This window comes from Cyprinus carpio, chromosome B19, assembly GCF_018340385.1.
Source record: "Cyprinus carpio isolate SPL01 chromosome B19, ASM1834038v1, whole genome shotgun sequence".
Classification (NCBI taxonomy): domain Eukaryota; kingdom Metazoa; phylum Chordata; class Actinopteri; order Cypriniformes; family Cyprinidae; genus Cyprinus; species Cyprinus carpio.
The window spans coordinates 3,937,015-4,066,734 of record NC_056615.1 but is presented as its reverse complement, the minus strand read 5'-3'; the positions used below and the strand labels follow the sequence as shown (position 1 = coordinate 4,066,734).

Genomic DNA, 129,720 nt, shown 5'->3' with positions numbered 1-129,720 from the left:
GGCAGGGCCCTGGATAAAACCTTTGGAAAGAGCCCCTTCTCAATCTAGGCAATGGATTAATGGACATTTCAGCATCTATACAAATACCCCCCACTCAACCCTCTCTCAACTTCACCCAAATTCAGATTCAAGTAGCTTTATTGTCATAGACATTGCCGATGCATTAGTGTCTTTTCTCACTGGCCATTAGATAATTATTTCATTCATTTGAAGTGGATGGTGCAAAGTGGCTGTGTTTTTTTTTCTCACATCCACACGAGGGGGCAAGACATCGCTGTTATCATAGAAATGAACGTGATTTCCCAATCAACCTACCTTCCAGAAAAGAGTATAGGTTGGTTATTTAGATCAAAACATACTGGAAATGTACATGAATTTCCATTTTTGTAATGTCAAAATAATAATAAAGAGCCTGTAAGATTCGACTTTAAAATTTAAGCAGTAAAGCAAAGAATGCAACTTTTAAGATCAATGTTAAATTAAACTATTAATAATAATAATAATAATAATAATAATAATAATAATAATAATAATAATAATAATAATAATAATAATAATAAAAATGTTCAGGAAGCAGAAGTAGAAAGCAGAAATGTCGTGCTGGCTATAATAAATCAGAACTGTATGAGCTGACTAGATGCATTTCTCATATTGATAGATAAAGGAAGTATAAAGGAACTGTAAATAGCCTAATAAAAAAGGAACAATACAATTTTTATATTGTAAGCCTGGAGAATTCAACCTGATGCTAAATATATATTGAAATATCTTGCTCAATTTGAGCCACATTTTCATATTTTATAACAATTTTGACTTCACAATTTACATTTAATATCCACAAATATATTCATGTGTAATTATCAGGCAAGTGAATCTAATCTAATTCTTATGGTCTGTTTCAGGCCACTTAATGTTGCAGCGTCAGTGTGTGTGAAGAGCTGATAGTGGGGATGAATAATTAACTACAGCTCCCTGATCATGTGTCAATATATCCTCCCTTCAGGTTCAGGTCCAAAGATTATACCCAAAGTAAGAACAAAAGTGCGGTGGTATCAGACACTTCATTTAATGTAAACAATGCATTTTAACTTTGTTTACAATTATTTATGAAAATATATAATGCATTACAGCATACATTATTTATAGCTTTATAAATTATAATACATTATACAAGCTTCAAGAGGTGTTACCAAACAGTTTTTAATATTTATTTTTGGCATTTTTGCCGTTATTATGACAGAACAGTGAAGTGGGAGAGAGAAAGAGGCGGGATCGGGAAAGGTCCTTGAGCCGGGATTCGAACTCGGGACGCTTGATTTGATTACCATGAATATGTTGCTAATTATTTAAAATATATATATATATATATATATATATATATATATATATATATATATATATATATATATATATATATATATATATATATATATATATATATAAATTTTTATAAAAGCATGTTCCCAGCAAATAAATCTAAACATTATATGCCATCAACATGAAAAGAACTGAAAATTGTTTTTTTGCACTTTTTATTTGACCCATACATCACAATGTCACCATCTTCTTGGAAGACAACAGCATTTCTTTCCCTAATGATCATTCTTTTATTTTGGCCAGAAAGGGCGTTGGTCCTAAAGCAAAGCAGTACAGCACAGAGAGAGCACAAGAAATTGTTACAAACAATAACAGCAGAGGAAGATTCACAATCATTTCATGAGCCAGCTGTCTGTGCCTGCAGGTCCCACATCCTCAACTTCGACCGCGGAGAACAACAGTGGCATACACTGCAAACAAGACCAACTGGAAGCAGCAGACATTACCAATACCAGATGAAATGAATTAGACGTGGGACCACGACTCGCATCAAGATTGTAAGACTGTGCCAAGTATACAGTATAAAAATTAAGTACCAATATGATCAACATAACATGCTAGAGGATAACCTGCTGGAAATGTCAATGCTACAACCTCCAGTGAGCTCAGTTTGATGGCAATAGACACTTGATGGAACAGCATGCACATGTGAACTATGCCGTATGGAGTGATTTGGCTACAGCTGAAGTACTGAGCTAGTTAAGAGCTCAGGGAGGGTTTGCATTGCTGATCACAGAAACACCAACATTTAGTGCATAACCAGAACGAAATGAGATGAAGTTCTACGGCATAACAGGAATGTGTTGGAGTATTTTGCCCACTCATTGGGTTAAGCAGTTAAGCAGATCTCTCTCATTATTCTGCTATTACATTTATGGTTGTGTCCGGGTCATATTTCGCTCTAAAATCAAAAGATGAAACTAACAAATTATATTTTTTTAAATGATGCCTTTTTTGTTGCATTTTGAAATTATCTTCATGACAATTTAGCACAATTATCATTACAGCAATGCAGATCAATTTAAATGTAAAATTAAAATGATTAAAGCATTTATATGTAATAGTAGAATTATATATACTACTAATACATTAAAGGTTTACTGTCATGAAAGAAATTTCCAAAATGCAAAAAAAACAAACATATTTTTTAATGCAAAATATGATTTCTTATTTTGGTAAAACATGACCAAAAACATTGTGGAATCATTCTTATAATGGATTTTCAGACTCTTAGATATTTCAGACTTTGGAATAAGATTTGTACCAAGAGGACAGAGGAAAATGCTTGCATGGAAAACCCATTCGTACAGACATTTATTGGCACAGTTAAATGCAATGGAACGTTTTTCAGTCCCTGAATTTGGGAATGTTTAACGGAAATCTGTCTCGGAGAGCAAACCTGTGGCTTCAACACTGCTAAAACACACAATACAAAGCAGTGTGCTTAATACAGAATCTGATGCAGCTGGTTCACATCATGCTGCAAATTAGGGCCTGTGTTTTTAAGGTACCAACACATAATAAATTTCAGCCCATGGAGAGTTAAGCATTTCTAAATGATTTATCAGTACTAAAAGTGGAAATATATGAAGGGCATTTATACAAATTGGCAATCTGATTCAACTACTGGACACAGAATGATTCTGGTGTTTCTTGGACTGTGCATTAGTTCAGTCTGGAATAAACATAGGGTGCTGCCCAGATTAGGTGACCTAATTACTACACATCCAAGCGCTCTGATCCAAACAAGATTAAGACAAATTAGTGGCATTTAAGAAGTCGGAACCAAAGAGGACACAAGAGAGGAAATAAACAAGATCCTTAAAACAAAAGCATGAAGGGATGAATGAGTGAACGGGTCTCAGTTTGAGGGTAAATATGGTGTTACAGAGCGAGTGTGTGCTTTTCTGTTGATTTTGGCATGTGGCATGGCATTGAGACATCTAAGGCAGGCGCCGCCAGCGGAGCAGAGGGGGACAGGCAGGCCTCCCTTTGGGAATGTGGACATGGACCAGGGAAGGGAAGAGGATGATGGTTGCTACCAGGTTTGGCTCTCATGCAATCTTCAGAAACTGTTCCACTGTGTCTGCCTCCACCGCCTCAGAAAACATCTCGTAGTTCTGAAAGAAAGAGAAACACAACACAAGTATGAGTTTCAGCATATCTATAAAGACCTGAAACTAATCTGGGGAAAAAAAATAAAATGTTACTGAATATCTTTGAATTAAATAAGATATTTGTGTAATAATGTTGGTAACCAAACAGTTGCTTATAGCCATCGACTTCCATATTTGTTTTAATACCATGGAAGTCAGTTGGAACCAAAACCAACATTCTTGGTTACCAACATTCTTCAAAATATCTTCTTGAAAGTTCCAACTTCTAAAGAAGAAATAAAGTCACACAGGTTTGGAATGACATGAGGGTGAATAAATGATGAAATCACAAATTCACCCGTTTCTCCCACAATACATAAAAGTCAAAACTAGGAGAAGAATAGAGTGAACTTTATAGTTACCTACATGAATAAAACACGTGGTCAGATTTTAATTGAAAGGATTATTATTGCAGCTTTCCTTAGACAACAGTGCATTAAACAAACTCACAAATGTCAGTGTGTATTTAACAAATGTATTTTTTGCTAGTAATTAACTGAAATGTCTGGAACATAAAATATATTTTCTATGGTTTAAAACACTGAACTGTTGTGATAAAGGCTATGAAAAGCACTGAGCGTGTCTCTGGCTCCGCGCCAACAAAGTGCGAAAGCACGTTTGATTTTAGCAGTGAATGCTCCAAATACACTGCCAATCGTCCGCATTGAATGGTTAAAATCAATGCATTTTGTGAGGCAGGAGGGGGTCAATTTGAATCTGAGGTGGCACAAATCAGATCCGAGGGGTACTCCTCGCTCAAAATCGTGTTCAGTTTAGATAGTTTAAAATCATTTTCTGGGAGTGGGTCCTTTAGATCATTGCAGGAGGGCTTCAGAACATCTGCTTGAAAGCCATAATTTGTGTAAATAATGACATAATTTTGGTCTGTTAGTCCCACAAACCATCAAACCATCAATTTTTTTGGTAGTATGGTTTTGTTTTGGGACCGTTCCCGTTTACTTTTATAACATGGGACAAAATTGAAAAGGATATTGTTCAAAAACACAGCTCAGTGCAACAGACGAAAGTCAGTCATGAGGGATTGTAATGACATGAGGGTGAATTTTCATTTTTAAGGCAACTATTGCTTTAAGGTTTTAAGTTCAAACAAACTAACCCCACAGTACTGGTCTTCATTGAATATCTGAGGTGGGATTGCTGTGGGGTTGCCAGATTTACTCCTCATCTCATCCCGAACAGCACCGCCCACCGAGATGTCAATCAGCTCATACTTGATGCTCTTACTTTCCAGAATACGCATCACCTCGGCCTGCTGAGACTTGACCTGGGAAACAAGGAAAACGGTCAAGCAGTAAGTAACTGTGCTTTTCTTTCCTAGCACTACTCTTTTGTTAAATAACTGAACTGAGCTGCGGTCTCATTTGCATTTGTCAAGTCACCGCTAACATTATTCAGATTTTGCTCAAGATTCAAAGACTGCTTAAAGAGAACAAACTACAAAAGACACACAACATACAGACACACAACATACAGTCTAATGAAATGAAGTGTTCAAAAAAAAAAAAATGTACAGGCTAATAGCAATAAAACTGGAATGCATCTTTACACGACTTCCTGAAAAGTCAAGTGATCATGAGAGAACATTATGGAGGAAGTTCACGTACTTGTATCCATGCAGGAAATGCATTATAAACAGTTCAGTCAAAACAATCTTCTCATCTGGTCTTTTAATGTACCAAATTAAACCATGCATTGCATGAATAGGTGGTTTTTCAACAGTGGTTTTTCGACTACAAAATGCTGAGTTGATGATTAATAATGAAACACTATATGACAAAGCTAGATTCAGGAAGTTGGGTCATATCTGCAGAAACCACACCTTGAACAATACAACAGTTAAACATTAAACATTAGCCTACATTAAAATGGTAAAAGATGATTAGGGCTTAATAGTGGATTTCAATGCAAATCTCATACATTAAACAAGTTTCCAACAATTCTTTCAGCATCCGCACTAGAATACACATTATTTACCATTAATACTGCAAACTCTCTGCTTGCTGTCTTATTTTATTTCATTTGCTATTTGTGTGTGTGCATTAAGCATTGGTTGCAAGCGTTATATTCTTATTTTTTGCTATTATGATTAATACTAATTTGAGTGTAAATTGCAACATGAAAGAAAATTCCATGACATCATGGTTGGTCATATGTTCTTAACATGGTGGCACCCATGAGGGGGCGACCCCACTCCATGTAGAATAATTTACTTTAGTAACATTTCTGTGTAAAATTTTAAAAGCAAACAAATCCGGTGCACTTTCAGTATTGTATGCTCTTCGCGTGATTTGTATACCCGGTGATTATAGAAACACAACAAATTCAGTTGTGAATCAAAACGCATTTTTTTCTTCCTCTTTAAATTCATAACAGATGTGCACAGACTCAAAGCTGCAATGCAACTGTAGCGTGCAGCTCATTTGCCACGAAAGAGTGCGTTCTTATTCACGCGCAAAAACAAATAGTTTATAACGGCACACTGATGCACCGTTAGTGAGAGAAGAATTAGATGCAACACAGACAGAAATGACTTCCGCTATCAATCCAATGCACATCATCATCCTTCTTCAACATCGCTACAAACCACTGCGCTTTGCAATCATTTAAAACCTTCGCGTGGCACAGTAATGTCCAGGTAAGGCATTTCTACGCGTTCCATGTTGCATCAGCGTTTAAATGTGCGAACGTTAGATGCATGGTAACGGAGCAGCTGGGTGTGTCTAGAAGCCTAATCCTCCATTTCAGCTGTGTTTAACTCTGCATTCTTCACATGCACTGCCACAGGTTTATCCTCACCTCTCTCGATGCAGTGACGGTGGTGTAATACAGCTTGATGCCCATAGCGTCGGTCGTGAATGATGTCTCTTTGTGTGTTCTGGAGGCGATCAGTTCTCGTTCTTGCTCTTCAGTCTCTGTTTCATCACAGACAGCCGCTAGTCACTCATTTAAAGAGACAGCGCCTTATTTCTACACGAGGAAGTAGGCTGAAGATTCAATTGGCGGCCTTTTGTTTCCCCTTATGACGTATGTATCACTAATCAGTTAGTTTAACAACACTTATTAATAACAATAGACGACATATTTATTTACAAAAAATACATTTCATTTTTGTCTTTGTTTACTTTGAGGGTTCTGTTCTCAAATTTTGCTGTATTAGCAAATATTGCAAGTAGCCTGGTTTGCATTTACGGATTCTCTGTTATATGGACATAATAAAACTTTAACTCAAAATGAAAATTCTGTAATCATTTTTTTTTAATCTTCAAGTTTCTTTCTTCTGTTGAACATAGAAGATATTTTGAAAAAATGAGGGTTACCAAATATTGACTTTCATAGTAGCTACTTTTTTATACTGTGGAAGTCAATGCGGGTTGATTACACACATTCTACAAAATAACTTCAGAAGACAGAAACTCCAATCCGGAACAACTTGGGTTGTGAGTAAATAATGACAGAATTGTCTTCTTTTTTTCTTTTTTCTTTTTTTTGGATGATCTGGCCCTTTAAGACATTCATTACCACAGTCCTTCTTGTTAAAATTATGTACAATTCCATAAACAAAACAACTCTGTCAGAATTACATCATCATGTGAACTCTTCGCCCACTTCATCGTATACTTTGTTCTTGTCAGTAGGTGCTTATTTTTTAAATAGTCAACACCTTTACCATGATTTTATACTGATTATTGAAAACAACATTTGTAGAAATATCCCCATGAAATTCTTTGTTTCACATAAATACTACTATTGCTACTAATGATAGTTACTCAGAACTAACTGATATTCACTACTAAACTACTGACCTTTTCTGTCAAAAACACATTATAACTAATACATGTGTACACTGACCCAAATGCCCACAGTAACAGTTCTGAAAGAGGAAGTTCCTCCCTCAGATAAAGTTTATCAGTGTGTTCGCAGTGGAGAGTTTGCTGCAGTCCGGTCGCAGTCCTGCATTACTGCATCAGACATTTTCCAGGAAACTGTCAACTGTTTCCTGTTGTACAGGCCACACGGGACATTCATGTTTTTTGACCTTTTTTAATATTTGTGCCAACAAAACTATTTTAACCTAACATAAAGCTGACCGCTCCAAAGAAAACACAGGAGGGCAGTACAGCCTCAGACTCTGTGTTTACTCGAATCACATGATCTTCTCCAAACAAGGTGGTCTTTCTTTCACAGACTGTCCTATGGCCCAGATATAGGGATAAAAGCACCACATAACAATTAAGTGATTGGACTGTGTGGTATTGTGTGTAGTATACTACTATTTGATTAAAATGTGTATTATTTTTTTTTCAAACTGTAACTTTGTTTGCAGGGATTACCAAACTTTTCTGTAATTTATTCAACTATACAACAGCACATTTACACGGTCACAGTTCTTTGAAGTAAATGGTCTCATGACATGTATAAACATTATTTTTAATGTTTTATTTTGATTGTTTTTATTAGAATACATTTTTACATGTAATTAGTAAAAAAAATAGTAATTAATAAAAATGTGAAATACAAAAATACAATAAAAACAATTAAAATGAAATAATTAATCAATGAAAAGTTTTTTTTTTTTTTTTTTACAAATTCAAAACAGGTCCCTCATGAACCCCAGGGAAATCATGCTGTTTACATTTCAGTATGCAGTAAGTTAGAATACCATTCAGCAATGTTCCCATTATCAGACTGCCATTATTCAAACACTAAACTGAATTGCACAAAAATGCGGCAACAAAGTAGGAGTTGGTTTTAAATGTTTATTTTCAAAAATTACATTCTAATTAACATACTATTTAAGCACTAGTAGGCAATTATACACTGTGGAACATTATTTAGTGCATTAATTAAGCATCCTAATTGCTGGGTGTCCCTTTTACATAAAAGGTAAACGTAGCAACACTAGAAAGGAGAAAACTTGTGAAAACATAAATGTGCATCTGGATTGCCTTTACCTTTAATATCCAGATATATGACCCTGGTTTATACTGTAAGTAGGCACTGGTTTGTGCAATAATTGTAACCGTCAAGTGCAATAATGATAAAAAAAAAAAAAAAAATCAGTACACTGTCCATTCAAATGCAAGCAATCTGAATAATATAGTGCTATTGTTTGTTATCAGTTACATATAATGTGTGATGAGAATCATTGAGGTTCATCTTAAATGCTCATTAAGGCACAGCAGTGATGATAACTGCATTGGTAATACTGTCCCTCTTTATACGTCACCAAAAAAAAAAAAAAAATCACTGAGAAATTTAGACAGATTGTTATGATGATCGATATTATAACATTGTGTTCTAACATTTAAAAAAAGACAGCATTCATAACAAAATCTGCTACTTAGAATTTACATACTTCAGGACAAAAAAGTAAACATGAAAATTATTTTTCAAATACTGTATTCTGGCTTCATTAATGTTTTCTTGCTGGCTGGTGTGTAACAGAAGTACCTCACAAGACCAATATTAAAGGATAGTTCCCCCTGTCTTCGTTTACTCACCCTCATCTCTTTTCAAGCCTGTATGACTGACTTTCTTCTGTGGAAACAAAAGCCAATGGTCAAAACTGTTTGGTTACCAACATTCCTCAAAACAACTAAGTTTTTTTTTTTTTGCTCTTTAGAACAAAGAAAGTCATTGAGGCTGAGCAAATGATGACACAATAAAAATTTTTGGGTGAAGTATCACTTTAACAAAAGCACTTAATTCAAAATACATTCAAGAATACTAACACAAATGCTCAGTTAAATGCATTCGCTCAAAGTTCAGTTCTTGAACAGCACGTGTAAAACAAACATACCCATAACCTGATCCCTAACCTAACACTGTAAAATCGAATTCGTTGATAGTAACAGTGACCAACAAGAATACTGATCCAGAAACATGCAGAAGTACTGTTAGCTACATGGGCTTGAATACATCATTTCATCAGAAAAAATGCCCATAACTGTAACGCTCCCTAAAAGCGTGACCAGATGCAGACCATCCAGGATCAAGGTGCAGGACAAACTATTCTATTCTTTACTTAGTTTTTCCTTGTAACTGACTAATCTTTTTACTTTCGCAAACATATACAATGCTATCATAGTAGAGGTGATGAGTGTTAAAATAAAGAGCGTAACAAAGAACAATGCCTCGCCATCAGCATTGAGTTTCACATAGAGGTCTCTGCGGTTGAGGTAGTCCAAATATGAAGCCTGGATCTGGCAGACTGTACACAAAACCATTAGTACGTGGAATACCTGATGACCCTGACCTAAGAAGTCACAGTGACCTGGGAACCAGCGCTCTGGAACAGGCTGGGTGAAGAAAAAAGCACTGGAAAGAAAAAACACCACTTGGCCGAAGTGAAAGAGCAGAGCAGGACTGCTTCTGAAGTCGCCCCTCGTCGAGGACAAAAACCAGACGATAAAGCGATGAAACACTGGGCTGGTGTCCCAACCGTAAGCGACAGCTGAAGGCACAACTTGGCCTACATTACGAACCCAGGAAGGAAGACTGTAATTGCGATACTTCCCGTAACAGCAGCCGAAGCAAGACAGGCAGCACAAGAAGCTAGCAATAGGCATGAAACATCCTCGTACACATGCATGCCAGCTTTCCTCAATGGCGTAGTAGTAGTGCGCCACTGCACTGCCATACTGATACAGCGCCACTCCCACGTAATCCAGGTAGAAGAAGCCGTAATGGCAGAGTTCAGATCTGGCTGCCAACAGGTGGGCCACGGTGCTGAAGGTCAAGTAGCTCGCTGAGGACAAGAGCAGGATGAGAAGCGGCCAGGAATGAGGGTCGTTCATGAAATCGACGGTTTCTGTAAGCCGTGCGGTTTTCGCGAGGACCACTAGCGTGCCGATTAGGTGCGTCCAAACGTTAACGGTCTCGTTGTGCCGCTGTAAGAGCGACAGGAAGTAGTAGCGCCAGTTCTGGTGCAGCGGCCGGTAGCCAGAGTGAATGTAGTGTCCACGGAAAAACCAGGGCACCTCCGTGTCACGCAGGGTGTCGGCCGTGGAGGGTAAGGCCTCGGTGAGCATCTGGGGAACTCGCCCCACCTGCTGCAGATTAATGAAGAGCCGGCCAATCCGCTCCATGACGATTGTTGCCATTGTGATCTCTGGAGTACCGGAGGAAGGGAATGTATATTCCAGATACGGACAGCCACACAGTAGTCCAGGCCAGAACGGAGCACACACTGGGAATTCAAAGGAAAAATATAAGTGAAAAAATAAATATTTTTTTCGGTCAAAGAATTAATAATTTGCTCATTCTTATTCTTATAAGTACATTTAATAGGAAGCTGACAAATAACATCATGATTCCATGTTAAAAAAAAGTATATATAATAGTAATCAGTGTTGGGGAAAGTTAATGCATTATTTGCATTACTCCATAAAAAAGTAACTAATTGCATTACTTAGTTACTTTTTATGGAAAGTAATGCATTATGTTACTTTTGCATTGCCTTTTGTCACCTGGGTTGGGTTTGGTTATTTTTAATAACACAAAACCCAAAAGTCATATTTTTGGTGACTGTAAAGGCCCTTTTACACCAAGAGTGAAATTAATAAACCTCAGACTGAAGAAAGTGTCTCTGACTCTGCACTAAGTCCCAGTTTCTCTCAACATGGGGACAGCAGGCCTCAGGGAATAAATAGGAAAACAAAGTAATTTGCGTAACTTATTTGAAAAATATATTTTCCGTAAATTTTAAAGTAATTCATTCATCAAAAAGTAATCTGATTACATAACCTGCGTTACTTGTAATGCATTACCCCCCAACACTGTTAGTAAGAGATATATATATATATATACATATATATATATATATATATATATATACACACACACACACATACAGTTCATTTAAATACTCCTGTAAGGGGAAAAAATGATAATTTACAGAAAATTTCGAAAAATTAAATAAGTAATAAAAATGTCACACGTATAAAGATAAAAGAGATAGAGAATATATCTCTGTGAAGATAATGCTTTAAAAATCATTATATTCTATGAAAATGGTGAAGTCCACACCACAGCTATGACAATACAGCAAAACAATATTGCTGGAAACACTTTGACCATTTTTTTACCCCCAGATGATGAATGATAAAAACATTGACAGCCAATCAGAATAAATCCGGCTTTAAAGAGCTTGAGCTTTTATATCCTCAAAACATAACTGCAGCGTGTGATTTTAATAAAGAAAACGCTTTTATCCTCTGATGCGAAAGCTATAGTTATCATTATAGTTATCTTTCAAATTTGCATGAGTGAACAGCCCTTAAGACAGTTTCTGCTTGATTTTTCATGCGACTTACCCAAGCTTTACACTTTCTTCATATTACATCAAAGGATGTTTTGATAGCAGTCAAAAATAAAGTCAAATAGGAAGCGTCATTTGACAGGGGTGTCAAACTCAGTTCCTGGAGGGCCGCAGCACTGCAGAGTTTAGCTCCAACACACATACCCCTGTAGCTTTCAAATAAGCCTGAAGGGATTATTAGCTGGATCAGGGGGCTGTTCCATAAAACAGGTTTACCAAATAAGCCAGGCTTATTTCAGTAAGTCTGACTTATTTTCACTTGATTTGGTTTCATAAAGCAAAACTACCATAGCTCAAGCTCAGTCACTCAGGCAACTTACCAGGTGTGTTTAATAAGGGTTGAATCTAAACTTTTCAGGGCTGTGGCCCTCCAGGAAACGAGTTTGACACCCCTGATATACAGTTTACGACATTCAACCTCAGTTCCTGTAAGTAGCTGAACTGAGAGGTTTTTAAGTCACTTATATATAGTAGCTAACTGTCGGTTTATTGCAGATATAAATTCATACTATCATTAAATGTCTTCGTTCATGTTCCATTCAAGTAAGAAATAGGCAAATAGGCACATTGCAGGTTCAGTTCATTAACAGTAGCTCTAGCTGCTTAAGAAACTCCTAAAGAGTTGTTTCAAACATTGAGTAATAGTTTGCAATAACTATATTATTGAATTAACTTCATTTCTACTATAAAAGTGTTAAAACCCATGTGAGAGTAAGTAAATAGGCCAATGACACAATAACTAAACTACCTAACTAAACTACACCATTAGGTAAGATAACACATTTCCCGTTTTCTAGACATTAGCAACAGGTGGTCAAGAAGTCACACGCTTCCTTTTTATTGATGGAAATCATATGTTCTACATGAAATCATAGGTTCCTGTGGTGAAACACATGCTGATAAATATGCCATCCAGCATGTCATTCATATGTCAACAAGAGCCGAATCTACTAACAAAAGCACAGTTATATTAAACAGGACTTTCTGTGTCCTGAGTTGCAGTCGGATGAAATGTAAGACGCAACTCTGCTCATACTAGAGCTCATCAGGGTTGAATCAAGCGCAGTCTAGCGTCAAAACGACCACAGAAAGGAGCACCCTGCAAGAGACGAATGATGTTTACCTTTTCTGGTGTCTCCCGCAATTAATCTCCGAGTGGGACTGGATGTTGTTATGTGGCGAGCTGTTCTCTTCCTCGTATGTTTCTCGATAGTCACGCCTCTTGGGCAGCGACACTGTCAAAAAATTATCAACATATCATCTCATTTCTGCTGTAATCCATGCTGATACGGCTGATATCTCGGTTAAAGTTTACAGAGAATATGTAATAAATAAATAAAAAATAATAATAATAATATAGTAGTATTTTAGTATATTAAAAATAATAAAGCAGTAAGTACAGATTAGTGACTGAATCTGACTCAGAACCATGTTAAATTTTAAAGATGATTTATCTGTATATTAAAAAAATTTATAATAATCAAAATGTCCTTTTGCAGTAATATTTCTTTTTCTTAAAGCTAATATAATATAAGTATAAAGTATAAAATTCAATCTCTATCATGTTGAATACCAAAGTTGTAACCATGGTTGGACAAAGATGCATCAAAATGTATTTTAAATTAAAATACCCAATAAGTTAAACAACATTTGATAGCAACAGCTCGAGTCATGCAATAAATCTGACATATGTAACCTCAAACACTTACTCACTTACCCTGTGATCTCCCAGATGAAGGTTAGTGGTAAAGTAACCAACAATTGAATGTTTTAGTTTGAGAATGACTCATAATTGTATCCTAATTTAGTTACTTGGTGTTTGGTAATGAAGGCCCTACTTTGCATCCGCAACACTGATTCAGTGACAGACAAGTCATTCATAAGAAGACAACTGATGGCACCAGCAACTAGTTTCCAGTTAATCATTTGATTGTTAATCATCAATATAACCATATATTATGTATCAGGCAGTCATTCATGGTACAGTTGCTTCATAGGGTACAATATTTAGCAATCAAATATTTATTTATCAGTCACTGGACACGTCTTTGGAAGTTGAAAACAAACATTTTAGCATTTCAGCAATTATTAAAAGATCAATATGTTTTGATTTTGAATGTAGCCAGAAATGTAATGAGGAAGTAGCAAAAGAACTTGTCTATAAAGGAGTATTAACCCAGCTCCAAACACTGCATCTTTTGAGATCCGTAGAAGTATAGAAGACACACATTATAGAGTAGAGATACATGAACATATCGTGAACATCTGTTATGCTAAAACTTTACTTTGATAAGCCAAAAACAGTTTTTTAAAGCAAATGGGTGCCTTCCTCTCCTCTGAAAGATGCTATTCTGAAATGATTCAGTCTCTTACTAAAATTAGGACACTTTCCTGAAATCAGGAAAGAAAATCTAATAAGGCAAATTTTTAAACAAGGTGAGAAGTACGACCCACACCTTTATAGGGGCATCACAGCGAGCAGTAACCTCGGAAAACTCTATACTGCTCTATTATTAATGACAGATTAGTTCAGTCCACCAGAGGGAGCCATTCTCTTATAAAACCTGATCTTAAAATACACATTCAATGATCATTTACTCCCTCTCCTGTCATTCCAGATCTGTGGGATTGACTGTCTTCTGTGGAACACAATCATATTTTAAAGAATACAAATCACCAGCTGTTTTGTTGCCCAAAGTGCTTCACAAGTTAAGGATAAAATGAAATATACACACATAACTTACACACGAGTAAAAAAAAAAACATTAAAAAACATTTATAAAAGTTTCTCAAGTCAAACTTTCTCTACTTCAAAGGCCAGACTAAAAAAAAAAAAAAAATAAAAAAAAAAAATGGGACCTAAAAGCCTCTATAGACGGAAATGACTGAAAACACACGGTCACCTTTTGATCTAAAAAGAATATTTCAGTTTGTTTATTCTACATGTTATTACAGGATAAATAACGTCAGTAACTGCAACCTACATCATATCTGCTGGATGAAATCTAATGCTTGTTGTCTAACTATTTTATTATTATTATTATTATTATTTATTTTTTTCAGATTGCAGCCAATTTTCACACATTTCACATGTAAATGATTCTGAAGACATTATTTTGTGCCTAATCCTGATTTCCCCTTTTCCACTTCTTTGCAGATTGTAAAACAACACATTTTGAAACTTCTGACACTTGACTAGTTCATTACTTTGACTAGTGCATTAAAGCACTTGTAGCTGGTGTCTAGTAATTTGCTCGACTAGACGCTGAAAGCCTGCTTAATTTAGTTTCATTTGAGAATCAGCAGCATCTCCAGATGACAGGTGATCACAGCAAACTGAATCATCTTATATTTATTCTAAACTTTATATTCAACATGACAAAAGTATTACAAACTCTACAACAAATATGACTGATTCAGCAAAACCATGATTCTCAATTTTATATAAAACATAAGAGAGTAGCCTATAAAACATAATTAACGTTTACTGCTCAGGTGAATCCTACAAAACCTGTCAAACACTTTTGGATCATTTCACCCCAAAATTAAAATAAATAAATAATATTTTTCAAGAAGAAAACTACAAATAACTATATAAGTATTATGTTAAAGAAACTTTGGACATCCTAAAGCAGTTTGCAGCAGAAGCTCAGCCACGATGAGCCCATGCACAGTTTCTGTGTAAACTACAACATCATTCCGAATGTAACCTTTATCATTTGAGCAGACTGCCATAATGTATACACAAAATTGGGATGCATAAAATTATGCCAAACAAAAAACCAGCAGTTATCAACAGGGAAAGTTACAAGTAATAAAGCTACACTGTATTGGTGGAAATCATATTCAGTTCTACACGAATTCATGGGTTCTTGTGGTGAAACACATGTTGATAGCAGTACGAAATATTCCAGCATTTCATCCATGCGTTAACAAAAGCCGAATTTACTGTCACAAGCAATGTTTTATTGATATGGCGTTTTTGTGTCCTAAATGGGTTGAAATGCGCCACTAGCGCTAAAACGAGGAACTGCAAGAGACGAGGTTGTCCTTTGTTTTTTCTTTCTTTCTTTTCTTTTTGTTTTTTCTTTTGGGTGTCTTCCGCAAATCTGACACCGCAAATAATTTTGTAGTGAAAACGGACTGCATATTAAGCGGCCGATCCGTTCTCTTCCTCTTCTGTTTCTCGGTAGTCACGCCTCTTCTGCAGCCGACACTTGAGAGAGGTACGCGCTGACTGCTGTCAGAAACAATCACCTTATCATCACATTTCTGCGCTAATCCATGCTGATACCGGGGTGGATTGATATTTCGGTTAAAGTTTACAGAGATTAGGAAAAAAAAAAACAAAGTAGTAAAAAGTGAAAGTAAGAAAGCGTGAACACGGCTTAGATTGCTATAGGCTATAGGCTATGAAGTAGCTATATAAAATAAAGATTTTGTTTTAATCGAGGCAGATTGGGTTTACTTTTTTGTGCTCTCATTGATTTAATGCTAAAATTCAATTCTCTGTCTCCGAATAATAGCCTAACACATGCGGTTTAGATTAGGCCTAATATTTGTTGTTTAGTGTCACAAGTGTGTTTTCTCAGGACCTAATTCAGGTTATTAGGGACATTTATGTGTAGTTTAGTAACTTTAAAGAGCCCATGAGACCTGTGTATTTAAATAGAGTCTGTGTTTTGTATTTTCAGTGCTGACTACGATGGCATCAAAACTAAAACACAATGTTCTTGAAGACCAAACAAAAATGAATAACCTGTCCACAGAGTCGTGGTAAGTCTTGTTGTGCACTGTCCTGTCTTTTTTTGTATAATAATAATAAGTTTTATTTAAGGACATGTTACATAATATAAGGAAATTACACGCTATCCATATTATTACAAAATATTTTAGTAAGACTGAATTTGTATTTAACCTGATCACATTTAATAACGTAAAAAAAAAAAAGTTTAATTATAACGCTGCATGTCCACGATTATTCAAACAATGAACAAATTATACAGCGAGCAAAGAACATTTACATTATCAAAGAATGTCACTGAAATCAGTATAGCATGAGTTTAAGCACTCTTAAAAAAAAGCTATAAGATATAATCAGTGATGTTGTCTGCAGTATGTGATGAATTAATCTCTTACATCATTTGTAGGATCATATAAAACTTAGTTTTTTTTTTCTGATGAGAGAATGTTATTATTTAGTAAAGATGTTATTATTTAGTAAAATCCCCTTAAATAATTGAAATATTGCTAAAAAAAAAATATTGATCTAAAATCACAAACGCACAAATATATATTGGTTAACATATAAATCTTCTTCATTTGAATGTTAATCTATAAGAGTTTGGGCTGTTTAATATTAGGATTTTGTCAAAAATCCCTCACCATGGCCCTGCCCTACCACATCAAGCCCCGCCTTCCGGATCCCCCAGATAAAATATGTTTACGTGGCTATGAGACAGTATACGAATTAAGTCAAGGTGTGACAGTGAATGGAGACAATCCGTTAGCAGAACATATTGTGAATGCTTTTTAGCTCAGTCTTAAGGTTTTAAAGGAGACAGAACAGAGGCAACTTCTTCCAAAGCTTAGGAGGTGAAATGCTGAAAGCTGTACCACCAAAAGGTTTTTGGGTATTTCAGGGAAATTCTCATAACTCAATCTGTAAGCTGATGATACACAGGGCAACATTCTGAGCAATTTTGCCATCAACGGGCAACCAGGTAAGACACAGGGCCCACGAGTGATCTGAATTATCCAGGAAGAAATTTGTTACCCATTCTCAATGTGAAAGTTCGCAAGCAACATTGCTAAGAAAATGTTGCCCCATGTATCATCTTAGAAATCAATGTATCACCTTAGAAACTAGGACAAGTATTTTGAACTGAATGCGATACGAGCAGCAGCATTTTGAACTAACTGCAAAAGATTAAGGGCTTTAATTGAAGGAAGAGGAAAAACAGAATTGCGAAGTATATAGATTAGAAAAAGAAGTGGACCAAGAACGGATCCTTGAGGTACACCACAGGAAATGGTGACAGAGCAAGATTTGTGTTTGTTGGTTTTTATAAATTGTTGCCTGTCTGAAAGATATGAAGTTATACACTGAAAAGCTGTACTAGTGATACCGATAGCACAAAGTCGAGATAGGAGTACTGAATGGCAAACAGTATCAAAAGCTGCACTCAGATCCACCAGGAGGCTGAGGGCACCAGAGTCAGAAGCAAGAAGGAGGTCATTGACTACTCTTAAAAGAGCAGTCTCTGTACTGTGGAGAGGATGAAAATCAGACTAGAATGGTTCATGCATATTGTGTTTGTCTAAATGAGACTGTAATTGTACGGTGACCACATTTTCTAACATTTTAGAAAGAAAGGAAAGTTTGGAAATGGGTCTGAAGTTACTCAGGACTATGTTATCAAGACCACGTTTTTTAGCACTGGGGTTGTAGCAGCTAATTTTAGTCTAGGTGGTAAATAAACTGTAGCAAGGGATATGTTTATCATGTGGGTGATCAGAAAGAGATTTTTTTATTTTTAGAAGATAAAGCTCTTTCTGATCACCCACATGATATACATGTTGAATGAGATAGGTAGGTTGAATCATTTATACAATATGGTATACAGTTATTTTGTATACAATCTCACAGAACACATTTCTGACATATTTCCAGTTCTTTACTTGCTGATGAAGAAACTTCTAAAGAGGAGATCCAAACTTTGAAGTCTTTACTGCAAGAAAGCTTAAAAAAGCGATATGAAGACACTCTAAAGGCTCCAAATGGCATTCCACTGAAGATGTATGTATCAAACCGGACACATTTGGATGGCCAGATGGTCCATGAGATGCGTGAGCTGGAAAGACCCTACAATGAGGACATTAAAGATGAAAATGTTATTAATTATGATGATCTCCTGAAGCCTCATTATTCTACAGACGGGCATATCCACACCATTATGATGAGAGGAATATCTGGATCTGGCAAGTCAACAGCTGTGACGAAGTTTGTTTTTGACTGGGCACATGGCAGAACACACCAGCACATTGATTTTGTGTTTCCCCTTCACCTTTGTGAGCTGAACATACTATACGACAAGAAATTCAGCCTCATGCAGCTGTTAGATTTGCTCTTTCCAAAGCTACTGAAGCCAGAGACCCTTGAACAGTCTCAGATCCTCTTTATTTTGGATGGACTTGGTGAATTTAGATTTCCTCTTAATTTTAAGTGCACCAAGACATGCGCCGACCTTGCAGTGGGAGAATCTTCTCAAAGGGAACCTTCTTCCTTCTGCCCAGATCTTGGTCACTTCAAGGCTAAAAGATGCAGGTCTAACTCCTCCAGAACATATACAGAAGGTGGTTGAACTTCATGGGTTTGATGACTTGCAGTGGGAAGAGCATATCAGAAGTGAATTGTATGACCAAACCATTGCAGTAAGAGCGACTGTTCACGTGAAATCATCCAGAACCCTGTACATCATGCGCTCCTTGCCATTCTTCTGTCAGATGGCTTCCACTGTTTTGGAAGAGCTTTTCAGTAACAGTTACAATACAAATCCTCCTCTCACCTTGACAGAGATGTTCACACATTTTCTCCTGATTCAAATGAAGAGACATGTGGAAAAGTCTGCTAAATCAAGCACTGAGGAGATCCTGAAGTTGGGTGAGCTGGCTTGGCACATGCTGGAAAAGGACACATTGACCTTTATGGAGAAGGACCAGAGAGAAACCAGTACTGATCCTCTTCTTCCTGTCAAACTCTCTAAAGATTGGCCCATGTTTTTCAGAAAACAAAACCTGATGGGTTTAGGGAAAATGTACCGCTTCACACATCCCTGCGTCCAAGAGTTCCTGGCAGCATTGTATGTCGCTGTACATTATGAAACCAGCAAGGGAAATGTAATGTCTTTTACACTTGCAGAAAAAGCACAAAAGTTGCTGAGTCCTACAGAAGTACCAATTGATATGCATAGAAGGGCAGTTGACAGAGCATTAAGGAGCAAAACTGGCCAACTAGACATCTTTCTTCTCTTTCTCTTGGGCATCTCTGCAGGTCCAAGCAACAAGCTCCTGTCCTGCTTGTTCCAAAATACATCTCTTCAAGTAAGGACAGAGGAAGTAGTCAAAAATATTCTACAGAAAGTCAAGGCAAAGCCATTATTTGAGATTTCAGTTAATCTCTCTCGCTGTTTGGAGGAGCTTGACGTAGCCCTGCCTGTGGATAACAATCCAGGCCCGATTAAATTTCAAATAGATGACGATGTGCACGTTACTCCTTCAGAGTGGTCAAATATAGCCACTACTCTGCTGACCTCTGAGGATACATCACTGATATTCGATGTCAGGAAATATGCTAATGTAGATGAAGCCATTATGAGACTGCTGCCCGTCATCAAGATCTCCAGAGTCCTCAGGTAAGCACAGGGAGATGTATGCATTTGTGTGTGCATATACAGTAACTTCTGTAATGTATATTCTGTATATATATATATATATATATATATATATATATAAAATATGTAACATCTAGATGACTGACATAACATAACATAACATAAACAAACTTAAAATACAGAATAATTGTATTACTGAGTGTAATTTTGACAAATTAAAATTCAGGATGTTCAGTGAGATCACTAAATAACATGAGACGGCAGTCATATTTAGCAATTTACCTAGCACTTCATGTCATTTAACCTATAAATTATTTTCCTTTCTGTCCAACTGGATAGGGTCACAAATCTGAGCTGGGCACTGATCGCGTCAACTCTGAGATCACCAGCCAATCGTATCAGAGAGATTGACATTGAGAAAAAGGCCCTCATTTATTTAAACTTGGAACAATTATCCATTGGTATGAGAAGCCCTAATTGCAAAGTGGAGATACTCAGGTGAGTTCATACAACAGCAAATGAAACCTGAACAAATTGTGTGATAAATATAAAAAACAAACTTATACACAGGTTTTCTTTACTTTCATTACTTGAATTATAGGGGCTTTCTAACTGCATTCTTATAGGCTTCATCATGCAGTGAATGCTTTGCAAAAAACAAAAACACATCTTGAGAGTCGAAAAGTCACTGACATACCGACATACTTGATACTGACAGATTTCAGTATTGTCTGTCCAGTTAAGAAAATACCATACCTTATGTTGTCTTCTTTTTAAAGAACATCAGTAACTGCACTTGAACAATTTTGCGTGAAAAATTATGACAACTTGCTTAAGCTTGTGCGCCGCTTTTCCCTCAATAAACTCCTAATTTGCAGTTTATTTATGGCTTGTTGTTGTTGTTGTTGTTGGAGTAGTGATATTTAGGTAATGGGTGGGTTTAAAGGGATGGTCAACCAGGTATTTTCGAAGGCTTGTTGTGTTTATGGGGTGCACTGTAATGTATTCATGCTTAGTTTAAAAAAAAAAAAATTCACATTTTACCTTTATTTTACACCGCATTTCTGTTCTCCTAAAATAAATCAAAGAATAATTTACACTGATCAAATAAAGGCCAACAAACACCAACATTAAAAGTTCGCTGGTGGGATTAAAAAGAAATTTTTAGGCGTTTGACGGATAAGAATGAATTGGTATTTAGCTATCTGGCTAGGGGTCATGAAACCCCAGACTACTTTTTCTGAGATTTTAGCAGAGGTGTTTGTGTTGCACACCATAGAAGACAATGTCAGCATTCGACGGTTCTAACTGTTGGAGAAAACTGGTTAATTTTAAGCTTTTTGCGCTATTTTCATGGTTTAAAATCTACATTGAGTTGACGTCACAATTGTTGGCCTTAAAAGGTGGATTGTGTAAAAGACAATATTTCCCTTTGACTTGAACTTTGAGCATTGTAACTGTTCAGATGTTGTTTATGTTTAAAACAGCAACATTACACACTAACTAAAGTTTAAAAAGTGAAATCATTATCAATGACCCCTTTAAGTAATCTAGAATATGGTCGTGCAGAATAAGGCAATAATATGTGCTTTATAAGTAATATATTCCTAATATGCTAGTAATATGCATGCTAAGGAGCAACTAGTTAACAGCGAATAGTGTTCTTTAATCTAACATATTACTGAATGTTCTCTATTGTGTCCTTTGCAGCAATCCTGAGAATGAATCATTATGAATAACAGTCAGGACGAATTTTTGAACACAATGCACACAAATGCAAAATTGTCATTAGTTGCTAAGCTAATGATTCATTGCTTAATATAAATATTTGTTTGTCCCTTACTGAAAACAGCAGGATCTTCACACCAAGGCAGTCTTTAAATCCATTGGACATTAAAGGGATAATAAAACAATATATGCATCTCATTTCAGATAATTCCTGTTAAAATCATATCTAGATGTTATTTCACATACATTCATCTCTTAAATGCTTAAAATAGAGTACCTGTATCTTCTTTCTTTACAATATTCTCTTTAGGACACCATATTTTAGTTATCCTAAAGATGCTAATCCTTTGCTTACTGGGATTTTATTGAACCCGACACATTTGAGAGAGCTGAAGCTGCTGAATGCATTCAGCACAAGTGACAGGACAGTGGAGGGCATCTCTCAAATCTTAATGAACCCGGATTGTCATCTTGAGAAACTGACGTTAGTAAAAATTGTTTACTTTATTTTTATTAGTGATCATTATTTATTGGAACAAATCACTAAATCTAAGTACTGAACTTCTGCTCCATTTGTGTTTCAAACTGAGTTACCTTGGTGCATGATAGTATTAAGGTAATTTCATTCATTAATATTGTTTTGTGCTCCCCAGTTTACAAAAAATGGAAAGCTTAGAGAGTTGTCAGAAACTGGCCTCGGCTCTCTGTAGCAGTTCTTGTCACCTGCAAGAGCTGGACTTGAGCAGATGCTGTGAGAGATCTGAAGATCAGGCTTTAAAGCATCTGTCGAAGGCATTCAGGCACCCGAACTTCAAAGTAACGGTTCTGAGGTAAATAATAGCAAACCTAGTTTTTGCAACACATACTGATTTCCTTAAAGCTGAAGTGTGTAATTTCAGCAGGTTGAGGTGCTCAAACAGCTTTTTTAATATTGCGAATGAACTATTTTTGTTTACCGCTGTCCCTGCATAATAAACTGGGATAATATCTAAATAATTACACACTTTAACTTTAATAGTCATGATATACTAAGAATATTTACATTTTAAGATCACAAATGACAGGATTTATTTGAGGTTTTCCAAAATTCGGACACTAAGAAACTTACTGTCACTTAAGAATTGAAACACATTTTCCTGGACTGTAAATGTTTAGTACACCATAATCTTATTCAGATTAACCTTTTACCAGCACACCAAGTAGATAAACTGGTATGAGTTTAAGAGGTCATGAACTGTATTTTTTTTATTTATTTTTTTTATAATGTTCTCTGAAGTACACCTATTATGCTTGAAAGATTTTTGGCTTGATTTTTGAAGTTTTTGACCGTCTTTGCAAAACGGCCACTGCTATGATTGACTAACATTTTCACATTTTAAAATAGTAGATGGATGCTGCTGTGACATACTCTGAAAACAGCATGGGTAATTTGGGTTAAAAACATATAAATACACAGTATGTATTAAATGATCTGGAACAGACAATGCAATAGTGGTAAAAACACATTTACTCACACTTATGTGTTGCGACATTGGATCCAATATAGTCAGACTCAGCACTGCAACATCTTTTATGTTGATGGAGTAATCCTGTGTTTGCATCTCTCTAGCATCTTGTCAATCAGTGGGTGGGGCTAAAGAGGCAATAATGCAGAAGTAGTGCCGCGTTCCAGGCAACCCGTAACCCGTGTTTTTCCAACCTTCTACCCGTGAAAGTGCACCAGAACGGCAGTCAAACCCGTGACTTCCCACCCGTAAACTCATACTAGATCGATGTACTCCCAGTTCCGAGCTCTGACGTCACATAGCCCGCAAAATAAATATGGCAGCCCTACGGATAATATTGCCTACAGATGCGGTGTTTATGCAAGGGGTACACTGTGAGAAATAGACTTTAGGACAATATAACGTTGCAATAAATTTAATAATCTAGCTACAATTCCTTGCGCGCAAGCAGTTTGGCGTGACTTGTCTGGAACGCTACAAAGTCGTGAGTCGTGGATTGAAATCGTGATTTACGGGCTCAAAAACCTGCCTGGAACGCAGCATAGGCTGTCATGAGCAGCCCACTGAAGGGCAAGTTGAAGAAGCCATGTGCAGTTTATTCACAAAGTGATCCAAACAAAGACTTGACTTGACTTGACTTGACTTGACTTGACTTGACTTGACTTGACTTGACTTGACTTGACTTGACTTGACTTGACGTAGCATGAACAGACTAGACTCACCGACAGCAGATACATACATACACGACAAAGAACAATGGGAACATGAGTGCTATTTGTAGCAAACACTATGGGTCACATGACAAGAATCAACCAATGAGCAAACAGACCTGAGAACCACATGACAGGACAATAACCAATCAGAACATGACACATTGAACAGAGGAATCAATAGCAGGAATACATGAGGGCAAGGGCAGCTTGACACTAACAGCATAAATCAAATTACAAAATAAAAGACATGAAAACAAGAACATGAAACAAAACCCAAAACAGACCTCACATATGCATTGATTTTCTTCTGCAGAGGAGATCTTTCATCGCATTATGACCTCATGATGTGGCAAAATCCAAAACAAGCCTGATACACAGCATGATACCCAGTCTAATGGTCTAACGAAATCCAATTTTAAACATCTTTTACTGTAAAGTTACCCCTTTTATGGCCCTTATATTACATATCCCAGACAATAAAGAAAAACAAAATTATCTCAGGATGAGACTGCCCTGATTGTAAAGCAAAACGTGATTGGCTATAGCGAGATCGTGCTACGATTGGTCAGCGAAATGTGGCTGTTATCTGATTGGCTTGAGTAGACGGTGGGTGGAGTCCACTATTTGTGGATTGTCAGCACGTCTTGACGCAAGAAATGTTTCACAATTCGCAAATGCACAGTAACCGACACAAAAATAAAAGACGATATCTCCATTATGTGGATCATAATCTATTTATTTGGAATTACGCAACAATTTTATCTCCATACTTACCAGCCATTTTTGTACGCATTAAACTGCCAGAATTCTAAAAGACGATATCTCCATTTGCATTGAACTTTCAGTGCTGCAGCTTTGCAGATATTATTTATGCTCAAACAGCAACATTACACACTAACTAACATTTAAAAAAGTGAAATCACAATCAACCACCCCTTTAATAAAAGTTGTTTTTGAACTAACAAGAAAGTTTTGAAATTTGAAACTTTTTAATATAGCACGTTGACCTGTTACATGTAAAAAGATCAAGGAAAATTTTATTTCTCAGTTCATGACCTCTTAAATGTGCTTTGTGCTCACACTTAAACAAGAATGATATAAAAAAGTTTGCATTAACTCTCGTAACTCTCTTTACAGGTTGGAATTCTATTCTGTAGAGGAGGAAACATTATCAGCATTATTCTCTGCTTTTCAAAAGAACCCTTCACACCTGAGAGAGCTTGAACTAAGGGTGTTAATGCCACTGAATCAGAATTTTCGGGAACTTTTCTCTTTGCTGGCGGATCCTCGCTTCAGACTAGAGACACTGAGGATACTTCACCCACGGTAAGATAAGTAATCCAGAAAAGAAAAAAAAACCTTACAACAAACTGTCTCAGGTTACGTAAGTAAACATGGTTCCCTTCAGTGAATGAGATGCTGCCTCGGAACGCTTTGGGAACACCTCTGCGTGACCACGTTCTGAAGCACGTGTGGAATCAGTCCAGTGGAGAAGCAAAACATTACAAGCAGGGTGATGTGAGCAACCAGGAAGCTTAAAAGTGCATCCAGAGCAGCACATGTTAGCATGTTTAAAGGATGAAGTAAGTGCCTACAGGGATGCAGGGAGTATGGCAGACACAGCGTCTTGTTCCCTTTAGGAAACCATAGTTACATGCATAACCTGAGACGTCCCCTCAGGGAACTCGAGCTGTTTTGCAATGCTTTGGGAATGAGAATGCCCACTGCACCAAACTAACAAGTCCTTGTCTAGTGTTTATCAGGTAAGCACATCTAAGAAGAGAGGACTTGGGATCCTGAGGTAGAAGCCAGATCCAGGTTATAAAAATGAACAAATCTATTCGGAGAGGATCAGCCTCTCACAGTAAAAATTTCCTGCAAGGAAGCACCCAAAAATAACTCCAATCTCGACAGAGCAGATTTAGCTTCTCCTGCTCTGAATCCCATAGGTGACAGGAGGCCAGAGGACTATGATATGGGCTCAACCACCCACCTGCTCAGGCTTTGCTTGGTCAATGGGGAGACCTTCTTAGTTGGACCAAACAGATTTAGCTTCTCCTGGTCAACATCATATAAAGCATCACCACAAAAGCACCCCAGAAATAAGGACCACTCGACAGAGCAGATTTAGCTTCTCCTGGTCAGCATCCTGGAAAGGAGGAGGACAAAAGGCCTGCAGCGCTATGGGCCATGGTGTGTTAGTGGGCACTTTAAAGACATACCCATGTCTAGGGTGGAGAAAGGCTCTGACCATGCCAGGGCAAATTCCAGGCATGAAGGTGAGACTGAGAGTGCCTGAAGGTCTCCTATTCTCATAACAGAGCTAACTGTTTTTTTAGGTCAGGAACTTATCTGGCACTTCTTCAGTAGGTTCAAAGGGGGCATTGCACAGGCCTTCCAAAACCATTGCCAAGTCCTTAGTTGGTATTTTAGAGTGCTGTGCAGGACTCAGTTTCAGAGTGCCATGGAGGAAACAAGTAATGGGTTTACTGGCAGTTGACTGGGTCTGCAGTCGTTTTGCCTACCAAGAAGTTAAAAGCTTCCACTTCGGAGCGTACTGTTTTCCTTGTGGTGGGAGGTCTTGACTGGAGTATGGTCTCAACAACCTCGTTTGAGAGGCCGGAGGCTATGAGGTGTGCCCCTCAGGGGCCACGTCCACAGTTTCCATAATTTCAGGCAGGGGTGAAGGATGAGCCCCCCCATCCGAGAGAGGAGGTCTCCCCTGGTCAGAATCTCCAAGGGAGAGCTGTCGAGTAGGAATATTATGTTAGAGAATCATACTCGGCCCGGCCAGAACAGAAATATATATATATTTTTTAAGAGCGCGTTATACACTCTCTCCAGAACTCCCAGGAACAGAATGATCAGGGGAAAGCCATACAGATGTTTGCACCATGGCATCCAGCCAAAGTGGAGCCTTGAGACAGGAAACAAGGTTTCTTCTACATGTCTAAGGCATGTAGGGTTGGGTATCATAAGAAATTTTCCGGTTCTGATTCTGGTTCCAGTTCTGCCTAATGAGTACTAGTTCTGATTCCGATTCCATTATTTATCTTAATAAAAGTAATGCACAATACTTATAATAATTTATGTTTATTAATCACTCTCAAAATATTTTAAACAGAGCATTTAAACTCATCAATTCAAAATTATCAATTTTAATTCAACATCAAATTCAACATTTGGGGCCCCATCTTACACACCCATTGCAATGCGGTGCCAGGCGCAAAGCAAGTGTTTTTTGCTAGTTTCAGCTCAACTCAGTTGTCATTTTCATGTCCTGCGCCACGTTGTTTAAATAGCAAATGCATTTGCACCCATTTGTGTGCTCATGGGTGTGCTGGTCTGAAAACGAGGTGTGTTCAGGCGCGTTGCTGGCATTGCTGTCCCATAGAAATATATATATATTTTTTAAGAGCGCGTTAGTAAGGCAGGTGCACAATGTGGTGTACACTCTGCTTATTAATATATATATATTTTTTAAGAGCGCGTTAGTAAGGCAGGTGCACAATGTGTGTACACTCTGCTTATTACACACACAGGTATGCGCAGCAGCACAAACATTTTTAAAAATGAAAAATTGAAGGATTAAAATGTAAAAGATTATTATTGTGTACATAAATATGCCTACATGTCATAATGGATATTTGCATGCATCAGAATTATGTGCACAAGCATGTCTGTTCCCTCACTAGAGAAGCGTTCAGTTTTTTTCCACTTGCAAATTCCGCCATGTAAATAGCGAATACGCCATGGCACGAGCGCAACTGGCTTTTAAAGGGAATGGTAGATGAGACTCCGATTGGTTTATGGCACATTACACCCAAAACACACCCATTACTCATTAAGAAAATAGGAACAACCCTTTTAGACCATGCATTTTCCCATCCTTAAACTAGCAAAAGTGGATTCGGACATGCATTTAGCATAATTGCGCCGTGCGCTTTAGACCTCGTGCTTAGACCGTTAAAATAGGGCCCATAGTGTTAAAATTTTCTAAAACTAATTAGCATTGTTTTTGAAGGAAATTCAACATATCTGCTTTCTCTGGGGGAAGGCAAGACCTCCTGGGTTATTGTATCTCCAGATGTGGAGAAAACCCTCTCAGAGGGGGTAGAGGAGGCTTGAACACAAATGTAAGTTGTGGAAAGGTTATAAAGAATAGGCAAAGCATCCCTCTTATCCCACCACCACAGAGCAGGGTCTTCATAGGCGGCTATTAAGGGCATGTCTCTGTAGCCGCAAAGTTCTCTGTCAACTCTCTCACAAACTAACTAGCCAGTAGAATTTGGAGCTGTTTTCTTCTTCAGAGCATTGTCCTCTTTTTCAAACAGAACTGCTAAAGCACACTTCACTGTCTTGCAATGTATTTCCTAAAATGAAAGAAAAATGTTATATTAATACCAAGAATATATCCTTATCACCACCAGACAAATATCTTTATCATTGTAACAATAAAACTCCATAATAACGGGAAGAAGGAGGCGGGAACCGGCGAACATTCAAATAAATCTTTAATGACAAAATAAATACAAAACAGCGTGACAGCCCCTCACGGGCGACTGCCGCGCATAAACAAAAACCAAACACAAAATAAAACCCAGGCCTGGTCCTCTCTCGTCCTTCACTGTCGTCGCTCCTCTTTTGTATCCTCCCGATCTCCTCCGTGGGACTCGAGACCGGTGAGTGGAGCAGGTGTCGCTCATTTCCCAATCACTCCACCGGCCTCGCTCCGTTCCCACGGCTCTCGGCCCCGCCCCACTCATCACATACCCCCATCGCCCCTCGCAGGCCGGGGGGTACTCCCGAGACTGCGCTCTACTCCCCCCCCCACTCCCTCCGGGGGGGGACCGCTCACGGTGACCTGCGGGAACCTGGGGGTAAGGACAGACGAGGCGAGAGAAAAGGAGATGGAAGGATGAGGAGCGACGGGAGACGAGAGAGGGGAGAGAGGAGAAAAAAAAAAAAAAAATTCCGGTTCCCAGACACGCTGCCGCTCGGCCCTCCACCGGCTGTGTGAAGTCCTCCGCGGTGCCTGGCGGTGGCACTGGACGGCCCTCGGTGGACGGCACGACACTCCTCCGCCGCCCGGTGGACGGCGACGGCTCCCTCCGGTTTCGGGCAGCCGGCAGGAGTCCCCCGTTCCCTGCTCCTCCCCATTCTCGGCGGATGGCAGCAGGCTCCGGCCACCTGGCGAACGGCGGCGACTCCTCCGCTCCCTTACGGACGGCAGCCGCCCCTCCACATCGCGGGCGGCCGGCAGCGAGTTCGTCCGTCCCCGGCAACTCACTCCAGCCCACCGCCTCGAGCGTCCACGGCGCCAGACTGCTACGCCCAGCTCGATGGCACCGCGGATTCACCCCAGCAGCAAGGGATCTTCGGCAGCGCGTCCCTCCTTCCTCCCGGGTTTCGGCACCAGTGTAACAATAAAAAAACTCCATAATGACGGGAAGAAAGGAGGCGGGAACCGGCGGACACTCAAATAAAACTTTAATGACAAAATAAACATAAAATAGCGCGACAGCCCCTCACGGGCGACTGCCGCGCACAAATAAAAGCAAACCACAAAATAAAACCCAGGCCTGGTCCTCTCTCATCCTTCACTGTCGTCGCTCCTCTTTTGTATCCTCCCGATCTCCTCCGTGGGACTCGAGACCGGTGAGTGGAGCAGGTGTCGCTCATTTCCCAATCACTCCACCGGCCTCGCTCCGTTCCCACGGCTCTCGGCCCTGTATTAATACTCAACTACTCCTAGTATTTGTACTTTGTATTAACCTCTGTAGTATTGCTTTGCTTGTCCTAGCCTTCTAACATTACAAAATAACAAACAACTAGAGAGAGTTTGGCACTACCACATATGTATACTCAACTACTGTCTGTGTGTGTGTGTGTGTGTGTGTGTGTGTGTGTGTCAGGGCTTGAAGACGCAAAAAAATCCAATCGGTTCACTCCGAGCAGAATCGATATTTTAACATTTCTGTTCCTGCGTTCCTCTGATATTATTACCGTTCCGAAACCGGCTCGGGTGGAAGAAATACCGGTTAATAATGTTATTTTTTTAAAAACAATTTTCTTTGCCTATAATTTGCCTAATAATAATAATAAAGTACAGCGTTTTCTTTAAAAAAAAAAAAAAAAAAAAAAAACAAAACCAACATCAAACAAAAAACCATCTTTTCTAGATTTTGGCCAAATGTATATAGGCTACTAAAAAAAAAAAAAAAAAATCTATCAACACTTTAAAGACATCAAAGTATTTTTAAGATATTTGAAAATGTTTGCTGCATTGTTAAAAAAAAACACTTGTATAAGATTGTGTTTTAAAAGTGAAAAAAAAAACATAAGTCACGGCTTATGTCGCATTTTATTAGCCCCATTACTTTACAAAATAATGAAGACTAAAATGCCTGTAGGCTAAAGCAAAATGTTTACAAACTTTATAAAAACAGTTTAGTTTCTCTTCAAAACAAATCCTTTAAAGTTAAGGCTATAAAAACGTCAATCCAAAAACCTACCTCTCTCATTCGGCACGAATCTAAATGTTTCCATATTCCCGACGTATCTGGATGCTAAAATATTATTTATTGTTTGTACTTTCATCGACATAAAACATCATCCTTCACATCGGCTATATCAGCACCATGAGGCGCTATTTTATTTTGATAATGAACAGGCTTCAATATAGCAAAATTATGTTGTGTGTGCACTTAAGGTGTCGGCGCGATGGTCATATGGTTATACAGAAGCAAGACATTATTCAAAGTTGTCAAGCTTTTGCAAAATAATTAAAACTGTAAAGTTTTTGCAAAATAAAGAAAACTACTCTCTGCTGTTTCGTTTTCCTTTCCAAAAACCTTGGAACATGTCACAGTGAACTGTAATTTAGCAATTTTCTTCTTTCGTTTAGTTAATCTGTCAATATGATTTAAGTGAAATATATTTAGTGTATATGCCTATATTGTTTTTTATGTAAGCCTATAGTTTTTCTGTTTTCTCCATTCAGGTGCGTGTGATCTGTTGAATTCATCTTACACTATCCTCAGATAAACTCTATGGGCGGTGCATTGCCATTGCATCACATTTGCATAGTACTACTGGAATTCGTAATTGGTTGACAGCAAATTTCAAATATTAAATGAAACGATAAAATAGCGTTATTAATGGTCATTTCAAATTTCGATTCTGTTCGGAACTATAAAATTTGATTTCGTTTCAGTTTCTGGTTCTGTTCCTGTCAAAATTTCGTTCGTTTCCGGTTTTCATTTTCATTCCTTGAACCGGTTCAGAGCCCTGGTGTGTGTGTGTGTGTGTGTGCGCTTGTAAAAAATAAAATGCCTTGTTTATAGTTGTTACTGCTGCCACTCTCACCCTCTCCCAAATGCTGCCTGTGTCAAGTTTATTTTTAAAAAGGTGGATCAATCACTGTGGCCTCTTCTAGGAAGTGTCTGATGTTCTAATTCTTTAGAATAATACATCCAAGTAAAAATTATAGGAAATTCTCAGAAAAAAAAAAAAAGATAATGGTGGTAGTATTGTTACTTACAGTTTGATGTACCTGGTACCGCATGGACAGATCTGCCCAAACCTTCTGCTTTATTCCAGCCACAAAGTGTGTGTCCTCTTAAACTTTGAAGTGTTCTTCTAGTTTCTGCAGGATAGGAAGGACTTGGTATTGACACTTGATACACATAGAGTGGATGTGTATATGTTTTGTAAACTCTGCTTTTTTGAGGTCATCGTCAGTGCTGCAATCCAAATTGATATGTGCAAACAATAAATCTGATATCAAATAATAGAGGATTTCGGTAATTGTCACATTCTCAGTCACCAGCCCAGAACTACATTTCCCAGCAGCCTGTCCGGTTCACACCTGCACCCTGTCCCCAATCAGCACACCTGTTACTGTTCACCTCATTTCCCCATGCTATATAAACGGTCACCAGTCAGCTCACAATTGTCTGATCTTGTTGCAGTTTCTCCAGTTTGCCAGCCTTGTGGTTGTTCATGTCTTCAGGCTACCTACCTGCAAGTTGTAAGGATGGTGAAGATTGATGTCTTCTGGAGTTTTGGTGAACAGCAACCTGTCTACTCATCTGGAGTGCTTACCTGGACTACTCTACCTGCCCTTCTGCCTTCAGCAGTTCATCTGTCCTTATATCCTTATACCTGCAAGGGAAAAAGTAACCAATTATGAGAAGTCATTTGAACTCTTTATGAAACCTGAACACTTACCTGAGTTGCTGTTTGGAATTCCCCATTGGATCTTTCTGTTTGACTGTCCTGCTAAAGGAAAGACTGTTTAGGCTGCCTTCCTGCTAGATATGTTATGATGACAGTCCAGTCTGAACGTACCTGCCTCAGTTTGCATCTGCTGTATAAATAAACATATCCCAGTTAACTTACCTGTGCTTCTCTCAATCTGTTTTGTGAAAGAAGACCAGACCCAACTTAACAGCATGAAGACCTGGCATTCATCAATCTGCCTCCTCAGGGTGGTGGTCACAACCAGTTGAGAATCACCATATTCATTTTTCAGAATGGCCGGGAACTTGAGAACTATGTCCAAGAGTTCCTTGACTGCATTCCCTGGGGATGACCTCACTTTAATGGAGGTTTTTGGACTTGGGCTTGACGACGGGATCCGGTTCATTATGCCCATGGCCAATTCATGTTAGACTCTGGAATCCTAGTTCAACTTCGCCCTCTGGATCGTTGAATCAACATTCACTGTAGGTTAAGTGGCCACTGACCTTAAGTCATCACTCATCATGGCCACTAGTACGAAGTCATCATGCTGCTGGTCCTACATCCTCGCCCATCAAGTCTGCTGATCCCAAGTTATCACCTGTCATGGCCGCCGACAAAGAACCTTCTCAGAAAATAACCACTGTCTGTTGAGCTCTTTCAATCTCTGTCTGTAACCTTGACCCAAGACTCATTCAAGTCCTGTCAGTTCCTGAACCTGATCCAATCCCTATGTTCGCTCCAAAAGCTTGTCCAGGTTCCCCCAGTCACCTGTCTAAGAAGGTAACTCACCTTTTCCTGACCAAAAGTGGCTGTTTCTAACACAGTGAAACTGGTGTCAAAAGTAGCAGATTCACCCATCTTATCTGTTCAATCAGCACTAAAGAGTATTATCAACCCAAGAAATAAAGTGAAGCTGAGCACCAAGGACCACTCTCTATACTCCTCGCTCAGAATGGCTGGTCAGTGGTGGACTTTGTGTTAGGGTACAGGAAGCTATCACTAAACAAGTAATACCATCAAAAGACAACAAATAATAGTCGCTGTTCAAAAACAGACACCAACATCACATTATGGCTGTTGTTCCAGAAGTAATACCTGTTAAGGCCACCAGTACAGAGTCTGTATTTTAAAATGGCCACCATCCCAGAGCCTTTCTCAGTGTCCAGTCCAACCTGTGAGTTTGTTTCAGTCCCAGAATCCAGAAATGTGCTGGTTCCAGCCCCAGAGCTTGTTCCAGTGCCGACTCCTCGCAGGGGCTATGCTGTGCCAGCGCTGCGTAAGCGCTTCCCAGTCCATGAATTCAGCCCAGGATGGGCTCCTGATCCTGAGTTAAGCCCACTGAGGGCTTCTTTTGCAGAGTTTGGCCCAGAGCGGGCTTCAGCCTCTGACCAAGATCCAGTACAGGCCCCAGCCATTGACCAGTGTCCAGGGCACATTTCAGCCCTCGACCACAGTCCGGTGTTGGCTTCAGCCCCTGGCCAAGGTGTAATGCAGGCTCTAGCCCCAGATCAGAGTCCAGTGAAGGCTCCAGCCTATGACCTGAATCCCAGACATTGTGCAGTGAGTAGCCTGAGTGGAGGACCTATTCTAAATCCATTTCCTAATAAATCTAGTTCCTTCATCGCATCGGAGTGCCGCTTTGTCTTCAGTCGGGATAAGTACCCACATCACGGCCAGGAGTGCCGGTCCCAGAGAATCCAGTTCCCCAGTTCTGGCCAGGAGTGCCGTTTCTAGTTCAACCAGTTCCATTTCCATAATCATGAGTGGAAGTCAAACACCCAGTTTCAGCCAGGAGTGCAATTCCCAGTGGATCCAGTTCCTTTGTCATGATCAGGAGTGCAATTCTGTCAATTTTCCTCGTCACGGCCAGGAGAGCCGTTTCTCCTTCAATGGAGGTCAAATCCCTAACCCCGACTCCTGTACTCTGGTGGTCATCAGCTCCATCCTGGTTGCCGTTGTCTCCGCCATGGATGCGCCCTACGTCTGCTCCGCCAAGTTCTCCAACCTTGCGTTTGGTGTTTTGTTTTCTTTCCAGTCTACCTATCTACCAATTGAAGGATACATTGTGTATGGATAGTGAAGTTTGTCTTCTGGAGTTTGTGAGCAACCGGTCTACTCATCTGAAGTTCTTACCTAGATTCCCCTACCTGCCCTTCTGCCTTTGGCAGTTCATCTGTCCTTTTATATCCTTATACCTGCAAGGGGAAAAGTCATTTGAGCTTTATGAAATCTGGATACTTACCTGAGTTGCTGTTTGGAATTCCCTATTGGATCTTTCTGTTTGACTATCCTGTTAAAGCAAAGACGGTTTAAGCTGCCTTCCTTTTTAGTTGTTATGATGAATGTCCAGTCTGAGCGTACCTGCCTCAGTTTGCGTCTGCTGTATAAATAAACGCATCCCAGTTAACTTACCTGTGCTTCTCCCAGTCTGTTTTGTGACAGTAATACTTCTAAAAGACTATTGATGGTGATTTATGCACTGAATCATTACTCCAAACAAAATTACATCCAGCCTGGGGTCCATGGAAGCTGCCTGTATGACAGGATAATGTTCAAGAAATCTGTCATTAGAGTGAATTCCAACGAGTCCTGACATCCAGCATGACTGTATGCTGAGGCAGGCCTGAAAAGAAACCTACAACCATTTCAAATTGTTTCGTTTACTTAATGCAACAATTGTCTTAATATCAAATTACTAAGGAGATGTTGCTTCTCTTTCAAAACAGTCTTTGCCATTGAAGATCTTTTTAGTCAAACAATGACCGCTTTGATCTGTGCACACCATCGAGCAAGGGATTCAATTGTATAGATCTTCTGGGCTGCAATGCTCAGTGTATGTGTGAAACAAGGCTTTTTTTTTTTTTTAAAAGCTGGAGTGTACTGACATTTTTTTTTTTTTTTTTTTTCCACTGTAATAGCGATTAAAAGCTTCTTGGGCAACGACAAGGCCTGACTGTGCTTCATAGACTGCCTTACTACTTGGTACTGTTTGTTTAATTTTTCCTTCACTAATGTAATGTAGAGTGACTGTTAATATAGTGATCTTAACTTAGGCCTGTCTGAGCATCACATGTAATTTCTGCACTCCTGATGTTTTGCAAAGCAACAGTTACATTATTCTTTTCGATCACATACCAGTCAGGAATAAGTTGATTGGCTAAATAGTCCCTTGAGGGTGGGTGGTATTTGGGGTTAAGAGACTTTGACATCTCCCTAAAATAAAGAAAATATTTGAATTAAATCTTTTTTTAAAGTTTAAAATTAACAAATATCTGGCATCTTTAAAGTTTGTTTATCATATTTGTTACATCTGTGTGGGGTCAGACACCAGACTAGAAGGGCAGCGCCGCATTGCGTCTAGAACAACTTATGGTATGATGGCCTGTAACGTTACCCTCATAGAAAAAAGTTTGATTTCTAAAATATGGTGTAATGCGAGATGACGCACACCGCAACTCTCTATCTTTGGTCTCAAGACTGTGACAACGGGCATCTTTGAACCTCTCTCACTGTCCGACATAGGACCACCGATTAGGACCCACGATCACAGAAATCGGCACAATTTTTTCACGATACCAATTTGTCGTCTGGGATAGCCGAAAATCGTGCAGTGTGTTTAGGACTTAAAGGCACATAGGCATTGCCACATGACCTTGATCATGCAAAGTGGGTTTGGTCCTGAGCCACCACTGCAAAGGTCTCATGTACAGCAGGCCAAAATGTATCATGATGGATGCAGCTGCTATCAGACCTCACGGTCTCTGAAACCGTTTGACAATGAGTGATTTGCTTTCTTTCACTTTCTTTAAGGTTGTGAGAATCAAATCGAGACAGACCTCATGAAAATGCCAAGAAAACTGGTTCTTCGAGCTGGAGAAACCACACTCTTCTTGAACAAGCATTCAGCCTCAGTCGCAGCTTTTTCATTTGGCCAAGGACGACATCTTGATGCTGAATCACCTGTTGCTGAGACTGTGCTAATATCAGCCAGTCGTCAATGTAATTCAGTATGCGGATGCCCTGGAGTATGAGAGGAGCCGAGGCAGCATCTACACTTGGTGAAAGTGATAGGCTGGAGGGACGAACCCGATATTGATATGCTTTGCCCCCAAAAGCAAACCTCAGGATCAATACGTAGAAGTATGCGTCCTTGAGATCTATCGTGACAAACTAGTCCTCTGAGCTGATCTGAGACACAATCTGTTTGATACTGAGCATCTTGAATGAAAAGCGTTTGATAGCACGGTTCAACAGATGCATAGCTATGATCGGACGCAACACCCCCATCTGTTTTTAGAACAATGAAGTATTGGCTATAGTCACTTTCATGCCCTGAAGCGAATGACCGGCAGAGAGTGACCAACCTGACAACTTTAGCACCCTCACTGGAGTGGATGAGCAATCTTGTGCCATACCTTTGCTGGACTGCAACTGAGAACAGCAAGCACTGGAGGTGGCAGGGGTTAACAGAGCAGCCCCCTGAGGGCACTGAGGAGGACACTGAGGAGGACATTGTATGCCGAGGTGTGTACCTCTCCTCTCCAGAGGGTCTACCCTTGCAGCACTGATGCTTGTGGCATCAGGGCTTCTTAATCAAGGTCTTCGACAGAATGACGGTCCAGAGATCCATCTTCCCTCTGGAAGACCCCGACCAAGAGTGCCACACCAACCCCCACTCTTTCTGCTGGGGGTACGGGTAGCATTTCTGAGTTTGTAAAGCTGCTTTGAACAACAAATAGTGTGTGTGTGTGTGCGTGTGTGTGCGTGTCATTTAAGGTGATTTACCAAGGTTTGTGGTAAACACATTAGTAGGCTTTGCACTATTATTTAACTACCAAAAAAGAGCATGTCTTAACCCATTTTTTTGCCTGTGTTGTTGGTAGATTACACACACCCGATGATAATCAGCTGTCCTCTGAACCTTTACTCAGCTGTGCTGCTCTTCATAGATTGTGTTGGTCATTATGTAAATGCAACTGCCGGGCCTTAGTGTGAGTATCCCAGGAATTACCATGTTATTACATACCATGTTGAAGAGATGGGAAGTGAGCCAAAAATTTTGACAGCTGAAAAAGACAGCTACCACTGTAATATCCTCACATGTAAATTTCATGTTTTTGTTGTTGTTTTTCTTTCTTCAGTCAATTACAGGCTGATTCTCTTGAAACTCTGGCTTCAGCTCTTGGATCTTGCAGCCTCAAATCTCTGGATCTCAGCATGTGTGGCCTGACAGATTCTTCTGTGGAATTGCTCTCTGCTGGACTGAGCAACCCTGGCTGTAAACTGGAGATACTCAGGTGAGTCTGAACATAAAAGATGAATATAGACTGGAATAGTAACTAAAGGTGTGTTTTACTGATCTTAAATATTTCACATATACAAGTTCGACAAGATTGTTAGTATCATGGAAAGACACAATAGAGAGGAAACACTTTTCTTTATCAAAGTGGATACAGATACTGTGAAACCAAAAATGATTTAGACACCAGATAGACTAGTGGTTGCAGGACACTATAGTTCATTTATGTAAGTGAGGATAGCAAAATAAAGTAAATTGTGACATATTATACCCAAAGGTTCTTCATACAGTGGATTAGCAGTAAATCTGATAAAAATTTGGAATCCAAAAACTTTGACACTTTGATCTGATCATGTTTTGTAACATACCTTTCTATTAAAACTATCAGACTTTATTAAGATGAACAGTTTAACTCTGAGTTTTGTCATTTTATTACCGTTTTCTAAACTATTGCAAATACACTTTGATAATGTGAGAAATGTTGAAGGTGTCTGAATAAATTTTGTTTTGACTGTATCATCGAATGCTAGTATTCTCAACATTATTGAAATATTAATGTCAAATTGACTAATTGCCATCTAATGATTAGTTTATAACTAATAAACATATTTTTTGTTTAAAATTATGAATATTGAAAAGTAAATTGATTAAAAACTAAAATGATACTCTAAATATGAAACTAAAACAGGCAGTAGGTAGCAACAAGTCACCGTCTTAATGAATGAGTCATCCAGTCATTCATTCAACTGATTCGTTCAAATAACCGATTCGTTCAGAAACGAAGTGAGTGGCCATGTCAGGATCTGAATGCCATGCTCCACATACACAAGACATCACACAGACCAGAGAGTGTACGACCCATCAAATAAATACAGATTTTGAAGTTAAGAAACTTCTTTCAAAAATGTCAAAAATCTTCCTGACCCCTAAACTTCTGAACGGTAGTGTATTTCCTCAGTGTACGATGTAGGAATAAGTGAATATGAGCTCCTTTTCCCTGAAGGATGACACACTGCAGCATCACAGAAGCAGGAGCTGCTTGTTTGGCGAGGGCTCTCTCTTCTAATCCATCTCACATGCGGGAAATAGACTTGAGCATCAATCCTGTTAAAGGCCCAGGATTTGACCAGCTCAGATCTGTTTTGAAAGATCCAGCAACCCGATTAGAGAAATTAATGTAAGTCAAGAAAAATATATCTTAAAATACCAAAACTAAAAACAAAACTAACATTAATATTAACAAATATACTGTTAATATTATTTAATGGACCTGAGCTAACATGAATAGTTGTATTTTTATTAACTAAGAGTAACAAAGATCAATAAATACTGTTGCTCATTGTTAGTTAACATTATTTGATGCATTAACTAACATTAATTAATGAGACCTTATTATAAAGTGTTACCAGATTTATTTATATTATCATTTAATTTCTCTTCAAATTCGACTGTTTAACTAATATTTTTCATCAGTGTGGACGGTCTAGAGGAGCAACGGGACTTGGAAACTCTCCGCCAATGTTAGTCTGCTGTTTTCTTCTTAAAATTGATATTAGCATTTTAACTTGTATGATCAGAACACTTCATTTAATTTTTATTTTCAGATGTGTGCCAGCTGACTTGGGATCCCAACACCGCTTCTTCAAGTGTGCAGGTGTCAGAGGAAGATGAGGCTCTTGTGGAATATCGCAGACACCCAGCAACTCTACCACATCATCCAGAAAGGTTCATAGATCAATACCAAATCATGAGTCGGGAAGGTCTGAGCAGCCGTCATTTCTTCCAGCTGGAGTGGTTTGGCAAGTCGGCCACTATAGGAATGGCCTATAAAGACATAAGCAGGAAGGGAAGTTTAGCAGCCTGTAGCATTGGACTTAATAATAAATCCTGGGGCATTTTTGTTACCACCCCCTTACCCACATGTAATGCTCTTCATGGAGGAGTAGAGATGCGGCTTCCTGACTGCTCACCCTTTAGAGTCGGAGTCTATCTGGACTGGGCGGCAGGAACTCTGTCTTTTTACAACACCACACGTGACAAGGCTGAACTCATCCACACTTTCCATGCCAAGTTCACTCAGCCTCTCTTTCTGCTGGTCAGTATTAGTGCTGGAGTTAAGATCTTACCGGACATGCCTCCTCCTCTCTGTGTCCATGACCATGATCCCTGGGATATGTTAAGGGGCTACAAGGACTGTAAGGGATGTAACGGATCAAAGGCTGGATAGATAAACCAATGTGCTCTCCTTTCATGAAAGAGCTGATGATAGTGTTTGTTTCCTTGTATGTTGGATCTATAGACTTTAGAAAAGCAGAGGGGGCCCCTGTCTTACAAAACCTGATCTTAAAGAAAATGAACATTCTGTCATCATTTACTCACCCTCATGTTCATTTTTGGGTGAATTATCCCAAAATACTTTTGTGTTTTTCTGCAGCATATAGTCAGTCATACAGGTTAAGAACAGTATGAGAAAATTGACAGAATGTACTAAACTTTTTACTAGATAAGTAACATTATTATTATTATTAACTCCACCCTGCATCATATTTGATGAACGAAATCCAAAACTTATTTCTTACAAATTTGGGGTTAATTTTTTTATTACAAATATTGTGCCTGTTTTGCTAGAGGATGTCCCATTTTAACAAAAGATGATGTGCATTTTGTAGCATTTTTGCAACATTTGTAAGGTTGTCTTGTATTATCACTTAATCAGCAGAAAAAAGACTGTCTTCCTCTGAGTCAGTTTCATATATTGTTACAAAACTGTACATGACTGTACATGAGTATTTATTGATATTTTGGACTCAACATCAAATGTTGTTATATTAGTTTTTGTTTTTTTGCAAAGCTGTAGGGCTGTTGACAGGGGAATGACAGGGCTGGCAGACAGTTCAGGGCAGACTGGTAAGCCCGAGTAAGGTGGGAGGAGAATGGGCATTTCTGCATACATATCTGCCTCCCAGTCTATAAGGTCCCCAGAGTCCAGGGAACGCTAACCCTCAGCAGTGGTGCAGTGGGTGAGGCTTCTCTCCAAGTTCTCGCGCTCTCTTGCGTAGTCCACCGGCTCACGCACCTGGTCAGACGTTGTGTGACCTGTCGACCTCGGCCCCGATCCAGAACCATTTGAGACCAAGAGCCCAGCCCACCATCACCCCACTCTAGCATCTCCGCAGAACCGGGCCTGTATCTTGGAAGTGCACTTTGGGATGCTGGTGTGTGTTTAAATAGACACTACATTGAGCATCTTCTACCGTAACTGGGTTGGATACTGTTGGCAGAACTGGAAGTGGGATTTTGCTAAAGGTTCTTGGTGAAACATGCTGATACTATTGTAAGAAATTATAGTCTGCCTTGACCCAGGTTCCTCTCCACAATATGTTTGATCATGCTCATTTCCCAAAATGGCTTAATTATTATAGAGAAGAAGAAAGTTAACAGTTATGTTGTCTGTAGACCATTTGGGATGATCACGTCCTGATCAAATGGTGACCACTTGTAGAATGGGACAGGTGTGGGACACAGAACCACCTCAGACAAAGGGGTGTCAGAACTTAATTAACATACAGACTAGAGCTGTTACAACAGGAGCAACTTCAGTTACATGAAGGGTAGTAAACTGAAAAACAACCACCAATAAATCAACATCATAAAGATCTAAACTGCAGTCGGATGAAATGTAAGATGCAACTGTGTTCATACGAGAGCTCATCAGGATTGTCACTTTCTGTGTTCTAAACTGCAGTCGAACGCTAAAGTGCCATTGCGATCCGGTCTACGTGCCCCCGGTCCACAATTTCTGCCAAGGGTAGGGGTGTGCGATATGAAGATTTTTGATGGTGAACGACAAAAATGTCTCCACAATCTGCTTTTAAAGAATTGTTGTATCGTGCTACAGTGCATATTCTATCAGCTGCAGTTCTGGTGCCGCCAAATCAATATACTGTTCAGTGCCACATACACTGACATCCGTGTTAACTCAGCGGTAGAGTTAATCTCACAGGACACTGCACTTATTCACAATCACAAAAGTAAATTTTTTGCATCTGCTTTAAAGCCTTACTGGTTAAACGTTTAATTCATCACACCCAAAGAACACCCACTAAAACAAAAACACCCAAAGCACGCCCACGAAAACAAAAAAGCCCATCAAACAGTGCCTGGTACTAAACTAAGTTATGTTTTGTGCTAGTACTGTCAAAACACAAAAGGTTTATGTATAGAGAATGGGAATCTACGTCATGCCGCGTTGGATTCCGCCATGTTTTAGGTCACGCTCAGGAACACAGAGTGTAAACACATGCAAATCACCACAGAAAAAGCAGACTGTTTACTATTTTTTTTTAAACCATCTTACATACTCTTAGAATATAACAGACTAATATGTAAATCTCTTCAAATAAAAAAAAAAAAAGTTTTGTTGTTTGTCTGAGAGGCTGCAAATATTTTATCATTGTTATATATGGTCATATTGCCCAGTAAAACTGCTAAAACACTAGCACTGGCTATTTTTTAAAGGGAAGAATACATAGCTAGATCTCAAACAGTGGATCATTTATCATTGTTATATATTGTCATATTGCCCAGTAAAACTGCTCAGTGTAAAGAATTAAGCCAGAGGCAACAGAGCTTACTAGAAGCTGCTTTGAAACGATGTGTATTGTGGATGCTATGCAAATGAATATCTTGACTTGAATGAACCACAAGGTAAAGACTCTTACTATTAGAGATGCCAAACATGATGCAAGCGATCAAATTAATGAATGAATGAAACTTAATCCGTACAAAGAAGTGGCTGGGTATCAACGAGCTGCCGAAAGATAACGTTTCCATAAATGTTTTCTTTCTATTTGTTGTGTGAGGGGTTACAGTTTGATGCAAACCACTGTATATAATAAATCTTCAGAGATCAATTATTAAGACGCATCTTATTTGAGTTGTTTACCACACTGAGTTTCAGTTTAACTTTATCCAAGTTCTGTAGTGAATGCAGACATTGAATAGCATTTTATGTTTATATGATTCAACTTAAGATCCCTTCAAAGGGTTTACCCTCCTGAGTGAGAGCTTCGAAGGTTTGAAGGGCGTAGGGGACCAAACAACTATTTCTTGAAGTGCCCTTCTGCGTCATTATCACGTGCCCACACGGAGGCGCCGTCATCATGCAAAGAATCTGCGCAAAAGATCATGGGAGCCCGAAGTGTCCATCAGTTGTACCCTTCAAAATCCTTCATTCCGAAGGGCCCTTTGAAGTGGCCAGTTTCAGCACTTCGGTTTGGAACGACCCTTCAATATGGCAGCCATGATTGTTTTCACTCCGAAGTGCCCTTCGGAGGGCAATAAATCCCATTTGGAAAGCACCGTCAGTTGGTTATGTCTAAAATGAAAGTAAACTGAGAGAAACTGATGCATGCCTGTATATTGGGCCCCATTTACACTGCCAGTTAAATGTGACCCAATTCCGATTTTTTTGCTCATATGTGACACAGATCGGATCTGTTTTATGACGGTGTAAACAGGAAAAAAACACATGCATTCGGATATTTCAAGACCTGTTTCAGACCTCATTCATATGTGGAAATAAATCAGATATGTACCAAAACTGTCATGTAAATAGGCAGATCGGATTTTCTGAGGCATTGCGTTCTGTATAGGGTGACCAAACGTGCCAAAAACCAACTACACGTCCTGGCCAGGATTTCTAAAATACATAAAATACCAATGTTTTCACTTTAGAATCCTGTATCCAAACATAATGGTGTAATGATCATTTGACCAATAACATGCAGATATTCTACCTAATCGACCAATCGTGGTGTGTGAGAAGGTGGGATCTACAGAGAAAGGTCAAAGCGATGCAAATACTTACATATTAGTACATATTAGTGTTTGACTTGAAGCAGCACTGAGCATATGATCGGTGTATGACATCACAGTATCGTGAGAGCGATTCAAAAGCAAAAGAAGCCGTCTGCTCTCTAGACCTCTCACGGTACTTTGTCATACAACATTTGGTCTGTGCAGTGCAAACAAAGCCAAAACGTGGATATTTTAGGCAATATAGAAATCCTGGCCAGGACGTGTCCTGGGAAAATGGCACGTTTGGTCACCCTAGTTCTGTACATCATTAAAGGGGTCCTATTATGCTCTTTTACAAGGTCTTGATTTTGTTTTGGGGGTTTACTAGAACAGGCTTTCATACTAGGTTGTTCGAAAAACATATATTTTCCACGTATTTTACATTATTACAACACCTGAATAGTTCCTGCATCAAATGAAATACAAAATGTGTTGTGATTGGTTAGCTGGGCCAGTGTGTGTTGTGATTGACAGCACTCAGCGTCTGGTCCGGAAATGTCATTCCCCTTATAGCCGCCTGCTGTGAGCTTCAGTGTAATTATTGCGTCAAAATCAAATCAATTTAAGCGTGATTTAAACCCGGATGATTTTAACCACTCTAAGCTCGTCTGTCTTGGGAACACCAGCATGTCTCCGTCATAGTGATAACACTCATTGTCTTCTGTAGTGCAGCTCAACCAGGTCTCGTCCCATTCGTCAATATTTGTGATATCACAAATCCAGGAAAATATGCGTTGTAGTCCAAACGAGTTTTTTTCGTTGTAGTTTTTGAAAAGTGATTTCTGTTAAACAAAATATCTCCTTTTGAATTGGAGTTTGAGCTTTGTAATTTGCAGATCTTTTTTACGCTCAAACAGCAACATTACAGACTAACTAAAGTTGAAAAAGTGAAAAATTTGTACTTGTAATAGCACCCCAGGTTCGAGTCTGCCACAAGTTTGGTAGCCTACTTTGAACTCTCTTCCACCCTAATGACCATCATATGTGCCCTGAATGAGTGTAACCCCAGTTGCGCACAGGCTATTTTGAGCTACAGGCATTTTTTTTCATTATAATTAAACATTTAAAATGATCTTTATTTGTGTATTTTCTGAGAGGATTACCTTTTCTCCACTCATTCACGACTTTCACTAAAGTTGAAAAAGTGAATATAACAGCACTTCTCGATAAATACACACATATTCAGAATTGACAGTATTTCAGTATTCACGCATTCAGCTCATACATAAAAGAGAGAAAGTGCCCTTTTTTCTGCAAATTAATTTAGCAGAAACACAAAAATCAATATAATTTCACATATAATTCCTCGAGAGAAAGTGCCCTTTTTTCTGCAAATGCATTTAGGAGGATCACAAAATTCAAGATATGGGGGCAGATATGTATATATTTATATAATTTCATATTTAAGGGTGACTGGGACAATTTTTTAATTTCTGACTTAACTTGAGCAAGGTTTCTTGTCATAATTAAAAACATCAGCCCAACACATGATATATTTCTGTAATAGGCTTCTGAAGATGTTAACATTTAAGGAGGAAACAATGTTATATTATAATGAAAGGATGCGTGATGTACACTTCAGTAAGCTGAGCCAAAAACAAATTTTGGTAACATTTGGATGATTGGGATAGCACATTTGTTCATTGATTTAGGATAGTGTAAGAATATTTACTGTTTTGCACAGTAAATTAGTTCATACTTTAATATAATTTTAGATGCAATATTTCATTTTCTGTTCATCATTATTAAGGCCCATGTTTATTTCTGTTCAACTTTATTTCTCACATCATAAATTCATCCAAAATTCATACAATACAACACATATAACTGAGGTAAAAGAAGGATTGAAGTCCAAAAGTCATTGAAAAACTTTAATATTAGACAATTATTAAAAAAAATGCTTCAGGTAGCCCATCACATATTAACTGTTTGACAAACACATTTAACCTGCACAAACCCCTAACAGAAACATAAATATGGTTTATTACGGCGACAAAAAAACATAAAAAATATTTAATTATATTAATATTAATAATATTATTTCCGAATTTTTATTTTCGCAAAAATCTAGCTAGTTCATGAATATTTTTGTGGTTGATTAGGGGTTGTATAAATAAAAAGGTTGGAAACCACTGATTTACAGAGCATATGCAATGGTCTCTATAACCAAGAGTAACAAAGACTAATAAATACTGTAAAGAAACGTATTGCTCATTGTTAGTTAACATTAGTTGATGCATTGACTAACATTGATTAATGAGACCTTATTATAAAGTGTTTATAACTTTATCTCTTTCCGCTGGTCAGTATTAGTGCTGGAGTTAAGATCTTACCGGACATGCCTCCTCCTCTCTGTGTCCATGACCATGATCCCTGGGATATGTTAAGGGGCTACAAGGACTGTAAGGGATGTAACGGATGTGCTCTCCTTTTGTGGATAAGCTGATGATAGTTTTGGGTTTGAAGGATAGGTTTGTATCCTTGTATGCAGGATTTGCAGACATAATACAAAGGCTTCATTAAATGTGCTTTGATAGAGAGAGAGAGCAGTTGATCCAGCAGAGGGAGCCAATCTCCTAAAAACCTGATCTTAAAGAAGAAGAAGAAATTTACTCACCTCTCATGTTCAGTTTTGTAGTGAATGATCCTTTCAAGATCAAAATATCTTCTGTCAGTCATACAGGTTTGGAGCAACATGAGAAAATTATAACAATTTTCATTCAACAACTTTCCGTTTAAGTACAGTGAGATGGTTTTCACCACAGTGGTGTACAGTAAAATGAGTAATTCAGTGCATTTATTTTACATTTACACCGTTTGTTGGATAAGTAGCATTATTAAAAACTCCATCCTGCATCATATTTGCTAAATGAAATCCTATACTTATTTCTTACGAGTATTGGGTTGATTCTGATTACAAATACAGTGCATGTTTTGCTTGAGGATGTCACACTTTCTCACACAAACAGTGCATTTAGTAGCATTTTTGCTTTCAGCAGTTTGTAAGGTGAAGAAGTCTTGTATTATTACTTAATCAGCAGAAAAAAGACATGATTCCTGTCGTCCCCTGAGCCAGATTACAACTAATTGTTCAAATCTCATCTGATTTTCGCATGTATGAATGATTCTTACGATTATTTTATGCCTAATCTTTTTTCCCCTTTTCCACTCGGAAGGCTGTAAGTTATACATTTATATACTTTCTTTTGTCAAAAAAAAAAAAACTTTTCACATTTAACTGTTTTTATTTTGACAAGTGCATTAAAACACATACAGTACAAATATATACATATATAAATTGAAAAATCTTTATTCATATGTTGTTAAAGAAGCACTGTACACTTGTAGTCATCAAATGTGGTAATATTAGGCCTTTTTTGCAAAGATGCAGGGCTGTGTGTTGGCTGTAAGATCACAAGCTCTGAAGACCTTACAATTTATTAGTACTAAATTATAAAAAAAAATGTTATAACCTTTACTTCAGTTCAGTACTTTGTATAAATAAATGTGACAATTGCCTTGTAATGACAAGTGTTGAAGTATTTTATAAGTGGTATTATACATCAACTGTAGCTGGTGTATAGTAAACTGCTCAACTAAACACTGAAAGCCTGCTTAATTAATTTTTTTTTAGTTTTTGGTATTTAGTTTCGAACTTGTAACCCGAAGGTCGTGGGTTCGAGTCTCAGGTCTGGCAGGGATTGTAGGTGGGGGAAGTGAATATCCAGCACTCTCTCCACCTTCAATACCACGACTGAGGTGAGACTCTTGAGCGAGGCACCAAACCCCCAATTGCTCCCCGTGGGCCGCAGCATTGGCTGCCCACTGTTCCGGGTGTGTGTTCACTGTGTGTGTGTGTGTGTGTGTGTGTGTGTGTATGTGCGTGCGTGTTTGTTCACTACTCACTGCTGCGTGTGCACTTGGATGGGTTACATGTAGAGCACAAATTCCAAGTATGGGACACCATACTTGTCCACACATCCTTTCCTTTACTTGTGGTAATTTCTCACTGAAGGAATGTAATTATAATAGATCATTCAGATTACAGACATTAGTGTGGCCCTGTGAACAGCACTGCTCCACAGCCAGCAGGGACACTAAATTAACCTCAGTAACAAGTAGTCGAGATGTCATCTAGGATACTTTGGAGATGAAGTGTGTTATTTTAAGCCATAGAAATATGGATGTTCTCCTCGAGATGTCTGGGTGTCACCCACCAAGTAGGAAGTGTTGTACAAACATCACTCAAAGCAAATGCCAGGAGCATCTCCAGGTGACAGGTAATCAAATGAAACTGAATGAACCTAATTATAATTATTATTTGCTTTATTTTCAACATGACAAAAATACATCAAACTGTTCAGAGATAGGCTAATTCATGTTTACTACTCAGGTGAATTTCAAAAAACCATGTCTGGGTAATTTCGCTCCAAAATCAAAAGAAAGAAACAAAAAAATGTATTTTGCATGAAGATAATAAAGCCTTATTTGGTATGTTAAGATTTTTGCAGTGTGATTTACCCCAAATGTTTATTATCACAATGCAAAGAAGAAAATTGTCGTTACAAATGTAACCCTGGTTCCCTAACCAGGGGAACAATTGTGAGTTCTTCGAGGACGTGAACGCTTTTAGTAGTATGACCGATGTCTGATGCATGATGATGTTTGATCACTAATTTCATTAGCTGCCGACAGTCTGACGTCAATACCTAGTTCCAGTATAAAAGGCCACCTGTAGTATGTCATCACTTTTGTCTGAAGTACACGTAAACAGGCAGGCCCAAGGCATGCCAATGAGATGCTGTGTTTTGTTCCACTTCTCAGAGAACCAGGGTTACATTTGTAACAGAGACGTTCCCTTTCGAATGGGAACTTGATGCATCTGACAAGATGCTATGGAGAACATATACTCACTACGCCATGCTGATGGGATTGACTGCCAAATCGGCTGTGACAAGCACTCAAATCAGGAATAAATGGACTTAGCTGTCGGAGTCAAAACATTCCCCAGTTTAAATTTGGATCAGCGGAACTGCCAGCAATGATATTCCTTACAGCCACTACCCAAGCTTCAGGCCCTATGCGCGGAAAGTCCTAATTTAAATGGATAGTTCACCCCAAAATGAAAATTCTGTCATTAATTAATTACCCTCATGTCGTTCCAAGCCCGTAATACCTTCATTCATCTTTAGAACACAAATTGAATACAAAAAAAAAAAAAATTAAATCCAACAGCTTTCTGACCCTGACTAGACAGCACAGAACCTGGATGTTCTGCGCCTTGTTTGCAAGCAGAGGAAGATGCATGTTGTACATAAAACATGTCTTCAGAAACATGTCCAAAGTCTTACTTATTTGAACCAGAATATACAGACGCTGAACTAAGAGCGATGGACAATCTACATCAGAACGCCAGCTCCTGTGACAGTTGTAATGTCATGAAATTGTTGAATAGGTCATTATTTTTGTTTTCTTTGCACACAAAAAGTATTCTCATAGCTTACTTACTACCTTTCTGAGCCTTAAATGTGTCAGTTGTGTTGCTGTCTATGCAGGGTCAGAAAGCTCTCGGATTTCATCAAAAATATCTTAATTTGTGTTCCAAAGATAAACAAAGGTCTTACCCCTTGTTTACACTGCACATGCCTTTGGCGCATTATGACTCAGACAAGGTTTTGTTCCGCCTCCACACGGTGGCAACTTACATCGGGAGCATTTCATAAGAGAAGCAACTGGATTCACAAGACCACGTGATTTGCCTCTGACATTTTTCTTGATTTGTATGTGTGTGTGTGTGTGTGTGTGTGTGTGTTTTCTTGATTTCTTCCACTTTGATTTTTGGGGTTCTACTATGGTTAAGTTGGCTAAATGGTTAAGTTTTGTCCGGTTGAATTGTGTTTATTGCTTAGTCTGGCTTTGTTGTGCTGTAGCCTACAAAGTTAATATACTTAATTACGAACAACACGGATATACAATTTGTAACTGTGTTTTAGTCTGCTTGCTTACTTAATGCCCGTCACCCCTCTCAGGGTATGGGCAGTCAACAACAGATCTCCAGAGTCCTCTGTCCTGGGCCATTCTCTCCAGCTGTCGCCAGGTATAACCCATCATTGTGGTATCAGCTTCAAGGTCACACTGCCAGGTTTTTCTTGGACGGCCTCTCCTCCGCTTTCCCTGGGGGTTCCACCTCAGTGCTTGCCTGGTGATTTGTGTCGGCATTTTGTGCAAGGTATGCCCTGTCCAGCCCCATCTCCTCTTCCTGATTTCTTCCTCAGCAGAAAGTTGGCAGGATCACTCCCAAAGGTTGGCGTTACTGATGGTGTCAGGCCAGCTGATCTGGAGGATCCTTCTGAGGCAGCTGTTGACTGCTCAACTATGATGCGGAGCTTTGCAATCTGGTCCATACAGGATCTGTTTTGCCAGAAGCCTGCCTGTTCGTCTCACAGCTGTGGGTCGACAATGTTCTTCATCCTCTCTATAAGGACCCGGTTGAAGGCTTTTCCTGGCACAGATAATAGTGTGATGCCCCTGTAGTTGTCACAGTTGCTGAGGTCACCTTTCTTGGGGAGCTTAATTATGTAACCTCTTCTTCCTCCCAGATCCTCTCAAAGAGTGGGTACAGCATCTCCACTGACAGATCCAGGTTCGCTTTTAGTGCCTCTACTGGGATGTCATCTGGTCCAGCGGCCTTCCCGTTCTTCATCAGGGTGATGGCCTTCCTGATCTCGTCCCTAGTCTGCTTTTTGCATTTGATCAGGAGATCCACATTTGCTGGTTCAATGTCTGAGGGATTCAGAGGTGCTGGCCTGTTCAGGAGTTCCTCAAAACGTTCAGCCCATCTTTTCATCTGCTGGTCTAAGCTGTTGATGGTGTTGCCCTGCTTGTCTCTAAAGGGTCTTTCTGGCTTGCTGAACTTCCCAGAGAGTCGCTTGGTTGTATCATACAGCTGTTTCATGTTGCCGCTGTATGCTGCCTGCTCCGCTTCAGCCGCTAGTCTGTCCATGTATTCTTCTTGTTCTTCCTAATACGCCTCTTCACAACTCTGTGATATTCTGCATATTCTTCTTGAGCCGTGGCTTTTGCTACTCTAGTCCTGCTGTTGTTGACTGTTTCCTTCTTCCTGTTCCTGTTTTCTATCTTGGTCAAGGACTCTGCTGTGATCCACTCCTTCTGGTGGTGTTTATTTAGGACCACTACTTCTTGGCATGTTGATCTTAGTGTCTCTTTCACTTTGTGCCACCTGTTGAGCACATTTCTTCCTCTTCAAAAAGGTCCTGAACTTTGAACTTATTTTCCAACACCAGACCAAATTGTTCTCTCATCTTGGGGTCTTTCAGGAAGGCTGAAATTGTACTTCACTCTTCTGTCTGATACATTAGTCTGGTTTCTCTTCAGCTTAATTTTCAGTCTTGCCACCACTAAGTGATGGTCGGACTGCACATCCGCTCCTCTTCTCACTCTGACCTCCTGCAGGGATCTTCTGAATTTCTTGTTAATGCAGACGTGGTCGATCTGATTCTTTGTCGTGCTGTCTGGTGATATCCATGTACTCTTGTGGATCCGCTACCAAAAAAAATCACCTGTATTCTGTCTAAACGACTACTGTCCCATAGCGCTGACTCCAATCATGATGAAGTGCTTTGAGAGGTTAGTCATGCACAACATCAAAACCAGCCTCCCTAACACACACTATATCTGCTCCGGTTTGCATATCTTCCAAACCGCTCTACAGACAATGCAATTTCCTCCACCCTCCACTGGCTCTTACCCACCTAGAAAATAAAGACTCCTATGTCAGAATGCTGTTCATCGACTTCAGCTCAGCATTCAACACAATAATCCCACAACAGCTCATTAATAAAAACTAAACCTGCTGGGCCTTAACAATTCCCTCTGTAATTGGATCCTGGACTTTCTAACTGGAAGACCTCAGTCAGTCCGTGTTGGCCACAACACCTCAAGCACTACTACACTGAGCACAGGTGCCCCACAAGGCTGTGTGCTCAGCCCGCTGCTCTTCATGCTGCTGACCCAAGGCTGCGCTGCCAAGTTCAGCTCCAACCACATCATCAAGTTTGCGGATGACACAACTGAGGTCTCATCAGCAACAGCGATGAAATGCACTACAGAGAGGAAGTGGCACAGCTGGCTAAATGGTGTGGCACTAACAGCCTGTCCCTCAATGTTGAGAAGACAAAGGAGGTTGTGATGGACTTCAGGAGAAACTTCGTTGACCACCCCCCATTGACCATCGACAACTCGACTGTGTAGAGAGTCAGCAGCACTAAATTCCTGGGGGTGCACATCACAGAGGACGTCACTTTCCAAGAAGGCACAACAGCTCCTACACTTTCTCTGCCGGCTGAAAAAAAACAAGTCTCCCTCCACCCATCCTCACCACATTCTACAGAGGAACCATAGAGAGCGTGCTGACCAGCTGCATCACTGTCTGGTATGGGAACTGTAGTGCAGCAGACCGCAAGACCCTCCAGCGGACAGTGAACACAGCTGCCAAAATCATCATTGCCCCTCTCCCCTCCATCCAGGACAGTTTCCTTACACAATGCTCCAGCAAAACAAACAGTATTGTGAAGGACCCCACCCATCCCTCCCACAGTCTCTTCCAGCTCCTACCATCAGGAAGACAGTACCTGAGCATCAGAGCCCGCTCCGCCAGACTGCTCAACAGCTTTTTCCCCCAAGCTGTGAGAGCCCTAAACTCAAATTACCCCACCCTCCTCTGAAACCCCCACACAAACCCTCTACCTCTTGAAACATCGACCATCAAACCATCATTTATATATAGTATATTCATATTCAAAATCTGTCAGTAAGTTAATTGTGTATAGGTAAAGTGTTTATGTGTAGCATTTGTATAGTTTGTGTTTTTTTTTAGTTTATGTATAGGTAAACATTTATACATAGTATATTTAAAGTCAAAATCTGTCAATAGGTTAATTGTGTATAGGTGTAGTATATGTGAAGCATTCGTATAGTCTGTATTTTTTAGCTTATGTATAGGTAAACATTTATATATATAGTATATTTATAGTCAAAATCTGTCAGTAGGTTAGTTGTGTATATGTTTATACTGTTTTACTTTTTTGTTGTAAGTCTGTATTTATGTAGCACCATGGTCCTGTGAGGCACGACATTTCGTTCCACTGTATGTCCACATGTAGTGGAATGACAATAAAGCTCAACTTGACTTGACTACTCTTTTACATTTGACCCCAATCTCAAGACCAATAGGGGAGCTCTCTACATAGGTGACCCCAATATCTGAGGGAGACAGCTTCAACCTAAGTAGATGAAGGAGCTTCCTACTTAGGGGACTCCAATATCTGGGGAAGGCTTCAACTTCATTACTATAGGGGAGCTTCCTACTTAGGCAAACTCTAGTCCTAGAGATCAAAAGAGCTTGGCACAGGAAAACAAGGAATCTACTTAAGGAACCTCAGCAACTGGGAAGGAAGCTTCAAACTTGCTCTTACTGTATAATGGAGCTTCCTACTTAGGGAACCCCAATATCTGGGGGAGGCAGCTACAACTTTAGTACTATTAGGGAGTTTTCTACTTAGAAGAGCCCCACCCAAAAAAAGTGGGGGAGGCAGCTTCACCCCAAATACTATGAAGGAGAAATACTATGAAGGAACTTCCTGCTTTAGAGACCTCAAATGTCTGGAGGAGGCAGCTTCAGCTTAATTGCTGTCAGGGAGTTTCCTGCACAGGGGACCCCAGTGAGGGAGGCAACTTCAACCGACTGCTTCAATCTTGTTATTAGGGAGTAGCCTACTTAGGGGACCCCAGGCTGTAGGGGAGGCAGCTAACCTGAACAAAATGCAATATAACTTGACACCAGTAAGAAGAAATGAGAAGGGAAATGTGGAGAAACGATGAACATCCTCACTCCTACAGAAAAACAGCAACAAGACTGGTTGTGCACTTAACGCTCACAGTCAAGTCATCTGCCAGACCTATCAGAAGAGAGAATATGTTTTTAGCTAAATTAATTACATCATTAAAATTATCGGTCCAACTCCAGGGCCTGATGTAAGTGTGTGAACAATTTCTGGGGGAAGAGGGAGGGAAGGTGTTGCTCGATGTTACTTTTCAAATCTCTTCCACTGAATCTCCTCTCTCCTATCTTGCTTACTCTTCCTCACATCACAACTTCTCTGTGTCTTACTCCTAGAAGGAGGAAGAGCGCAGGATGCTATGCTCACCTTCTGGTCCTGTCTTTGGTCCTCAGACCTAGATGAACCAGGCCCTACAGAGCCCTGAGGAGCAGATCTTTATTGCCACAGTATAAACCTTTTGAAGGCCACACACTGTACCTTTGCCTCCCTGAACTTACTGACCACCATCTCAACGGATGTGTTGAAAAGCTCAAGCCGAGAAACTGGCGCATTGAGAGGAAAGCTTTTCTCTTTCTACTCAATGTCAGCCAGGTTCAGCCACAGATGTCTCTCCATGGCCACCATCGCTACCATCTATGTCTGTCTGTTTAGTGGCTCAGAGAGCGAGGTCTTTGGTGTGGCATAGCTCGGCCACTGTCAGACCTGGACCCTAAACCAGTTCTTTCAGCAGATCAGCCTGGTATGCCTGTAACACAGCCATTATGTGTAAGACCCCACTGGTCTGACCAGTTGCAATTCACACGGGATGTTACATGGTAAGGTTTGGATGACAGGGTCTGAGTCTTCAATGATGATGCCTCTGCCGCTGAGAGATAGTTTGCAAACTTATCTTCAATTGGGGGCATTAACTCATATCTGTCCTCAAATATTCCTTGTACATTCATATAATTTCTGTTCGAGGAAACAAATGAATGTGGGCCAAATATAGTTTATTTTATGATCTCTCCAACTCAGACTCATGGTAACAGGGTGGTTTTGTACAGACAGAAACCGCTACTTATAAGCGGGATGGGCTGGTTGGGAGGAGTCCATTGTTTCTTTGCCCTCCTCAGCCACATCCCGCTCCTTCTGGGTTGACGCCAGTAGAGCATGTCAAAGAAAGAACATCTGGATCCAGCAGCTTGCCCAAGTTGGTTTCTTTTACTTTCATAGAGGGGGCTAATTTATCAATAATATATGCTTCAACTCTTTCTGCATCTAATGCCTCAGAATTAGATATTCAAAATTACAAAGTTTCTTTCCTTCTTTAATAAATTGATATGAAAGAATTCAAGTTAACAGGAAGAGTTCTGAAAGGGAAAGCACTTCCCGTCCTACTCCTCCTCTGCTCCACCTACAATCCCTGTTTTTTTATCTCTCCTCTGGTGACAGTGGGACTCGAACTTTGGGAAGGAGGCGCTTAAGTCTCAACCCTCAAGAGAAAGTTAAGCATAGGTGGAGCTTCTCACAGCAATCGCATCATACAGCATGCATTCAACTCTCGAGAGAGAGCCGAATTCCCTCCATTTAATTGCTAGGTTCTCCCAAAAACAAGGCGAGAACAGAATCTGCTGCCATGAATACATCGCTTTGAGAACCAAACGTGCAAGTGCAAATGCTGACTACTATCCCTCGGGTGAGAATCAAGGAAGAACTAAAGCTTCTTAGCAGTTTTTATTACAATAGTAAGCACTTAGCTTCCTCAAGAAGTTGAACGTGCTCCACCAGTAGCGTTTGTCACACGCATACATGTTTTCTGAAAAAAAAAAGGCTAATTGCGTGCTGCACGCACTCACAAAGTTCATAGAGTAGTACTGCCATTAAAAAAAGAGAGACGAATCGTGGGGGAGTCGTGGCCTAATGGTTAGAGAGTCGGACTCCCAATCGAAGGGTTGTGAGTTCGAGTCTCGGGCCGGCAGGAATTGTGGGTGGGGGGAGTGCATGTACAGTTCTCTCTCCACCTTCAATACCACGACTTAGGTGCCCTTGAGCAAGGCATCGAACCCCCAACTGCTCCCCGGGCGCCGCAGCATATAATGGCTGCCCACTGCTCCGGGTGTGTGTTCACAGTGTGTGTGTGTGTTCACTGCTCTGTGTGTGTGCACTTCGGATGGGTTAAATGCAGAGCACTAATTCTGAGTATGGGTCACCATACTAATCCCAATTCCAAATCAAACTCACTCTAACTTACAGACTGTCATTGACCAATGACAGTGTCACATCTTGTCAGACGCCATGCGAATTCCCATTCTAAAGGGAACTCATTCTATTTATTTATTTATTTGTTTGTTTTAATCATTGTATTTTGTCATTTTTATTTTGTATTACAGTAATAAGAATGTATTGAGAACAATTAGAATTTGGGATGAAATGTGCTTGAAGTCACTCTATAAATAATATTAGATCCTTTAACTAGGCCTAATTTTCTGTATACACAGCATATTGTGAATATTTATTTATTTATAGGTATGAAATGTGACCTGAACATGTCTTTGTGATATTTAACCACTCCAAGATCAAGATAAAAAGGTGGATGATTCTAGCAGAGAGGGAGAGATATATTTTGAGATCATTTTAATTTCATGCATACAAATGACCTTGGAAAGGAATAATCTAGTGGGATAAAATAGATCAAACATCTTGGAAGTGGACTTTGGGATGTTGATGTGTGTTTAAATAGACACTACATTGTGAATCTTCTGCCCTAATTGGGTTGGATACTGTGGACAGAAATTGAAGTGGCATTTTGCAGGAGAAATCCCCAAGCTCGGCCACGATGAGCCCACAGTATCTGTGTCACCATGCCTTCGTTTATCAATGTCTGCCGGCTTTTGCTGAGTAGTTTGTTTTTCCTGTGTGCACCATATATCACCTGTCAGGTCTAATGGGGGCCAGTAAGGAGGACATATGGCTGCAGAGCATTCCCTTGAGCCTCTTCTCTCCTCCTCCAGCCTGAGTACAGATGGATCCTTTTACAATGCAATCCATACAGCACTGAGGGAAAACTTGAGGTTAATTGATCCATAAGGAACAGATAGTGCTATACTACAGTTCAAATGAGCAAATAATATTGAACTGCATTGTTTAAATATTCACAGTTAAACACATCCAAAGAAACACACACTTCTAGTAAGTTACCAAAGATTTTTCAAGCTGTAAATTGTGTTAAGGACTGTTATAGAATTTCCAAGCCCATCATATCTCAACTTCTGACAGAAATCTTTTGGAAACAAAACTTATTTTTATCTTCTTATATATTTTATTTTCATTAAAGGAATAGTTCATCCAAAAAATACCACCCTCAGGCCATTCAAGATGTAGATGAGTTTGTTTCTTTCTCAGAACAGATTTGGAGAAATTTACAATTACTGTACATGTCTTGCTCACCAATGGATCCTCTGCAGTGAATGGGTGCCGTCAGAATGAGAGTCCAAACAGCTGATAAAAACATCACAGTAATCCACACCACTCCAGTCCATCAGTTAACATTTTGTGAAGTGAACAGTTATGTACCTGTAAGAAACAAATCCATCATTAAGGTATTTTAACTTTAAACCTTAACCTTAAGTCCTTAACCATAAGAAATCTTCCTTCAGTAAAAAAAAAAAAAAAAAAGTCCATCCCCTGTTGTCTTCTCACATCAAAATTGATTGACATATTAGTTCAGAACTGTTTTTGCTTGTAGCCTAAATGGTGCTTGATCTTGTGCATATTTCTCTCTTGATTCAGAAGAGATGACTTTTCATGTGTGGATTACTTGTGGATTATTGTGATGTTTTTATCAGCTGTTTGGACTCTCATTCTGACGGCACCCATTCACTGCAGAGGATCCACTGATGAGCAACTCATGCAATGCTGAATTTCTCCAAATCTGTTCCCATGAAGAAACAAACTCATCCACATCTTGGATTCAGCAAATGTTCACTTTTGGATAAGCCATTCCTTTAAAGTGAATTCATTCCTTCGTCAGTGTATTACCTTTGTTTTCTCTGTGCAAACACTGTTATTATTATTATTATTATTATTATTATTATTATTATTATTATTATTATTATTTATAGAATATTCTTTATTCACAAAAACAAAACGAATCACATTTTCATTTTTAATCATTTATTTAAAAGGAAAGCAATTAAACAAAGGAAAGCAATTAAACAAAGTTCTAAATTGTAGCTCATAATGTGGCAACAGAATTAATTTTAAATCTTATTTTGATAGCCTACCTGTGATCATTCTTTTAATTTATAATCCCTTTGTATTTAAATAAATAAATAAAAACTTGTCTATGTAATGCCCAGATCCTCTCATACAAAAACTGAAAATGAAACATTAGGCTAAAATGCCAGAGGACTTTAATACTCGTTTATCTGTATATTAGGGTCAAACATGTTCTCTCTCAATGGTTATAGTGTCATTTTTATCGCTGGATATTTACCATTGATAAAGTGTGTGGTCTGCAGTAGCCGAAGGGACCCCGGAAACGCGCCGCTCGCGTCGCCAGCGCGCTGCAGATCCAGGAAGCGGAACGAAAGAAGTTCATTTCTCACAGCTGGTGATGGCGGATGCTGTCGAAATAGAGACCATGAAGAATTATAACATAGCGTTTGAGAGGATAGACCCGAGCATTAGCCGCTATCCCTACTGTATTGTATGGACGCCCATCCCCGTGTTATCGTGAGTGACTCTCGCCTCCACTGAGGCTTTTGCTTCATGTTAATGTTTAAAAATCGATTCAGTCCCGAAAAAATGATCTTTGTGTTTATGATGGATGCATTACACCAGCGAGCGATGCGTCGCGTCGCGTCATCGAGCAATTGCGGTGTAGTTACACCGCTTTGTTGATGTGGCAGCGTTCTGGTATGTCGCGTCGCGTCGCGTTAACTAGGTTTAATAAACATTACCAGATTTGGCATTTGAACCGGTTTTACTGAGAAGCAAAACCTGATCGCTGTGTTTAAAGGAGTAGCCTAGTTCCCAGAAGGAAATCAAATTCCGCCATCATTTATACTCGTTTTCATGACTTTGTTCCATGGAACACAAATTCAAATATTCGAACACGCGCTCTTAGAAGTATTTTAAACAATGTTCTCATTCTTTGATACAGTAAGAGTGGACGGAGACTGGGGCTGTTGTGCTCCAAACATGACAAAAAGTAGTCGAACTCGAGTCTTATTATAGCTTTGTGTGAAGAACAGACAGAACTGTAGATTGTTATTTGCCAAAACTGTATAAGGCATGTAGTTAAATTAAAATATGGCGTGAGAAAACGGATATACAGTTAAGTATTCAGAGTTTTCATATGATCATCATTGACATGAAACCAAATATTTGATGGTTACACTGTCAAGGAAAACAAAACCTGTCTAACCTTCATTATTTCATTTAGCTATTTCATTGGCTAAAAACTGCTCTTTGTGCATGTAAACATTAACCTTCCCTATACACTTAATCTCGATCCAGAAAACATGAATGATTGTAAAAGCTATTTGAGACATTGTTTAGGCCCGTTCACACCAAGAGTGATGACTAGAAAGATAACTCTTAGAAGAACTAGGCCTATTGTTGACAGAAAGTGATTTTAACAGGAGCGTTCCTCTGTCGTTATTGTTATTATAGCTGTGGTTAAAGTGTTACCTTTACATAAAAGTGGTGTGGAATGGACTGTCATACCATATTGTTGTTTAGTTGCATGGTGCTAAATGACTACCATATGCGCTATTTACACTTGGATATTTTAAAGAATACCATGGTAATACACTGATAATTGTAGTACTTTTTTTTGTAAAGTAAAATCATTGTTATTGGACACCAATTTGTAATGCATATCAGTAATTCTATAACATACATTATAATTTATGACCATTAGTTGCAAACACGACACCTTTGTTGAATCTTTGATGCATTTGTCCTAGGATGGTGCTTGAGTTCATTAACAACACCCATTATGATCTGGTCTGGGATCAGAATCCAAGCTCCATCTGATAGTCATTTGCTGAGATGAATCTGATTGCAGCTGGTCTCAGACCAGTCTCCTGGTGTGCTCCACTGCAGATCGTCTCAGTGTGAGAGTTCCTCGCCCCATGTTTTCTTCTTCTCCTGTATTTGGGTCGGCGGCTTGCTCTGTAGGACACTCGGTGATAAATATGCACATGGACAGGAGTGTATCTGGGGTGCCGGCGTATGCCCTACTCCACTTCATAAACTCCACCGGGGCTGTTTTATCCAGGATATTCATATCGCCCCCTGAGAGCTCTGTTGATAATACTTTTTTAATCACTTTGACAGGAATTTTGGTCTAGTGTCTAATCCGCTTCCTTATCTGGTTGTCATTTGGACTGCCGGTTCTGTTGCCCTGCTTGTTTGAATTCCAAAGCCAAATAAGATGAATCTGAATCAGCAGGGGAAGCTGGATTTCAGCCAGGTGTATGATATTGAAAAGGGCATTCTCCAGCATCAAGCCTTGTGCTTTTAGCTGTCCTCCCAAAACACACAAGTTTATGTGTATTTCCACTCTTGTGAACAATTTTAAATAATAGCTGTTTTTAGCAATTTCCTCCTGCCTTTTTTTTTGGCTCTAGCCATGCAAATGTAGTAAGTGAAGGGATAACGTTGAGGCTGTTGGTCCGTTATCATAAAGTAAACCCTCATACAAGAATTGCACATAAAAGTTCCATCTATATGGATTATGCAGTTTTAACATGAATAAACTAATAAACCTAATCTGATGCATATATGTCATAATACCTGTTTCATACAAAAATGAAACAGGTATTTATTTATTCATTTATTTAAATATAATTTAATGTAACTAACATAGCAAATGATGAAAAGTAATCTAAAATAAACAAAAATTCTACCACTGCAGTGTCTGTTGACTGCTGTTCTTCTTGGATAACCAACTATTTTCTTTTCAGATAACAACACCAAAAAAATAAAATAAAATAAAAATAGGCCTAAATTTAAAATTTATGTAATTTAATATAACATAACAATCCAACCCAACTGAATTTTTATAATACACAAAATCAAAATGATACACATATTTCACACACACACAAAAATGAAAATAAAATGGTAAGATTTCTGCACTCAATAAATAAATAAATAAATAAAATAAAAAATAAATAAATAATGGCATAGTTTAAGTATTTGCATCTATTTGATTTTAACTAGTCATATTTTCAAAATGCATTCATTTAAATTGCTTAGAATCAGCATAAATCTGTTCATTGTGGAAAAAAAATACATTTATTAATTTAAAATGTAAGAACAGTTCAAATATGGCTGACTGTGGAACAGGCAATAATCAAATAGTTAAAATTAATAAGACTGAAACAAATTGGATTAACTGATAACGAATATATAAAGTAGTTACTGTAGTTTGTATATAAATCACTTAGTACTATCATAGACATAAATAGTTATAAAGAACAAAAAAAACTATAGCTAAATTTTCAGATGTACATATTTACAGAGAAAATTATTATAAGCTTTTAACAATTTTCTTCCTGGAAAATGAATGAAAACATTGATCATATTCTTGTCTGGGGCAAGATCTAATCTTAAAACAGTGTGCTTTTGTTAATTCCTTTTGTTTGTTGTATTCTTTCAGATGGCTCTTTCCTTTCATCGGACACATGGGTATTTGCACCTCCACTGGAGTGATCCGCGATTTTGCAGGTCCATACTTTGTCTCAGTAAGTATATTTACATGCACTATTATAATAACATATGCCTGTCCAAGAATACATGAGAAAATGCATGATTTTATATATATATATACACACATTAAGAGTTTATTTAGCGAAAACAGATAACTCCGTTTTTGAATTTTCAAAAATCATGTTTTTCATTGTTATCATGTTTTTATTGTGTTAAGTTAGTTGTATTCTTTAGTTAATTTTTTAACCTAATCAAAATAATCTAACTGCAGTTTGATTGAGATTGAGATTATTTATATATAATATCACTTTATTACAAAAAATGGTTTAAAAACCTAATAATATTGCAGAAACTCCTCTTTTCACTGGCATCACTTAGGCTTTCTCTGTTATTTTATGATTTTAACTAATTGCCAAATTCTTATTCACAGTTTTAGCAACTCAAATACAATCTAGCTTCATTCCGTGAACTCCCGCTTTTGTCCAGTAAATGTTCTATTGTCAATCAGGAGGATGTGATTTTGCAGTAGTAAAATGCATTGCAAACAGCAGTTCACGCTGGCGCTGATATTCAAACATCGTTTCTCATTGAAGCACAAACTTTGTATATTTCAGAACTCGTGGCACTGAGATAAAACTATTTCTATAAGATCCACAATCTTAAGAAACAACAACACACTGTATGCATCACATCCTCAGAACTGACTGATTGATTCTCACACATACAAGGTTGTCACATCAATTGTAAAATTTAATATAATTTGTGTTATTTCCAAGTGTGCCATTGAGAAATTCATCACTCAGAAGGTCCGCTTGCAAATGTAAGCATGCAACACTTGTATTAAACATCACTGAACATCTTTTGCAGCACCTTTTCTTAGTAGAGAAAATGAACGCCAGATTGCCAAAGTGCATCAATTAGGTAACACTGGGGAGATTTCCAAACAGTGCAGGTGTAAATCTGTCATTGGATGGTTTGGATCTCTTTCAATCTGGCAACAATGAGCTTGTTCGAAGCCCATGGAGGCTTGTTACTGTGAGACGCCTGAGCTGTGTTATAAATGACCTGTGTAGACTGGGCTGGACGTTCCTCCTGTCTGACCTCAACAATGTCAAGCAACTTTTTGTTGACATATAAAGGCCTCATAAAGTGTATCTGCTTTCGGTTAAGAGCGCTCCTCTAGATAAAGGTCTCTATAATTTGGTGTGAAATTCCATGGATCGTTTTCACTAGAAATCGCTGGAAAGTTCAGCGTTCACCACCAGCTTCTTCAGTGACCCTGTAAGAGCACATCCTGTTATTTCCAAAAGAAAAATCTATACCTGTGCAAAAAGGTGCAGAGCAGAGGAGGACATGCGGTGAAAGCTACACCTCCAGCTCCGTCAGCTCTCTGCACGACTAATTGCTGTTTTCTCAGAGATCTTCTTGTTAAAAATACATGGTCTTATCCTAGAGTTCACAGTCAGGGCAACTCTATCTCATAATGCACCTGGTATTGAATAGGATCCAACCGCTTGTTCATAAGAATCCTGACAAGCTGTTCAAACAAAAGCAAAGTTATCATGGTATCAAAGCTCCACAGCAGTTCTCTTCAGGTTCGGACATTGTCCTATAAGCACATCTCTGTCAGACTGGAGCAAAAGTGAAATGTGTTGGGTAGAGCAGGGCTGGTAATGTGAGAGGATGGGGTTATTTGACCTGCGGTGATACGGGCCAGCACACACTCAAGTGCACCGCAGTCTGCTGCACTTAACTCCGCTTGTGGCTGACACAGACTGAAGCACGTCTCGCATGTGGAATGAGCAGAGCGATGTGGGTTGAGGTCAGTTCATAGTTTAAGGGTTTTGGAAATTGCTTGATGATAAAAATGCTGTATTAGATTACATTTCAGAACATTATGACACTTGCACATGCAAAAAAATGTGTTTTCCGAAATTGTTATTTATGTGTTTTGACCCACAGTACTTTGTGGTTGCAAGGGTGATTTCTCACTGATCCATGTTAAAAAAAATTCAGATCTAGTCATCATTTACTCAATTCTATGTCGTTCCAAACCTGTATGACTCTCTGTCTTCTGTGAAACTAAAAAGTAGTGTTTTTGTTTTTTTTTCAAAATTGTTTGGTTACAAGCATTCTTCAAAAAAAAAAAAAAAAAAAAAAAGAGAGCATTATTAAAAATCGAAAAAGAAACGTCACATGATCCTTCAGAAATCACTCTAATATGCTGATTTATTATCAGTGCTGGAAACCTATGATACTTCTTTTTTTTCAGGATTCTTTGATCAATACAATTTAAAAAGAAGAGCATTTATTTAAAATAGAAATCTTTTCTAACAATATGCACTTCTATTCAAAAGTTTGGGGTCAGTAAATTATTTATTTATTTATTTATTTTTTTTTTAAAGAAATGAACTTTTATTCAGCAAGGATGTGTTAAATGAAGAAGTGATAGCAAAGATTTATATTGTTAGAAAAGTCTTACTAATCCCAAACTTTGCATCTTATATTGTATTTTATCTTACTGCCCTGGAATTAAGAATTTATTTATCTTGTTTTAACTAATTTTAAGAGTAAACAAGTGCAAAAAAAAAAAAAAAAAAAATTAGAGTATCTACATATAAAGTATGTCCTATGAATATTTAGCAAGCAGTATTTTTGTATCACATGTATAATAGTAGATGTTGTTTGATTTTGTAGTGCTGTTTAAAGCCTGAATCAGAGTTGCTGTTGAAGGCGCTTGTGTGTGCTCTTGTGGTGCCTTCAGGCAATTAGTGATGTCATCCTGATGTCAGCTGCAGCTCTACAGTCATTAGTCACACGACAGCAGAACCCATGAGCCACTGTGAGCACACACTCGAGATGATTGACAGCTGACGGATAGCTGCAGGGAGAAGTGAGGATCCATAAGGGTGTCTTTCAGGAAAGAGGGAAATGTTATGAATGAATTGCAAAACACGCCTATGCTTAGGGCTTTGTTGTTGTTAATTGTTACATTGTACACATACAGAGCTGACCGTCTGTTTCTCTGCTCTTGCAGGAGGATAACATGGCATTCGGAAGACCGACAAAGTGAGTCAATGCTGTGATGTTGCATTGAACAGCAATATCAAAACAGAGCGATGCTACAGTCTTTACTTGCATAAATTACTTACTTAATGCAGCTTTCTATAGCTGGTATACAAGAAAGTATGCAATCGTCAAAAAATTACAGATGTAACCTTTTTAAAGCTTGACTTAAAAAAAGCTAATTATTAGACTTTTATAAGTATATATATATATATATATATATATATATATATAATATATATATAATATATATATATATATATATAATAAAATAAATAAATATAAAAATATAAATATATAAAATATAATAATATATAAAAATATAATATAATATATATATATATATATATATATATATATATATATATATATATATATATATATATATATATATATATATATATATATAATATCAGCTTTTATGACTCATAAAATATGAGAGTGAGAATATGGAGCTCAGACTCCAGAGGGGAAAAAACACCTCAATGCAAAAATATGCAGTTGCTGATATTTATATGGCCAAAAAGGATTACATTCAGACCGCTTATGAGATCTTTATGACAGTATAAAAATGTACTTGCATATAATGCATAGAATACATATCAGTCGTCACTCTTTATCTCCCAGTAATATGTCTTAAGACGATATTTAAGTGCTTAGTTTTATGATCAAAGCTTTCTATTTTGGGGGCAAAACATACAATGCAATACAATACAGTGATGATTGAGAGAAATATAAATAAATGTTCCTCTGGGCATGATCATATTTCAAATAGAAGCCTGTATCATATTTAATACTCACATTTTAACATGATTATTTTGTTTAAAAAAATAAAATAAAAAAAAAGTTAAATTAAAAAACTTGCTATCTACTTTGCTCCCAGGTACTGGATGTTAGACGTCAGTAAAGTGTATGCCAGTGGATCTAACGTGTGGGACACAGCAGTTCACAACGCTTCAGAAGAGTACAAACAGAGAATGGTAATCTGTGTTTCTTCCCTGTTTTGCTTGTGGAAAAAAACGAAAAAGCATTTAAATTAATGCGCATTTATGATCTACATTTAGAGAATAAGTTAACTTTACGCTATTGTTAATTTCTCAGAATGAAAGATATAATATACATATATATATCTCTTTCATCATCCATACGGTTAAACTGCGTTATATATTCTGACAAATTATCTCCGTTTTCCCGCCAGCACAACCTTTGTTGTGACAACTGTCACTCGCATGTTGCCATGGCACTGAACCTGATGCACTATGACAACAGCACCTCGTGGAACATGGTGAACCTCTGCCTGCTGTCACTCATTCATGGCAAACACGTCAGGTGAGACAAAGTCTATGTTTACACGACAACGGTGTAGTCAAAAATGGAAAAGAGTTTTTAAAGAGTTTCACGTATACACGGCATCGTTTTTGATTCTCGTTTACACATATCCAAAAATGCTGTATTACGTATGCCAGGCCAGTAGATGGCGCTGTCACCTTGTAAGTAAACAGTACCTGTAGGGAAGTGACGATTATAATATTGGTGAAGTAAATCCACACTTTGCTGATGAAGCGTTAGCATACTCTTGAGAAGCAACAACAGTACCATATACACCGCCATTGTTGTGTATGTTTGTTCGCACTTGCCTTTAAAATCGACACGTACTGCGCATGTCTACATACCGAACACGTACTATGTGTGCATGACGTTTTCAAAGACTCCCATATTGGGTGTTTACATGGAAACGATAACGGTGGCCTTTTCAAAAACTTGCACTTTTTAAAACCCGTTTTCAAAATATGCGTTTTCAGTCCCCAAAACACTGTTGTCGTGTAAAAACATGCAAAACACATAAAAAGTCCCCCGTTTTTGGCTGAAAACTTTGTCGTGTAAACGGCCCCTAACAGAGCTGTGCACATTCACAGCGCTGTTTTCAGATGTACTTCTGCATGTGCTTGCCTTTTTAATCAGACTGCTAAGTTTGAAATCCTTTTTTTGGTGTCATTTGTTCACTAGAGGGCTTTTCACACTTGCAATAGTTAACTCTGGATCAGACTAAACTCTGGGTAAACCGAATCATGGGTTGTCTTGCTTAACTTTCACGCTGTTCATAAAGTTGCCTGTGGTTAACAACTAATCCTGTGGATTCACACAGTACAATCCTAAACTCCTTATTTGCATATTTGCAGTGTCAGTGCCATTGATTGGATGAATGCAGCATGCAACCTATTTACATCAAGGCTTATAAATGCACGTCGACATATAATGTATTGCAGACTGTACTTTTGAGTTTTTCCTTCTGTGACTGTCCAAAGCAGATGTCAGCTGCTAAGAATCTAGCCATAACATTCAGTGCCTCATTCTTTCACACTGTACACTTTGACACAGGAACATGCTTTCAAAACCCGCGGGGAAAAGTGTTGTTAACCCCACTTTTAAATTACAATAGTGAAACATTTCTCTAGCTGAGGTCAAAAGCAGGGTTCAGAGCGATGATAACTCAACTTGTTGTTGTTCACATCAGGACACTTTAGCATTTACACTGTAGTTTGCCAAGCTGCACATAATTAAAGTAATTGAACTGCACTCAAGTATACTTATGATAAGTGCATTACCATTCAAAAGTTTGGAGTCTGTAAGATTTTTTTTTTTTACTTTGTTTGTTTGTTTGCAGCCATTTTATATCTTAAATTTGGTTTTAAATCCTCTCTGCAGGATTGCATAATTATAGGACTGAGAAATTGGACCCAGTGCTGTGTTCTGGGTGTCAGCTAAAAATGCTCCTACATGACACCTGAAGTCTAACAAGGGATCGCTCCAGACACAACTCTTTTTTTAGACTACTGGTTGCTGTCTGTTGCTTGTGTATTGGCCCCAGGAGACTGAGAGGGACTCACACAAGGATGGGCTGTCATGGCATCTCTCAGGTGTAATTGAAAGTGTTGCATTATGTGTGTGTTTTTCCTGGCCCAATGTGTTCAGAGTGCATCCATCACTGTTTATTGTGAGAACTCTACTGTCAGTCACTAAAAAAGGAGCTGCAGGTATGAAGTGATGATGCAGCTCTTTTGTCCTCCAGCTTGTGGAAGCAGATTGTTGTGGTTGCATCAGTATGGATGGAGAATTTTGACTATCAGCATGAAATCTGGTCCTCAGCATATTCTAATCTGATATTGCAAAGAAAACAAACACTGTCTATGTGCTGTTGAAGGAAAAGTAATGTTATATCACAATGATAATCTGTCTTCTTCATCTTTTATTTGCTTTCTATCTGTGATTAATGGTCTTTGCTTAGGTAAGCACCACCTTTGTGAAAAAGACTGCATTGAATGTGCATTTGTAGTGTACTTCACATCTTAAAACTATATTTTTTAAAAACTGCACTTGCAGAAAATGTAATATTAATGAAATAAATCCCACTTAAGTTTATTTAAAGAGAGTACTCTTTTGTGACTGTTTCTTAACGCACTTAAGTAGATTTGAAAGGTAAACTTTGTAATAATGTCAAAGTACATTTTAATTTAAATCACTTGTTCTCAAAGTACACTTATTTTGATGTGTTGACTAACATGCTAAAGCACATGTGAAGTACTTGATTATAATTTTACCTCTAGTGTGTCATTCATTTAAAGTTCTTATTTTAAATGTACTATATTGCAGCTTTACTACAAATGTGTTTAATTACACATATATTTAAATACATGACGAGTTTCAATAGATATGACATTAAAGTATATTTTTGTTTACTATAAATGCTTGTCAGTACATTCAGCAGTGCACTTTAACTATTATTTCAATAGACAAAAGTAATTATGACATTACATACTTAAGTGAGTCAAAAAATCACTCTAAAGCTCAGCTGATTGCATTTAATAAATTTAAAACTAACATATTTTCATTTTCAGTTAACATGCAATTGAGTGTCAGAAAACATGCCATTTTTACATTTAAATTAGTGCTTTCAAACGATTAATTGCGATTAATTTTATACAGAATAAAAGTTTTTGTTTGCATATATGTGTGTGTACTGTGTATATTTATTATGTATATAAAAATACAAACAGTATACATTTAGAAAATATTTACATGTCTATATTTTTATTCATATAATTTATATAATAAATATATTTAATATATAAACAACATATTTTTCTCAAATGTGTACATGCACGTGTGTGTATTTATATAGACCTAATAAATATACACAGTACACACACACACACACACATATTATGCAAACAAAAACTTTTATGGATGCGATTAATCGCGATTAATCGTTTGACAGCACTAATTTTAATATATTCTTTTAAAGTATAGTACATCTATAATAAGCCCTCTTTTGAAGTATGATAGTGTACTTCTTTTGTACAAGGGTTTAACTGTTGCTCCTACATTGGTTTAATGATTTTAACAAACCTCTTAACTGTTAATATTAAATGTTGGCGAGTAACTCATCCTGCACCATTTTTCCCAATCAGCTGGATTTGCATACAATAAAATTGGCCAAAAAATAAAAATCACATTGACTATAACATTGAAGAAGGGTCCGGAAGCATATCTTGAGACTAGAATATTATAGAGATTTTGGGGTGGGCTTTGTTTTTTTTTTGTTTAGTTTTTTTTACTAGGGATGCATCGATCGAATACTCAGTATCTGTATTGGCTCTCCAAGAGGGCACAATAACTGAGATTTAAAACTGTTAAAAGAAAAGGCTCAATAAAATATTGCACAGATTTAATATGCTACTGGGTGATGGTCAGGTCAACACACATAAGTATAGAAATTCTACATTGATTTAAAAAAACTGCGCTGGTATCGGATTGGATCGGTATCGACCGATTTTCTGGATCGGATCTGTTCTGAAAAAATGGTATCAGTGCATCCCTATTTTTTGCTTGGAGCTACAACTCCTTAAAGACTGCGTGACAGTGCCTTGGCGAACCTACAAACCATTTCAACCACCCAGAAACCCTCTACATCATTGCACAGACAAGCACATATCAGAATCTAGTCTCTTTTATGTTTTCATCTTCACTGAAACTCTATCTTTCTCTCACACGGACGTTTTTTCTCTCTCTCTTTCCACAGTTGCGTAGGCTTCCTGAAGACCTGGCTTCCTTTCTGCATCTTGACCAGTGTGATCCTGGCTGTGACTCTATCTCTAAACCTGCGATGAACCAGCGGGGTCACACACAGGCGAACGGGCTCGCCGCCCATCAGAGACCCGTCACTCCAGCTCCAGCGCGACTCCAGTGAATGTCCAGCTCTTCAGAGCGTAAAGGAGCTCAACGTCCAAAATCAAACGCTAGACCTCTTCGTCGTAGGGTAGAGACAGCAAATACACCATGGCTTCTACGTCTTGTGGTGATGTACGAAATGCTATTCTCAAAACCTGTCTTCCAAAAGGCATGACTTTGGTGTCTCTTGACGGTTATGGTGCTCTTTTATCGTTTGGTTAGACTTTGATCTCCAAACTTTAACTGCTGTTTAGGAAATATAACACTATAACGTGTATATAAATATATTTTAAATATAACTTGAATATGAATTTCTAATGATGCTGTGTTCTTTCTGAGAACATGGTTTATTGCAGAAACAATGCATTGTATATTAAGAGACTCTGGAAGATGGATTTCCTTTAAAAATTCTTACTATGAATACAAAAGCTTATTTAAATTAACACTTTTTTAGGAGTACCCTTTTAGTTGTTTTATTGGCAACATAAACAGCTTTTAATATTGTAGCTTGGCATGCTTAAAAGTGTAATTGTTTTCGAATTACTTACGGAGATTAGCATTCAAAAATTGCTAGTTAATCAATAAGCAAATCGTGTTTGCATTATGTATTGAAAAGCATTCTTTGGCCAGCTGTTATTATATTGCATAATTTATAGTTAATGCATTAATTTACTATTATTACATTGCATTATAAACCATTATGAAACTGCCTTCTCAAGTTGAACGTGATACATTTAAAAGTGTAAAATGTAGTTATGGGACTTGATTTTATTTGTTGGGAATTGATTGAAATAGAAAAAAAGCATGCATTCCATCGCAGAACAGACCAGACACGAACACGAAGGCTTGAAATTTAAGTAGCCTTGATGAATTTAGCCAATTTAGACAGTTGTTTCAATTAATTTGAGGAAAGGTTATGAAGATAGACATTTAGTTTTCTAACATGCACTAATAAATCCTGCACAGTAAGACCAGGAATCAAGGAAAGTAAATGATGCCTTTAATATGTCTTTGTTGTCCTGAGGAACACTTGATTCACATTGCAGGGGTTTCGAAGCTTTACTCTTTCAATCATGAACTATTAGATGATATATTTAATGCTTCCATTGTTTGTTTTCACAAGAAATATCACGGGTATTTTGTTATGTTGACTATTGACTTGGTATAATGGCACAGTATGCCTAGTCTAACAATCATATCACATATAAAAATAAATAAATGATAACATGATTTATGTTCCATGTAAGGTTCAGGGTTTGAATAATGCTCATCAAACGCTGAAATCTGTCAAGCACACATCCAGGTCATTATTTCACCCCAAAATCAAAGAGAAAAATGGCAGAATTGTTTTTGGGTAAAGAAAATGAAGCCTGTTTTATTCTCTTTTGCATGTGATATTATTTCATGGCAATTAAGCACATTTCCTACTGTATGAAGTTATTCATTATATTAATATACGATTAGATTAATTGTATTTATACACCACTGTAGTATATGTAGGACTGCTTTATTATTTTTAATGCAGTATTTTTATTGTAACAACAGTAAAAGCTGTATGTGGAGAAATAAAAATATAATTTTAACAGGCTTGGTTTTTTTAATGCAAAATATAGTTTTACTTCCTTCTGATTTGGGTTGTGAATGTGGCCTGTTTTGTGAGATTCACTTGTACACCTGAATTGCTTAATTAGTGTAGAATTAAGAAGGAAATTAAACCTGGGGTCAAAATGGGCTCTCAAAAATATTTTTACTGTAATAAAAGTCAAACTTGTAACTAATGAAAGTGAAATGAATGTTTTCATTATCATGAAAATCTTAATTATCCTATAATCACAAGCTGTATTTTATACAGAATATATTTTTACTTGCTGCTGATTTTGGGTGTAAGTGTTTCACTCATTTGGTGTATAATCGGAAAGAAAAACAGTCCCAAAGTCCGACTGGGTGAAATCTCACCTTTATTACTGTAATCCATAGCACAGAAATCTGTTTGCTTTTCTCAACTGTACTCATGAACTGATCGAATCCTAGACTATGATCTGGACTCCAAACCCGTTTCCAGGACTCCTGTGTGATCAAATCCCCTCTTTGTTTCATCTCAAAGAGAAAACCTCCCCTCTTACCTATTGCTCTCTTCTCACATTTTTCCTTTTCATTCCTCTTTTCACACTCTCTCTGTCTTTGGAAGTGTTTCCCAGAGCAGCAGGTAGTCGAGTGTGTGTTGTGCCGGTGGAGTGTCTTCAGATGGGCCTGTGTGTGTGTGTGTGTGTGTGTGCTAGAGCTTATCACATTAGAGATCCTGTGTGAAGTGTGACGTTCTTACTGACGGCTTTCCTGGCTTCAAAGACGTGAACTAGTGGATCAGAAGCACATTTGACTGTTTAGGTCGTCACAGCAGCCCAGCGGTTCCCATTTCCTCTCTGTAATCTCTGAAAGCTCATGGCATTCCACTGCTTTATACTGTTAGAGAACATTCAATCATTCACTGAGGTCTTTCTGTGGTTACGATATGTTTAATGTTAACATTCACATGCTATTTATATATATTATATATATTGCAACAGTGTTACCAGAATTTAATCCAGGTCTACATGTTAAAAACAAATTACAGGTCAAAAGTTTGGAAACATGACTATTTTTAATGTTTTTGAAAGAAGTTTCTTCTGCTCATCAAGCCTGCATTTATTTGATCAAAAATATTGTGATATATTATTACAATTTAAAATAATTGTTTTTACATTTATTATACTTTAAATTATCATTTATTTCTGTGATGCAAAGCTGAATTTTTAGGATCATTATCACATGATCCTTTAGAAATCATTCTAATATGATGATTCATTATCAAAGTTGGAAACAGTTCTGCTGCTTAATATTTTTTCAGAACATGTGATACTTTTTTAGGATACTTTGATGAATAAAAAGTAAAAAAAAATAGCTATGTTTTTAAAATATAAATATTTTGTAATAACAATATACACTACTGGTCAGTAATTTTGGGGTCAGTAATTGTTTTTTTTTCTTTTTTTTTTTAAATAAAATCAATAATTTTATTCAGCAAGGATGTGTTAAATTGATAAAAAGTGATAGTAAGAAAATATATTATTAGAATATATATTATTATAATTTTTTATTTTATTTTGAATGAATGCAGTTCTTTTTAACCTTTTATTCATCAAATATATTAGACAGCAGAACTGTTTACAACACTCATAATAAATCAGAATATTAGAATGATTTCTAAATGATCATGTGATAGACTGGATGTTACATGTGACACTGAAGGCTGGAGTAATGATGCTGAAAATTCAGCTTTGCATCACAGGAATAAATTATTTTTTTTAAAGTATATTCAAATAGAAAACTATTATTTTAAGTTGTAAATTTCACAATATTACTGTTTTTTCCTGTATTTTTGATCAAATAAATGCAGGCTTGATGAGCAGAAGAGACTTTATATTATATATATACCAAAATTTAAACCAGAACTAAATCCATACAAACATTTATACAAGCTATGATTAAATTTATATATATTATATATATTGCAACAGTGTTACCAGAATTTAATCCAGGTCTACATGTTTACAAGTTTGATTTGTGTGATGATTAAAAAAAATAATAATAATTTTGTTTGTTTGCTAATGAATAATATTTTAAATGAAGTGTAATGAAAAAGATTATAATTTGTAACAGGCTTGCAAATTTGGCTAGCCAATTCTCATGACATAGAAAATGAATATAGTTTCATTGTAGTTTATTTTTTCTTTTTCTTTTGTAGTTTTCTATATTTTGAGTATTTCTTATAAAATCCTGTAAATAGAATATAACTAAAAGGGTTGCAAATTGAGTTTGACAAATGTAGTCTACACTAAATTATTTGTAAACATTAAAGAAATGGAATGAAATTATTATTTCTTTTATGTTTTAAAATTAATTTTGTTATTTTATTTTTGCCACCAGGTTAATGATTTTTTTTTCTTTTTTTTTTGTATTTCTCATAAAAAAATATAAAACATTCATAATAACAGAGTTGAATTATCTCACTTTTTGAGTAACATCTCACGTTTTGGAATGGAGAAATCATAACAGGGTTGTGTCTAAAATGTAAGACATCACAAAAAAATATTTTAAATTGTTTTTAACGAACATGAACTTAATGAACATGAAAAAGTAAAGTTTTTTCATGTAATGTCATATTTTTGTTAGATAATACTTTTCACTACAAAATTGAGTGTGTGCTTTTAAAAAGCACAGAGAGCCCATCGGCTACCCTCTGGAAAGTGACACTTGATTGATTGATTGCTTTTTGCCATTAGAACAGTTTTAATAGCAGATTACGTATTTCGGTTTCTGCCCGTTTGCTCATTCAAAACTTGCCTGTGCGTAAAAATGAGCTGCACATGTTTTCTTTACATGCACTGCTGTTAAGCTTTCCATTACATGAACTTTGCACAACTACAAACAAGCAGACTTTTAATAATAATGAAATTGTCACCTCATAGCTCCTGCAGCTGCATTAGCTGCATGTGTTGTGCTCTGTAAGCCTGTGCGCATGTGTCTGATACTCAGAAACTCTGATACGGATGGTTGGCACTCAAAAGTTGTTTGTTCTGGGTTTTACTGCTTATAACCAATTGCATATATTTTAATATGAGGTTCTTAAAGTCTTTGTAATGATATATTTTGTGTTTTCTGTATGTATGGTAATGCCTGCTTGACTAGATGCGTTGTTTACAATGGCTGCTGAGTGTTAGAGAAATATGAGTAGCAGAATGCTTTTTGTTGTTGATTTTACCCTAATAATGTCAAGCATTCAGTAGAGCACATGGACAACTGGAAACAGGCTGAAAACACTAAACAAGGACTTTTTTACTCCAAATGAGTGACCGTGTAGTTTTATATTCATAGGGCTATAAGCTTCTACACTAAACTGTAGTTTAGGAATGTGAAGAAAGATGACTGTGTGCTTTATCTGATTTCATTTTAGAAATTGGTATTGGTCTTGCATTGTCTTTTCCTTTCTTTTCTCCCAAGAAGCCAGTAATGGTGATTTTAAAATTGAGTTATTGAGTTTGCACAATGTATTTCCTCAAAGCCTGCGTCCACAGCAAGAACTCCGATGGAAAAAGCCCATGTCCTGTCATCAGAAACTAATGGACACATATAATCATCTTCCTAATCGATTTACATTCCCCAATGTTGCATAATTATTATAAAATTTCAAACACAACTTCTGCCAACAAGATAATTTATGATAATTAATGTTCATGCATTATTGATATCAATAAAAGATGTTTACTATTACAGTATACTATGGGTTTTATTTATATATGTATATTAATGTCACAACAGTTTGGACTCTAGACTTAAAGTTTGACTTAAAATGCATGTATTTTATAATGTTTCAAATATTGTTTTTTTGCGCATTTCTTTGAACGGTTGCCCTGGAAACGTTTAATTGCGCTAGAGTCAGCAGGCAAAAGAGCGGCCTGCTGAATTCATAGCTTATTGTCCCCCTTCAGTTCAGCAGACCCCCGCCGACTTCAAAGCATCAGGAGTCCTGTGGAGTAAGGGATATCAGATCAATGTTCCCAACATACAAAAACACTGATTATCCAGACATAAACAAAGAAGTGGATTCCTCTTCAGAAAACCTATTGTGAACTCAGAAGCCAATTACACTGGTCTGAAGAATGTCCAGTGAGTTCAGCCCTTCGGAGCTCACGCAATGCATAAAGGCCCCTGAGAGATATGATTTTACATCTTTCTCTATTTTAACAACAGAAACAAAGGCTGTCAAATATTAATAATTTAAATAATAAATAGTTATAATATTATTTATTATTATAAGCAGAAGTTTTATATTCAAAGGGTAAAATCCTTTCTCAACTAGCCTTTTTTTTCTTTTCTTTTTTTTTACAGTAAAATTATATGTCGCGAATATGCTAGTTGAAGAGATGCATGTAAAGAAAGAAAGAAAAAAAAAAGTTACTTTATTTTTTGTCATGACTGAAGATTTTTTATATCAAAATGTGAATATATATATATATATATATATATATATATATATATATATATATATATATATATATATATATATATATATATATATATATAGTCAGTTTAGTTTTCAGAGTAACATTTCTCATTTTCATTTAGATTAACTTGATGTACTGAAACTAAAACAAAAATTAATTAAAAAGAGATAAATATTTAAAAACAGCAAAATGACAAACAAAAATACTAAATCTTTAAATAAAATTAACATTACATAGAAAATATAAAAATTAGGGCTGTCAAATGATTAATCACGATTAATCACATCCAAAATAAAAGTTTTGTTTACATAATATATGTGTGTATACTGTGTATATTTATTATGTATATATAAAATACACACACATGCATGTATATATTTAAGAAGAATATGTTATGTTTAGATATTAAATATATTTATATATAATATAAAATATAAGAATATAAATATATAAATGTATATACATGTAAATATTTTCTAAATATATAATTTATGTGTGTGTATTTATATATACATAATAAATATACCCTGTACACATACATATATTATGTAAACAAAACTTTTATTTTGGATGTGATTAATCGTGATTAATCATTTGACACCCCTAATAAAAATACAATCGAATTCAAAACATTAAAAAAACTATAAAAGTGCTGTCAAACGATTAATCGCGATTAATCGCATCCAGGTAAAAGTTTTTCTTTACGTCATTATATATGTGTGTGTACTGTGTATATTTATTTTGTATACTGCAAAAAGACATACACATACAGTATATATTTTTTAAAAATATAATGCATGTATTTACATGTTTATATTTATATTAATATAATTTGTATTATATATAAATATATTTAATATATAAATATAAAAAATTTCTTAAATATATACATGCATGTGTATGTGTTTATATAGCTATACATAATTATACATAGTACAGACATATATTGTGTAAACACATTTTTTTGGACACGATAGCACTAGTGTGTGTGTGTGTGTGTGTGTGTGTGTGTGTGTGTGTGTGTGTGTTTGAATGCTGCCCTCTTTGAATGTTTACTGAGGCCCCCTCGTGGGCCCCACCCCCTTACTAAGAGCCACTGCTCTAGTGCAATTTAAGAACTTTATCGACCTCCAAAGAACCGCATAAAAGCAACAGTAGACCACATATTTTTAAGTGCTTAGGCAGCAAACTGGACACCTTTAGCTACAGTACTGGAGTAGTAAAGATCAACTACAGTGAGAGATCATCGTAATCTTTTGATGAGCTTTAATCACTATTAATTAAGCCCATCAATCAGAGTGATGAGCGCGAGATGTGGGCTGGTATCGGTCTGCGCGGAGAGGTGCGAGTAAAGCTCCTCCCTGCTGATTGTTGAGAGTGATTCAGTCGCATTGTTTGAGAGCAGCGGATCAAACGCCCCACACAGAGAACCTCCTTTTCTCATGGAAATAAAGTGTCTGCCTCTCATTCACACATGAGTTTCTGTAATGCAAAGAAGTCGAGCACGCAGGGGCACTCAAGATCTCTGAGAGAGGTTCCGAGCGAGGAGCACTTGGAGAGACACTCTGGAGAAGCGGACGCACAGCCGCTGAACGAGGGCATTTGTTGAGTCAGATTGATGCGGTTTTGCTGATAGTTGACCATGCTCGCCTCTGCACGGTGCGCGGTTGTGCTGGGGCTGCTGTGCGCGGCGCTCTCCGCGGGCGCGTCGCTGTGTCCCGCCGGCTGCGAGTGCTCGGAAGCCGCGCTCACGGTTAAATGCGTCTCCAAAGATCTTCGGGGCATACCGAGCGGCATCCCGAGCTACACCAGAAACCTCTTCATCACCGGAAACCACATCAGCCAGATCGGACCCGAGTCTTTCCAGGGACTGGAGAACGTGACCAACTTGTCTCTGTCTAACAACAGGTAACGCAACGATGCATATTCAAAGAAGCTAGTAGTACATTTGTTCCTTGAACTACTGTTAACAACTGTTACATACATAACCGTTACAGTAAAGTTAGGTAACACTTTATTTTAAGGTGTCCTTGTTACACGTTATGTACTTACATTTATAATAATACATTATGCATAATTACAAGCAAGTTAGGCTACCCTAAGACAAACCTTAATCCTAACTCTAATCATATAGTAAGTGAATGCAGTTAATAAATATTACTCATTACTTAAATGTATAATTACACCGTAACCAGTGTTGGGAAGTTACTTTGGAAATGTAATAGATTACAGATTACAAGTTACTCTATCTAAAATGTAGTAGTGTAATTATTTCAACTACTTTATTAAAGTAATGTAACTGATTACTTTTTTTGATTACTTCTCTAAATTTTAAATTAAAATCTTTTTTTAATACATAAAGGCAGAGTTTAACCTTACAGTAGTATTCAACACTTATTCCAAAATCCATCATCACTTGAATTAAGATTATAATAATTTAATTTTAAAGCACAGCCACTACAAAATCTGACTGACTTTAAGATCATTATGAGGTTAAATACATATTTAAAACCAAAACAAGAAAGAGTTTAATAGCTATGACACTGTTTTTGAAATCAAATCTTCCATAGTTATGACAGGAAACACTGGCATCTAACAATGGCTTGGGATATATATATATATATATATATATATATATATATATATACAGTATATATATATATATATACAGTATATATTTCCCAAGCCATGAAAAACCCAGTTTGTAATCGTTAACATTTTCATAAGTAACTGTAATTTAATTACACTTTTTTTTTCTCAGTAACTGTAACTGATTACATTTATTTTGTAATTCAATTATGTAATTTAGTTACATGTTACTAGTTACTCCCCAACACTGACTGTAACAAGGACATCTTAAAATAAAGTGTAACCTAAAGTTATGGTAACTCAATATGGGATCTTCTTCAACAAGTGTAAGAATCCTTCCATCATTTTAATGACTGTAGAGGCTAAAATCGCTGTAAATCCTTAGTGTAGTTGATTTTTCAAAAGGGAAAGCTCAAGTATAGAAGCTTTAAGATATTTATTCTCACATCCTTGACTTATAGGATTCTACTTCATTTTATTAGCTCATTCATTATGAAACACAATGTATGGCATGTGGCTCAATTAAAAAGAAAGCAGAACCATATAAACAGCACCAGATTTGAAAATCGAATCAGTCATAATATTGGTTGAATGTTTTCCTTCTGAATGTAAACCGTTTTATTCGAAACATTCCCTCAGCAGGAAAACATTTATCTCATTTTCCCCCTTTTTTGCCATGAAACTGGTCTAAGATGCCGACATGGTATAAAACATCCAAATAAATCAACACCCCTCAATATCTGTTGTAGTTCTGACCTTGCAACTACGCTTACTCTGGCATCTATAGTTCCATTAAGAACCTTAATGCAAAGACTTGTGTAAGAGGTCCTTTACTGTGGATAAAAGGTTCTTTTGGATATAGGTTCTTGACACAAGAAAACAGTTCTTCACTGACGGGTTCTTTATGGAACCAAAAACTGTTCTTCAATGGCAAAACCCACGACTGTAGTGTCAAATGTTCCTTTTCTCCTCTCCAGGATCTCTGAGGTGAAGTCTCGCACATTTTCTAGCCTGCGGAGCCTCAGATCACTGGACCTCAGCAACAACCAGCTGGCCGTCATCCATCCTGAGGCATTCACCGTCCAGAGCCGCATGCTGAGGGAGCTCAACCTCAGTCGGGCTCTCTACAACCACTCGTCTGTCATTTTTTTAGCCACCTCTCTTCGCTGGAGCAGCCTGGAAGACCTGCAGGGACTGGACCTGTCCAGTAATGGGCTTGTCTACTTGCCCCCGGGCATCTTTTGCCATCTTGTAAGCCTGCGGCGCCTTCAGCTTGGCAACAACTCTATAGTGTCCATCCATAACGGGACGTTCACAGGACTGGATCACCTCCAGGAGCTCCACCTCACCCATAACGCCCTCAGGACCCTGCGTGAAGAGGCTCTAAAAGAGCTGGAGCAGATGCGTTCGGTGAGGCTCCACCTGGCGGAGAATCCTTACACCTGCACATGCGACATCGAGCCTTTCGCCGCCTGGGTGAACAGCTCACAGGCGCGAGTGGTGGACATCGAGCGCCTGACTTGCGCATTCCCAGTCGCCTTGCAGAACACGTCGCTACTGACGGTGGGCCAACTTGAGTTGGGTTGCCATAAAGCGGGAGAAAGTGACAATCTCGCACTGCAGACCTCCTACGTGTTCCTGGGTCTCGTGCTGGGATTTGTCGGTCTCATGTTCCTCTTTGTGCTCTACCTGAACCGCAAAGGTATTAAGAAGCGCATCTATGACATGCGCGACGCATGCCGGGAAGTCTGGGAAGGGTACCACTACCGATACGAGATCGACTCCGATCCCAGACTGTCGCAAGTCTCGACAACAGCTGATGTGTGAGCTCTTCCCAAACTGAGCTCCTTATATGAACTAGTTTTCCATTGCATTTAACATCCATTTGTGCGGCGAACAGTGTTGGGGGTAACGCAAGTTACATAATCAGATTACTTTTTTCAAGTAACTAGTAAAGTAATGCATTACTTTTAAATTTACAATGAAATATCTGAGTAATGCAAGTTACTTTGTTTTCCCATGTATTCACTAACATCTCTCCTGTCCCTGTGTTGAGAGAAATCGTGAGTCAGTGCAAAGGCACTTTCTTCAGCATTTGGTGTGAAAGGGCCCTTACAGTTGGCAAAATGTAACTTTTGGGTTTTTTTGTTATTAAAAACAAATAAGCACGCCCAGCCCAGATGATACAAAAGTAATGTAATGCATTATTTTCCATAAAAAGTAACTAAGTAATGCAATAAGTTACTTTTTATGGAGTAATGCGATACTCTAATGCATTATTTTTTATTTAAAAGTAACTTTCCCCAACAGGTGGCGAACATTTAGATATATTTAAGTAGGCACATTTCTTGTGAAAAGCACGTACTTGCCTGTCTCATTGAAGCCTTTATAACAAGCACACCTCCCCCTCAATTCTGCACAGAATTGGCCCTGAGATGCATTTGCTTCTCAGTCATCATGGGATGTATGAGGATTAACCCAATAAAGGGGCAGAAGCCATAAAGTAACTCTGACTACCACCAACAAACCCCCCACCAGTCTCCATTGTCCTGTGCTGGAGTATTGCCCACCTCTCTGGTGCTCAAGTGCCTTGTTCGTTGGATTTAAGAGGCTGGCCAGCTTCACAAGGGGACAAATCTTATATATGTGTAATATGTGGTTGTGAAGTTTTGAGAACTGTTTTATTGCATGCCCCTGCAACCCTGTTTTTATGGAAGTGAATGCAGTTTTTCGCATCGGACCCCAAGCAACCATATTAGCAGCTTTCTATGGTCCTTTCTGTCCCTCTATCCACAGGGAGTCTGCGAAGAATGTGCTGGATTTTCTCTCCAAAGGCTTTCCAGCAGGAGGATAACCTCCTCTAAGCTCTAGAAGGAGGATCTTTTGAAGAAAGAGACCCAGTTTGCAGAAATCTCCGGCTGCTTTTTTTTTTTTTTTTTTTTCGCTCAAAAGAGACGTTTTGCTTTGTTTTTATTCCACTCATTTTTATTGTCAGAATGATGAGAAACAGCCCTTACGAGGGCCGCTGAGCGAGACCCCTCCTCCGTCAAGCCTGTTCGCTCTTTGAAGACTCAGTCTGGCTCAGTTCCTCATATGTTCCCCAGCTTTTTCTGTTTAAGGGACTTTACGGTGATAAGATACAGATGAAGCTGGGGCCGTTGTGCTGAACGGTCCCCTGCTCTGTTTCCGAGTTCTGTTTCCAAATGTGCAAGACTGAAAAGAAATATGCTTGATGTGTTGTGCCAATGTGCTGGACTTCACTTAACTGCCTGGATAACATGATTTTATGCAGCATATGTTTGTCAAAAGATACAGACTATTTAGTCTTTGAGTGAATCTCACAAAGACAGTCAGGAATTTTCTTGTGTGTAAATGAATTTATATTTCACCTTATCAAAAAGAAAAAATAAATATTTAGCATAAACCAAAAGGCTGTTTTTCCTGACTTTTTGCATTGTGACTATTTTAATGACAAAGTACATTTAATGTGGAATATATAAGTGGGGGAAAAAAATATATATATATATCTTTGTGAGATTCACTCATTTGTCAACAATGTTTTGGACCGAGAAGCATTATCTGTGGAAAAGCATCATCTTTGCTCATAATGAAAGCATTTTTGTGCCTGATAAACTATTCAAATTATGCTGTTTGGTACATGAAACTTCACAGATATTTGGACCGTCTTCCATTGTGCTTTTATAGCTTTATACTCATGTATTATTCATTATATTCAAATGAACCTTTCTCTAAAGAGGTAGGGAAAACCTTTTCAGTGGCTTGCCAAAAGCAAAATGTTTACTCATGAATTTATCAGGTATCCAGTACAAAACTAAACTTTTGTGGATGTGTCATGCATCGCATGGACAAATAAATGGTCTTTCTTCAGGGCAGAGTTTATTTTGCATGCTTAAAAATAAAGGTTTTTAAATTTGAAATTGAAATGAGTCTCTTTGTGTCTTGCTGGTCAGAAAGATATTTGTGGGTTCTTGTAGGAGGATTCCTTTCGTTAGTTAACAGAACAGCTCAAGGATCATTCTCCTTTAGTTTAGAGTAGAAATTACTCACCGCAAACCCTCCTCATCCTTTCTTATCTTCGCAGTACCTGATAAAAGTTTCCCCACTAGTTTTGAGTTTCTTATTGTATTATCCTTCAGATCAGTTCAAATTAAAATTACATATTAGAGCATGGACTCAGTGGAAATCTATCATCATGTGAATACCGATGCTGTGATATTATTCTCCCTTCTAACAAAAGGCCTTTAGAAAGAGCTTGAAGGGCATCAGAGGTGTTTCATAACTGATAATAACTAGCTAAGTCGCATTTTTACGGCTGCAAATCAAACACATGAGTTCAGCATATGTATGATAATCGGCTTCAGCACAGAGTTGAATGCAATGCCTCATTGAAAATCATCTGTGGTTCAGAGCACGGCTCTGTGTCTAATTTAAAACATTTTAAAATATTTTAATGAAGGTTTTTGATTAAGTTGGCCTTCTACAATGAAGTAAATTAGAAAACAAAAAAGGTTTGTTCACACTGGCAGCGAGTTAGTAAAGTTTAATTTGTGCAAGCACTAAGCATCAACCAATGAGTGAAGAAAGTCAAGCAAAAAGCATACAGCCATTTAACCTCTATGTGTGAAAGCCCCTATATATCGAAGCGTTTTTATTGCTGTTGCTTAATGGCTTTGTGCCTGTTTATGACATGATGTTCGTGTTGCTGATAGTCAATGCAGCATGAAAGCAGAACTGAAGGCTTTACAAAGTACCTCTTTCCTCCAACAGCTCCCTGTGCAGAAGACCATGGTGGGCTTGTTAAAAACAACGAAGAAATTTAGCCAATTAGTTATGAATTTATGGCCGCCCTCAGGCTCAGACCCACAAAAATTGATATTTACCTGGCATCATCTGGCCGGACACCGCTGTGCCAGAGAACAGTACTGAAGATTAATGTCATCTTCTCTCGGCCTCATGGAAAGCCTGCAGGAAAGACAAAATATCACAAAGCTCTGAATTTCATCTGGTTTGCCTCTGACTTTCAAGCAAGCCAGCCATTTAAGAAGAAGAACAAAGACATCCAAGTTCATGTGACCGCTGTGCTGTTCATGAGACCCACTTGTTTTATTTTCATAGTTTTATTAGTTCTCGATGGCCCTACACTGTGGTTTTGCTGTTAAACAGAAAAGCGCCCTTGGGATGTTACAGAGAAAAGCTGCTCTTTTGCAATTAGTCATGTGTTTGCAGACTCTAATGCGCTTTGGTTTAGAAACATCCTGGCACCATTAAGGGACGTTTAATGGATTGATATATGGGTTCATGAAATGAATCTCACATCTATGAGGGATTGAATACATTAAAGGCAAACCCACAACAGTCATCAACATGACAACAGCGATTTAGTGGCAGCTGACTTTCTGGAGAGGCATTTTTCCCCTCAACTCTCTTTCTTTCTTTCTTTCTTTCTTAGAGCCTCCAGAAGCCTCCAGCTTGTCCTTTCATTTTCAATTCTTTAGCAAACATCTCTTTGTTACACTTCTTGTCTCTTTCCATGTCTTATATCTTTATTAAGATATATATGGCTTGTTTTATCACGCTGAGATATATGTTTAGTGGTGTTGGCTCAAACAAGCACCACTATTCTACTGCTCATGCTTACAGTGAGGGATTGAAGAAAACCCTAAACCTATTAAACATCACTTCATAACTCATCCTGCAGGAAGATTTTGGCCTGATAGATGGTAAAACAAAGAAAGAACTCATAGATTTCTACTGAAGAAAAGTGTTGAGTCATATAAATACACACATACATTTTTCGGTCACAAGAACTCTCAAAAAGTTTAGCATGGTAATGGCAATGTTTATGTGTTTGGTCTTGGCGTAGTAGATCTGCTACGCTTCTGCAGAGTAAGTACCGAGACTTGCTACTGCCAATACATCCACAGGCATGCTGCTGTGAGCATGTAAGAAATACTGCTGCTGCACATATAACATCAATAACTCCCATAGCATACATCATCAGCCCATAGCAGGTCTATACAGGTGGAGCTGGGGAAGGTGGAGGGTTTCTGAAGCGCGCTGCAACTAGGACTGCATCGCAATTTGTGGATTGATTCTGAATGCATCATGATTCTCTCTGGAATGGATTCTGAACTTTTTAAAGGGATAGTTCATCCAAAAATGAAAATTCTGTCATGAATTACTCATCCTCATGTCGTTCCAAACCCTAAGTCCTTCATTCATCTTTGGAACACAAATTAAGATATTTTTGATGGAATCTGAGAGCTCTCTGACCCTCCGTAGACAGCAAGGATATAACGATCAACGCACAGAAACGTAGCAAGAACATCTGTAAAATAGTCCATGTGACATCAGGGGTACAACCATAATTTTACGAAGCTACGAGAATACTTTTTGTGCGCAAAGAAAACAATAATGACATAATTTATTCAGCCATTTTGGAGAGTATCCCAGAACATAATCAATGTAATCAGCGTTGTTTACGTTCAGCATGCTTGTGCTGTCTACTGAACGTAAACAACGCTGATTACAATCTTTTGACATACAAGAGTTCATCGTACTATAAAAACATCCTGTAAGTTTCAGAACTCAAAACTTTCTCATTGCCTGCTTCTACGTCGCTGCCTGTTTTGCCCCGCCCACCGATTCACACATGTAGTGTTTACAAAAGAGGCGAACATGCAGATCAATGCAGAAACCAAAGATTTATCTGAAGACAACAAGACACTGTGCAGTGCCAAGTTGTGGAAAAACAGTGTTTGCGTTGCCTTCCTTCTGAACCCAGTGTTAGGAAAGAATTTTATTTTTAATGAAGTGCCAGACAGAGTCAGTAAGAACTTGGTATCTTTGTTCACTTAACTTTACCACAGATTCGTTTACAAATAAGGCACAGTTTGACACAGTTTTTCAAAAACCTTGAAACTAAAAGACGATGCTCTCTGACTATATTGGATCCAACAGTAATGTCGCACACAATTTTGTTTTATTACGTGATCACTATTGCTTTGTCTGTTAACCAGATAATTTTATATGTACTGAGTATTTATGCATTTTTGACCTAGCAGCATCCATCTGTGAAGGATATAGGCTGTCAATCATACACAACTATTAGCCAATCGTAGCAGTGTGCGTTTACTTCCGAGTCTATGATCTGCCACTCCTATTCAAACAGAGCGCTCTGATGAGGTGTCAAAAACAGGACAGAAAATAGCCTATTACTTCTAAATTATGATTTTTTTTTAATGTAAAAATATTGAAGTGGACCTCAAAGAACAGTACAAAATAAAAATGGCTGTTCATGACCGTTTTAAAAGTGTACTTAAGTGTGTTAAGAAACAGTCATGAAAGTGAACTCTCCTTAAGGACACTTAAGTGGCCTTTTATTTCATTAATATTATATTATACTTTCTGCAAGTACAGTTTTTTTTTAATACACTTTTAAGATTTGAAGTACACTGCAAATGCACATTCAAAACAATTCAAAAGCAGACATCTTTTCACACGTGCAATTAACTAGCATCAACTCACAGCACCTTTGCAACTGCATATGCTAAACAACACATTAGCAGCCACATAGCAATACACTGGCAACCAACTTCGCAGCGAGTTTTGCACAGGGAAACACTCTCATGTTTCTCAGAAAATAGCAAAATCTAAATCATTTTGTCTTCAGTGAGTCATTGCAAGCTATTATGCTGTAAATCAAGTGATTTCGTTGTGGTTTCAGCAAGACTGCATGATGTTCTTTTCTCTTTTTTAGATGTATGTTTATGTACATACTAAGTTAGTTGAACAGATAATAGATTTTGTCTCACACATACAAACAAACACACATATAAAGCATCTAATTTTCTCCCGAAGCACTGATTATAAACTTGTGCTGTTTATTCAGGTTTATCTATTTGTTTAGTCCAGTTGTCCAACCAGCCCAATGACAATAGGCAGCTATGAAAGTCCTACTCCCAGCGGCGGCGTCCCATTGTCCGACTGTTGGCTGAGCTTTGGCGAACGATTGTTTTTGAGAGCTTTAGTAAAAGGGGTTGTTATAGCTGGAGGTACAGCCAATGATGTGTCGGCTCCATTTATCACTTTTTCAATTAGGGGTAACAATCAACTCACACTCACACATATGCACCTGTTTACACAAACACACACTCCCAGTCATGCACAAACACAGTGATGGATATGCTACATACTCATGTGGCTTTTCCATGTATAATCATATAATCTGAGCAAATGAAGTCGAAGACATTATTGCAGCACTCTATATTGTGTAATGTGCTGTGCTGAAAGACAGAGGGTTTAATAAAAAACAATAAATCATGATTATTGCTCACTAGCATGAAGTGGGAGCCATGACAGACATGCAAAACTCTCTATGACACAGAGAGACAATTGAAACCCCATTACATGAGCCTCATGAAGAAATGTTTGGGTCATGTCTCACCCCTATATCAAAGGAAAAAAAATAATATTTGGAATCATTGAATATGTAATATGTAATTTTGTAACTCCCTATGATAATAAAACAGCTCATGTGTGCAAATACCTGTCAAGCAAAACTCCATCTACGTTTGAAACTTAATTCGGAATTTCAAAGTGCTTCTAAAATGTTACATTATTATTCAAGTGTTTATAAAAAAGAATGCATTAGCTAGAACTATCAGTTGAGACAAAATATACAAGTATTTTATTAGTAAACTATCAGTTGAGACTATACTTCAAAGTGTAATAAAATGCTACAAGTATTTTATTAGTAAACTATCAGTTAAAACTAAACTTCAAAGTGTACTAATATGCTACAAGTATTTAATTAGTAAACTATCAGTTGAGACTATACTTCAAAGTGTACTAAAATGCTACAAGTATTTAATTAGTAAACTGTCAGTTGAGACTATACTTCAAAGTGTAATAAAATGCTACAAGTATTTAATTAGTAAACTGTCAGTACACCTACGTTTACATTTTGTATAGTTGCAGTACAAACTAAAATCATAGATGTAAACTAGTTGTGTACTCAAAGTTTACTACTGCAATACTTAAAGTATACTTAAAAATATACTTTTATATACTAGAAAGTGGGCCAATTTAGTTCCAAGGAGTATTGAAACAGTACACTTACAAGTATACTATAGTACAATGATATTTATATACTTACTACATAAAGTATACTTAAAAATGTACTTGAACTTTACTTAAGTATACTTACTTAAGTATACTTAATAAAATAAACTTGAAGTATACTTATTTTTGGTAATCTAAATCTTAAATAAATAAAATACATCATAAAATGAAGAAACAAACTCATCTACATCATAAGCCTAAGGGTGACTACATTTTCAGGAAATTTCATTTTTTAGGTGAACTATTCCTTTACTAAAGCTTCTTTTAAAGAAAGTAAATAAATAAAATAGCCAAAAGGCCATGCTTATGTCACATGAACTATGGTTTGCTACTTGCTAATCAGTTGCAGGTGGTGTTAGCAGGAGGGTCATTCTTATTCTTGAGGATTTGATTAAACGATAATGTGTTTACCACACTGTGTTGTGCAGGATGAGTCAGCTATATTTATGTTTTCCCAGAAGAAAAGTATACATTAAATACGTATAAAGTGAATTGGGTCAACATTTATGAGTACCCTTACTTAATTTACACTAAATATAATTTATTTTTATCGTGATTTAATGTGTTAATGTAACCGAAAGACAATAAGTCAATAAATCATGATTATTGCATGCAAGCATAAATAAGGAATCTTGACAGGTTTGCAAAACCCTCTCTGCCACAAAGCCTGACTTCTTCATGGCCCCTCACACAAACAGAGAGGCAGAATGAAGGACTGAGTTTCAAATTAAAAACAAATGCATGTGGAACCCAGTGACCCCGCGTCCAACAATAGGATAATGTCTCTGACATCCCGAACAACAAAAGAGCCATCAAAGCGCTTTGATCTCCGACTACATCCATACTGCGTTCCCTTAATGCAGTACAGTCAGAAATTATATCATCCCTCTGGGTTTTCCCTGCCCTCTGCCCAGCTGTGGGTGCTGTTATGTGGGTTTGTTTCTTGTGTTGCCTCCCTGTCTGCTGATGTGTCCGACCAGAAGATCTTGGAACAACTTCTCGTTGTTTAGCTCTAGTCATCATCTCGGGGAGAAAAATGCCATTGGTGGGGTTATGACAAATTGCGTGGGTATGAATACAGCATATATGCGAGTAACAGTTGATGATAAATTCTTTCATCTCCATGTCAGGATCTGACACAGTGTATCTTTGTCTACAGTATATCATTGTCTACCGTGGTATCTTTCGACAGTTGTATCTTCTGTATGTGAGTCAAAACCACATTCGTTTTACAATACTGCTGCAAAACCTTTAGCACTGATCTTTGCAGAACTATCCTAAGTGTGCATCCCTGCAAGTTCACACCATCAGTGTTTAAGGTTTACCATCATATTTACTTAAAGGTTTGAGTCTTGAAACATCTGTTCATACAGCAGCTTACAATAGCGGCTAGCAGACCGATGAGCAACTATATCAAATAATCAAACTATATTGAGAGAAATCAGGAGTTAGTGCGGAGTTGTGTGCACAGTGTGAACATGCTACTGTAGATCTAGACTAGATGTAAACATGTATTTACTCATCTCACTTGCATAAAAACAGATCACATAAGAACAGAACTCAGAATATTACACATATATACAATAATTATACAATGTCAAATAACACAAATATCCTTTAGAAAATTTAATCCAATTTTATTAACCGATGCCTTTGCTGCTGATTTTTGAGGATCCAATTTAACCAAACTATGAGCTAAAATAAACACAGCATTTGTGTTTTATTTATTATTATTATTGCTGAAGAGTGTTGAACTTCCTTCTCATGTGTCCTATTCTTCATGCAATCAAGAATGGCAGCACAACTGAAATGTTTGTTTAAGCTGCTCCCTCTACTGTACAGATGTGAATTGCATTTCCTTCAACCCTCACTCCAAATTCAAAATTTAGGATTTTCATCTAATATTTTGAGCATTGTGAACAGTAAGCTTGCTCTCCTGTACTTTCTCTGCTGATGCATCTGTTCTCTCCTCTTAGCATCTGTCTTTATCATGTCCCATCCTGGCCTCTATTAACATACTGTTTACAGACTTCGTAATATTTCCTACTAGACATTTCTGAAAGCTGAATAAATAAGCTTTCCATTAATTTATGGTTTGTTAGGATAGGACAATATTTAGCCGAGATACAGCTATTTAAAAAAAAAAAAACTTAAATAAAAAAAATTTCTAAATACTGAGAAAATCACCTTTAAAGTTGTCCAAATGAAGTTCTTAGCAATGCATATTACTAATCAAAAATTAGGTTTTGATATATTTACAGTTATGAATCCAAATGAATCGTTACTGCTCAGACTCAGGCTCCAGTTGAATCACTACTGCTCAGAGTCTGGCTCCAAATGAATTGTTACTGCTCAGACTCGGGTTCCAAATGAATCGCTACTGCTCAGACTCTGGCTCCAAATGAATCGCTACTGCTCAGACTCTGGCTCCAAATGAATCACTACTGCTCAGACTCTGGCTCCAAATGAAACACTACTGCTCAGACTCTGGCTCCAAATGAATCGCTACTGCTCAGACTCTGGCTCCAAATGAATCGCTACTGCTCAGACTCAGGCTCCAAATGAATCGCTACTGCTCAGACTCGGGTTCCAAATGAATCGCTACTGCTCAGACTCTGGCTCCAAATGAATCGCTACTGCTCAGACTCTGGCTCCAAATGAATCGCTACGTGCTGCTCAGACCCTCTGGCTCCAAATGAATCGCTACTGCTCAGACTCTGGCTCCAAATGAATCGCTACTGCTCAGACTCAGGCTCCAAATGAATCGCTACTGCTCAGACTCAGGCTCCAAATGAATCGCTACCGCTCAGACTCTGACTCCAAATGAATCGCTGCTGTTCAGACTCTGGTTCCAAATGAATCACTACTGCTCAGACTCAGGCTCCAAATAAATTGCTACTGCTCAGATCCAGGCTCCAAATCAAACAATACTGCTTAGACTCGGGCTCCAACTGAATCAATACTGTTCTGACTCTGGCTCCAAATGAATCAATACTGCTCAGACTCGGGCTCCAAATGAATCGCTACTGTGTCTCTGTTTCCAAATGAATCGCTGCTGCTCAGACTCAGGCTCCAAATGAATCGCTGCTGCTCAGACTCGGGCTCCAAATTAATCGCTGCTGCTCAGACTCAGGCTCCAAATGAATAACTTTCTGCTCAGACTCGGGTTCCAAATGAATCGCTGCTGCTCAGACTCGGGCTCCAAATGAATCGCTACTGTTCAGACTCGGGCCCCAAAGAATCGCTGCTGCTCAATATCGGGCACCAAATGAATCACTGCTGCTCAGACTTGAGCACCAAAAAGAAACTGCATCCCAACAAAATCGCTACCCCAAACAATTGATAACCAAATAAACCTCAGCACCAAATACAATCACTGCTCCCCACAATCCAATTTACACTCCCATTCATTTACATTCTTTGAACATTTATAAATGCTTATATAAGGATATCAGCAAAAAAGAACATTTTAAAAACATTTAGAACGGTCAACACAAAGTAAGCATTCCCCCTACTCACCACCTTTCTACTTACGCATGTCAAACTGTAAGCACAACCAAGTATGTCACAGAATATGTCACATCTACTAAAACACAATTAAATTTTTGTGATTTATAATGTCATTTGCAAAATGTGTTTTTGTTTTTTTGCATCGGTGCAATTTTTTTTTCCTATCCAATAGTGTAGATGTGGCATCTACTAGCAGGGGCCAAAGCTAGCCCGCAAAACCATATCAAAAGAATGACTCAAACACAGAGATCAATATAACTAACCTAGTTTAATTGGGTCTCACTTGACCACTCAAGAGAATGCAGGAACAATCCTCCAAGACCGCGTTATTGAACATCTTCTGTAATAACATTAGTCCCGCTGTACAGGGAGTGCTAGTCAAATGGAATACAATTATTATTACGTTTTTTGGTTGTTGTTGCTGTCTGTTTGTTTTTTTGACGGAAGAGCATGATGAGATGTGGGCGTGTCTTTCTCTAGAGGTAATCTGAGCTTTTGTTCCTGCTGTGCATTAAGCCCATTATGACTCAAGTTATTGTTATTACGTACATTATTCAAGATGACCAGATGCCTGAGCAGGAGGGGGTTCTAAGTGCCAAGCCAGGGCTAGCTGTGCGCAATTGGCTGGGATGTGGAGAAGGTTCTAGAGGTCAGAGGGCAGATACTTCCAAAGGGAAGATGCCATCTGGACCACTGCTGACTCATGACAGGCTCTTATTTTGATCTTATAGTGTTCCTTCCTGTCAATGAGAAACATGACAGATTGGCTAAGATCAATATTTAGTCACACACCACTTCACCGTCACACACCTATAATATAAAAGTGAGCATAAGAAGCCAATGGACAAAGTCACTGTTGCCTTCTGCCTAGTAATGAAAATACTGAATAGCTTTCTATATTTATTCTATTACTAGATACTACTAGATACTGCTCACTAAGCATCAATTTTGGTCATAATTAGGGTTAGTGGTTTGAACAAACTCCTAACCATTACTCAGGGGCATACCCATCATTTCAGAAATGAGGGGAACAGAAATGTCAAATGTAATAATACCTTTTTTCTCTCATTTTATACTTTTAATTGGCAAAGAAATAAATTAAATACATTGCTGGACAATAAACAATTATTTGTATTCTATAATATTTTTTTCCTCTGTTTTCCTAATGACTATTTTATGATTGGTCTGTATAGACCTTAGGTAGCTCCTTTGTCCATATGGACCCTTTTCACAAGACTGTGAGGATGTCATCAGCATTGTAAATCCTCCTATACATATATATATATATTAAATGTATATACATTTATAAAACAAAAAAATATATAACACTAACGCTAGCATCAAACTAAAAAAAAATCAAAAAAAAAAACGCTAATGTAAGGGTGTTTCTAATACAGCATTTATGGAAGTGATGGTAAATTTGTTAAATTTGAAAGTTGTAAAACTATTGCGCCACATTTCTTTTGCTATCTGAGCAAATTGGAATGCAAAAAAATAAAAATAAATATTTGTGGTAGTCTCCCATTCACTGCAATAGACGTTTACCAAACTATGACGACTTCCGCTGCTGAGAAACCCAGAAATGTGAAAAGGGTCCATTAGGGATTTCTTGGGTTGTGTTCCACTTTACTTTTAGACATCCACTCGCAAACTTCTCTGCGTACTTCCCCACTGCCATTTTGTGGTGTGTTCCACTTTGTGAAGTGGATGAGGGAAGAATATATAGAGACATACCCTCGATCCCTCAATTTTGAGTGAGCAAGTCTACTTCATATGTACAATTCAGACTAATTCATATACCGCAATGCAACACGATTGCTTTTAATTTGCCCCACACCAACCAGCTCTATGATATATATATATATATATATATTTATTTTTTTAATATTTCAAGGGCTTAGGACGTTCCAGTTCAGCCCAATGAAAGGGTTCCACCAGTAGTGGGCACTCGTGCAACGTAATCAATGACGTACATCCAAGTAAACGAGACGGAGGGAAGCTAGTGAGGGAAGGGCATAAAAACCGAACTGGAACGTAGCCCTGGTCCGTCATAAGTTATTACTTCTATGAGTCTGTTGGACTTTCTGTGTGAGAGCGCCCTCCAGCTTTGAGTATGAAACACTCTCACTGCATGAGAGTGTTTAGCACTCCATAATGTTCACATTACCAAGTTTTGTAAGCAAATAAAACATGACATGCAAAGACTATCTTGTCCCTTTGAATCTTGACACCGGCCCTTTCCTGAAACACACTTTCCCGAAAACAAATTGCAGGGGACGAATTTACGCATCCCCTCAATACTCTACACCCATGCCATTAGTATTAAACTTTACACCTCATATTTTAATTTGTGATATTTTACATAAATAATGTGGCTTACTGAGGAGAGGTGTGGTATTACGCTTCCAAACGATCAGACTTATGGATAAAAATCCTTTAGAGCTGGGGTTTCAAATTCAGAGGGCCACTATCCTGCAGAGTTTAGCTCCAATCCAAATAAACACACCTGGACCAGCTAATCAAGGTCTTCTGGATTACCATACAAATCTCCAGGCAGGTGTTTTGGAGCTGGCTGGAGTTGAACTCTGCAGGACAGTGGCCCTCTAGGACTAAAAAAATCACTCAAGCTATATTCTGTGTGCAGTTACAGTAGTGGACAAAGTAGGCCTACACAATTTAAGTACTTGAGTAAAAGCACAGATACCCTATTTTAGCACACAACTCAAGCCGAGAGGTTCTTAGATCACAGACGCAGTACATGTAGCAAGGTTTTTTTTTTTTTTTTTTTTTTTTTTTTTGTATTTATATAATAAATAAAAAGAAAATGGATAGAATAGAAAAAGAATAGAGCAAGTTATTGATGGAGGCCAATTTTGCTTTTGTTAAATGACCATTTGCAAAGACCCACCCGTCCACCAAAGTTAATCTACTCTCCTGTCTAATTTGTAGTTAAGGGTAGAAGGGATACAGCTGCAGCTACTGCGCATTTACATGTTTTCCGAGCCAACAATATAAGGTGAAACCTCTGTAAATGGTTTTAAAAATGACATGATGACATATTTTCATCACTTTAGAATGTCGCAGTGACCGTATTTGTGCAGTAAAGGACCTGACAGATGAGCGCAGATGTGCATATACAGCTCCCGATCGGGGCAAAGTTCACGGGATTTTGTCCACAGAATGATAAGAGCACACGTATTATTGTATTAATTCACACTCTATTTTAACTTAAGTGCTGCAAGCCATGCATACAGCACCAGACATGACAGATTTCCTGTATGCAAAACAAGTACTATAAAGGAATTCCTTAGCTTATTGCCGTTACTGTGGAAGCTAACAACAGCACAGCTTAATCCTGTGCACATTTTCATATTTAGTTATATTGAAAATGTTTTTTACCCCGTTTTAACATGGCTCTCTATGGAGACCGGCTGTAGCTGCCGGGCAAGATGGTGGATAGCAGCAGCGGCACATAATATCTGCATTCAGATTGGTCAGATCGCCTGTCAATCAAGCTCTTTGTGACTGGTCAGTTGTATAATAAATAAAAAGAAATAATTCGAATACAAAAAGAATAGAGAAGCTAGTGTTAGTTTTTTGTTTGTCTGTTTGTTTTATTAAGAAAAGAACCTAGTGATGCCATGTAGACAGAGAAGTGGTCCAAGAACTGAGCCCTGAGGCACCCCAGTAGTTAGATGTTGCGACTTGGATACCTCACTTCTCCAAGATACCTTAAAGGACCTATCTGAGAGATAAGACTCAAACCACTGGAGTGCAGTTCCTCAGATGCCATTTGCCAATAGGGTTGACAGGAGGATCTGGTGTTTAACTGTGTCAAAAGCAGGGGACAGACCCAGCAAGATAAGTATTGAAGATTTGGAAGCCACTCTTGCCAGTCTTAGGGCTTTAACAACTGAAAGCAAGGCAGTCTCGGTTGAATGTCCACTTCAAATTCAGCGAGTTTTTGACTGTAGACTCTTAACAGATCACTGAATCAGTTGTTGGGTGCATCTCAATTGGAAAGCTGCATCCTTCAGCAGATTTTAAAAGATGCATCAAGTGTATCCATTCAACACATTTCAATTCACGAAAAAGAAGAAAATGAGTCGGTGCTTGGTTCTTCCAATATGCCTGTGGGATGGAAATCATTTTGGCATAGACATGTGCAGTTACTAGACATCTCATTCTAGTGCTTAATGCTAAGGAGAGCTAGTGTAAAAGCCTCTGAAGGACTGGACTAGGAAGCTTCAAGATGCAGCCTTCAATTTGAGAAGCACCTGCTGATTCGAGAGCCACTGCTATGTGATCAGTCCACTTCATGAACAAATCATACAGTGCCATTTGTGAACCGATCCAACAGATTAATCTTAAAAAAAGAATCGTTCACAAATTCAAATTTCGGTTTCTTTAGTTTGAAAAACATGAGGAACAATATTAAATCTAGTTGAGTAAAAAGTTAAATAAAACTAATCTGATAAAGTATAGGTATTTGAAAAATATGTTTACTGTCTACTACTGGCAAATATTGATTTATATGCATACTGGTTATATGACTTCCTTTGTTGGAACATAAAATGAGAAATTCATAGCATAATGTCCAAGTTGCTTTTTGCATGCATTGACATTAGTACGGTATAGTTTACAGTCTATTACAGTAGATATTTAATGTAAGAATCTAATGAGAACCCTAAAGTTTATAATTTTAATTTAACAAAAAACAAACAAACAAACAAACAAAAAACTTGGATGCATTTTTGGTAATTAGAATGAGGGGGGAAAAAATAGTCTTAAATGTGATTTATTTTTAGGGTGACGTGACCTAAACATGCTTTAGTAAGATTCACTCATATAGCCAGATCTGTTTGGTGGTGGTGCAAGGTGTAAGATTGATGGGGAAGTACAATATCTAGTCCAAGTATTATAATAAGAATCCTTGAATGTCCGATGATGAATAGATCCACACTACACCTCACAATGGGACATTCTCTCCTGTATGCCACTGCTTGCTGAGGAGAATCTGCTGACGAGGGAGTTTGCCAAGTATGGCTGGCCATTACTGAAGCTTATTCTTGAAAATTGTCTAAGAAATGCAGACTAAAACAAAGGCGTTTGCAGGACTGATGAAGTGTGTTTTCCTGGATACATATTTTCTGATTAATGAGACTCATTGCAGCTGAAAAAAAAAATATATATATATATATATCTATATATATATATATATATATATATATATATATATATATATATATATATATTCATTGTTTCCATACTGAGTCACTTTATTTGCGCCACTGTGATTATTTCTGATGATGTTAGCAAGAAAAAAAACTTGCTTTTTACTCAACTTTATATGTCCTTTTTCTGTTCACCAACAGATCTTGACAGGAATCACTTATTTATTTTCTACATAAAGCTGAAAACATCTGCAAGTGCCACATATTAACAGCCAACAAGTCACCGCCATACAATTGAATGTCAATCTGACTGTTAATCACAGCTCCATGTAAAGGTCACACAGTCACATCACTTTCCATAATGGCAGGTGAAGAGCTCGTGAAGGATCCTGTTAATATATAAGGAAATTACTGGATTCCAAATTCCCGACTTTGGAGGAATAAATGAGGGGCAATGTATAGGATGAAATGACATGCCAAGGAAAAGTAGGCCGGTGTGACAGATCTCCTCAGCGCTTAAAGTACCTGGTATCAGGAGACAGACGGATGCTTCTCCTTCCTGCTGACTGCAGGAGAATGACACTAATGATCCCTATCTATCAAATGTGCACAGGTGGGAATGGAAAATTGTCAGAGCGGTGCGTGTATGCGTGCGAGAATGAGGGAAGGCTATTAGACAGCATTAATGGCTTTCATACCTCCTTAAGGTATGAAACCCCATACTGTGAACACATGTCTGTACTTGAGCTTGATGCATTATGACGCCTCTTCCTCGAAAGCACTCGCTTCAAAATACATACTGGATGTGGAGACAGACCATTCATGTTATACATAATATTTTGCAATTCTCTAAACTTTAACACAAAATGCCTGTAGTTTTCAATATAAATATGAAAAATGTTGTCAGCTATGTGCTTTCTTTACCATGTTCAGTCCATGAAAAAGGTAAGTACTGTATTTAACTGATTTGAGTTCACAGTGAAGCGAATATAATTATGGTCAGATGAGGTTGTGCAGTAGGTTAGAAAGCATATGTTCATCATAGTCTAGAAATAAGGTTAAATGCATGGCTTCTTCAGTCATGAAAAACCTAGAAATAGCAGATAAAATATTTTCCAGGTTTGGAAAAGTCATGAAAATTATTAAAATATTAAAGTCAATGACATACAGTAAATATATAATTATATATTTGATTTTTTTATATAGTAAGTAATATTTTGGTTAGTAGGTAACACATTTTAGGTTACCTGACAACACATTTTATAGTTCATTTGAATTCATTAAAATTTATTAGTATTGCTTTACTTTTTTTACATTTTTGTTTTATTTTCTGTTCTGTCTTACAAGTGATTTTATCAAGCATACTAAAAAAAACCGGTATCTTGGTATCCGAGCAGGTATCTTGATTGCTGATTGGCTGAAGGTGATGTGTGAAGTCTATAAGGTATTCCCATTAAGGTCTAGCCAGAAGTTATCAAGTGAGGACACTATAACAGAAGTTGCTGGCTACTTTTATTTAACAATGGATTCTACATACTGTTTAAGGTGAGCACAAAACTTTTTTCTTAAGCTGAACATGTACACTGCTTTACCAAATGTTTGACTTGTTGCTTGTTTTCAGGATTCTTTTTGCCTTGTTTCCTGCTTATGTAACCTGTTTGGGGAATTATGAAGGTAAATCTAACACACTACTGCTATTTTTCTGAAACATTGCTGTCTCATGCTGTTTGTGTCCTCTTTATTTGTTTCTAACAGGGAGCATGCCAACCGCTAATTTGCAGAGAGTTTCAGCACACACTTTCCCCGTGATTGGCCCTGAGGTGAAACAAATGGGAAACTGGAACGATCCTGCTTGCGCTTATGCTCTCCCCTGCCCCACCGTCAAGGTGATTGTTTGCAGGATCAAATGTAAAATCGTATTCAAAAGATTCAGACTTCTGCTAAAAGTGATAATCAAGAAAATGAGCTCTGATGGGATTCTTCTCAAGGCCCCAGAAAGTGCTCAGATAAACAAGATACCACCTGAAGCTACCCACCCCAAATTCCAGCAGACCTACAATATCCACAGTCAACCTACTCAAATCTTTAAGCCTGTTTACCCCTCTCAAAGTGGAGCTCAACATGATGTAGCGAAGTCCTCAGTGGCCATTTCTAATGCAATCCTGATGATGCAGGCTCCTGCAAATGTTCAAAATAAAGCAGAATTCAACAAGCCCAAAGTTTATCCTGGATTTCCAGAGCGTAAAATACCATTTGCCCCTGGTTAGACCTTCAGACCTTCTAATTTTGTACATTTTGAGGCCAGGTCAAAATGTACAAAAGCCTGTTAGTTCTTCATCCCATTGTTCCAAAGGAGTCCAAAGCCAAGATGGCACCAGGCGTATTACTGCCATGCCAAGTGAGTTTGGTCAAGGTGCCATCCAAAGGATTTCTCCTACACTTTCCAGCAGTTACAGAGAAGGTAACCACTTCATAATCACATTGAATGTTTTAAATGTTATTTTTAATTGGAAAATAACTACTTTTTGCAATAGCTGCACAAAACCAGCCTCAATTTAACAGCTTGGATTCCTCGGCCTCTAAGTGTGAAGTGACCCAGAATAGCCCTGCAGGTTTTGGTCAACAGGGTCCAGTCAGATTCCAGGAAGCGAACCTCTCCATCTAGAAGCAGTTCTCAATGTCTGCTCTAAAGTGAGTACAATTGCTTCACTTACAGTCTACACAGAGAACGTCTATATTTGGTTTTTAGCAGGAAATGATCTGCCCTCTGCAAGCAATACTGTAAAGTCCAAAAGTGGGATGGTTATTTCAGCATTTACAGCATCCCAGAAATCTGTCTTTGCTTCAAGTAGTGGGCTGCCTCAAGTGTAATTCAGGATTTTTATGGCTATGTTCAGAATGGGATTCCAGTTTAATTCCTACTGTGCAGTATGTGATGTATGCTAACCACCATTTAAAAAGAAAAATGTATAATGCAATGAACATTTTCAAGTGTTTTAGTTGTATGCAGAGGTGAACCAAGATGAAGTGGGGGCCCCAGGCAAAATTAAAACATGAAGCCCTTCTAAAAGATTTTGTGTGTGTGTGTGTGTCTGTATACATACACACACACACACACACACACACACAGCATACAAAAAGTAGTTAAAACTCATAATAGAACATAAATTGTTTGTGTTTTTTAAACAAAGTGCTTATTCTTTAACAAAATGTCAATCTTCATCTTAATGGCAGAAGATGCAATACTGTACAATACAATCTTGAAGATACAGTACAATCTTCATATTTACAGTAACAATTTATTCTGAAGCAATATTTTCATCAGTGTTCTATCAGCTTTTACATTGGCATACTCAAATCTGCATATTTTTATTTACCTTTACAAAGGCCTATTTTTACAAATGTATAATTTTTTGATATATTAAACATAAAACGCTGAATACGGTGGAGCGCTGCAACTTAAGAAAACACATGCAAATAGAAAAAGCACCAGCAAATCAAGAAAACATCTTCATCTGTTTGACAACAAACGAGCTGCAAATACTCACAACGCAAACAAAGAAGTTTATTTGCAGTGCGTTTCTTTGTTTGGTTGTGCTGTGAGTATTTGCAGTGCATTTGTTGTCAAATTGATGAAGTTGTTTTCTTAATTTGCAGGTGTTTTTTTTCTATTTGCAGTGCATTTCGTTATTTGGTCGTGTTGTGAGCATTTTCTGTGAGTGTTGTCAAATTGATGAAGTTTTTTTTTTTTTTTTTTTTTTTTGCAGGTGTCTTTTCTATTTGCAGCGCGTTGAGCTCTCTCGGACACCGTAGAATACTGATATTTGAAATTATTTAAATAATAAAAATGTGAAATTAAGACCGCCAGTAGGCAGCAGCAAGTCACTGTTAATAAGTGAGTCACTGGGCTTGAACTGAATCATTTAAATGTTTGATTCGTTCAGGAACGAAACACCGTCATGTTGCTCAGGGACGCAAAACAGTGCTGTGGCCACTGATCTCTATTATAGATCAGTGGCTGTGTGGCTTTGTTTGGAATTATTTATGTTGTCGAAATAGTACAAACACAGGCAATATGGGTCTCTTAATTAACTTCTAGTGTACTGAACTGTTGTAAAAAAAAAAAAAAATCAACATTTGTAATCATGGTCATTTTTGGAGGAAAAAAACGGACTCTTTATGTGAAATTGATTAATTATATGAAGTGGTATAAATAAATACATTTTCTGCCCCAATGTCTTGAATTTGTGATCATTCTGAATGTATTTTAATAGACTGAATCATGCAGTGAAAGTGCGCACTGTAAATTCGCAGTCTATTATTATTATTATTCCGCTTATACTACGGTTACCACACCTCAAGACATTGATCCGATGATTTATTTAAAGGGATTCGTCCGGTTTTTGTACTTAAATCGCTATTGTGAGTAGGACTATTTCTTCCGCATCTCATCCAATCCCTCTTTTGCTAGTACCAAAACGTCGTTTTAAACTGGTAACGGAGGCTTGAGACGTTGATAGCATTCTAATGCAGTTATTAATGAAGTTATCAGAAAGAGAGCGAGAGAGAGACAGAGAGAAAGAGATTGTGTGAATTAGGCTAACGTACCTCTGTGCGCCTCTAAACACTCTTCTGCTGCAGCGTCTCTATAAGTGATAAATGTCATGTGTGGCCTTTAAGTTGCTACACTGTATAGGCTAACTGATAAAATCGTCAGGGCAGCGCTGACAAAACCTTTTTGTGCAAACTGCGTGACCGTTATTATAGCTTTACTATATGCGAAGTGATATGGAACTGTAATGCGGTCAAGAGAGCTGCCTGGAACTACGTTCGCCGTGCGTTTCCAAGAAAATAATTGCACGCCTCAGAACGTTCATCAGCCAATCAGATTCAAGCATTCTGAATGTAGACTAATAAAATAAGAAGTATCGTCGCGTTTCGATGCTTTGCTTGTTGTTTATTTATTTGTAGGCTTTTTTGTTTTTTTGGTCACTTATGTTTTTACCAGGCTATTTGTCCAGTCGGGCAAGTAAAACAAAAACATTTTAAACTAGCTAGAAGGCTGATCAGCTGTAGCTTGACCTATATTATTATTATTGTTGTTGTTGTTGTTGTTGTTGTTGTTATTGAAAACATTAATAGTTAGACCTGTATTCTGCTACTGCGATTCTCTCTGATGAAGCAGTAATCTTCGGTCTGTCCAATGTTTGTAAGCAGTCATTATGTCCGTCAGACTTAAGATATTTTAGCGGTATGTGAAATTTAGCTTTAATAATTAAACGAAAATAAGCTGGAATTAACAACGAAAACATCTGTTTGTCATAATTATCCTTTAGTCAATCTTATCTCCATCATTCACCGCTGGCATGTTTCCTCTTTTCCTCCTTTTCTTGCTTTTTTCCGCTTCTGGATGCCTGAAGGATAAGTCCTCTTCGTGTTTAAATTAGCAAATGTACGATTAAGCGCTGTGCCAGTTTGAAAACGGCGGCAAGCACATCCAGCGTGACGCGAGAGGGGTCCTCCTAGGGGGGATGCAGATATATTGCTCCATGTTATATTAATAATGACATTTCTGATTGTTCAAATGGTCAGCTGTCGGGGGCCCCTTCAAAAATTTGAACCCAACTAGAAAACAAATTGTATCACTACTCCTCTGGTTGTGTGCTGCACAGTACTTCATGTAGGAGCTGCCAACTATTTCAGTGCAGTCAGTGGCATTTGAAACCAAAGTCTCAATACCAGTTTCAGTATTGCAGAAATATTAACACCAGTATTAATGTTTAATCACTATTGCATAATAAACAGCAGCAGTTTTGTGTGTGTGGGGGTGAGAAGTTACAGTTTTTGCCCGTTGATTGAACACTATAGACACATGCTTAAACCAAAGTAACATAACTTGAAGTTGTTGTTACTATACCTTTAAGTGTAACCATAAAGTGTAACCATACCTTAAACAAAAGCGCTGATTTGCACTTTAGTTGTAATTCTATAACACACTTGCTCCTTTCTGCAACAAACTTGCTCCTAGACACTACACACTATTTCATATATAAGACACTTAGTTCAAAAATGAAATCTCAGGGTACCGTTGGGAAAACACATCTATTCAAAATACAACACACATTGGTTAATTGAAAGACGTTGACACACACCTGGAAACACTTACTTACAAAACTGAACACCAATCAGCCAGCTACAAAGGTCTCAGTTAAGCCATTTTGAGAACTTTGCAAGCATGGAGGCAGGGAGAGCTAGAGGAAGAGGAGGATGTGGGGAAGAGGCCACGCAAGGACCATTATTTCGGATGACATGAGAGCAACTTTGGTGGACCATGTCATAAGCCATGGCCTGACTATGAGGTAAGCTGGGCAGAGAGTCCATCCTAATCTAAGCCGTTTCACAGTTTCATCCATAATAAGGACATTCCGACTGGAAAACAGGTATGTTTTCAACTCTCTACTCTACTCAGACTGTATCTAGAGTATTTACAGTACTGTACCATTTCACATTACTGTATCACATCATTGTATTCCAGGGTGGTTAATGCTCCTTTTCCAACAAAAGTGGTAGTTTTGTGAAACATACCGTGATAACATGTTGAGATGTTTCAGTACTGTGTATGGTAAATACAGTAAAGTTCAGTATACACAGTACTGTAAAAAAGCAAACAAGAACAATTTGTTGTTGCATTTTTCTACAGTATGGCTAGAAGACCTACTGAGGGGGACGCCAACGCCTGTTCACCTAACAGCAGGAACTTTTCATAGTGAACCTAGTCAGAGCAAACAATGCAATCCGTCTCCACCAGCTACAGCAACAAATACTTGCAGATAGGCAAGTATTCAAACATAAATCGAGTAAGGATTACAACTATCAGACGCATCTTGGTAAAGCACAACATGACCATGAAGCAATTGTACAGGGTCCCATCTGAGAGGAACAGTGTCAGGGTCAAAGAACTTCGACATGAATATGTACAGGTAAGTGTTTCAGTCCTTTAAATTTACAGTAAAGAATGGATGCAGTCCAGGAACAGATGGATATGTACCACTGGATTAGTACCACATAGATGCATTCAGAAAGCTACACCGGTACCTGTGTGGTGGGGTGGGTCGGTTCTGTATATGTAGTAGTGTAAGTGAGTGCTTTGAGTAAAGCCATCCACAATATGTATTTTTTGTTACAGAGAATCTTGGACATGGATGGAGCTGCCCAGCCGCATGAATGTATTTACATTGACGAGGCTGGATTCAACCTTAGCAAAAACAGACGACGGGGACGTAATATAATTGGCCAAAGGGCAATTTTGTACGTCCCGGGGCAGTGCGGGGGAAATATCACATTGTGTGCTGCCATAAGTCTTCGAGGCCTACTGCACCATCATGCCAAACCAGGTCCCTATAATGCGCAACACATCACATGTCTAGATGCACTTCATGATGCAGTTGGACATGGACCAGAGCAGCCCAGGTTTGTTGTCTGGGATAATGTTAGTTTCCATCGGGCTGCTCTGGTCCAGACCTAGTTCACCAACCATGATCACTTTGAATATTTTCCCCGATGCTTAGCGAGAGAAGACATTGCTTGTGATGTTGATAAGATCCTGTGGCCAGACCCCAACAGACGGCAGGATCCATAAGCCCACTTGCGCACAACTGTGTTTTTCTGTGTTTACAGTAGTGTATTGTTTTGTTTTTGATTTAACTGAATTTCCTGTACTGTAAAATATATACTAATGTAATGATTTTGAAATCAGTATTTCATTTTCTGGTTGTGAAAACATGCCCTCTGTGGAACTGAATAAAAACATTGAAAACAAAACACTGCAGTTTTATATATATAGTAGACTAGTGTGTTGCTGCTGATCTGAAAGTGTATTCATATGATGCAAGTGGGTATCATTTTGTCATCAGAGTGACATTTTGACAGAGGATTGTTAGGTTTTGATAGCAGAGTTTCAATTTGACAGATGTGAATGGTTTATTTACCAGTGTTGGGTCTTATTTGCTTGTATGTAGAGTTTTGACACAATGAGCCAAATTTAGCAAAACGTGTGTAAGCAATAGGCAAAAACTGTAATTCACTGTTAGAAACCTCCATGGTGTCTGAGGAACAATGACGCCATCTGTTGGTTGAACATCTCGCTACTAGGTTCACTGTCCATGCATCATATTAAAATGTAGATAAACTATGCTACCCGGCAAAAAAAAAAAAAAAAAAAAAAAAGCTTTTCATTTACGTATGGCTTTGGTTGCAAACGTCAGCTGATGTGACTGACCGTCCATGAAAGGTGGCTGGACTTGCTGTTTGCGCGTGACGTCACCCGTGTCCATGTCCTGAGCTGATGTACCTGTTGGTTCAGGTAGGTGTACCTGCGTGCGTTCATATAAGCGGGAGCCACGAGCGTGCAGGTCCGATCCTTTCCCTTCACTGCTCGCTCTTTGTAATTCAATTTAAAGGTAGTTTATTGAGCACCGAAGGAATATTTGTGGACTGATAAGTCAAATCGAGGTCGATCGACCTTTTTGTGCTCTCCGGACTTCCGGCAGAAACTCGTCAGACTGCGACATTTCCCCCATATGGTGTGAGTAGAGTCCAACAATGACAAACTTTGTTCTTTCTTTATTAACGTTGCTCCTTATGATCGTCTGGCTTATTTTAAATGTTTTCCGCTGTGGTAAACTAGTTCACTAGTTGGTCTGTTTCTAAAAGCCGCATGGCTGTGATTTGACTGCCTTTTTTTTTTTTTTTTTTTTTTTTTTTTTTTTTTTTTTTTTTTGCGGCAAAACCGCGGTATGTTTTTTGGGGACAGTGTGAACTTTGTAGCTTTTCCGAGTTTGTAAATAATCAGAAGCGGCCTTAAAATAGATATGTCTAAAATGTTTATTGAATGTCTTCAAACCTAGTAAAGACAGCTTTTAATGGTTCCAGAAGTGTCGAAAAACATACTCAATATTTCGAAATGCAAAACACTAATCAACTATTTCCTTGATGGTGTGTGTTTTTTTTTTTTTTTTCAAATTGCGTAAGTGTAAATAATAATAATAATAATAATAATAAATACGTGTCTCTGATATACAATCTAAAATATAATCTGTTATTTATTGATTGTTAGATTTTGAAAATCTTAATATAAATATTTAAAATAACTAATTGTGACAGATTTATACTGTTCAGAGTGATGTGTGGAGTTTCCCAGAATTATATTGTCCTCAAAACCTTGGTATGCGTGTTGCATTAGGCTAACCGAGACTTGTCATAAGACTTGCATATCGCTCTTTTGTTGATTTTGATTGCTTCCATTGTCCTCATTTATAAGTCACTTTGGATAAAAGCCTAAACGTATTGTATTTTTAAAATGTGTAGTTTTTTTTTTTTTACTGTACGCAAGTTATTTCCTTTTTATAAGGCTTTAGTTGACAATCTTTTATTGAGGTGAAAGTTTTACTTTCACTATCATATTAACAATGACGACAGGCAAGAAAGCAAACACAAAACAGCTCCTAAACTGGTTGGTTTGCTGCATCTAGGGAAATTTGGGACAACTCGCTGCAGTTTTGTTACCGAGGCTGCTTACAAGTGAAAGGCAAAACCTTCATCTCCTCCCAGTTTTCTCCTATTATGTCTCTTTGTCTTTAACAGACCCTGAGGCCTCAGTCCAGCGTCAGGGAACAGTAGAAACAGCCACCAGAGGAGGGTCTGGGCCGAGTGTTGTCCCTATGGAGAGCACCCCGTCCTGGACCAGTGGTCCCACTGATGAAGGGCCATACCGAGAGCGCTCCGTCGACCCCGTGGAGATTAAGATCCAGCACTTCGGAGTGAGGCACAAAGTCAACAAGGATGCCAACGGCAATATGACTGGGCCGGAGACCGTAAGCTTTCTCCCCGTCAAAGAAGAGCCCGTCTCTGGGACGTATATGTGCGGACCGTGCGCTTCTGTGAGTAGCTGCAGGAAGCTCTTTTGTAGCGTTTTGACTTGTGGACTGTACCGCGTGTGCCGGCGCTTGCCCTGTCTCGTTTCGAGCGAAAGCTCAGCTCCCAAAGCGCCGGTGGAGATCCAGTCAAGTCCTCCACAGGCTGAGAACGGCTTCTATTCCGACATCTGCATTGGTGGCGTCAAAGTGGACACGTCCGTCATTGAAGAAGATATAGATCACATGTCGTTTTCCACTTCCAAACTGGAGATGGACAGTCCGATTTACTTCAGTAGCTTACCGGAGGATGACTTAATCAACGGCAGCGGGATGGAAGACGTGGACAAACTCATCACCCAGAAGCTCATGGAGGTCTTCTCTGAGTTTGAGATCAACGAGCTGGCCAAGTGCACCACGGACTCCATGTTCCTGCGGCGTTCCCGGGAGATCAGTCAGCTGATCTCGGATATCGTGGAGGAGCACAACATGGAGGAGCAGGAGGCCGAGTGCAGGCTGGTGCGAGAGATCATCCGCATCAGCACACGCAAGAGTAAGAAGAAGCCACAGGTCAGGCCCCAGGAGCTGCAGCGGGACAGCGGCAATGACACCTGGAACAGCAAGAGGAACAGCCAGAAGAGCAGCTTCAACTCCATGAGCGATGGAAGTGAGTGGCAACCACGTTTCTGTCTTTTCCTCACGATCTACTCTAGTGAAAAACAGGGCTTGGAAAATAAATCGATGCATCGCGAATCAAGAAATGACTGAGATTTTCTGAATGCATCGCGATTCTTTCTCGAGTCGAAGCTTAGTTTTGAACAGCAGATCAACATTATTCTTCAAAAATGTAGACCTAACCCTATTCCTACCCCTAAACCTAACCCCACCCATAATTTATCCCTAAAATCAGAGGGAAATGATGATTGAACAACAATAATGTAGAAGCATGTAACTGGTTGTAAGGTTAAATTGATATTTCCTGTTAACTTATCCCTCAGTTCTGATTGGTTAATTTGAATGTTGACCCAGGAACATGTTGCTCTTGGTAAAATTAGATTAGATTAGATTAGATTCAACTTTATTGTCATTATGCAGAGTACAAGTACAGAGCTAATGAAATGCAGTTAGCATCTAACCAGAAGTGCAAGAATATAGTGTTTTATATACATAAAAGTGCAAAATAAGTGAAGCTATGATTTTACAGAATGTACAGTGGGGTTGCTATATAAAGTATTGAGCAGAGTATATACAGAATATAAATAGGAATGCAGTGTAGGATTGCATGTACATTATGAACAGAGCAATGTAGGATTATATATACACATTATGAACAGCAGCATCGTGAGAACAGTGGTAATAAATACAGTTGGATGAGTGTGAAAAAGTATTGTTAAAATGAATTCTATGCAAAAACAGTAGTGCAATTATATTTTTATAGAATAGTTTACTGTGCTTTGTACAGTAACAACTAGTTTACAGTGCGATAACTAGAACAGTGTGCAGCAAAATATGAGTAGTGCAATTACATGTATGTAAAGTACTTTGACCAGTGCAGTAATAAAGTAATACGGCAGGTGCCGGTTAGATTGTTGGTGTGGCGTTCAGAAGGGTCACGGCCTCGGGAAGAAGCTCTTCCTGAGCCTGCTAGTCCGAGAGCGTAGGCTCCTGTAACGTCTGCCGGATGGAAGGAGAGTGAAAAATTCCATGGTTAGGGTGAGAGGCATCCTTGATGATGTTTCTTGCCCTGCCCAGACAGCGCTTCTGATAGATGTTCTCAATGGAAGTTAACTGGGTGCCGGTGATCCGTTGAGCAGTTTTCACCACTGGCTGGAGTGCTTTGCAGTCAGATGCGGAGCAATTGCCGTACCATACTGAGATGCAGTTTTGTGAGTATGCTCTCAATGGTACAGCGGTAGAATTCAACAAGGATCATGGGACTCAGGTGAACTTTCTTAAGGCTACATAAGAAGTAAAGGCGCTGCTGTGCCTTTTTGACCAGGGTGGAGGTGTTATGGGACCAGGTGAGGTCATCAGAGATGTGGATGCCAAGGAACTTGAAACTTGACACACGCTCCACTACAGCTCCGTTGATGTAGATGGGTGTGTGTGCATGACTCCTAGTCCGCCTGAAGTCCACAATGATCTCCTTTGTCTTCTGGGTGTTTAGTTCCAGATTGTTGGTGGCACACCACACAGCTAGGTGCTGCACCTCATCCCTGTAGGCTGACTCATCGTCGTCCTTGATCAGACCTACCACCGTGGTGTCATCTGCAAATTTGATTATGGTGTTGGAGCCATAAACAGGAACGCAGTCATGGGTGAATAGGGAGTACAGGAGAGGGCTCAGTACGCAGCCCTGTGGCACGCCGGTGTTCAGGGTGATGATGGAGGAGGAGAGATTTATCTAATTTAACAGACTGAGGTCTGTTAGTCAAAAAGTCAGAAATCCAGTTGCAGATGGATGTGCTGATTCCAAGCTGGCTGAGCTTGGAGATCAGCTTGGGAGGGATTACAGTATTAAATGCAGAACTGAAATCAATGAACAGCATTCTCACATGTGTGTTTTTGACTGTCCAGGTGGGTGAGGGCAGAGTGAAGTGCCGTTGAGATGGCGTCCTCTGTTGATCTATTGCAGCGATAAGCAAATTGAAATGGGTCTAGTGTAGCAGGGAGACAGGATTTTAAGTGGGATGCAATCAGCCTTTCAAAGCACTTGGCAATGATGGGGGTGAGTGCAACGGGACGGAAGTCGTTAGGTACCGAGGCAGTGGAGTGTTGTCGGTACTGGTACGATGGTGGAGGTTTTGAAGATAGTGGGGGACAGTTGTTTGGGCCAGGGACAGATTGAAAATGTCCGTGAAGACCTCAGCCAGCTGCTCCGCACAGGCTTTAAGCACACGACCAGGTATTCCGTCAGAGCCAGCTGCCTTCCGTGCATTCATCTTACACAGAGTGGAGTAAACAGCTGAGGTGGAGAGTGTGAGGGGCAGTTCACTGGATTGATGCTCAGCTTTGAGTGAGATCTCCTTATTATTTTTTTATCAAAACGAGCATAAAAGTGATTGAGCTCGTCAGGGAGGGAGGCAGTGCTGGAGGGGGGCACAGTGTTAGGTGGTTTGTAGTCTGTGATAGATTGTAAGCCTTGCCACATACGCCGGGGGTCTGAAGAATTGAAGTGTTCTTCAATCCTCTGTTTATGTGCGAGTTTGGCCTGGCAGATACCCTTCCTCAGGTTGGCTCTGGCTGAGCTGTAAGCCTCCCGGTCTCCAGACCTGAAGGCTGCATCTCTTGCTCTGAGCAGGAGGCGAACCTCTCTGTTCATCCAGGGCTTCTGATTGGGGAAAATTTTTATTTTTTTGTGTGTGGTCACTCTGCCCACACATCTGTTGATGTGCTCCAAGACAGAGTTGGTGTAAATGTCAATGTTAATTTGAGAGTCTGTGGTGGCCTGGGCAGCAAACTCACTCCAGTCTGTGTGCTGGAATTGATGTTGAAGAGTGGAGTCAGCACCTTCCAGCCAGATTTTAACAGTCCTTTTTGTAGGTTTCACACATTTGATGACTGGGGTGTACATGGGGAGCAGGAACAAAGAGAGGTGGTCAGACTGACCCAGGTGGGGGAGGGGTGTGACTTTGTAGGCATCAGTCACATTAGTATAAACGTGGTCCAATGTTTTTATGTCCCCTTGTAGTGCAGGAGACATTTTGGTGAAATTTAGGGAGAACAGATCTTAAAGTGCAGTGATTAAAGTCCCCAGCAACAATAATAGGCTCCATCCGGGTGCAGGGTTTGTAACTTGCTAATAGCAGCACAAAGTTCTTTCATAGCCACGTTAGCATTAGCATCCGAGGTACATAAACTGCAGCAGCAATAATGCAAGTAAACTCACGTGGTAGATAGAATGGCCTGCACTTGATAATCAGGAACTCCAGATCAGCAGAGCAGTAGGTATCAACAATGACAGAGTCTGTGCACCATGATTTGTTTACATAAATGCATACTCCACCACCCTTGTTTTTTACCAGAGGTTTCTGCTACTCTGTCAGCCCTGAAGAAAGAGCGTCCATCCATATGCATCACGCTGTTTGGGACATCGTTGCAGAGCCATGTTTTCAGTGAAAAACATAACATTACAGTCCATAAGCCATTTCTGTGTGAGGGTCCAGATCTTTAATTCGTCCATCTTGTTCATCAGAGACCGTACATTGGCAAGGAAGATGCTGGGCAGAGAGCTGGTCGATGTGGATTTAGCCTTAGCTTAGCACGCAGCCCTCCACGCATTCCCCGTCTTTGTTTACGGTCTCGACGCCGACGCCGAGCACTTCCGGTCGGTGCGAGTGATCCGCTTGTCCGCGGTGATCTCAGTAGCTCCGGCGGGAGTTCGCTGAAGTCGAAAGGATGGTCTAAAACTACGTTGGAACACCGTTTGTTGATGTCCAAAAGTGACTGTTTACTATAGCTGTAGTTCGCATAACTGAATCGCGCGAACACGAATGAAATAACCAGGTAAATTAACACTATTATCCGAAATCTGGTAAGACGCTGAGCCTCGCGATGTGTTCGCGCCGCCATCTTGATCTTGATATATAATCTTGATATAAAATCACGTTCACTGTGAAATTACATGACTAGCAAGCTCTTCAGCGTTTGAGTGTGTGGTTAAAAACTAGATCAGAGTGCAATCTGCTGTTAAAAACTAAGCTCAGAATCGACTCCGGAGAGAATCGCGATGCATTTGGAAGATCTCAGAATTGATCCACGAATCGATTCTGCATCGATTTATCGTCACAGCTCTAATAAAGTAATATACATAAAATACATTTATTTCATACTGAGTATTGCTCAAATCTATTAACACATCTGCTGACATTATGCTCTAGACTTACTGATATAAAAATGATAATTAACTCTTTCCCTGCCAAACATGGAATTTTCCGGGTTTCTGCATTCTCTCTGTTATACGCTCGGGGTGCTGTTACGGATCTCCTGAATGAGTCTAGAATCACTCGATCAAAGGCACCGGCGAGGAAGCTGCAGAAACGAGAGATCGCATTTATGCATATGAAAAATAATGCGATAATCAACACTAATCGCATATAAATGGAAACTGGCTAATGTTACCGAGTGAAATGTCGAGCCAAGAAGTGGCAAAGGACTGGACAAGCTTTGGGGTGCTCATGGAAGCGATCTACTGCATCTGTGCTTTGATCTTCATACCAAATATGATCCAGATGGAGTATTTGATAAAAAATGTTATGCTCAAAATGTTTTTTTTTTTTTTTTTTTTAATGAAACCTACCAACCCAATCTCACAGCATTTTGTACATATTTTGGCTAATTCATACGAATTTGTACATCCTCACTCACACAAATTCATACGATTTCTAAATTGTACGTATTTTACAAGTTGCACTATTCTTATGAATATGTACGAATGACCTACACCTTACCCCGCCCCTAAACCTACCTGCCACTGGGGTCTAGACAAATCATACAAAATTGTACATGTGAGGTCGTACAAATTCGTATGAATTATCCACGAATTGGTCGTGAGATAGCTTGAACCTACCAACATTCAAGTGTTGATTAAGAAAAGAATGCTTGTCGGAGCCACTAGCCTCGTGGTTAGTACCTCGACATACAGTGCAGCTGTGTTCATGGTGACCCGAGTTCGATTCCCGCCTCGAGGTCCTTTGCCGATCCTGCTCCCCTCTCTCCACCCACTGCTCTCCTGTCGTCACTCTACTGTCCTGTCTAAATAAGAAAGGCATAAAAGGCCAAAAAGAATGCTTGAAGCTAGAGTGAAACAGAAACTGGCCCTTAGCGAACATTAAACTTTCGGTATCATTTACACACATTTCTCTCCTAACTTTAGTGGAACACAAAAGGGCTTTTTTTTTCTTATATACCTTTAAAAGTGAATGGTTTCAGATGCTGTCACGCTCTGAACTTTCAGTGTGTCATAGTTCTTGTTGGCAGCTGTTTTTAGAAAGCAAGATTGAGTCAGTAACACTGTTTATCTATATTAGTGTCCTGAATGCACCTGGAAATCACTGCATGCCATGTGTTGCATATAGTCACATCTGGATAAGTAAATAAACCATTTGTTCTGTCTTTAGAGTTGCAGATTTCAATGGAGAGGTCAGATGACATTGAAGCCAGGAAGTTACGCAACAACAGTAGCCGGTGTAAGTAAAGTATTTGATTTTATGAGACATTTGTTTTTACTTAAAACACAAAACTGTGATTGATTATGGCAATATGAAAACATGTATAGGATGCATTTCACCCCCAAAACTATTTTAATGACAGTTAAAATTCTCATGATGTATGAATGCGATTTGAATATTTGTATTTCAGTAATACACATCTGTTCTGTTCAAGAAACATTTTTTACATTTTAATAATAATAAGCACTATTACTGTTTACTCTATTCTTGATCGGATAAATGCATAAGGGTCTTCTTTCAAAAGCATTAATGTATCGTACAGAGCCCAAACATTTGAACGGTAATGTACATTACAAAATATAATTTCACATTACAGTAATGTGAATGAGAATTAACGATAGTGAGAATTCTTATAAAATATCATAAAAATAATATTGCAATGCAATGCAAAAAATCACAATGGTTCTAAAATGCTTTTTTTTTTACCTGCAAAATATATTTTTTTATTTCTGTTGTTTGATTTTGGGGTGAAATATGACCTGGACTTTCATGAGATTCACCCGCAGTTTGTTTTGCCTAAAACAAAGCAAAGTCCTCTTGCTAATGTGGTTAGCTATCAGCTGAGCGCCGCTCCCTGCATGTATTGAAGGCTGTTGAGTGGCTGCATCGGCTCTGGAAGAATGCGAGGGGTGTGTGGGTTTGTGATGTAACCAACCACATTGCCACAAACAATGCTCTCTTGTCTGGCAGCCATCTGATCGCTTACACTCCTCTGAATTTGAATGTCTCTCTTTTCCTCATCAGCGGTGGTTTATCCCTCCCGCTCTGTTTGCTTGATGTTGTTTTCATGCTCTACAATGTTGGCAAGCAACAGCTGGATTTTTTGCCTTTATGCCTTTTATAGAAACATTTGTGGGAACGTGAAGTTAAGAGTATGATAATGTTCAGCATGTTGTTCTGAGAGCATAGATTTTTCACTTGCTTTCTAGGTACCATTTTAAAATATTTGTGTCTTTCCGCTTATACTGCTTTCTTCTCTCTCTCTCTCTCTCTGTCTTCATAATCGTGTAATCATAGTCGCCTCCAAAAACAAGCTGGCTGTGTTTTCCTGCTGTGTTTTTAAGACTATGTAAATATCCTCTTCACATGTGAAATGAGATTCAAATGCAGTGAGTTGAAAGCTTATTCACAGGCTATGCGTTTTCTGTTCGGGTCAACTCTTGTGAAAAACAAATACACTTTAACATACTTTTAAAAACAGAAATAATGTACTTTACATGATTAAACTCGAGTGAACCAATATAATGTTTTCTGACACTTAATTGCATGTTATTTACAAATGAATTAAACATACTAATGTATATTAAGTGCAGTTAGTTGAACTTAGAGTGATCATTTGACCTTTGACTTATCTTCATTTGTAATTTCATAATTCTGTTGTCTTTGAAATATGGTTGAAATGTACTGCTGAATGCACTGATAAACCTTTTTACATGTTGTGATGAAGTTGCACTTTTTTTAGTGCATTTAAATTATTTTAACGTTTGATGTAATAGTGAATAACATGATACAGTTAAAATCAAGTACTTCACATGCGTAGCTTTAGTCAACGCATCAAAATAAATGTACTTTAAAGCACGGTAAAAGATTATTTAAAAGTGCTTTAAAGTGGAGCTAAAAGTATAAGTTTACCCAAGTACACTAATTGGGCTTTTATTTTGTTAAAATTGTATTACCTGCAAGTCCAGTGTTTTGAAAATATACTTTTTACGATTTTAAGTACACTACACGTGCACATAAAGTACAATTACTTGCTCTTCTTTTTTTCTTTCATAAGGGAAGTGTAGTTCATAACTGCCTCTAACAGTCTCTTTGTAGAACCACATTACATTGTGAAGGATTTATGATTCATAAAACAAACAGGAATAAAACAATATGCAGAGCAGCGGGAACAGCACATGGTTTGGTGAACTTTAATCTATTCAGTCTTCTCTCTACTTTACGTTTCCATAACTGGACTCTTGTACAAATCATTGTTCAGGAATCTAGATTTGATCTGTGACCTCCGAAATCTAGGATTTCAGAATGAGCTCTGTTCTGTTTCTCATGATTTAACTCCTGTGAGATGAAATCACACATTAATTTGAATCTTTTATTTCCTTTCCCTGCAGCGTTCTCTCCGAGTTTGCAGGAAACCGCTGTGCGGATCACGTCGGACACTCCTTTACTCCCCAGCAGCATACGAGCGTGAAAGTGTCCCGTCAGACAAGCATCATTTTCATTTCCACACATCCATAAACGATGAATACTTGTGAAGAATATGTCCTCTGGCTTGGAGTCAGTGGGTGATTTTGAAGTATACCCCTAAAAATTGTGATTTCATGGGTAGTTTTTTAGCATATCTGAAATGGTAGGTGTATTTATACATCAGTTTCATGTTTTCATCTTAACATTGCTGTCCAGAAGATATAAGCCAGCAAATGACTCGCTGAGAATGAAGAACGAGAAACCGTCTGACCTCTTTATTGCCAACAGATGCACATATACTGTAGGAGCAATATGGCCACAATGGGCCTGATTCTTTCATAATGATTTAACTTTCCATGCATTTCTGCCTTTTCAAGAAATATTTCTCTGTCATTTATTAACTCTCATGCCATTCCAAAATCGTATATTTTTCCTTATTTGATAAAACACAAGTGGTGAATTTGTGAGGAATATCCTGGCCGCTCTTCAGTATATTGAAACTCTCACAAAGCACATACAAAACACTATGGCTTTTGAAGACTTGTGATGTAGCGAATAAGTAATATAGACTACTTTTTAATGGTATCCCTAAAGATTGGCCAGAATATTGTTCAGAAAACTCAGCTTTGTTGCACTGAAGAAACAAAGGACGTTTTCGTTTGTAAATTTTTGACTTTTGAATAGTGAGCTGTTCCTTTACTGCTGAGATGAAGAATGTATTGGTCAAATGTTGGCACTTGAGTGAAAGTTTGGCTGTGTGAAGTTTGTTGGACCAAACAAAATGCTTTGAGCCAGAATGAATGTGGAAGAGTTTTAAATGGGCCTGGATGCTTATTTAAACGTCCACAGAAACAACTTATGCACTTGCCATATGCAAAATCTAGGATAGCATCTAATCAGTGCTTTATTTTCATGTATATTTTAATGCTGCAAGAGTAATTTGTTAGGAAAGAATGTTTTCTTATGTAAGACTGCTATGTTTGCTTAATAATAAAATCTGTTGCATGGTAAACATGGGTTAAAACAATAGATTTCATGTTACATAGTGTGCATGTTTTACTCAGAGACCTGGTAAAAGCTCTATGCAAACTGATTTTGTGCATGTGGCTTCAGTGAAGATGCCAGCAGAGTAAATGCACTGTGTTCAATCAAATGCACTAACATTCACATTCTACTCTAATGCATCTGAAGTATGCAAATAAAGACATTTTTCCCATCATACATACTGCGGCACAGGTGAGGCTGGAAACAATGCCAAAACACAACTATTTAAATGATGATTCATAGGACACAAGGTCACAATCAGTGTGTAAATGCTGCAATACAGCATGCTTCGTATATCGAAACCATAAAACCGCCAGAGAATACCAGGAAATTGTTGAGCAGAAAGTGATATTTGCTTAAGGAGAAAGGGCAGAGGAATATGTGGTTCAACAAACACTTGAAACTGATCCTTTGTATCGCATCTGACACTTTTGGATTCATAGACTTTAAGTTTCTGCCTTACGGTTAAATGCAGTGAAAGTGTCATGTTTGAACAACACTTACGAATCACACTGCCTGTGATCAAATGGATTAGCAGTGCTGCAGGCAGTTATGGAAAAATGGTTTTGGAGGGGTTATTTGCACTTTGTGCAATAATGGTTTACTGAAGAAGCCTATTGATACTTAAACAATCAGTCAGGGTGTCAGAAGAGTTGTTAAAATACGTCATCCACCTTGTGTGTGTGTGATTTATGAAGTGTTTATCTATGAATTTATCATAAAATGCACCATGCAGCTGGTGTATTATTTACAAAGGCTTTATGATATATGCAACATCTGCATTATGACTAGTTTCATACTACACTCTTAAAAATAAAGCTGCTTTACTGCCACTGACCTTTAACACCTGTGGAACATTTCCATTGCATTTAGAATTGAAAAGGGTTCTTTGGATTCTTAAAATGCTCTACACAATGACAGAAAACATTCTTTTTTAGAACCAAAAGGTTCTTTTATTGCATCGCTGTGAAAACCCCCTTTGGAGCCTTTATTTTTTAAGAGTGTAACTCGTGTTTTTGACATTTCTAGTCACACTGTCTCTTGATATGTGCACTTATCATAGGTAGCCTTTCAGTCTAACCTACACAGACCAGAGCAGTGTTTATAGCACTTTCACCACAACCCATTCGCTTCTTGACTCTTAACCTACATACACCGGTCCATAAACCACAGCAACATGACCTTACGCAACCCTGCAGGCAGTGTCTGTTTAGACCACAGTAATGGTTATGTGGTTGTCATTTAATCGTGTTCTGTGTTAGTCAATCATTTATGAATCAGTCTGACTCCGTCTGTCATTTGTTCAATATCAAATAAGTCTAGACGTGATTAAGCATAATACTCTCATTGGCGTACAGTGTATGTACTGTTGCTGCTGTATCAGTTTAACAACTATCCACCCTTGTTTAATGAAGCCTCCTCGGGGGCTTTTGCAGGGGAATACAGGGTAATTTGTGTGTTTGTCAAACGTTTCTACATCCAGGATGTCTCTGAATCATCAGGTGTATGATTCATCTACTCCACATTGTTTAGGTAGCATCGAAACTCAAGCTTGTCATACCTGAGGGGAAATACTGAGACATATGATGCTTTCTGTGTGTATTTGTACATGTAGCTGGGGGAAATTGTGTACATGAATAATATAAGAAGTCTAAGAACATTTTATTAGTTGAATTAAGATGTTTGAGCAGTACTATAAGCCTGAAGACATGATTTTGTCTGCTCATCTGCACAGAGCTCTGACAACAGCAAACAAACACAACAGGTTTGACAAGCTCTTGTCACAGATGGGGAATAACAACACTGCTTCATATCGGTGCTCAACAGAGAGGAGCTCAGAGCTCTTTTAAAGGAACAGCTCACACAGAAATGGAAACTGTCCTCACCCTCAGGGCAACAAAAATGTTTCCTCAGATTTGAAGAAATGTAGCATTACATCTCTTGTTCACCAGTGGATCCTCTGCAGTGAATGGGTGCCGTCAGAATGAGAGTCCAAACAGCTGATAAAAACATTACAATCATCCACAAGTAACCCACAACACTCCAGTCCATCAGTTAACATCTTATGAGTTGAAAAGCTGCATTTTTGTAAGAAACAGTCCATCTCTGAGACGTTTTTAACATTTAACCATTGTTTGGCAGGGAACGACCAATAGGTGGAGACAAAATATGATGCACAATACACAATTTGTTTTATGAATTTTAGAAACAAAAACTCTTTTACAACAAAAAGTAACAGATATTTTCTATTATAAAAATATAAAAGGTGAATGAAACACACACACACACACACACAGAAACACACACACACAAAGACTCAATTAAGAATATTCTCTGGTCTTTGTTCTCTCCAATGTGAAAAACTCTCCCACTTTGTCACTTTATTCGGCAGACTGCTGCAGGGATGATATTATTTTGTAGGCCAGCCCCCAAGTTCACATCATCACAGGTCCCTCAACAAAAAGACGATAGGATTTTTTCCATTGCCTTTCGGATTATTGCAGAAAATAAGCTCTGAGACCAACAACAATTTCATGATTCTTGCATATTTTGTTCACTGAGATAATATTCACAAATGAACACAGCTTTCAGAAATTTTGAAGCCTACATACAACTGCATTAAAGAGTTGAAACTCTGTCATTAATTACTCACCCTCATGTCGATCTAAACCTTGTAAGACCTTCATTCATCTTCAGAACACAAATTAAGATATTTTTGATGAAATCCGAGAGCTCTCTGACGCTGCATAGACAGCAAGGGTACTACCACGATTAAGGTCCAGAAACAGAACAAGGACTTTGTTAAAATAGTCCATGTGACATCAGCGATTCAACCGTAATTTTATGACGCTACGAGAATAATTTTATGTGCAAAAAAAAACAAACAATAATGATGACATTATTCAACAATTCATCTCCTCCGCGTCACCCTAGCGCCATTTTGGAGAGTATCACATAAGTAAACAAGGTATGCAACATATAAACGCAGATACGTTAGTTTACGTTGTTTACACTTTGATCTGAACGTAAACAATGAATCTGTGTACATGTGTTGCATGCATTGTTTAACAGAGGAGACAAATTGTTGAATAAAGTCAACAATTTGCACACAAAAAGTATTCTCGTAGCTTCATGAAATTACGGTTGAACCGCTGATGTCACATGGATTATTTTAACGATCTCCTTGCTACGCTTCTGGACGTTGATCGTGTTGGGATCCTTCTATGGGTGGGTCAGAGAGCTCTCGGATTTCATCAAAAATATCTTCATTTGTGTTCTGAAGATGAACAAAGATCTCACAGGTTTGGAACGATGTGAGGGTGAGTAATTAATGACAGAATTTTCATTTTTGGGTGAACTATCTCTTTAAGTAAAAAGCTAAATGTATGCTATAAAGGAACTACACCACGGTCACATGACTTCAACATCATCGAGCTTCTGACACATCTTCAGGACTTTATTTAAATCTACTAAAAAAAAAAGAGCTGGCTTTTAAAAGACAGATTGACTTTGAAATGATGGAACCGAAAGTTCAAAAACATGAACTCGTTCACAGGTTTTAAGACTCGCTCCTGCAGCAGGTCATTGTTTAACAATCATCTCATGGAGGAGTTTGTGGAGATCTATCCGGCCAGCGATGGGTCTGAAAAACAGCTCTGTCACCAGGCTTTGGGCCTCCACCTGTAGAGCGCCGGCCATGAACAGCACGTCTGTGAGCGTGCGGTGATCTGTGGGGTGAGGATGTGCCTCCTCCTGCAGTCCTGCCATCGCTGCTGAGCTCCTCGATCCAGGAGCATCTGACACAACACAGAATTATACACAACACCCCGTCATCATCTCAAACATTATACAACCTGAAGAAAACCAGACGCAGAATACAGGAACCGCACTGCACATGACATGTTTATATAACAGATTATATACAGCAGAGGAACCAAAGGTGTAGTTCCTCACATTATGAACATGGACACTGTAAACATTCCACATGTAATGAACTTCTTTTCTGAAACGTTTTGCTTGAAACTTGATGTTTCGTTTCTAATGCAAAGACATTTTTGTGTGCAGCACAGTGACATATAACCTACTTGCATACAGTTTGTTCTGCTTGTATTTGTGCGTGATGCTTTGTTCATATCAGGATTGTGGTAACGTCAGTTTACTTAAATTAAATTAGAATTAGAACTTAAATTTAAATTAGATGCAGGGATTAAATTGCTATTCAGTGAAAATATATAGCTAAGTTTCTGAGTATAAATGTAAAGTATTTACATGCCAATAAATAAATAAAAAGTAGGAAACAAAATCATTTTATAACTGTTTAATATGATTTATGATATATTAATATTATCAGGTCAATGCATATTAAAGCTATACTGTTTTGATATATAAAAACAAAATAATAGGCTATTATTAATGTGAGGTGCCAAAAAAAAAAAAATAATTGCTATTATCACTTCAGAAGTAGTTCAAACTGTGTGTAGCGTTTAAGCTGAAACTGGGGGCGGAAAAAACCTCCATGGATCATTCACAACGGTAAACCTCCGGGGAATCACTGTTGTAGAAACAAACAAAAATAATAATTGATTTGCCCATGCGCTGTGATAAGATTTATCCATGTGTGCATCGGTTCCTACAACCGGATTCATCCGCAGCAGAACCGAAGCACGACCAAAACAATGTTCTTCCGCAAGATTTATGCAGTGTATTTTTTAACCTCTAGAGGGCCACAGTTAAATAGTACAGCCAAACGAGACTGTATTTATCATCTGAACCTTCACCTGCATGTTTAAAAATAAACTTGGCAACATTATGTCTACAGACGGGAAGCATTATAGCATCACATTTCCTCATTGACACGACACTGGACTGCTATGAATTTTTATTAACTAACATTAACAAAGATAAATAGCTAAATGCTGTATACGTGACATTGCTCTTTGTTATTATGTGTTATCTATTTGATTAATTATGCTTACAAATTCATGCACAAAGGTTTTTTATATATATATATATATATATATATATATATATATATATATATATATATATATATATATATATATAATATACATACATACACACACACACATACACACATATCTATCTATCTATCTATCTATCTATCTATCTATATATATATATATATATATATATATATATATATATATATATATATATATATATATATATATAATACAGTATAACATATATAAATATACATTAAATAAAATGACACCATATTGAATAACATACAATTCAAATTATAATGAAGTAACTCATGTGCTTTTGTATGTTAGTCGTAAGTGTACTTATTTAAAATGCACCAAAATGATTATTAATCTGATTTTACATGTACTTTAAGGTAAAAATTTTCATTCAATATTATTATAAAGTGCACTTTTTTAAAAGGTAGCACTAGCCATGAAAGTGAACTCTCTTTTAGTACACTTCAGTGGCCTTTTACTTCATTAATATTACATTACCTACAAGTGCACATTCAATACAATTAAGCACACTTTTTGCCATGTTCATGCATTTATTTTTAAACCTCACCTTGACTGAAGAGTACTGCACCTTTGAGACATGCATACTCTTTGAGACTCAGATCCAGGCTCCGGACTTCGCTGAGGAACGTCTTGAGCTTGTGCACTTCTCCCAGGGTGGGCCGACAGTCGTCTGGCTTCTGCCGCTCGCTCATCAGTATGTTTCTAAGGATGCTGGCCGCAGGGACGACCCTCACCTCGAAAGTGACGTGCTCCTGAGCGAGACCCAGGAGGAAGAGCGGCACCCAGCGCTTCTCAACAAGGACGAGCCGGTCCCTGAGCGCCAGCTTTCGGAAGGAAGGGAAGCTCTGTATGAAGTGAATGGTTCTCATCAGGACCCCAAGAGCCAGACGGCAGGTGGTCTCTGGGTTTCTCAAGCACACCGAACGCTGACAGTGACAGCTGCGTGTGTCTGGATAACCGTCACATTCACGGTTTAGGATGCTGAAGAGAATCCCACGAGGATGCCGGTCGCTGAAGCACTGTCTCATTTTCCTCTGATGTGAAGCTGTTGTCATTGGGACAGTCCTCCCAGGCTTATTTATAGCAGCTCATGTAACATGTGACTAATCTTCAGCCTTGACCTTTCTGACCTGGACCAGACCATTCACTTTCAAGGAAAAGGTTTCCTCCACGTGGAGACGGTAAGGTTCACGAGCTGAATCATGGTCAGCACGGGGAAAGAAGGGGTTAATGACATTTATCACACTCAGCTGTCATTAACTCAGTCTGTACCAAGTCACCAAGGACTAATAGAGTCATATTATCTGGGCTCTGGGCTCGCGTTTGGGCCGAAAGTTCAGTATGTCACTGGATAAGGACTGATAATATAATCCGAACAGATAAAAGTATTTCACTTTTCTTTTTCTTGGAGGTTTATATCACTGTTTGTTATTCATCAGTAGTGGCTACAGTGGCTATATTCTACTGCTTGAAAAGTCATATCAATATTCTTCATTTTTATTTCAGCGTGTATTGTATGAGTCGCTAAAACCTTTTAAGGGTCTGAGATAGCAGAGCCAGTGATTTGTTATCTTACTCACAGGTTGAGCTCTCGGTCATTCACCTCAAATTATTATTATATTAATCAGCATTTGTGTTCAGAAGCAGACAAGCCGAATAAGGAGATATTAAATCTATATTCAAGCAAATAATGTCAGAATAAACAACAGAAGAAACAATATCAATTGTATATATATGTGTGTGTGTGTGTGTGGGTGTGTGTGTGTGTGTAGTGTTTTATTTTATTAGTTAGCTGTATTTTTAGTTACGTTTTAACCTTATCAAAACTTATCAAAATAACCCAACTGCAGTTTGATTGAGATTAATTGGAGTGCACAATGAAAAAAACATGATTTTTGAAAATTGTTAAATACAGAGTTATCTGTTTTTGCAAATGAACTCTTCACACACACACACACACACACACACACACACACACACAACCCCCCCACACACACACACGCACACACACACCACCCCCCCACACACCACACACACACACATTCTTATTAATATTCACGCATCATTATGCACTTTCATGGTTAGACGATCTGAAACCTATTGTTAATCATTACTATCATAAACATGTTGTTAATTAAAGTTTTTCTCGATTGCTTAAAAACATTTGCCCACTCACATCACATTTTCAAAACAACACACAGGATAAAACTGAAGCTCAATGGCCAAAATGACTCATTTTGTTAGCAAAATGCTCTAACACTCACAAAACATGCAACATAAGCAAATATTTCCATCAAACACCACAACTTGGTCAAATTAATTTACACAATCATTACACAATGGACATACAACATACACACACACACAATATGATGCACACACTCAAATGGATACTGGACAAAAAAAGTACCACACAACATGGGTGGAAATACCTTTTTAAAAAAAAAAAAAAAAAATTTACATTTTATTTTCACACAGTCCAGTTCTTTCACACGATTATGCCACACACAAATCGCACAAATGTTTTCACTTGCAATGCAACGAGGGACATACCTTCTTGCATGGCGTATCCACACCCTGGCAGTCACTCTGCACACATTGCCAGCATTTCACCTCCACATCTGCACCATCATACACCTTCCACCCCAAGCACACAAGAACTCCTCGATTTGGTTCAGAAAGGCGCAGTATGCAGGGAGGAATTGTTTCACATAATACGAGGCTGTGCTGCAAAACCATTCATTCACAAGGCGACAGTGGTGGAAAGCCACACCCAAATTATGACACACCACCTCAACACCCTCTCCGCAATCAGTAATTCTTTCACATCAAGAACAAGGCGTTCTGTATTGTACCAAATAGTTGGTACAAAGGACTCCATCATTGGAGATGGCAGCACGCACCCCCTCTGACACACTGTGACAGTGGCCCTCTGCCCAATGATGTTCACTCACGTCGTCGCCCACACAGAGGTTGAAGCCGGCACATCACAAACAATGAATTGTGACACCTTCACTTCAAGCTCCATTATTCCAGAGACAGAGCACACCAAATTATTCCAGTCCACTATGGTAAACAAGGTATTACAAAAAAAATCTGTACACACACACACGATGTCAGAGTTTCCTTTGTGTGATGGAACTCTGTACAGCTGCTTATCATTCACATGGTTTCGTTCAAGGACTCGAATCTATAGTTGCCAAACTCACACTGTTATATTTCTAAATGCATCACTGCTGCCTGGACACGCAGTCTGACACCACTACCATATCACAAACAGACTCCTGTTCACACACCTTTCCTCTGCCACCACAATGTGTGGATTCTACAAAAGCAAAAAGCATGTCAAAATTGACACTGTATGACAGTCACATAAACTGCATTTACTGTACACACAGTTTGTTCTGCTAACAGGGCAATACAGTAAAGCTGAAATACACATTACAGTAACACAATTACCTGTTCTCATTTCCAAAAACGACACACAGTGGCACTTGACCATGCAAATAGCAAACACAGAGGTGGCATCTTTTTATAGATGGATGAGGACGCACAAGAGTTGTGCAATATGAGTTTCACACAGGTGCATAGAGATTTATAATTATGCAAGTAGTTTCTATCAGCGGTGAATAGATTTTTTTTTTTGTTCAACACAATCCATACAAGATCTGTGGGTCAAACTGTTTTGAAAAAGGGTGTGAAAAATTGTGAAACAAATGAAAAAAGTGTTTAAAACATTTGCAAGAGAAGGACTTCTGCTGTGTAATACTGTGATGAGAAGATCACGGTCCCAGTTTCATGGTTATTGTTAATCATTACTATCATAAACATTAAATCAAATAAATACTATATAAACCATATAAAAAACAAACAAATCAAAACTAATAAAACAAAACCATAATAAAAATTAAGTTAACAAAAACAAATAAATACTATTTAATCCATATACAAATCAAATGTATCTGATCTAATAAGGGAATAATGGGAAGAAAACTGAAATATTATTTTCTCAGGAACTAAATAATTCATTTAATTCTTTAATTTTAGTGCTGTCAGGTGATTAATCGTGAATAATCATATCTAAAATAAAACATTTGGTTGAGATAATGTGTGTACTGTGTGTATTTGTAATGTATAAATACACACATACTGAATATATTTTGAAAATATTAACATGTTTATACATTTATATATTCATATTATATTTTACATTACATATAGATATATTTAATATGTAAAAAAAAATTTTTTCTTAAATATATACATGTATTGTATGTGTTTATATTTATATATACATAATAAATATACACAGTACACACACATATAATATAAACAAAATCTTTTATTTTGGATGTGATTAATCGTTTGACAGCACTAAAAATACACACTTATTTTTTCAAATATTTACATGCATATATACAGTATATATTTATATTCATATATAATTTAGATTATATATAGACATGAATATTTATATATAATTATAACATATTTTTTAAACATGCATGCATGTGTGTGTATTTATATATACTGTATATAAAAAATACAGAGGTCACACATATATTATGTATGCGATTAATCACGATTAATCCTTCGACAGCACTACTTTATATATATATATATATATATATATATATATATATATATATATATATATATATATACATATATATATATATATATATATATATATATATATATATATATATATATATATATATATATATATTATATATATCATATTATTGTATTTAATTTTTTTCATTTTATCTTGTCGGCTACTGTAGCCTATAGACTATGATACTGATGCTGCCCTTGGATTTGTAGTCTAGGTCTTAAGTTATTGTGTATTTGTTTTTTACAAGAGCTTTTCTTAAACGTAATATAAAGATAATATAATATTAATGTGTGTAAGTGTATCAGGTCTCTAGAAAGTTCTGCTCTAGATGCTGGTCTTGCCTCATCTGTCCGCGTTAATACCCGCCTCACCCGCTAAGGCTTCCCGAAGCTGCCAGCTGATTGGTTCATTCCTTTGTCCTTCAGATGTGTGCGATCTGATTGGTTGTAAAGAAAACGTGGGCGGTCCTTGTATCTAGGAAGTAGTGTAGGCATGCACCGGGTGATAGCGTGACCGTTAGCTTCACGCACCTAATCACAGTTTTTCTCGTCTGTTATCTGAAGTAAATAGTGAAGATGGGTGAGGATGAGGAGAAGTATGATGGGATGTTGCTGGCCATGGCGCAGCAGCATGAGGGAGGAGTGCAGGAGGTAACATATATCAACACACGCTAGCAGCCGAGCTAACTGATGCATGATGACTCGCTAGAATAGAAAAGCATATTCACCTTATTAATAAATGAGGACTCGACTGTTTGTTAGTGTTTGTTCGACAGGACAGCACATTAATACGCTGTTATCATTTATTGTTAATGTATGCAGGAGTTGTATTAGGTGCTAGAGTGTTATTCTCAGAGATGTGTGTGTCTGTATATATATATATATATATATATATATATGATTATTCTAATGTGGAGATTCAGGGTTGTGTTATAAAACCTAGTGAGCAGCCTAACGTTACCAAGACAACTTGTATTTTTTTTTTCTTTTTCTTTTTTATTTTTGCGTGTTAAAATGTGTCAGTGTTGTCAAAAGATCTGTTTTGTTATACAGATCACTAGGTTTTGGCCTGTGTCACGTTACATGTTTTTTGCTCTATGCCTGATGATTATGATCCATAACGATTCCAGTGAGAAGTTAGTGATTATTTGTTGTGTTATTCCTTCTATCACTCTTGGCATCTCATTTATACTTCTTCATTATTATTATTATTATTATTATTAACAGCTGGTGAACACATTCTTCAGTTTTCTAAGAAGGAAAACAGATTTCTTCACGGGAGGAGAGCCTGGAGTCCCAGAGAAGGTTTGGATTTTGATACTTGCTTTCTGTACATTTCAGAAATATTTGAGAATTTTATATATATATATATATATAAACATTCTATTTCATCAAAGAATATTGAAAAAAAAGGAATCACTGTTTCCACAAAATTGTAAAGCAGCAAAACTTTTTTCAACATTGATAATAATCAGAAATGTTTCTTGAGCAGCATATTTTCATGATTTCTGAAGATCATGTGACACTGAAGACTGGAGTAATGATGCTGAAAATTCAGCTTTGAACACAGAAATAAATTGCATTTCTTAAGCTTCGGTGAACAAGAGAATCCTTTCAAAACCTTTTTTTATTTTTATTTTTTAATCTTGCAGACTACAAACTGTTGACTCAGTGTATATAAATCGTTCAGTACTTGCAGACCTGTATGATGTAAAATAAACTATTTTCCACAAAATTAAAATCAATTGTGATTCAGGCTATCAAGCTCCATAAAAGTCAAAAATGCTGCATAACACTAGTCCATACAACTCTAGGTTTTCTAAAGCCACAATACATTTTAAAAGAAGTTTGAAATTTATTTTTCAAAATGATTTTTCTTCATTCAATTATTATTATTATTATTTTTTTAATTCAGCACATATTGAGCACCAATCAGTGATTGATCTGCATTCCCTTTCTTTGACCTGTAGCTGGTTAAAGAGGCGTTTGCTCATCACAATCAGCTCGCCCTCAAAGCCCAGAAAGAGAAAGAGTCCAGACAAGAGAAGGAGAAGAAGGAGAAGACCGACAGAGCTGCTAAACTGAAGGAAGAGGAGAAGAAGAGGAAGCAGGACACCTAACATCCAAAAAAAAAATATCTCACATATTAATATACCAAGAGACTCCAGGCACAGTTAAATCAAGTGAGAGCGCACATAAACCATTAACATTCATAAAAATGATTTCTTCCCTGTTTATGTATTACCCTATAAAACCAAATATGCACAAACCAAATACTATTACACCTCAAAAGCGTAGTTCACCCAAAAATTAATCATTTACTCCTCTTTCCAAACCCATAGGACTTCGAAACACAAATTAAGATATTTTTAATAATTAAAACGACATGAGCGTTAGTTTTTAAGTTTTCAGTAAGCTTTCCTTTTAAAATCATGTAAGCATCAAATGTGATCGATCTGTAACTTTCATCATTTCTCAGACAAAAGAAGAAAAGAAAACTGCGGAAGTACCTGAGAAAACAGACGGCGAAACATCAGAAAAAGACAAAAAAGGGGTAAGTGGGGTTTATTTCATTAATGTCAAATATACGAGTGAAAAGTGAGCTGCTGAAGTGTTTTTGAGCGGCTCTAGATAAGTGTCTGATGCTCTCTGATGTGTGTGTCTCAGTCGGACTCCGAAGGAGAGGAAGATGAGAAGGACAAAGACAAGATCAAGCCCAATGCTGGAAACGGAGCAGACCTTTCACACTACCGCTGGACTCAGACGCTGTCTGAAGTGGACGTGAGTCTTATTTCTTTCTGTATGCTCGACACTGTGAGCATTTCACTCGCATTTGTGACTTAAAATAGATGTGTGTGAACTGGAAAATGTATTTAGGAGCATGAGTGTGAATACAATTTCTTAAACATCCTAAATAAATAACAATGGTAATGCTTTAGCCAAAATCAAAAGGAAATAGTTTTAATATCAAACAGTTATTTTATGGCAAGTGAGGAAAAATTGTCATGAGCTCAATGTCACAGTGTAAAAGCAGGACTGTGTGATCTGTCTCCCCTCGCAGCTGGTCGTGCCGTTCGATGTGAGCTTCCGTCTGAAGGGGAAGGACGTGGTGGTGGACATCCAGCGGCGTTCCCTGAAGGTGGGGCTGAAGGGTCATCCGCCTGTGATCGACGGACAGCTGTGCAACGAGGTCAAGGTGGAGGAGAGCTCCTGGCTCATAGAGGATGGGAAAGTGGTCACCATTCATTTTGAGAAGGTATGGATGAGAACGTCAGGGCTGTCAACATGGCAGAAAAACTAAATTCGAATTTTGTAATTTAATATTATCAATATTTGAATTATATTCTAATTTAAAAGGCATAATTTCAGTTAGAGGCCACAAGAGGGCGCATCAAGCAAATTATTACTAATGCACGACTATCTATATCTAACACTACTATCTTTGAAAAAAGTACGTTTAAAAAAAAAAAAAACACATAATTAAGTTGGTTAAACGATTAGAAACAAAACAGCATCATGTGTATATATGTATAGTTTAATACAAAGGACCAAAAACCAGTGGGATGCAGAAAAAACACCATTAAGTCTCGAGACATGTTTTTAAAAGTTGAACTTTCATTAATTATGCATGACTTTCTAAACATGCGGTTCTTTTGTGCGAGACGTGAGTGCAACGGTGATAGATTTCCCTCTAGAAAATGTGATAAATATGTGTTGTGTGAACGGCTTGGTTTCAGCTTTGACGTGAACAACATCTTCTCTGCATTGATTCTCTCTTTTTCCGCAATATTTTGAATGAACAACGTAGCAGCGCCACGGTTTTGCTTTCGAATGTGGATTTTTATTTTAAATTCGGCGAATATTCGAAATTCGAACTTTTTTTGATAGCCCTAGAGAGCATGCTTAGATTGGCGTTTGTGATTTGCCCGGCTGACTAATGACGCACACGTTTATTCCAGATAAACAAAATGGAGTGGTGGAGCAGGTTAGTGACCACAGACCCCGAAATCAACACCAAGAAGATCTGCCCGGAGAACTCCAAGGTAAGACCCAACTATTACCTACTCACTGTTTTCAGAACAGTTGATTTCAAACAGCTTGATGAAACTTCAGGATTTTTGTGCAGACTAATTCATACTTGATTATTACAAGACGAGGTGATTAATCGCACTCTTGCACCTCGTGCCGTGTTTTACACCGAACGCGCTCAGCTGTCGGATCTGGACGGGGAGACGCGCAGTATGGTGGAGAAGATGATGTATGATCAGAGACAGAAGTCCATGGGGCTGCCCACCTTTGAAGAGCAGAAGAAACAGGACATCCTGAAGAAGTAAGATCACACGGTCATGTGGTGCGACCAGAAAAACAGGAAGTGATGTCGTAGAGAGAACCCCTGCAGACCCTCATGACTGTCTCTTAAAGTACTAGATGGCTTTAATTCAGTGAGCACACATTAAAGTAATAAAACATTTATAATGTTGCAAAAGATTTCTATAGCAAATAAATGCTATTTTTTCATCAAAAAAAATTAAATAAAATCACGGTTTCCACAAAAATATGAATCAGCACAACTGATCTCAACACTGATAATAATCAGGAATGTTTATTGAGCAGCAAATCAGCATATTAGGATGATTTCTGAAGATCATGTGACTCAATTACATTTTACTATAAATTCACATTGAAAACAGTTATTTTGAATTGTAATATTATTTCACGATAATTCAAATGCAGTGCAGCAGTACGGTGACCAGGAAGGGTCATGTTCGGGTTACACACGTTAATATGTCGTG

The 129,720-nt window shown here is 38.1% G+C and overlaps 10 protein-coding genes, 1 long non-coding RNA gene and 1 pseudogene across 15 annotated transcripts in view; 7 read left to right on the top strand and 5 right to left on the bottom strand.

Annotated features, from left to right (window-relative positions):
- Positions 1 to 1,515: 1,515 nt before the first annotated feature.
- LOC109093437 (SH3 domain-binding glutamic acid-rich-like protein 3) lies at positions 1,516 to 6,507 on the bottom strand. The gene is made up of 3 exons (XM_042745693.1): positions 6,351 to 6,507; positions 4,651 to 4,818; positions 1,516 to 3,497 (listed from the first exon to the last, which is right to left on the bottom strand). Exons 1-3 carry the CDS (start codon positions 6,393 to 6,395, stop codon positions 3,432 to 3,434), a joined length of 279 nt encoding a protein of 92 aa, XP_042601627.1. The 5' UTR covers positions 6,396 to 6,507; the 3' UTR covers positions 1,516 to 3,431.
- Positions 6,508 to 8,297: 1,790 nt separating this feature from the next.
- On the bottom strand, positions 8,298 to 13,091 carry paqr7a (progestin and adipoQ receptor family member VII, a). The gene is made up of 2 exons (XM_019107173.2): positions 12,998 to 13,091; positions 8,298 to 10,743 (listed from the first exon to the last, which is right to left on the bottom strand). The coding sequence occupies exon 2, from the start codon at positions 10,655 to 10,657 to the stop codon at positions 9,569 to 9,571; it is 1,089 nt and encodes a 362-aa protein (XP_018962718.1). The 5' UTR covers positions 10,658 to 10,743; positions 12,998 to 13,091; the 3' UTR covers positions 8,298 to 9,568.
- Positions 13,092 to 15,735: 2,644 nt separating this feature from the next.
- On the top strand, positions 15,736 to 19,238 carry LOC109092841 (NACHT, LRR and PYD domains-containing protein 9A-like). Its single transcript, XM_042745429.1, has 3 exons — positions 15,736 to 16,100; positions 16,569 to 16,650; positions 18,548 to 19,238. Exons 2-3 carry the CDS (start codon positions 16,580 to 16,582, stop codon positions 19,236 to 19,238), a joined length of 762 nt encoding a protein of 253 aa, XP_042601363.1. The 5' UTR covers positions 15,736 to 16,100; positions 16,569 to 16,579.
- On the top strand, positions 19,137 to 40,491 carry LOC109081157. The gene is made up of 10 exons (XM_042745692.1): positions 19,137 to 20,288; positions 20,598 to 20,765; positions 22,306 to 22,479; positions 22,649 to 22,825; positions 25,351 to 25,539; positions 37,344 to 37,451; positions 37,602 to 37,757; positions 38,763 to 38,936; positions 39,233 to 39,279; positions 39,364 to 40,491. Exons 1-10 carry the CDS (start codon positions 19,354 to 19,356, stop codon positions 39,984 to 39,986), a joined length of 2,751 nt encoding a protein of 916 aa, XP_042601626.1. The 5' UTR covers positions 19,137 to 19,353; the 3' UTR covers positions 39,987 to 40,491.
- Positions 40,492 to 49,055: 8,564 nt separating this feature from the next.
- Positions 49,056 to 53,985, bottom strand: LOC122140720 (annotated as a pseudogene).
- A 3,982-nt stretch (positions 53,986 to 57,967) lies between these two features.
- Positions 57,968 to 71,996, top strand: tmem222b (transmembrane protein 222b). 2 transcript variants are annotated; one of them, XM_042745199.1, is made up of 6 exons: positions 57,968 to 58,191; positions 61,130 to 61,214; positions 64,217 to 64,248; positions 65,129 to 65,225; positions 65,444 to 65,574; positions 66,952 to 67,585. In XM_042745199.1, exons 1-6 carry the CDS (start codon positions 58,073 to 58,075, stop codon positions 66,959 to 66,961), a joined length of 474 nt encoding a protein of 157 aa, XP_042601133.1. In that variant the 5' UTR covers positions 57,968 to 58,072; the 3' UTR covers positions 66,962 to 67,585. The 2 variants fall into 2 exon arrangements, with proteins under 2 accessions (XP_042601133.1, XP_042601132.1); XM_042745198.1 differs by lacking the exon at positions 66,952 to 67,585 and adding an exon at positions 69,326 to 71,996 and having other exon boundaries at positions 57,970 to 58,191.
- A 2,099-nt stretch (positions 71,997 to 74,095) lies between these two features.
- LOC122140671 lies at positions 74,096 to 100,715 on the bottom strand. 2 transcript variants are annotated; one of them, XR_006157266.1, is made up of 4 exons: positions 100,541 to 100,715; positions 83,006 to 83,087; positions 82,877 to 82,918; positions 74,096 to 75,037 (listed from the first exon to the last, which is right to left on the bottom strand). It is a non-coding gene; the product is annotated as an uncharacterized LOC122140671 (long non-coding RNA). The 2 variants fall into 2 exon arrangements; XR_006157267.1 differs by lacking the exon at positions 100,541 to 100,715 and adding an exon at positions 98,032 to 98,169.
- Positions 76,893 to 82,041, top strand: tpbga (trophoblast glycoprotein a). Its single transcript, XM_019068255.2, has 2 exons — positions 76,893 to 77,423; positions 79,082 to 82,041. The coding sequence occupies exons 1-2, from the start codon at positions 77,158 to 77,160 to the stop codon at positions 79,929 to 79,931; spliced, it is 1,116 nt and encodes a 371-aa protein (XP_018923800.2). The 5' UTR covers positions 76,893 to 77,157; the 3' UTR covers positions 79,932 to 82,041.
- On the top strand, positions 97,394 to 99,746 carry zgc:175136 (uncharacterized protein LOC100136863 homolog). 2 transcript variants are annotated; one of them, XR_006157265.1, is made up of 5 exons: positions 97,394 to 97,477; positions 97,554 to 97,606; positions 97,688 to 98,393; positions 98,467 to 98,623; positions 99,700 to 99,746. XR_006157265.1 is itself a non-coding variant. In XM_042745239.1 (4 exons), exons 1-3 carry the CDS (start codon positions 97,455 to 97,457, stop codon positions 98,197 to 98,199), a joined length of 588 nt encoding a protein of 195 aa, XP_042601173.1. In that variant the 5' UTR covers positions 97,394 to 97,454; the 3' UTR covers positions 98,200 to 98,393; positions 98,467 to 98,954. The 2 variants fall into 2 exon arrangements, 1 of the variants encoding a protein (XP_042601173.1); XM_042745239.1 differs by lacking the exon at positions 99,700 to 99,746 and having other exon boundaries at positions 98,467 to 98,954.
- Positions 100,716 to 104,164: 3,449 nt separating the features above from the next.
- kdf1b (keratinocyte differentiation factor 1b) lies at positions 104,165 to 115,572 on the top strand. 2 transcript variants are annotated; one of them, XM_042745221.1, is made up of 4 exons: positions 104,165 to 104,294; positions 105,575 to 106,510; positions 111,963 to 112,031; positions 114,185 to 115,572. In XM_042745221.1, exons 2-4 carry the CDS (start codon positions 105,652 to 105,654, stop codon positions 114,262 to 114,264), a joined length of 1,008 nt encoding a protein of 335 aa, XP_042601155.1. In that variant the 5' UTR covers positions 104,165 to 104,294; positions 105,575 to 105,651; the 3' UTR covers positions 114,265 to 115,572. The 2 variants fall into 2 exon arrangements, with proteins under 2 accessions (XP_042601155.1, XP_042601154.1); XM_042745220.1 differs by lacking the exon at positions 104,165 to 104,294 and adding an exon at positions 104,302 to 104,516 and having other exon boundaries at positions 114,185 to 115,568.
- Positions 115,573 to 118,460: 2,888 nt separating this feature from the next.
- On the bottom strand, positions 118,461 to 122,033 carry nr0b2b (nuclear receptor subfamily 0, group B, member 2b). The gene is made up of 2 exons (XM_019066209.2): positions 120,858 to 122,033; positions 118,461 to 119,101 (listed from the first exon to the last, which is right to left on the bottom strand). Exons 1-2 carry the CDS (start codon positions 121,363 to 121,365, stop codon positions 118,887 to 118,889), a joined length of 723 nt encoding a protein of 240 aa, XP_018921754.2. The 5' UTR covers positions 121,366 to 122,033; the 3' UTR covers positions 118,461 to 118,886.
- Positions 122,034 to 125,376: 3,343 nt separating this feature from the next.
- Positions 125,377 to 129,720, top strand: part of LOC109101442 (nudC nuclear distribution protein) — a 5,759-nt gene continuing 1,415 nt past the window's right edge. The window contains 8 exon segments of the mRNA XM_019114805.2: positions 125,377 to 125,578; positions 126,155 to 126,232; positions 126,898 to 127,110; positions 127,407 to 127,481; positions 127,595 to 127,708; positions 127,989 to 128,183; positions 128,887 to 128,970; positions 129,139 to 129,257. Of these exon segments, the coding sequence (XP_018970350.2) occupies positions 125,504 to 125,578; positions 126,155 to 126,232; positions 126,898 to 127,110; positions 127,407 to 127,481; positions 127,595 to 127,708; positions 127,989 to 128,183; positions 128,887 to 128,970; positions 129,139 to 129,257 (953 nt within the window). The 5' untranslated portion in view covers positions 125,377 to 125,503.

Bases quoted from the DNA above. Each gene is read 5' to 3' on its own strand.
- LOC109093437 (XM_042745693.1), bottom strand. From the start codon at position 6,395: ATGGGCATCAAGCTGTATTACACCACCGTCACTGCATCGAGAGAG. The intron at 4,819-6,350 runs GTGAGGATAAAC...CTTGTTTCCCAG, and splicing joins CCGTCACTGCATCGAGAGAG to GTCAAGTCTCAGCAGGCCGA. The intron at 3,498-4,650 runs GTTAGTTTGTTT...TCTTTCTTTCAG, and splicing joins ATGAAGACCAGTACTGTGGG to AACTACGAGATGTTTTCTGA.
- paqr7a (XM_019107173.2), bottom strand. From the start codon at position 10,657: ATGGCAACAATCGTCATGGAGCGGATTGGCCGGCTCTTCATTAATCTG.
- LOC109092841 (XM_042745429.1), top strand. From the start codon at position 16,580: ATGGCATCAAAACTAAAACACAATGTTCTTGAAGACCAAACAAAAATG. The intron at 16,651-18,547 runs GTAAGTCTTGTT...ACATATTTCCAG, and splicing joins AACCTGTCCACAGAGTCGTG to TTCTTTACTTGCTGATGAAG.
- LOC109081157 (XM_042745692.1), top strand. From the start codon at position 19,354: ATGCGCTCCTTGCCATTCTTCTGTCAGATGGCTTCCACTGTTTTGGAA. The intron at 37,758-38,762 runs GTGAGTCTGAAC...TTTTCCCTGAAG, and splicing joins TGTAAACTGGAGATACTCAG to GATGACACACTGCAGCATCA. The intron at 39,280-39,363 runs GTTAGTCTGCTG...TTTTATTTTCAG, and splicing joins CTTGGAAACTCTCCGCCAAT to ATGTGTGCCAGCTGACTTGG.
- tmem222b (XM_042745198.1), top strand. From the start codon at position 58,073: ATGGCGGATGCTGTCGAAATAGAGACCATGAAGAATTATAACATAGCG. The intron at 61,215-64,216 runs GTAAGTATATTT...CTGCTCTTGCAG, and splicing joins CAGGTCCATACTTTGTCTCA to GAGGATAACATGGCATTCGG. The intron at 64,249-65,128 runs GTGAGTCAATGC...CTTTGCTCCCAG, and splicing joins GCATTCGGAAGACCGACAAA to GTACTGGATGTTAGACGTCA.
- tpbga (XM_019068255.2), top strand. From the start codon at position 77,158: ATGCTCGCCTCTGCACGGTGCGCGGTTGTGCTGGGGCTGCTGTGCGCG. The intron at 77,424-79,081 runs GTAACGCAACGA...TCTCCTCTCCAG, and splicing joins TTGTCTCTGTCTAACAACAG to GATCTCTGAGGTGAAGTCTC.
- zgc:175136 (XM_042745239.1), top strand. From the start codon at position 97,455: ATGGATTCTACATACTGTTTAAG. The intron at 97,478-97,553 runs GTGAGCACAAAA...GCTTGTTTTCAG, and splicing joins GATTCTACATACTGTTTAAG to GATTCTTTTTGCCTTGTTTC. The intron at 97,607-97,687 runs GTAAATCTAACA...TGTTTCTAACAG, and splicing joins CTGTTTGGGGAATTATGAAG to GGAGCATGCCAACCGCTAAT.
- kdf1b (XM_042745221.1), top strand. From the start codon at position 105,652: ATGGAGAGCACCCCGTCCTGGACCAGTGGTCCCACTGATGAAGGGCCA. The intron at 106,511-111,962 runs GTGAGTGGCAAC...TTCTGTCTTTAG, and splicing joins CAACTCCATGAGCGATGGAA to AGTTGCAGATTTCAATGGAG. The intron at 112,032-114,184 runs GTAAGTAAAGTA...CTTTCCCTGCAG, and splicing joins ACGCAACAACAGTAGCCGGT to CGTTCTCTCCGAGTTTGCAG.
- nr0b2b (XM_019066209.2), bottom strand. From the start codon at position 121,365: ATGACAACAGCTTCACATCAGAGGAAAATGAGACAGTGCTTCAGCGAC. The intron at 119,102-120,857 runs GTGAGGTTTAAA...GTGTTGTGTCAG, and splicing joins TGCAGTACTCTTCAGTCAAG to ATGCTCCTGGATCGAGGAGC.